We start from the raw sequence: 110,398 nt of genomic DNA on the forward strand, positions 1-110,398 counted from the left end.
GCAGTGATGCCTTTCTGTTGCTGTTGGGGAACAGGGGGTCTCCTGTCTCGGGGACCCGCTTTCAGCCTTGGAGGGATCCAAACTGGGAGTTTTCTCTCTTTTGATAGGAGTTCTGTGGCTGCTTTCCCTAGACCTTTGGACCCTGTAGGGGACAGTGCTCGGGTGGGCACAGCGAAGGGGTCCCCAGGTGCTGGGTATGGCTCTGGGGCTGCAGCAGATGGAGACAACTCCTTTGGGTGCTCCCACACCCCTAAGTATCCCATCTCCCTTATGTCCCATGGGTGCCCTCAGCTCCTCCTGCGTGGGGTGGCTGCAGAGCCAGCACAGGGCCGGGGATGCCTGCAGAGGGCAATCGTTCCCTTCTTGGCAGGCACGAAGAGACAAAGCCCGGCTTTGTTCCCCGCTTTGTGCCAGGCAGCGAGGTGGCAGAGCGTGTCCCCGAGGTGTCATCGGGGATGAGTGCTGGCAGCATAGGGCTGTTCCTGGGATGTAGCAGCCACCTCGTGTGGTCCACCTGGAGGGTTCCCCTGCCCGTTCCTCACCCACCTAAACAACTTCCCCCTGGCAGATTTGGAGGGAGGAACATCACTTGGGAAGCTGTGCATGTGCTTCCAGGGCTGCACCCCACATCCGTAAGACCCAGCTCCTGCCTTGGTTTCCCACTGTGAGGCATGGTGGCAGAGGTCTGCCCACTGTCTCCAGCCATGGGAAAGGCTGGGGTGGGACAACCAAGGAGGAGGCCCTCTGTCACAGCTGTGGGTGGCATCCTTGAGCACCTCCCTTAGTCCTCCAGGTGGCACTCAGCAGTGTTATTAACTGGCCACGGTCACCTTGTGTGCAACATCCCTTTGGAAATAACCTGAGACCCTTATAGCCACTGGAAACCAACAGGGCCCAGCCTGCACCCCTAACCACTAGAAGGAAAAAAATATGATACCCCTCCCCAAAATATAACACGAAGTATAATATAAAACAAAATATCATATTGGGAAAAAAATATAAGCCCTTATTTTTGCTTTCTACAGAAATTCCAGTCTTACCAACTCTGCAATTTCTGAGCACCCTGGGGGAAAGCAGGAGCTTTGCTCTATCAAGAAGGTGGGAAACTAAGATGTGTGATTTCTGCATGAAGTGGCTTAAAGTTCTGGATGGCTGGGCACTGTTTATGAGCATGCATTTGCCTCCTGGGCTGGTAACCCCTTGATGCTGTCACTAGCTGATGCTGCCACTCACTGGTGCTCCAGAGTGCTGCCAGAGGTGCTCCAGCGTGTAGGGACAAAACAGAGAGATGGGGAAAAGGGGGAAATCCTCTGCAGCATGCAGCTGCAGAGAACCTGCCAGCTCTCATAAAGGGTTCCTTGTTGGCTTATCCCTTCCAGAGAAAATGCTGCTGTTCTTCACACCAGGAAGAGGAGAAACATCCTTTTGCTAGCCAGGAGAGGGCCATGCCAGGCTGGTAAAATATCTAATAAAATAAATATTAAATAAAGAAATAAATAAGAAGAAGAATAAACATGCTTATAAATCAATCCAAATAACCTTGAAATTTGTTCTGACCCTTGGGTGGTGGCCAATTACATCCAAAATCACCTCTCAAAGGGCAATAATTAAGGGTTTAACTATCTACACTCATTAATAGAGCCTGTGACTACCATCCTGCCCCTTACAAGGTGTGCTCAGCTGACAAAGCCTTTCCTTCCCCAGCTGGAGATTCCAAGAAGTGTCCTGTTAGCAAGTCCCCCAGGGCAACTCTGCAGCCAGGGCAAGCAGCCAGGGATAACTGGGGATTTTCTTGCCCTTCAAAATCTGCTCTCCCAGGCAGCCCTATCCAACCTGAGAGGAGGAGTCGACCTCAGGAAGGTTTTAACAGCCCCAGAAACATCTGTCCAAGTTACTTCCTCCTGATGGTGCCAAGGATGCCTGCTGGAACCGGGCCCACTCACTGCTGCCTGGGCTTGGCTGCAGTCCCTGCCCTATTTGTATTCCTGGGCTGCTGCAGGACTGCAAAATGTACTAACAAAAATTAAATTAAACAAATTTAAAAAAAAATAATCCAGTAAACTGTCAGAGGATAGGGGAGGCACACTGAAGGACAGACAGGCCAGTTTTGTGGAATGGCAGAGGTAGGGCAGGGGTGGTTTAGGAGAGGAGCAGCCTAAACCCCTCACCTGGCACAGGTGAGGGCTGGGAAATGTGCACCAGCTTTTGATCCTGCACCCTGAGCCACACAGGGATAATCTACGGCTCTCAGGATGAGGGGTCCCTGTACACAGGGCTGCAGACAGTGTGACAAAGCCCTGCCAGATAACCTGGGGGCAAAGTCCCTTCTCCCTGATAGTAGCACTCCTGCCTGCATCAGCTGCAGCTGCTGGACTTTGGGACATCAGTGGCAGACATCACACCCAATGGCTGAGTTCATCTTCCTGTCTAGTTGCCCTTCAGAGACGATGAGCCTTCTTTTTGGTGTGACTGGATCTTTCCTCCTGTAGATGTCTGATGTTTTTAAATTACCAATTTTTAAAATTTGTAAGGTGTTCTTGTCCAGCCTGTGCACCATGTCTGCAGCTGGGGGCAGAGGGGCCAGCAGCCCTCCAGCTGTGCTCGGGGAAGGATGTCTGGCATCCCAAAATACAAGTCTTGCAGGAGCCCTGCTGCTGCCCCTCTGTCTTCACATCTTTCACAGGCTGTGAAGCCCGGGCTGGCAGGGCCACACAGATGTGCCTGCACAGCTGCTTGAAGCTGCATGGGGGGAAGGGCAGAAATCAGGGGCAGAAGCAGCTTCTGGCAGCACAACCCAGGTCCCAGCTGATGTGAGAGACAGCCCAGGCTCCAAAAGGGTTGCTGTCTGCTTGCTGCTCCTTTTACCCACCAAACAGCTCTGTTATTTACTGCAAAAAATTGGGATAATGGGCTAGTCCAAAGTGCTTTCTTATTCTAGTTTCTAGTTTTCCTCCGGGATTCTCACCAAGGTTGTTGCCCAGTGTAGCAAGTCCCTTGGATTAATTACAGGATTGGGGAGAAAGTAATTTCTATCCCCCCTTCTCTCCCCCCCCATCTGATTTTCCAGCAGATTTGCCTTTAGTGTTCACAGCTTTTCTCCTTGATTTGTTTCCTAAAGGACGGTGAGCAGACACCTCAAGCTGATGCTCTCTGGGCTGTTCATTACTCTCTCACTCTGATAATTTTCTTGAATCGGTCTCATTTCAGAAAATCCTGTTGTCACAATCCATAACTATTATTATTTTTTATTTTGCTTAGGGGGAAATATTAGCCACTGAGCATACTCGCCCCGCAAATTGCAGAAGTAACCAACTCTAAGATTTAAGCGAATTAAAACTGTTTATTTAAGAGAAAATACACCACACTAGTAATGGATCTCAGGAAAGGGTTAATAGTGGGAGAAAATAAAGGAAAACGGGTTTGTTTGAACAGATCAATCACCCCGAGAGAGAGCTTTTTAGGAAAAGAAAGGGAACAGATTATCGATTTTTTCACCCTCGAGGTCCCCGGAGAATCGCCTGCGGTCTCTGTCTCCTGAAGCTGATGCTGAGGGAACCGGGAGGAAACCCCACTCCTGCCACGCTGCTGCTGTCGCTGCTTTTTCCTCTGAATTTTATAGCCCAAAATTTCTGCTTCTCATAAATTATTGCCAGAGGCTACAAATCGGTAACTGCAGGCCTTCCCTTTTGTACTCAGGAATTCCAAGAATTCCTTCGTTTTTGTGTTTGACAAAACACAAAACAACACAGTTGCCTGTCTGGCAACTTTGGATCAGGATCCTTTCTGATTAGCATTTTATCTTGTCAGTCCTGTTACTTTAAGGGGCTGTTACCATACCAGAGAGAGGTCTGTTGCTGAAAATAGCATCTTTTGAAATGAGTTTACACAGAGCAAATGGTGCAGGCATTTTGCTGATTCAAGAGACTTCCCTCCCCTCCCACCCCCCCCCAATTTACTGTCATGGCCACGACACCTGTACAGGAAAGACAAATGCTGTTCTGCCTTCTTGGAGCCTGTGGGGTCTGAGAAGAGCAAATAGAGCCCAGGATTACTCTGTGTGCCCCTATGAAGCCAGAGTGGGCTCTGTAAATGGAAGGTACACGCAGCACTGGCTCCAGGCTCACCTCTGGGTTACTCTCAATTTTTTCTTGCTGCCCATGGGACCCATTTTGAAAGGCTCACATTAATTTGTGTGCCAAGGAGGTGCTAACTTGTTCCACACTTTCCCTGAGCCCAGAGGAGGGAATGTGATGTTGAGGGAGATCCTGGATTACCTGGGACAGTCTTTGAGCAGAAGATGTTGTGCCCTCAGTGTTTTATTGTAGAATAGTAGCTGGGGAGGGGAGATTCTACCTCCATTTCTCTCCAGAGCCCAGGAAGATATTTTTCCTCTGGCCCACCCACATGCCAGCCCCAGCTCCAGCTCCCTCGACATCTGCCAGGGGTGATGACACTGCCAGAGACCAGGGGACCCGGGCTGAACCAGCAACTCTGAGCCCCATCCACAGGCAGGCAGAATGTTTCCCATGGTCAGTGGGTGACAGCTGGAGAACACCATGAACAACCCAGTGTGCACTGAGGAGGTGATGACAGGGCTGGGGGGCAACAGGACAGCAGTGAAAGCCCCCAGGTGGCATCACTACCACAGCAACTTGTGCCAAGACACAGAGGGCAAGCTGCAGCATTTTACTGGAATGCAAACCCAATGGTAGGACCAAGAGCTGGCTATGAAAGATGCTGAAATTTCCTACCCAGCACCCACTGCCACTCTCCAGTGTTGCAGATGTAGGCAGCTCTCAGAGGGCAGCAGCCATACAACCCTGCAGCTCCCCTGCAGCTGAGCAGGGCAGACACAAGATCCTCTCCTGGGGTAGCCCTGGGAATGGAATACTCATTTGCTGCTGCAATTGTTACATTTACTTAGGTGATGATGCCTCTGTGTAGAGCCTCTGTGCTGGCAGCTGTGAAGGGATAATTGGCCTCACCCCGTATAAATGGCAAGGTGAGGAGACATGGGGACAGGTAGGATGCATTTTCCAGGATGCCACTTGCAGAATGGAGCCCAGGACAGCCACCCCCAGAGCCCATAACTGCATGGGAGGCAGAAAACAGAATGAGGAAAGGAACCTGGGTTCAACAATAGTCTCCTCAGTTGACCACAAGACCCCCCGCACCAGAGTGACACCTACCCAGACACTGTGACACCCACCAGTTCCATGGGGTACAGGTGCAATTATCCCTGGTAAAGGCATCAATTTTGCACCCAGGATCAGCCAGGGTGAAGAGCTGCAGGGGGAAGGCCTAGTGGAGAAAGAGTCCTGTGGGATGGGATCTTGCAGGCTCAAAATCCAGTAGATTACCCACAGAGTACTTGGAAATTCTGGAGACAACTGGAACACAGGTCAAGCCAGTGCTGTTGCCCCTTAGCATTGTTTGCCACAGTCCATCAGAAGATCCCAACCCTACCAGAGTGCCATCCTTGCCAAGCAGGGCTCTTTCTGAGGGCAGAGGTGGCAGCATCCTCAGCCAAAAGAAAGTCCTGCTCCAGCCCAAGCTCCCTCCCTGTAATTCCCCTCCCACATTCCCAGCCTCAGGAAGGAACCAGGCTGCATCACTGGGCAATTTGAGGACAAGTCAGGGAACAAAGGGGTGACCCATGGGAAAAGAGAATAGACACAAAGATGGAAAAGAGTTAGGTCACCCTGGGGGAATGAGGTACCCACTGAGTGTCTTAGCATCCGTGCCAGGTTTTGCTGCTGGCCTGAAGAGTCTTGTTTGACACTTATCTAAATTAAATCACCCTGTTCACTATGCCCAGCTTGCCAAGGTCACAGGACCAACTGGTATCACTTCTTCAGCCTTCTCTCTGCCTGCAGTTCCCTCTGTGCTTGCTCTATCTGCAAAAACAATCCACATAGTTTACCCAAAGCAGAGCTCCACTGGTGCCGAGGTTTGCAGTCCATGGATGGGAAAAAGTAAGTTAGGCCCATCTAGGCCATATTTTCAATATGCCTTCTGCTCACACATGATGGGGGGAGGAGGTGGGAGGGTGCAGAACATACATGAAATATTTCTTTGAGAACCTGCCATGAAATATCAGAAATATATCAGATGTGTGGGTAAGTGCCTATTAGATGAGGGGCTGGTCGCTTTTCTTCAATAGCTTTCAGGAGAGCAACATCTGAAACAGATGATTTTCTGGAGGATTTTCTGAAGGATGCCAAAGGGCTCCAGGATGTCCTTGTGCAGGCAGTGACCAACTCAGCAATGCAGAAGAATCCCCCAAGTCAGTGTTGAACTGAAAATGGTCAAGACACACCCCAAGGAGCACCCGGAGGAGCTGGTATGACCCTCCAGGATTCACAAAGGACCTGGTGTTGGGCTGAAACAGCTCAGAGAGATCACTTAGGATGGTCTCTCCATGATCACCCCTGCTCTGGCATTTTGAGCACTGCTGTCTGAGTGCTTGCATCAGACATAACCCTGGAGAGAGGTGCTAGGTCACCTCAGAAGGGGAGGAGAGAAGTGGTGACCTCTGCACCTGGCTGCTCAGGGACTGGGATGGCCACCACAGCCCCACCAGCTGGATCACCTTGGCTAGTCCCACAGCAAAGAGCATCCCTCTGCAGCCACTGCACGCAGCAACTGCCCCATGCCACACCAACAGCAGGGATATTTTCAGCCTGGAAAAGTGCCACAAAATCACAGAGTGACATTAGCTAAGCTGGTACCAATGCCTGTCTTGGTTCACCTTGCAATCTCCTCTGAGCCATCCTGCCTGGCTCAGCATGGCACTACATCCTGATGGAACCTCTACTTAAGCACCCACTGGGGTCCCCAGCACCACCACCATCCTGTCCCCTCCTCCCATGATAGAGTGCAGTGCACCCTTCCCTAGGAACAGCCCCAGATCTTCCTGGGACACCATGACCTTCATGGGCCAGTGCAGATGTCCTGTCCTGTGCCACTGGTGGCTACACCCCAGCCACGTGCCCAGGTGCCCACTTGCCCTGCTGAGCCGTTCGGGATCTCTGCCCGTGCTCTGTTGCCAGTGGGGTCTCAGTCTCCACACCAAAGCACTGCTGCAGGGCACTTCTCGTCATGCACTTCTTACCCTAAGGTTGTTCTCTGTCCTGCTGGGAAAATTAAGCACCTGCAGCCCATTATACAGCTCCTCCAGGGAAAGATGGTGGCCAGCATAACACTGGGGAGCCAGATGAATTTGCCAAATAAGAATGAAACACTTGTACCTACACTGTGCACACACCAGGCAGACAGGGAGAGCTGCAGGCTGACAGCAATGCACAGCCACCATCAGGAATTTGCTTTTCCCAGCATTAATTTCACACTCAATTAGATGCCCCAAACAGTGTGCCCTGGGGAAGCCTGCCACCATGTCCACCTGGGAGCAGAGGGACTGTCCCTTCCCCAAATGCAGGTAGGAAGCATTTTCCTATTTGTTTTGTTTCTTTCCTTAGAAACAGTCATGAGACTGTTTCCTTTCCCCTGCTTTCACTAGTCAGAGGATTAAAAAGGGGATCTGGAATAACCCTAAACCAAAGGTACAGAGGCCCTGAACCTTTCACAAGGAGCACTTTGCCTCACACCTCTCATTAAGCATTTAAGCAATTGGTACAGAGCAGAAACACACAGCAAAGCTTTCATGACAGATGGCAGAGCCCTCTGCATTCAGCATCTCTGTTTCACACCTTGATTTCTGGAAAAAAAATCCCAGTCCTAGGACAAAAGAGGAAGGAAGATGTCCAGAACAAGCTGGGTTGGCTGGCAGCCCTGGGGGAGATGAAGGAAAGCAGGATGATATTAGGAGACAGGGGATGGTTGTGACTGCTGTGTGGTGCTCTCAAATTAAAATAAGCAACATCTCCTTGAGCATCTGCCTCTGCCCCTGATTAATAACAGTCACTATCCTGTCTTTGGTGAGAGGCTGCTATGCAGGCCAACCTGTCACGGGGTCTGCAAGATACAGAACACAGGATGACTCCAAAAATGGGACCTTCCTCTCAGCTGCTATCAGTCTGCTTAGAGCCCCCTCACCCTCCATGCCTGCTGGAGAGACGCTGGAGCAGGTTGCTTAAAGCAAACCTGTGCTTACCTGAAGCTTCTGCCCTTCTGCCTCCAAGTCAAAGCTCTGTGATGACTCCAAAGGACTGATGGAGGAGTATCATGGGCAGCAGCATTCCAGCCACATCACTCCCCACACACACCCAAAGCAGGGCTGCCCGTGGAGGAGTCCAGGAGGACCTTGTGCCCCTACATGAAGAGCAAAGCAAGCTCCATTTTTCCACTGTCTCCACTCACTACCCACAACACGAACAGCACAAAACTAATCTTACAGGCAACTGCTCATCAGCTCTGAAACTTTTCACTGGGGAAAAAAAAAAAAAAAAAAAAAAAGAGCAACACACCTGTTTTCAAGGGGTTGAGTCAGCCCCTCAGAATTGTGTTGTCTGTGAATGCACTCCATTCATTAGGCAGGATTAAATATACAGATGCAGCAATGTGGGGGCTGAGCAGCAGAGAAGTCAGGATCCAGGCAGTGTGGATTGGCACAGAGCTCTTCCAGGCTCTGGATCTGGGTGGATTTGCAGTGGTTAAGAGTTCAGCCCCAGGGAACAGTTTGACATAGGCTCAGAGATAGTGCAGGCAAAAGGAAAAAAGAGACCATGCTTTCCTCCCTGTCTGAGCAACCCCAGCTTCTGCTGCCTGCATTTGTAGAGCCTGTAGCAAACCTTGGCACTGTGATGGGGACAGCTTCAGAGCAGGGACAGGGGGATCCCCAGAGGGGGCTGTGCCCATGCCAGCCCTGGGGACTGCACCAGCAGTGTGGTCTTTGCCCTCCCAGGCTTTGCTGCCCTTGGGGAAAGTGGCCACAGGGCAGGCTGGTAGTGACTGTTTGCCTCTGTGAGCCCATCACTGGCAGCTGCCTGCTGGCTGACATCTTTGCTGTTTACACAAAAACCACCTCAAGCTCTGATTTGGTGAACATGGGGGAGAAGCCCATTGTAACTCCCACAAATACCGTGGCCAGGATGTGGTACAGTCCCTCAGGCATGACTGAGCTCTGCTTTTGCAAGTCTTGCTCCATCCACCTGACCCAGCTGGCAACAAATCAGTGCTGCCCTCTCCTTCCCGATGGGATGCTCACTGCCTTCATTTTCTCAGAGTTTATTTTCAGCATTTCTTTGCTCCTCACTGTGATGGCTTCCTGCAGAGCTGCTGGGTGGGCAAGAACTGGTAGAAAAGCTGAATTTCTCCTCAAATTCTACAGCTGCACAGTTCCCTCAAAGCTTTGCACATCAGGGAGCTATGTTGCTGCACTGGCTTCACAGGCCTCTCCAAGAACCTTGTTACCTTGCCCCAAAGCTCACAAAAGCTGCAGGGGCTTGTAGCTGGTTATCTTGAGAGCCCCTGCTTGTGGCCACCTGCAGAATTGCCTCCACAGCCACTCCAATCATCTTCTCAATGGATACAGGTGCAGATACAGGGATGCCATGCAGGTTCCTGAGTTTCCCTGGAGAGTGGAGAGGAGGCAGCTGACTCCCCTCCTCCCTATGGTGTCAGGTCCACTTAGCTTGGACAGCCTCTGGAAGAGGAGCTGTCACAAAGTGTGCATTTGTGCCACGCTCTAGGGCTCCAGATCTTGCTTTGTACCTCCCAGCACCACAGCCCTGTAAACATTAATGGCAACAGTAATCCGAGGAGACTTCTCCCAGTGCATGGTGCTGGGAGAGATGATGAGTGGGGATGAGGACTCCTGCATGCTGCCCTGCAGCTTATGTTATCACTGCCTACAGCCAACAGTTCTCTCCCCTGCTCTGGACAAGGTGCTCCAGGCTTGGCTTCTCACAACCAGCCCTCACTCATGCTGCCTCCCTACAGAAAAGTCGGTGGGGAGCTCTCAAAATCCTGCACTGGATTTCTGCTGAGGAGAAGCCAGCACAGACCTGAGACCCTAACTTGCCCTGGGAAGAGTGGGAAGGGGGTTGGATGTACAATATTCTCTTCTCTAAGATCCTCTTCTGTGGACCCCTGCAGCAATGGCTTTGTATTATAGGTCCTTGCCTATTATTAAACTGTAGTTAATACAAATAAACAGGATAAGCCAGCCAAAGTAGGGTGAATGGAAGCCTGAAAGACAGGAACCATTTCTTTTGCTCTTTTCTCTTTTTTTTTAAATAGAATTCACTTCCTCACAAACTAATCACGGATGCCTAGAGCCAGAGGCAACCCTACAGATTGACCAGGTAGATACAGGAGACAAGACAGGCTAGTGATGCCTCTGCTGCCCTGATTAACAAGCTTCATTTTTCCTCTGCTTCATTTTCCCTCTTTCCAGCAGCTACTGTAGCTCCCCATACCACAAAGACCTGACTGTCCATCTTGCCTTCCTCAAGGAACCTTCCTGCCCATCTACTTGGCCTCTGGGAAAGGCACAGTGGTCCCAGCAGGAGGACTTGAGCCTATAGGGATCTGTGCTCCAGGCCCCGCCAGGCCGGGCAGAGGGAGGAAGGAAGGAGCCCGTCTGTCCCAAGCCGCCCCCTCTCAGACAGGCAGCAGCTCCAGAGCACGGCTCCATTCCAGCATCCCTTAGTCTTGCACACTCTTTGATCCCAGCAGAGCCATCAGCCCCGCCACATCCCTAAACACCGGCACATCCCTCGATCCCAGGGCACCGTTGAATCCCCCAGACCCGGAGCATCCCCCGCCCGCACTGCACCCCCCAGACCTTCGCAAGCCCAGCAGGGAGCTGCCTCCCTCCCCAGCAGTGGGGCAGGGACCCGCCGCCCCGCTCAGAGGAGCCCCCACGGGGGACGTGGGTTCCAGGACATCTTCGACGGAGTAGCAGAGTTCCCCAAGGCGGTGAGGAGGAGGCGGGCACCGAGTGCCCCACCGCCGTGCCCGCCTCCTCCCCGCCGCTGCAGGCGAGGCTCCGCCCGGCTCCCGGAGCCCGCAGGCGGCCAGCGCCCATCCCGCGGCGGACGCCCGCTCGCCCGGACTATGAGGAGCAGGACCGGGCGAGGGGCTGTGGTAGCGGCGGCGGGAGCGGTCCCGGTGCGGTGGGAGCGGGAGCACGGGCGCTGCCGCCGCCGGCCGGGTCATGCCCGTGCGCCCGGGGCGGCGGGGCTGCGGGCTGCGGCGGGATGGGTGCGCTCCGGGATGGCGCGCTCGCCTTCCTCCTCCTCCTCGGCTGCCTCCTGCCGCTCAGGTGAGCGCACGGCGCGGGTGCTCGGCGTTGCGCGTCCGGCGGGTCGGACCCCGTTCTCGCGGGTGCCCGAACCCCCATCCCCCGGAGCCCCACATCCCCTGGAGCCCCAGCGCACGGGCATCACCCCCTCTTAAAGCCGGATCTGACGTGTGGTACCCGGGAATTCCCTCTCAGATCCGAATGAGTCCTTGGGACCCGCACCCCTACCCCCATCCGCACGTCTCTCCAGGGGCATTCCCCAGCCCCCCTACCCCGGCCAGAACCCCCCCAGCCCCGATCTGGACCTCCCCGCAGGCCGCCACAGCTCCTACAAATATGGACTCAGCCCTGTTCCCGGGGGACCTTGACCCAGCACCCGGGGACCCCACCAGACCTTCCCCTTACAGCAGCCCCATCTGCACACAGCCAGGCTCTGCCTGTCCCCAGCTGATCCTGCTCCAGCACTGGGTCCCCAGGCCAGGTAGGGAGCCTTGCCACAGCGGGAGATGGGGCAAGCTGAGCCAGGTGGTGACACAGACAGCTCCTTCTCCAGTGCTACATCCATCCCTGCGATGCACAGCCCCACTCCTGGCTCAAGGCATTGGGGGTATGGGTGTGGGAAGGTCCCAGTCTCCCAGGCCAGTAGTTGCCTCAGGTCCAGTCGGTGCTGAAACAAATTCTTCATCCACTTATGTGAATGATTCAAAGCCTCTGGGTCTCTTTCCTTCTCTGGACATCTTGAGTGCTATCCAGGACAAGGTGAGATGCAGTGGAGTGTGGACCAGGCAGGAAGAGGGAGGGGTTGAGGGGCTGCAGTGCCCTCAGCCTGAGCCCGATCTCTGCCCTCACTCCCTCTCCCACCACTTTACCAGTGCAGCTGAAGCAACACAGGGGGGAAACCACAGTATTTGTGGTATTTCTTCACATGCATGAACTGCTTGTCTCCCAGGGGCATTTTCAGGCAGACAGGAGTGTTTTGCAGCCCCACCATCTCCTTGCTCCACAGAGGTGCTGAGCTCCAGGGTCCCACAGTGTTCAGGAGATTAGTGCCAGGCTCCCCCAGGGCAGGCAGCACCCAGACTGAGAAGCTGCAGCCAAACCTTGAGAAGAGCTGGGACCCAGGGGCTGTGTGCCAGCGTGGCCGTGCCAGTGATGCCACTGGAGGTGGCTGCACCCAGGGCATTTCTGCACCCCCTGCAGTCCCCAAGGTGCAAGCATAGCTGGGGCTGCAGACCCATAACTGCCTAGCCAGCTAGATGAGCCTCTTCAAGGAGCTAGCTGCTGTGCACAGAGAGCCTTCCTCCCATATGCTCCAGGGGAGAACCCTCCTTGTCCTCTTCAGCACAGTAGGACATGGTTTAGGGATATGTGGCAGGCTGGGACCTTGTTACCCTGGCCTCTGGAAGCTCTCTTCCCAAAGACCTCTCCTAATGCAGCTCAGCGTTTTGGTCTTGGCCAGGACCAGTCCGTATGACCTGGCCATCTCAAATTAAGAGAAAACCTGGCTTGATGGATTATTTTGTGGTGGCCATTGTCACCATTTCTAGCTGGCAAGGATGCACTCTAGGATGAGTCCCTCTAGGATGAGTTTGGCTCTTTTAAAAGGAGGTAGGAACAAGGCAGTAGGAATAAGGACCCCAGGGGCTTCCAGCTCCCAGCATCATCCTCTGCTTGTGATAACAGGGTTGTAGCTCCAAGCAGGAGTGGGACCCACCTGGACATAAACCTGGTAGACTTACGAGGCAGTGTGCAGCAGCACTGGCAGCGTGCTCTGAAGTCCCTTTGTGTTTGGAGGTTTCTGATTAATTCCTTCCATCACAGCCACATGCCTGGCAATGTGGTGAAAACCCTCTCTTGCATTGTTCCTTGAAATCATCATAATAGACTGGATGAAGGAAAGAAACGGCAAGTTAAGATTCATTCACAAAAACATCCCCTCCAAGGTCAGTTTAAATAAGTTTCTATCATCATTGGGAGTGCTGTGTGGGAGACCTTGGCCTTGCAGCTCTTCTGCCACATCATCTTGTCCCCTGGCAAGGTGTCACAACCCCAGATGGGCTCCTGGGCACCTCCTCACTCATGCCAAGCCAGCCCACAGCTTGGGGGGAGCAAGCCACTGTTTTGTCCCATAGACCATGAGTCTGTGCCAGGCAGGGCACAGATGTTTGTTCAGCAACTCAAGCTAGGGCTGGTGATTAAATCCAGGAGGGACACTTTCCCCCTCCAGCACTGGCACAGAGCCCAGCTATGGTGCATGAGGCCATTGCTTACTTTACCCCATACCCACCACAACCCTGCAGTCGGGAGGCACCTGCTATGGATGTCATTCCATGGGACACAGTGGACAGAGGCTTTGTTGTCAGGGACAGGCAAAATGCAGGCATGTAGCCCTCAAGCTGAGCAGGTGAGAGCTGCCAGGATCACAGCAGAAGGTGGAAGGGTTCCTGGGGCCAACATACTGACTCAGTGCTGGACTGCATGCAGCATGGGTACAGTTGCTGCTCGTGGCAGCTGGCAATCCCTGCAGGGTGATGAGATGTGCCTGCAGATCAGTGATGATGGCAGGCAACTAATCTGCCTCCTCTGTCCCACAGGCTGGTCTCAGGGCAGGAAGAGATTAAAGCTGCTTCCCAAAATTTGCCCCAGCCCATGTCACCCTCTGATTTCCTGGACAAGCTTATGGGACGAACATCAGGGTATGATGCCCGGATTCGACCCAACTTCAAAGGTAAGGAGAGGACTTGAGGCTCCCAAACCTGGCAGCAACCCACACTTATGGCTGCCCAAAACCAGGGAATGGACAGGTATAGGCATGGGGCCAGGAGCCTGACCCATCTCCCACTGTCCTAACACCCTCTCCAGAGTCCTGGGTGCTCCTACAGTCACAGCTGCCCCGCGTGTGCCTGCTTTGCCTGACAGCATGGGAGGCTGCAGTGCCTGTAGGTTGTGCTGGGGCTCATCTCAGAACACTACAGAGGTTACCCCAGGGGGCAGGAAGGATGCTTGTGTGCATTTATCCACACAGTGCACGCAGGAGGCAGTGTACCTATGCGTGCCTTGTGTGGTGCTTGTGTCTCCTTGGCTAGTGGTGAGAGGAGGCTTCCTGCTGTTTTCCAGGACCACCCGTCAACGTGACGTGCAACATCTTCATCAACAGCTTCGGCTCCGTCACCGAGACTACCATGGTGAGGGATTCACCAGCATCATGTGCTCTTCTCCCAGTGACTCAGGGCTGCCAATGGTTTTTGCTGGGGAGTGTGCAGCTCCCAGTGTCCAAGCCCATGATCATGCTTATAGGCCTTCTCCAGAGTACTGTGGTGATGGCATTCATAGCCATAGCAAAGCAAATGGTTGTGTGGGGTTTCCTGGGGTCAGTTAACCAGAGCCTGGCTGTGTGGGCTACACCCCATGCCTGAGCAGGTAGAAACACCCTGAGGGGGCAGTGAGGCAGTGGGTGGTATCTCCCTGCTGTTTGGAGACTCAGCAGGTGCCCTACCATACAAGCAATCACTGTCCCTGCCATCCCTAGCCTCCTAATGTGCGTGAGGACCTCTTCTGAGGAAGCCTCAGGGCTAAATACTCCCTATTTGTGCTGCTGCAAAGCCTTAATACCATCAACGACCACATCAACCCCTCACAGGGACACAGAGCCCAGCCAGGAACACTGCAAGCAGCAGCTACTGGTCTTCCTCCTCTTGACTGCTGTGGCTTTAGCTTTTTAATTTCCCCTGGCTGTCAACAGTGTGGGAAGCCTATTAAGCTCCCCCTGCCCTGTGCATGGTTAGTGTCAAGCAGGGAGCACCTGCAGGGCTGACTGTCAACCAAGAGACCACCTCCACCTCCTCCTCTACCTCTTCTTCCTCCTCCGTCTCTCCCTCATCCTTCTTTTCCCCGGACACTGTGAGGTGCTTCTGGCTGACACGGTGCCCTCTGCCCCAGGACTACCGAGTCAATGTCTTCCTGAGGCAGCAGTGGAATGACCCCCGCCTTGCGTACTGCGAGTACCCCGATGACTCCCTCGACCTTGACCCCTCCATGCTCGATTCCATCTGGAAGCCAGACTTGTTCTTTGCCAATGAGAAAGGGGCCAATTTCCACGAGGTCACCACCGACAACAAGCTGCTGCGCATCTTCAAGAATGGCAACGTGCTCTACAGCATTAGGTAGAACCCTTCTCTGGTGTAGTGCCTGAGTGGGGAGGCAAAAATTTCCTCTTATCTCCCAAGGGGCAGCTTTCCCTGCCCTGACTGCTCTAGCCCCCAGTAATCACATCCTTTCCTCTGCCTCCTCTAGGCTGACACTGATTCTGTCCTGCCCCATGGACCTCAAGAACTTCCCCATGGACATCCAGACATGCACCATGCAGCTAGAGAGCTGTAAGTACCTAGGGGAGTTCAAACTGTACTTTTTCCCACCCATCCCATCCCATCCTTTCCCATCCCAAAGGCTGGCATCTTCCTGCTTCTGAAGGATGTTACCAGGAAGGAGCAGTCATTCAGAGTGGAGCTGAATGGGGTGCGTGCCCCCCCCCTCCCATCCCACAGCTCCCTCTGTCCCTTCCAGTTGGCTATACCATGAATGACCTCATCTTTGAGTGGATGGAAGAGCAGGAGGCTGTGCAGGTCGCAGAGGGCTTGACGCTCCCACAGTTCATCCTCAGGGATGAAAAGGATCTGGGCTATTGCACCAAGTACTACAACACAGGTGAGAACTCCATGGACCCACCCCCACTCCCTTACCATGGCTGAGAGGTTCTTCTCACCCATCAGGTCTGCCTTTCCCCACAGGCAAGTTCACCTGCATCGAGGTAAAGTTCCATCTGGAGAGGCAGATGGGTTACTACCTGATCCAGATGTACATCCCCAGCCTGCTCATTGTCATTCTCTCCTGGGTCTCCTTTTGGATCAACATGGATGCGGCACCGGCCCGGGTGGGCTTGGGCATCACCACTGTGCTCACCATGACCACGCAGAGTGCTGGCTCCCGTGCCTCCTTGCCCAAGGTCAGCACTGCTTCCATGCCAGGTTTCCACACTGCAGCCTGCTGGGACCCCTGGCGTCCCCACTGCCACCTCCAGTATCCCAGGGGCAGGGGCAGCCTTCCCTTGGGAATGGCTGGATACAAAGCTTTAAAGCCAGCTGGAGTACTGCATGTGCCCAAGTGAAACATGGTGCTGCTGGGATGGGTGAGCTCTGGCCCACACATCCCTGCTGAGAGGCTCCTGTGTCCCTTTGCTGGGCAAAGCTGGCAGTGGTGGGGGGGGAGAGAAGAGTGTGGTTAGGGTTAGCAGCTCCCTCAGCTCCCTCTCTCCTTGCAGGTCTCTTACGTGAAGGCCATTGACATCTGGATGGCAGTGTGCCTGCTCTTTGTCTTTGCCGCCTTGCTGGAGTACGCAGCTGTCAACTTTGTCTCCCGACAGCACAAGGAGTTCATGCGTCTGCGCCGGCGCCAGCGACGGCAGAGGATGGTGAGTCCCTGCTTCCACTGCTGCCGTGACATCTGCCCATACCCAGTGATCGAGGAGACACTCTGGATCTGCAGAGACAGTTTCTCAGCAGCTGCCAGGGCAGGCTGCCCCACTCTCATTTTTTTTTTGCCATAAGCACACTGCAAGGCACCAGACCTCCATGGAAAACTTGAGTAGCTTGCAGACTACCCGGTGCAGCCAAATCCCTTTGGCATGTGCAGAAGGATGCCAGTGCTCAGGCACTGCCTGGGGGGCATTTGCCCCACATGCAGAGCCCCCCGTCTCTGCTGTCTCAATCCCAGCAGCCAGAGCTGCTGACCTCAGGGCCAGGACAGAGCCATGTGTCACTTGCTGTCCTGTTTCTGTTTGGTGCACGATGTTGGATGCCAAAAGCTCCTGAGCAGCAGAATGGCCAACACGGAGTCCCTGTGGCAGCTGAGTGGCTGTCATGACAACCAGAACACCTATATATTGCCCTCACAGCCCTCCAGCTCCAGGGTAAAACAGGACCTTCTGCTATCCCTGATTGCAGCACAGTGCCTCCCAAGCCAGCCTCAACCTCCTCTCCCCAAAACAAACCCCCATGGAGCTGGCCCCAGAGGGCAGCAAGGGCTTGTAGGAGGATCAGGGGAGTGATGTGCACAGAGCATTGGCCCATAGGATGAAGCTCCTATTACCTGGGCTGAAAAGAGATTAAGAGGCGTATGAAGGAAGCAGATTTTCCTGGAGACACCCTTGCTTCATGCATCAGTTTCCCCTTCTGTAAGACAGGACCAACACAGCCCCATTTGCCAAGGGATGAGTGATAGTGGGGCAGATCGATGGCCACTCCCTGGACTGCTGCTCAGCTTCCGAGGCTGTGCACACACCTTTGGCAGGGTGAGGTCTCTGCCCATCTGTCTTTCCTGGCACAGACAGGTTTGAGGCACTTGCGGCTGCTTTTAGCAACTTTGCAGAGGTGTAAGGAAGAGCACTGGGGCAGGACAGGCTCCCACACTGGCAGGCACAGCTCCAGGGAGATCAGGCCTGGTGCATCCTGCCCAGCTGGGCTGCCCCCAGCCTCCTCTTCACCTTTATCAGCCCTTGAATGCCAGGAAAGGCTTCCCAGATGCTCCCTTGCTCCCTGCCTTTCACAGCCCCCTTACACCAACTTCTGGAAATGATCACCCACCCAGTTAAGGCAGGGAGAGGTAGGTTCTGCTGAACCCAGGAACCATCTGCCAGCTTAAAACAGACAAAAGTGCAGCTGCCCTGAGGTGGAAGTTGCAGAGACCAAAGCAGAGCCCTGCTGCCTGCAGTTCCCATGCTTGACACAGCATGGCTTGGGTGCCACAGCCCAACAGCAAACACCATAGACCCTGCAAAGCTGGACCCAGGGAGCTCCCCCCACCCAGCCTTGCCCCCCAGTAAGCATGCTGGGGCTGCACCAGCCCAGAGGGACCCATCTGGGAGTATCAGCACTCCCAGTCTGCCATCTCCTCTGAAACTCCCTGGCTGGGGGAAAAGCTGCTGCCCTCCAAGTCACTGAGGCCATCCTGGCTCCCCCCCACTATAGCCCACAAGCTGTCAGGCTCTGGCAGGGGAATAAAACCCAACTGCAAATGAAAACTAATCTCAGCAATTTCAGTCACTGCTGTCCTTCCCACAAGAAATCTTGCTTAGCATGCAGATTGCTGAGTTAAATAAAGATGCCAGGGTGCAAGATCTCTGCATGAGAGCCCCCTTGCTGGCTGAGCACCTGTGCAGGCTGACCTCAGCTTCTTTCCAGTATTTGGAGGACAGTCCTGATGGCATTTGGGATCCAGTACAGGGATGTGTGTGGGCATGGCATGAGGCAAAAGGCTTGGCCTGCAGCAGGCTCCCAGAAAAGAAACCCACCACAGCCAGATATGGCACTTGTGAGCCAGAGACCAAATGAGTGTCCTAGGGGCTCATCAAGAAGCCCAAATGAGTGTTTTAGGGGCTCGTCAAGAAGCCAGGTGTGCAGCTGGGGCTGCACATTTTTGCATACAGAAAATCCCACACCCTTCAAGGATTAAAGAGGTGAATCTCTAGTCAGTGGGGAGGATCATGGGCACTGCTGGCTGGCACCTGAGGGGCCATGAATGATGGCTGTGGGCTGTGACCCAAAGGTGAGGGCAGGTGCCTTGCTCTCATGACCCTTTTGCAGGCTTAATCATGGGCATGCAGCCTCACAGGTCATGCTGCCCTCCCTGAAGCCCCTCACCAGCATGGAGTGAGCTATGGCACAGATACCAGCCAGGAGTACAGTTCTCTCTGTCTCCTACTGCTGCTGCACAGGGCAGCCCCTGCCACAGGGAGAAATGGGAGTCTGGGCTCTTGGAGGAACTGGGAGGGCGTGCAAGTCCTGATGGTAGCCAGGATCCTTCACCAGCTCTTCTGTCCTTTGGCACTGGCACGATTCGTCCCTGCAGAAACATGGCTGCCACAGCAGTACCTGCACCCCCAAGCTTCCTGCAGTCCCTAACTCCCCTAACTCCCTACAGTCCTCTGTACTCTACACCCCAAAGCACCATGCACTGCTGTGCCTTGTACCCTGGTTCCCTGCATCCTCATGCAACCTGCAGCCCCTGCACATCCAGGTACCTATCTCCAGCCCAGTCCTCCCCTGTCCTCCCAGCTAGCAGAGAGCTGGGCTTCCCAAGTCCCTGAGCTGGAGCTGAGAGGATTCTGAGGGGAATTCCGTGTCAGGCTGCCGGGGCCCAGGTTGCCCTTGGATGCACTCATAAAACATGTTCCAGGTGAACATGCAGGCAGTCAGCAGTCACCCCCACACCTGCCTCTGCCCACAGCCTGCTCACCCCATGCTCTTGCCTGCATGCTTCAGGCTTTCTGGAAAAGCACCCAACCTTGCACTTACTTACAGGACCATATTCCCCGGTGCCAGGGTGTACAGGACACGCAACCATAAGCACCTCCTTGCTCTGCAGTGTTAGCAGCCAAGAGGTGCTCCAGCTGACAGCCTTTCCCTTTGTCAGGAGGAAGAACTTGTCCGTGAGAGCCGCTTCTACCTGCGAGGCTACGGGCTGGGCCAGTGCCTGCAGGCACAGGACAGGGCTGGGGAGGGCCCCAGGATTTACAGCCCCACGGGAGGCAGCACTCTGCTGCGGGAAGGAGAGAACCTCCGCAGGCGTTACATCAACCGGGCCAAGCGCATCGACACCCTCTCCAGAGCTGTCTTCCCTTTCACCTTCCTGGTCTTCAATATCTTCTACTGGGTGGTCTACAAAGTGCTGCACTCGGAGGACATACACTCAGTGCCCTGAGGCCCAAAAAACCTTGACTGCCTCTCATTCTGACACCCCAGTGTGCTCAGGTGCCATGAGCTCTACCAGAACCATATTTCCCTCTGTCCCAGAGTAGCAGCACAGCCAGCCTGAGTTTCAAAGCCTGGACGTGTGGCAGCCTACCCATCCTGTCAGGTGCCAGGGCATCGAGAAGGGGGATCAGCACCCCCAGGTCCCCACAGTCAGCTGGAGAGAGGGAACCCTCCTGCCTCCTACATGGTGTCACCGCTGGGTACCCAGGGAAGCTGTAGTGCTGTGGTAGCCTCAGGTGCTGCACTGGCACAGGCGGCACAACCATGGCACAGAGGAGTCCCCACTGCTGTGGGATGCTGCACGGTTGGTAGTCAGGGACCACCATATTCCAGCCAAACACCCTCCACCTCTCTGCACCTTCCATATCAGGCTGCTGCTTCTCCATGCTGTACCACTGAGCCATGGGCCATGCGTAGCCAGGCAAGGGCCTGAAGTTCTCTCTCCTCCCCTGGCCTGGGGCTTGGTTGCAGAGAACAGCAGGCAGCAGCCCTTCCTATGCCTAGACTGTGTGGGGTGCTGGCTATGGCCCCAATGGTCCTCAGCCCAGCAGCAGCAGACAGGACCTCTCCAGCCCCAACATACATCAAAGCAGTGGGTCAGGGATGCTCCACTCCCTGCAGAGCCCAGAGCTGCCCGTGATGCCCATGGCAGGACTGTGTCAGGGATCTAGGCAGGAGGCTCCACTTCCTTCAAGGAAACGCCAGCTCTGGGGCAGGCAGCAGTTGAGCCCAGTCCTGGTTCTGCTGATTGCAAAGAGGCACAGACAGCTATTGCAGCTGCAGGCAGGAGCTGCTTGGCACTAGTGAGCTGACACTGCACTACCTGCAATGTAGGCCACAGCCTGAGTTCCAAAGGGAGACTTTTCAAGATGAAATCAGTGGAGGTAGCTTGGCCAATCGCTTTGCAGGAGTGGACTGAGTGGTAGCATTCCCAGACTGCTGTGTTCCCACAGCACCACAGTGCCAGCAGAGAGCTGAAGGTGAAAACTCTCCCATTCCCATGCCTTCTCCCCATCCCAGCACACAGTCATGGCAGCCCCCAAGCAGGTTTACTCCCACTGTTCCTCCACTGGAGAGAGTATCTGACACCTCAACAGGACAATTTCAGCAAGGCTTCCAGCCCTCCAGACCTGGATATCCTCTGTGCTTAGCAGGAAATAAAAGCAGTAGGTGATGTTTATGTAGGTTCTACAGAGAGAAATGTGTTGATACTCTCCTTTCCCACTGCTCACAGCCAGCCCAAAGGAGCTGGCAGCCCAGTGTGGCCCATCTCCCCATGGCCCTGGGTGCAGGAGAGAGCCCAGAGTCCTCCAGATAGGGCAGGGTGGAAATAAGATTTGCCCCTTTCTGTGGAAGCTGTGGTGCCACCATGGCACAGCAAGGGTCCCGGGGACCTTCCTGTCATAGCAAAAGGGACCCTGCAGAGCAGAGGGACATGGGCAGGAGGCCAGACCCAGCCTGTCCCTTGGCCCTGGTTCTCTGGCAGGCATCACCCTCACACCCTCCACTGGGAGTAAAGCCCTACATACACACCCCACCCAGCCCTTACCTCTCCTCCCCTGAGCCCAGCAGAGCACACAGTCACATGCACCCATTTCATAGACTGGGCAAGTACCTGCCCCAGTCATCAACCCCAGATCTACCCTACCTGAGACCCACCAGGATGGTCTGAGCCATCTCCATCTCACCACTATCTCCAGGCATGCCTTACCCACTGTGGAGGTCCCAGGCCCCCCCACATGTGCAGGCTGTGGGCTTTTGAGACTTTGTTTCTGGGGAGGCCCCGTTTGGAGGTGGAGGAAGGGTGCACCTCATCTGTTCAGCTTGCTCAACACTCAGCAACAATCTGGGAGTTGCCAGCATCCCAGCAGGACCTGCAGGCACTGGGTAGCCAAGTAGTGGTGGGGTTTTTTTAACAGCTTCAATATTCCTATGCAAATAAAGCCTTTCTGGGATTTTCTGTGGTGTGCTGGGTGTTTGTCTCTGCTGAGGACCCTGTAGCCAGCTCCCAGTGGGGCCCCCCATGTGCAGAAGGGACATGGGGATGAGACAGGTCTGCCCTGCAGGGACAGAAACCTTGACCTGGAACTACACCCAGAAACCATTAACTCCATGGGTGATTTTTCTGACATAATTAGTGGTGACTGCCACATTTCATCTCTCATGTGGCACATGCCAACAAGCCAGGTGGGAACCTCTTGCAAGCTCCTAGTCCCTAACCCCCTCATTCTTCTTCCCCCCCCCAGCTCTATGGGGTACTCCCCATGGTCACCCCTGTTCCTTTTTAACCCTTTCCAGGCTTAACCAGCAGACAGGAACCAAGACAGAGCAGCTGTGGATCCAGTGGAGCTCAGACACACGAACATGGGCAAGTACCCAGTGGCCTTCCCATGCCACCCCTGTTCCCCGGATCACTGGGAAGGTTCCAGCCTTACAGAGCTGCCAGCTGTCCCAGGGGGCTCACACCAGCTGTGCAGTGCTACCCGGGGCCAGTGCTTTTGTCTTCAGCTGGCACAGGGGCAGGCAGAGCCCACAGCTGAGGGCCAAGCACCCAAGCAAACATCAATCTCGCTCTGTCCTCCCAGCCAAGTTTCACAGACTGTCTCTGTTGGTACCTCCCAGCCCCATCGCCTGCCCAGCCCCATCAAGATCTTGTGCAGAGGGGAAGGAGAGAAAGTGAGGTGCATCCACATCAGTTTGGTGCTGAGGTTGTTCATTACATGGGACAAACCAACCCACTCCCCACCCCCAAGGTCTTGCTCCTTCCCCCACCTCAAACATAGAGAGGACACAGCCCAGGGGAGAGCCAGGAGCTGTGCGTGGTGCACTGAGTTTCTTCACTCCCTGCTCTCTTTTCTCTTCCTTGCAAAACACTGTGTCTGGGTACCCAGAGTCTGTTAGGAGATAAACACTGTGGTAAGTCCTAAGCCACTGAGTTCCAGCAACCAATGTGTCTCAGAAAAATAAAAATGGTAAAAACCCAATACATCTTTCCTAAGCTAAAACTCCCAGGTACCATGCAGTAGCCACAGCAAGGTCTGGGGTGTCTTGCTGCTGGCACTGGATTAGCAAAGATATGAGGGAAGTGCTGCACCACAGCCCCACAGACCCTTGTGGTTTGGGTGTCCTCAGAGGTTTTGGGGTCAGAAGTAGCACTCAGCCCCTGCTGCTGGTTCTCCCAGCAGCACAGTTTGGATTGCGTGCCACTGAGACACCCACACAGCTGCCCTCCAGCAGGTCCATCACATCGTGGGGACAGTGACAGTCTGGGGGTGATGAACCCCACACCTTCCCACAGGTCTCAGCATGGTCAATGGCCAGCCCAGATGGCTCAGTCCTCCAGCAAGGGGGGACTTTCAGACTGAATTGGTTTTCCAGTTCCTGCCTGGGGATGTGCATTGAGGATGTGCATCCCAGACACCACAGGAAGCAGTGGTGGGCACAAGACCAACATTCATGGCCAAGTTAATTGTTCATTTAAATGGAAGTTGATGGAGTTATAACAAGTTACAGACAGTAAAATGAACATTATTGGCACTGACAGCTTCTCTGCAACCTGCTGAGTGCATGCCCAGGGCTGGGCACCCACAGGCACACAGAGGTTCAGGGCAGCACAGCCCTTCACCAGCCCCAAGGGCTCCCTCAGGCACCTGTGTGGGGCTGAGAAAATGTGCCCTTAGCCAGGAACTGCCACAGCTCCTGCTACGCCAACCATAGAGGACTTGATCCTGCTGGAACACATGCTGAAGCCATTGCACATGATGGCATCAGGCCCCATCTCTCCCCAGGTCCCCCAGGTCCCACATCCTGGAGCTGCCTGTGGTGACATCAACTACCAGAGGTTTAGCAATCCATTCTCTCTGGATGGACTGATACCTGCAGGACATTGTGTCCCCTGCTATTTGGGACACTAGCTACAGAGTCAGGTGAGCTCAATGCAGCAAGAACAGGCAACTGACCTGCTGGAACTCTGTGCCCTTTGCACATTGCTCAGGCAATTTTAAAGAAAATAAGCTTCAAAGTAAGCCAGCCACTCCTGAGTGGGCCAGGGCTGCTTCTTACAGATGGGGAAACCAATACATGAGAAAAATGCCAGGAGCTGGTCTGGTAGCATGCCCTGCTGGGATGTGGCAATACCACAATGCACAGGGCCCTTACAGGACCACAGATTTCTGTCATCAGCCCTATGAGGGCAGGATCCTTCCACTACAGGAAAGGTCTGGGTGTGGGGCACTCGGGCATTATGAATCTTCTGGCACCCCAGCCCTCAGGCACAGTTCTGCCAGCATGGTCCCCTGGACAGAAAAATCCCAGGAGCCCAGGGACACTTTGCCCCCCAGCATGCCCTTCCCACCTGAGCTGCAGCATCTCACCACAGACAGACACCTCTGCCCATTCAGAGTGCCCTGCCCAACCCCCATGTCCTCACAGTCACATCTACCTTCATGGCATCACTTTGAGACCAAGCCTGCACTGCTCAGGGTGAGGCAGGGAGCACAGCCAGGCCATGGGGGCCACATGCTCCTCATCCCAAGGGGACTCCCAGAGGCAGGCAGGACACCTAGGGATGGGTAGTGAAGAAAGGCTGAAGCCCCGAGAGAATCAGGATCAGTCCTGCAGTGCTCCCAAGCCCTAGGAGTATGGGATAACTACTCGGCTCCAGGCTGTGGTTTCACACAAGAAAAAACAAAGCAATGAGGTTTTTCAGCCCTCAAAGTGGCTCGCTTTGTCCGACTTGGAGAAAGCTCTGCGCTTCAGCCCTCAAGGAGCGGTGAGAGGAGCTCGGCGCTAAACAAGGCACCATTATCAAGCCAGGGGCTCTGAAGAGCTTTTGTTCCCTGGATGCGGCAGAGCAGGGATGGGGAGGATGCCACAGAGTGGGGCTGGGAGGCCACCTAGCGAGATGCACCCGGAGCACAGCACAGCACCCTCAGCCCTACAGCAGCCCCATCCTGCTCCCCTTCTCCTGCGGTGCCAAAGCCCATGAAGAGAGCTCCAGTGGGGTTCAGGAGCTGATCCAGCACTGGGGGAAGACATACAGGCTGAAGGTGTGTGTGTGTGTGTGTGTGAAGATCCTGCTCCTCATTTCCCACTTCCTGCTGTTCACACTACTACCTTGGCAGTGAGAGCCTCCCTGCACCCCCTCATCCTCCAGCAGGATGAGGCTCAGCAGTGTTCCTGCAAAAACAGGGATTGAATGTGGCTTATCTCAGAGACACTGACTGGGATACAGCTGCTCCCCCTTTATAGCTGACTCCTGCTGACACCCTCCGAGAGGTTCTTGTCTCACCTCTCATCAGGCTGATTTAACTGGTGCAAACGGGGCAATGCCCAGTGACCATGATTTAAGTTTCATGGCTGAAGAGAGGCCTTAATTTTTGAGTGCAAAGATCTGGGTGGGGACAGGCAGCCCAGGCAGAGACAGGCTGGATCCAGATCCTCAGGCATCCCCACAGGAAGGCAGAATAGCAGCAGTTTGGCCATATCCCATGCTACATGTAACTCTTGCCAGTGCTGGTCCAGTCTGGTCCAGTGCTGGGCCTCACTCTGATCCTTGAATCCCTGCAAAAGCCAGGCTCTGTATAGACCCCATTTCTCTTCACTTCCTTCCCAACCTACAGTACCATAAACCACACCGAACTCATAGTAGAGACCCTGCCAGCTCCACAGCACTGCCAAGGTACCAGACAGCCCTGTGTGCCCCCGCAGAGCCAGGACAGGCAGGCTGCAAGATGCTGGCTAGAGAAATGTTTTAACACCAAATGTGTCCTTCATCAGTGCTGGACAAGCTGTGACAAAGAGCAGTAGTGCTCAAGGCAAGGGGCAAACTGAGGAAGATGAGCGCACTGGTGTGGCTCAGGGGGGTGAAGGAATCCAGGCAGGTTTAGAACGAGTGGTGACAGAAGAAAGAAAACGGGGGGAATAAGGCACTTTGAGGAGGAAGGTGATGTCAGGGTGTTCTCTGATGACGTGCTCACAGGTTTTGAGACCGGAACTGAACCGGCCCAACCCGGCCCCCACGTCCCCCAGCGGACACGGAGCGACCGGTACCGCTCCAGACCCTGCCCGGACAGGCCCAACCCCCGCGCGCTCTTCCGGGCACGTGAGCAGCCCCCTTGGTACCGCCCGCTCCCCGGGGTGGCCGGAGGGGCGGTACCGGTACCAGTACCGGTACCGGGGTTGCGCTGTCGGGCAGCTCAGGGTCGCGGCTGCTCGGCAGTGGCCATGGCACCGGGTGCGCCCCGGTTACTGGGCTGGGCCCTGGCGGCGGCGGCGCTGTCGGCGGCAGTGGCGCTGGACAACGGGCTGGCGCGGAGGCCGCCGATGGGCTGGCTGCACTGGGAGCGCTTCCTCTGCACCACCGACTGCGCCGCCGAACCGCACCGATGCGTCAGGTACCGGCAGCGGCGGCGGGCGGGAGTGCCCCGGAGCCCGGTCCAGGGTTGGGGCTGGGGGGAAGGGGCCCTAGGGTTTGCCGCGCCGGTGCTAGGAATCAGGCGGCTGCGTTGTCTGCTTTGTTTCCTGGTCGTGCTGCCTCCCGGTGCCCAGCGAGCGGCTCTTCGTGGAGATGGCCGATGTGATGGCTGCTGAGGGCTGGAGGGACGCGGGCTACGAGTTCGTCTGCATTGATGACTGTTGGATGGCCCCAACGCGGGATGAACGCGGCAGGCTCCAGGCTGACCCAAAACGGTTCCCCAGCGGGATCCGCAAACTGGCCGATTATGTGAGTGCCACCAGGGCAGGGCAGTGGTGACCGGTGGGGACCCGAGCAGGGCAGGAGAGGGAAAGGAAGGGAAGGGTCAGGTTGCTGCTATGAGAAGGCCCTGACTGCCAGAGTAGGGTTTTTTTGCTGCCCCATCCCCATTTCTTTTTCTTTTTGCAAGCACAGGTCCACTCCAAGGGGCTGAAGCTGGGAATCTACAGTGATGTCGGGACCAAGACATGTGCTGGCTTCCCTGGCAGCTACAACCACTATGATGTGGATGCCCAAACGTTTGCCTCCTGGGGTGTGGACCTGCTGAAGTTTGATGGCTGCAACTCTGGCTCGCTGGAGCTGCTGGCAGAAGGTGTGTATGGACTCAAGGCAGCCCTGTGCCATGGGGTGAGAATATTGTGCAGGCAGCAGCAATTCTGGGCCCAGGGTGGGCTCCAGGGAGTTGTTTTCCCTTGAGCATACTCATTTAAGGGGGTTGCTTACCAAAGCAGGTATGAGACTCACTAAAGTAGTGAGTGTTGCTGTCCAAAGTGTTACCTGTTCAACCTCCTGGAGCTTCCACTGGTGCACTCAACTTGAAAAAGCAGCTTTCTCACTACGTCAGCATGAGATGTCATGTTCAGCATGGAAAGAGTTATTGTGCACTTTCTTGGCTCTCTTTTGCAATGCCTTTACTGGAGAGCTTAAAGCATTTCCTACCCTTAATTGCTTTGGTGGGGCCATGTCAATACAGATCAGTTTAACCCAGAACAGGTTGTGTCAGTTGTAAAACAGGCTTTTCTTTTTCTTTCTTTTTTTTTTTTCCCTGTTTCTTTTAATAGAAAAAAAAAACCTAAGCAAATTCTGGCATGAGAATCCTACAAGGGTTTTTATTTTGTAGCATGCCAGTGTAAGTCCCAGTTTGGAAGTTATTTTCATACAGGTTGGCAAGTCAGCAGCTGAATTCTCAGTAGCTTACCATGCCCAGGGGGCTTGGCTGCAGACCCTCCACAAGCACAAGCAAACCAAGTACCACAGGAGCAGATTTGTGGGAAGAATGATGCAACTTTGAAGGTAGTTTTCTCCTCTTGCTGCTGGCACAGTGAGCACTGTGGTGTTTGGCAGCAAGAATCCTGTATGTAGTCTGGGCTCTGCCTGACAGGGAGAACCTGCCCAAGTGACAGTCCCATCTAAGCCAGCTGGTGGGATATGTGTGTCAGCTTCCACAACCAGGAGCACACCTCAGCACCCTAAGTGACAGTGGAGCTAAAAGCTCTTGTATGTGTAACCCAGATACACCATTGTATTAAAACAGTTCCAAGGGAGAGATCAACGTTTTTGTTCCTTCTCTGCTGTTTAAAAGGGACATAACAGGGCTGTCTGAGGACAAGGACAGGAAAAATCTAGTGCTTTTGCATTCCTGCCCAGTCTATATGGTGCAAATGCCTCATAAGAACATATTCTTGCAACCCATCAAAGCTGTACCCAGCAACTTGATAAGTACCAGCTCGTATTTCCCAGGTATCTAAAGGAAAAAAGTCCACACAGCAAAACCACAGCCTCTTCCCATGGCTGTGTGTACAAAGAGATCAGCAGTCCCACAGCAATAAATGAACCCGCTCATGACCTGTGGCAAAGCTGTGAAGAAGCTCACCTGTCCTTGGGAGGCTGGAGGCTGGTGGCAGGCTATAAGCACCTTTGTCCTTGCTGTGGTGTTTCAGCCACAGTGATGTGTTCAGCCTTGACTTTGCAAGCCTGAATGTGAGACATTGGATTAATTCTTCTGTTTGACCAAGGAGGTTGTGTAATGTCACCGTTCTCTTCCTTTAGGTTACAGACACATGTCTCTGGCCCTGAACAAAACTGGAAGGAGCATTGTGTACTCCTGTGAATGGCCATTCTACTTAAGGCCTGTGCAGCAGGTAAGGAGTGTTTCTCAAGGCTTATCCTGGGGCTGAAAGTGGGAAGAACAGAAAAGCATTAAGACTGCAAAACAGCCTCCTGAGAAATCTGCTGCTCTCTGGTCTGACAGAGAACAAGACTGTTTACTGGAGGAAAGGACTTCTTCCTCTAGACTGTGTAAGTATACTTGAGGCAAGTCATTACTCTGCTGAAGAGAATTCAGCAGGATCCTGCAGCATGAAGGCACAGCCCACCTGAAGCATGCCAAAGAAACACCATCTGCTTTCTGTCTCCAAGGAACCAAGCAACAGCACACAACTAGTGGATAGATAGGTGGTGCTCCTCCTGGACACAGAGTGCTGCAGACTTAGCCTCACAGTAGCCTCTAGGGACCAGAAGAGAGATTTTAGGACAGCCTATTTAATAGGAATTCTCCATATCATTTACTGACAGATTTCTGCCAGCCAGGGTCCGTGACCAACATGTTTCTCTCCACCCATAGCTGGCTTCCTGTGCCACCATGATGGAATGCTGACATTCCCTCCCCCTGGGAGTTAAATGGCATTAGTCACTGAAGGAAGTAAGCCCAAGAAATGGCAGTAATTTCTGGGATGTCAGAGTTTACTGTTTACTACTAGGGCCCCATATCACCTTCAGTCAAACAGCCCTCAAGAGAATTTTTTAACAGAGCTAGGTGGCCACAGTGATTCTCCCAAAGGAAGCAACAGCCTTGTCTAGAGCAAGGCAGACTGGAATCACTGGGCAGAAGGCATCCTAGGGAATCAACATGCACTAGCTCGTTCAGATAGCTGGTGACAAAAGGTTTTATCTTAGTTGTCCCCCAGGTTATCCCTGCTACAGTCTAGTGTTGTATGCAGCCTTGTTCTCTTACAGCCAGGCTCTCTGGCTAATCACATTAATTGTTTTGACAGCCCAATTACACAGAGATCAAAGAGTACTGCAATTACTGGAGGAACTTTTTTGATGTCTATGATTCCTGGAGCAGCATCAAGAGTATCTTGGACTGGACAGCACTTCACCAGGAGAGCATTGTGAAGATAGCTGGGCCAGGGGGCTGGAATGATCCTGACATGGCAAGTAGAGCAACACCAACCACCTGTGCCCCACTATCAAAAAAATCCTTTCCTTGGCAATAGGCTGAGAAGGATGGGGAGGGAGAGAATCAGAATAGAAACATGAAGTGAAAGGGCCCTGTTGAGGCCCTAGGATCAGGAACTTGATGAGGGGGTCTCTGGCTGGAAAGGGAAAGAGAACTACAGCTACAGACACTACTGAGGAAGCACTGTTTCTGTCTATTGAAGCCAGTTAAGGATCCTTCTTTACCTCCACCAGTGGTTCATCCTATATTGCCCCACTAGTCATACCTTTCCTTTCCAAACCAGCTGGTCCTGCTCCTGGTGCTCAGTCTATCTAACCAATCCCTAAAGGAGCCCCACCCTCAGCATCCTGTCTTTTACAGGGACAGGATGGTGTCACAATTTCTTCTCAGCTGGCAGGGTTACCAGGCATTATTTGTTTTCTTGCCACAGCTGGTGATTGGAAACTTTGGGCTGAGCTGGGACCAGGCAGTGACTCAGATGGCAATGTGGGCTATTATGGCAGCTCCCCTCTTCATGTCCAATGACCTGCGGCACATAAGTCCTGAAGCCAAGTGGCTGCTCCAGAACAAAGAAGTGATTGCCATAAACCAGGATCTGCTGGGCAAGCAGGGATACCAAATCACCAAGGTATGGCAGGGCAGAGCCTGGTGGTGTGGGACACAGGCAGACAGCCCAGAAAATGGGACTATGGGGACACAGGGTATAGAGGGGTGCTGAGGGTTTGGGAATAAGTGAGCCCACTTGTTCCTGAAGTCTGCTTAAGCAGACAGGCAAACCAACTATCAGTTCTACCTACCATAACACGAACCCTGAGTTTTATTTTCTCCTTGACAGGACAAGAACTTTGAGCTGTGGGAGCGGCCCCTGTCTGGCCGAGCCTATGCTGTGGCAGTGCTGAACCAGCAGGAGATTGGGGGACCTCAGAACTTCACCTTCTCCCTCACCTTCCTTGGCAATGGGCTCGCCTGCAACCCAGCATGTTCCATCCAGCAGGTCCTACCAGCCAGCAGGGACTGGGGAGTTTACAGCTGGGTCTCATCTCTGAGTGTGGAGGTGAACCCAACAGGCACCGTGCTGCTGAAAGTAGTGCCAGTATAGAAGGGACAGTGAGAATCTTTCAGTAAGACTCAGACTCTGTTTCCTTAAGAAGCCTTTCTCCTTTCAATCAGGGTGACTTTGTTCTCTCCTCAGGTGTTCAGTGGACTCTGAACACCTCCAGCCAAATGTGACAAGTAATACCCATTACTCCATCACCAAGAGGTAACAGAGAAAGGGGTGCTGCTTCTCTTCTGTTTACCCTTTCTCTGGCATCTCACCGAACTGAGGGGCTGTAACTCCTGTTAATGCCCACTGCCACTACCAGTCCAATAAATGCAAAGGATATATACAGCATCTTAGAGCATTTCAGGGACAATAAGGAAACACCCTGGCTCCCTTGCTCTGCCAGACTGGGGGACACAGACCAAAACCAAAGCTGCTCTATTCCCTGAAGAAACCAAAAAATATCATGGTGGGGACATTACCTTCTAACAACTCAGGGATTGGCAATCACTGCATCTCTTAGCAACTGCTTTCTTGACAGTTGCCTGCTTAGTGTAAATGTGATTATTATGCCTTAGGATTGAACTTTTCAGGGTTTCTCCTTATCACAGGAGTCTTCCTCTTACCAGTGGTTGCCATCACTTCCCTTTAGATGCCAGTTCCCTCTCTAACTTAATGGGGTCACTGGGTTCCTGTTCCTCAGTGCCTCCCAGAAATACCTGCATGTTTGCTTCCCACTGCTGGCACTATTAGAATCAAAATACCAGGTTGGAAGAGACCTCTGGTCCAAACTTTCATAGCACAAGCACAGTCTAGAGAAGATGGCCCAGCACCCCGTCCAGATGAATCTTTAAAGTGTCCAGTGTGAGGGAATTCCCCACTTCCCCAGTGAATAATATTCCTCATGATCAATTGAAATCCCCCCAGGAGTAACTTGTACCCCAGTATTTTTTCTTAGGATTCCTTGTAAAAAGTTTCCATTTTCACAGTCACCCACCAACTACTGGAACATAGCAATGTGGTCTCCCCTAAGCCTTTTCTAAAGGGTCAGCAAACCAAACTCAGCCCTTCCTTGTCCTGGAGGCTTCCTGGGCCCCCGTTTATCTTTGTGGCCCTTCTCTGGACCCTTTCCCCATCTTTTTTTTGTGTAACAGGGAACAAAACCATACACAGTATTCCAGGTTTGGCCTGACAAGGCTGAAGAGTGGGATAACAGCTTTGTCTCTGCTGGTGGTGACTCCACTTCGTGTTCACTTTGCCACAGCAGCACACTGTTCCTTCATACTGAGCTTTTTGTCCACTAGGACCCACCAGGTCCCTTTTCATAACAGCTGCTCCTCAGTCTGTGCTGCACTCCTGAATTATGTTTCCCCAGGTGCAAGGTCTTGTATTTGTCTTTGTTGAACTCCATATGGTTCTTGGTGGCCCACTCTTCCAGCCTACACAGATCCTCCTGCAAGGTGCTCCCTTTCCTGCTTAGATTGGTATCATCAGCAACCTTGAACAGGATACACTTGATCCCATCATCCAGAGCATTTATGAAAATATTAAACAGCACTGGATTTAGGTTGCATAATACAGGTTCTTCTGAGACAGGAGACTGATACTTAATCACACAACCATCATGTGCAAGTATGTTCTCTTCTGACTACTATGTAATCCAGATATTTGTTCTTACTTAAGCACTGTGATTAAAATGTCCCTTAAAATGCTAAGCTCTTAGTTACACTGTACAACATGGTATTGGAAATTAAATCAGGTTTTAGAAAACAGGCAAGTTTGTTCCACTCACCAAGTTCTTATGAAATTTGTTGTAATTACTACTAACAGTTCTCAGTAAAGCTGACACTCCGGAGTCAGACAACCCATCTCACAACGGCCAAGGCAACTGCTGTGAACACCTCAAGCAGCAGTTTGGAAATGCCATTCACACCAGCCAGTACTAAGCAAAAATACAAGTTGTGTTACTGTTCAGTAACTGAGCATTTAATCCCTGTGAAGACCCACAGGGGCATTTCTCCATCTTCCAGCTCAACCACCACAAGAAAGTAACTTTTAGGAGTACTTGTGTGCTCCCAGCAGCTGTGAACTTCATACTCAGGCATCACACTGCTGCCTGACATGGATGCTCCCATCACAGCTCAGGGGAGGCTGTCCTGTAATGCACCTTGCTCTCTGCACTGCCCTGTAGTTGCTCATTTGAAACATCAGGGCTGTGCTCTGGCTTTAAATATGAAGAGGAGGTGCCAGTAGCAGTCAGACAGGGTAGCTGAGGCCTGTAACATCAGCACTCTGTGTCACAGCCTGCAGCTGGCATGAAGCCGTCTCTCTCCTGTCCCCAAGCAACTGTAACAGCCACTGCACACAGGTGACAGCTGAGCTGTAGCACAGTCACCATCACCAACAGCACAGGTGATGAAAACAGTGGCATTGAACCTGTTAGCTGCTCCAGGGTTTTTGCTCATGCATGGGCCCCAGGACAGTACAACCATTCCCTATCTGTAACAGAGAGCCCACAGCCAAACACACGGGCTGGTCAGGCCAGTTTGGGTTGGAATCATTGCAATGGAAGCTCATAAGCAAGCCTGGAGAAAAGCACCAGTGCAATGTTCATACAGAAAAGCCACTGGTGCAAAAAATCCTGAGCTGAGGCTCTACATACATTCTAAACCACTTCTTGGTAATGCAGTGAGGAGGTGCCACCCATTAAGAGGGTTTTATCAAAAGCCTTTCTGAGCAGCTTCCCAACACCTTTCTGCTGGGCTGATGGACTTGGGAGTCCCACCCCACCAACAAGACACACAAACCCAAACAGATCACTTCCAAATACTTTAATATGGTCCATAACAAGCAGGATGGAGCTTAGAACTGGATCACCTGGCCCTGTAAGAAGGAAAAGAAAGTGGAGGTTTATAACCACTGATTGTCACTACCCTTTCTCAGACACTCAGGGTACAAACATACCTTTCTCTTCTTGTCTCCTCCCAGTTCAAAGTGTTTGCACCTCTTAATTGCCAGCATCCTCTTGGACCTGCAGTTGGGCTCCACACATTCCAGCCTCAGCACAATCTTCTTCGTAGTCTTAGCCTGAGAGGCAAGGAGCACAGCACAGCAATGAACACAATCTCCAGATGCAGATTAATTCCTGCTCTCAGGAATTAATCAGTCTCCTGACTGCTGCTTGGCAGAAGCTCATCACAAAGCCAGGCAGAAGAAACACCTGGAAGCAGCATGACTGACACCTTTCCAAAAAGGAGCAGCAACACTATGGGCCCAGTGCAGACCCACAGCTACTCAGAAGTCACATGAAACCTAAAAGACTACAGAGGGAAGTCTTCAAAGCTGCCAGGCTGGACAGAGCTGTAACCACCACTTAAAAGTGTCAGCAAGTCATCCCTGTAATGCTGACAGGGAAGAAACAGAAATGAGGGTAGCATTATACCCTGTGAGAGCAGTACAGCTGTGCTGTGTCCCCTGCCTGCAGAAGCATTTCCTGCAAGGTACACCCATTTTCCTGGCAGAAAATCAGGCAGAAACTGCTCCCTCATTTTCTTCTTGCTGAGAGACTTCCCAAACATCTCCAGAAGAACACCAGGGTTTATCATCAACAAGCCAAGCAGCTCTGTAAGGGTAACTGAACAGTTCACACTAAAACTTGTAACAAATTGGGTTCTGCCCCACCCCCGTATCAGTCCCTGGCAGGAGGTACAGAGAGTGAAAGGATGGTGCAAGACACAGCAGCCACACAGTAAAAGCAGGATGACAGCAGTTTCTGCAGCTGCAGAATGTACTGCTGCTTTGAGACTCAGGAAAGGCGTAACACAGCAGCTCTCATTTACTGGCTCAGTGATAGGAACTTCCCTGGGAACAGCAGGCTGCAAGAAAACTGTGTTGTGTTCTGTGGTACCCCAGGAGTTGCACATGTAAAAAAAAAAAAAAACCCAAACCTTTTTATCACTCAGTGTCAGGGAAGGCAGCCTCACTATGCACAGGGCAACACGACAGAAAGTTTCAGTGATTAACTACTGAGACTTCAAGAACATCAGGAAAACAAGCAGCAGGCTCTTTCCTTTACTGTACTCTTCCCCTTTGGCAAGTTATGAGGAGAACACTGCTTTAATTTAAAACATGACTTCCAGTAAGATCCTGCTCCCCTACAGCATTGTGTCCCTACAGAATCTGCTCTGCAAAAACATGCTCTGCCACTCCTGCAAAAAAGCAGGAGGTACATGAGACAGGAGCAGCAGGGCAAATGAGTGGATGGGGAGCTGTGTGTGGCACAGAGCTGCCATACAGCTTCAGCAAAGAGCCACCACAAGGCTGCCAAGAGGCTGCAGTGTCTCCCTTCAGCTGGGCATGTGGATTGCCAAAAGGTTTCAGGTCCTCCCTCCAGAAGCAGCACTCACCTTCTTACGGAAGATGGGCTTTGTCTGGCCCCCATAACCACTCTGCTTCCTGTCATAGCGTCTCTTTCCTACAGGAAGAAATAACTACAGTTTAGGCAACAATTCAAGACATGCTCGAAGCACAACCCTCACTTACCAAACCCTGGCACACCTCAGGCTGCATCTGCACGAACGATGAGAACCAATCCCTCCCTTCTCCCACAGCCACGAGCCCGACCCACAACCAACACCCTGGCGTGGGCCGTGACCACCCAGGCCCCACGCAGCTTTCCCCGGGCCGTGCCCCAGAGTCTCGGGAGCGCAGCCGTCCCTACCCTGGGCGTAGAGGGACTCCTTCCCCTTTTTGTACTGGGTGACTTTGTGCGGCTGGTGCTTGCCACACTTCTTGCAGTAGGTCCGACGGGTTTTCGGGACGTTCACCTGGAAGAACAGGAAAAAAGTCAGACCAGCACAGCCGGCAGCCGCGCAGTAAGCTACAAACACGCCACGCCGCACTCCACGGGGTCTGTGTGGAGCTCGCTCCGGCGCTTCCAAGCGCATTCCGGCCGCCCCGCCTCTCCCCTCGGGACCTCCAGCGCTCCCATCCCGGGACTACCGCCCGTCTCGCCCTCTCCCCTCTTCTACCCGCTAGCCAAGCGCCCATAGCAGCGGCGGGCGTCTTGGGCGCACGGAAAGAGCCTCCCGCAGGACGGATGGCAACAGATGCAGCCGGGCCCCCCTCCCGCTGCCACCGACACCCACCATCTTGTCGGCTGCGACCCGAGGAGAAGCGGCACCCCGGAACCGGAAGGATACGGCAGCGGGGAACCATAGAGAAGAAGTGCGCAGGGAAGGCGAGGGACCCGTCAGGCACTGGAGGCGCAGCGCCCTCTCCCGGTGGGAGGGAGGCAGAGTGGGGGTGCCCAGCGCGGGGTTTGCGGGGTGGGGGTTGCGGGGAGGGGGTGGTGCGGGAGGTGAGGGTGTGCGGGATGCAGAGTGTGTGGGATGCGGGGAGTCGGAGCAAGCCGCCAGCAGCACCATGGCGGTGGCCCCCGCCTGTCCCATAGCTGGACCCCACGTCCCTGCCCCACGCACGGGGCACCGTGTCCTGCCCTCTGCCCGCTCCGTGCGGGACGCGCCGTGCCCGAAGCCCTGGCGGCCCCATGGAAGAGGTCCCGGCTGTCTTCAAGAGGAAACACAGCTGCTGCTTTTGAGTCAGAAACCAAAAAAAAGGGGAACAGAAAGGGTGGGGTTGGCTGGGTCTGTTCTTCCGCCCTGCCAGGCTGACCCTCTCTGCCTCCACGCATCGCCACCGGCACAGCCCACCCGACCCGCACGGCTGCGGCACAGCGGCTGCCGGGGCAGCGGCAGGAGGGCTCGGTGAGTGCGCCGGGGCAGGGAGGGTCCAGGGGAACTGTGTCCCAGCACCATGTGGAGCGCAGAGAGGTGCGGCGGAGGGTGTGAGGGTGGTGGTGACCTGGCTGCCATTAACATTGCCACGGGGAACCCACGGCAGCGGGAGGTGGGAGCCTCCATGCAGTGTCTGATCACGGCCTCCCATCTCCGCTGACTTCCACGGTGGGGTCAGGGGCCATGGTGCTTGCTGGGGGTGAGAGAACCATGGCAGGCACCGGCCACATGCTGCCAAGCCCCGGGTGAGCTGAGCTCAGCCTCACCCTGCAAGCGGGACAGCTCTGAGCAGGCAGCAGCAAATCGGGGGTCACAGCGGCCACGGAGCACCCCAGGCATGGGCATGCAGCAGGGCAGGGTGGTGGGGTGATGTGTGAGTGCCAGGGGCTGCAGGGATGCATTGGAGCAGGTGGGGGGGTGATGTGTGGGTGCCAGGGACCCTTGCTGAACAGAAGTAAGGGTGATTTGTGGGTGCCAGGGGCTGCAGCAGAGCACAGGATCAGGGGTGCTCAAGAGAAGAGTTGGGGCACTGACAGTGCCTTTGACCTCTCCTTGATTGTCCCTTGCTCGGGTGCAGCCCTGGGTTTGTTCCTAAGTTACTCCCATGCAGGAGATTCCCTCCTCTGAGCTTTCCACCCTTTATTTTATAGTCACCTTCCAGTCTGCATCTAAAATATGGGGGCTTTAGAGTCTGTAATTCTCTGACATGCTGTTGCCCTTCCCACTTGCCCCGAGCATGCCAGCCCCCCACACATCAACCAGTGGGGCAGGCAGGTTCAGCCCCTTAGCAGGACATGGGCAGGGACCCCATGTCTGTGGGGTGGTGGCCCTGGGATCATGGCAGCACACAGTGTCGGGTGGCACAAGGCCCCACAAGGCCAGTGGTGTGTGCAGGCCTGGTGGTGGTGTCAGAGTGTTTTGTTTCCTACAGTGGTAGGAAGTCCCATGAGCTGAGGGGTGACACACAGGACACGCTTCCACACACCCACTTGCCACCTCTGCTGTCACAGCACAGCAGCATTGGCTGGCTGCAGGAATGAGTCTTGTAGGGCACCCATCACCCCAAAGGACAAACCTGGAGAGAGTAGGGCAGGTGGCAGTGCTGGGGAGAGGGAGGCTGTGCCATGCTGGGGACACGAGACAGTGCTGGGGACAAGGAGGCAATGCTGGGGAAAGGGAGGCTGTTCTGGTGACAGGGCAACTGTGCCATGCAGAGCAGCCCTCTGAGATACTCATCCTCTCTGGCAGCACTGTCCCAGCAGACACAGTGAGGACGTGGCACCACCCCAGGGTGGCACTGGTGGTGGTGACCCAGCTGCTGTGACTCGAGGTAAAGCTTCTGGGGAACAAGCCCTGCACATGAGATGAACTGGAGCTCTACACAGCTTGTGTCTGTGCTGGGGGCGCAGTGGGAGTCCTCCTGCTCTTGGGACACAGGACCAGTAAACACATTTTATAGACAGAGAAACTGATGCATGGGGATACAGGTGGATGCTGGGGTCACTGAGCCCCCCCGACCACCTGCCCTGTCCCCAGCAAGGACCCCAGTTTCTTCCTCCCTAGTCGTTGATCAGCCATCAGAAGGATCTGATGACTTCTATTTTATTTTTGTGTGTGTGTGTGTGGTTTGTTTGTTTGTTTGATTATTTGTTTTTTGACTGTTTGGTTTTGTTGTTGTTGTTGTTGTTGTTTTTTAACCCACACAAACAATCCAGAAAGGCCAGAATCAGGAGCACCTCAATGGGAGGGAAGAAGGGACTCTGGGAGGGGGGAAGCCTGCTTGTCCCCACTCTGGCTATAACCACTGCAGTGGCACAGGGTCAGGATTACAGCAGTAGATCTGTGCGGGGAGGGTCTGGGACCCACCAGTGGGTGGGGAGATGCTTCTGCTCCTGCCCTCAGGCTGGGGCATGCCCTGGAGAGAGGCAGAGCAGGTAGGCTCAGCTCGTGGCATCTCTGCATGGGCTGTGGATGTGCTGCCCATCCAGGTAGTGAAGGGCCCGACCCCTGACCCTGGACTACCTCTGCAGTCCCTGGCACAGTGGCAGTCAGCATGTCCCAGGCACAAAGTGCCTCCGATGTCGCAGGAGGAAACCTCCCACACAAACGCATACAAACTATGTTAGAGGGGCGGAGGGAGCCTCCTGGGTGTTGCTACGCTGCCTGTGGGCTCCTCCCTGGGGCCACACTTCTTCAGCTGCCTGCACACCCAGACTCCTCCAGCATCCAGCAGGAGCCAAAGCTAGCTGGGTCGTGGCTTGGTGCCCAGCCTGAGTGGCATCAGAGAGGAGACAGGAGAGGTCACATCCCAAATATGCCACACTGACCTTCCAGCTTAGCTCTGCAGCTGATCCCTTGGGGATCCCAGCACCTTGTGGCTGCCCCTCTAGCACAGGGGATGTGCACCCAAGCAAGGTTGATCAGCGGGCAGGCTTTTGGGTGAGCAAGCATCGTGTCAGCTTTATCTTGCCCACAGCAACCCACTGAGCACAGCACAGGGGAGGCTGTGGGGACCACGATGGCCAGCGTCATCCTGGAGAGCATCTTCTTGAAGCGCTCACAGCAAAAGAAGAAAACATCTCCCCTCAATTTCAAGAAGTGTCTGTTCCTGCTGACAGAGAGCAAGCTGTCCTACTACGAGTATGACTTTGAGCGGGGGGTGAGTCTGCAGCCCCAGGGCTACAGGTGCTGTGCTGTGGCAGTGCCTGTGGGTCACCAATTGTCCCTTGTCAGCAGGACACCCAGCCCAAGGAGTAGCTGGACAGGGATGATGCTTGGCTTGAGTCTCCCTGCCTCTCCACCTTCACGATCACTCAGACCAACCTCATTTCTTGCAGCGCCGGGGCAGTAAAAAGGGTTCAGTGGACATTGAGAAGATCACTTGTGTGGAGACAGTGGTGCCTGAAAACAACCCCCCGCCCGAGCGGCAGGTCCTGGTGAGGGAGGTCCTGGGGTTCCTGCTTGTCCCCTGGCTGGGCAAGTAGCAAGAGTTACCCTGTCCTGGGGTGGTGGGAATGGGCAACATCCCTGCTTGGCACAGAGGGCTCTGCATCTACAGCCCCTACCATAGCAGGGCAGGGGGGCAGAGGGATGGCAAAGGCTGTGGTTCCTAGGGAAGATGCCAGCAGCTGAGCAGCAGGATGCCAGCATCCATCTCTGCCTCTTTTCCAGAGGAAAGGAGAGGATTGCAACAACATGGAGCAGATCTTGGTCATTGAACGGTTCCCCTTCCCCTTCCAGGTGAGTTCTCACTGCACCCACTTTGCTGGTTTGCTGTGTCTGGCTGCAGGGTGCTGGGGGGAGGACCCCAGAGGGACCTGGGGCCAAACACAGAATGGCTGTCCTGGTGATACTCAGCTGCTTGGGAACACCCTGCTGCTGTCCTTGCTGCCTGGGGCAGACAGTTGAGCCACTGTGAGTGCCAAGGAATTGGGCAGCTCTATATAATGGGGCTGCTTAGATGGAAATGGGCCTCTTGAGTTCTGGCCTGCCACTTGCCTGGCTGATGCTGGAGACATGCAGTCTGATGGCTGCTCACTCAGCCCCCAGCCCAGGTGCCTGCCCCTGCTGGCACCCAGTGTGGGCCCTGACACTTTGAAAGTCAGAGAAGGAAGTGGAAAGTATTGGGGGAGAGGGCTTATTTATAACATCTCTGTCACGGTCCTGTGAGCACTGTGTGGGGCCAGCAAACAGCAGCACAGCTTGTGCTCTGCTCTGGCTGCTCTGGGTGGCCACAAGCCTTGGCTCCCATCATCCTCCCCAGCCAGGACACTGAAGTGTGTGGTCCTGCAGGTGGTTTATGACGAGGGGCCCCTCTACATCTTCTCCCCGACAGAGGAGCTGCGCAAACGCTGGATCCATGAGTTGCAAAGTGGTGAGTTCAGGGGCTCTGTGGCTCCCTTGGAAAGCAAACACAAGTGATTGGCTGTGTGTGCAGCATGACCCAGAGCACCAGGCTTGTGGGTGCTCTCTGTCTCGTGGCCATGTTATCCCATGTCTATGGAAGAGCAAGTGCTGATCAGAAACTCCTTTGGCAAGCACACTCACAAGGCAATGACCCACATCAGCTGCTCCTGCATGGGAGAAGCAGACACTCACCTATTGCCCTCTCTAAATTCTACAACACCAAAACCACCTCAGCTGAAGCTCCTTTGTCCTCTCAAAACCCTGATCCAAATTGGCTTAAACATGCTCAAAAGTTACTGAGTGTAAGAGGGAACAGCAGATGTGACCAAACAGCTGTACTGACATGCAAGGCAACCCCCCCATGCTATAGGAAATAGATAAGAAGCCTGCTGGGGGCCAAGGGACATCTGTCCCATCCCACCCTGAGCCTTGCTCAGTGCTTAACACTTGCTGTGCAGATGCTCTCTTTCTGAGCAGAGTCTGTGCTGCAGCACCACTGTGCAGGGGGGTTTGGGTGCTTGCAGTCAGATGGAATCTGCTCAAGCTGCCTGTGTGTATCTTTTGGTGCCTGTGTATCTTTCAGTGGCTTTGTGCTGTTGAGGCAAGATTAGCTGCTCTGATTGACACAGGGAAGTTTGCCCAAGCGAGGTGGAAGCAGAGTAGGCTGATAATGAAGTCAGATATTTCATGACAGTCCAGCTGCCCTGCCTCGATAGGCAGCCAGCCCTCTCCCCACTTTCCTGCTATGGGAGGAGAGTTGCTGTGGCAGCTGAAGCCAGTGTAAAATTCATAGGGAAAAGGGGAGACAAAATGCTGGCATTTTGCTTCCAGGATGCCCTTATCCTGCTCCACCAGAGAAGGGGCTCTCTCTGCCCTCTGGTGTCCCTGTGAGCCAGCAATGTGCTGTGGTGGTGGTTGTCCCTCTAGGTGGGGAAGAAGTACAAGGAAGCCAGTCAGCACCTGCCTGGCAATGGGGTGGTTTTACCAGCAAGGGAAATCTGAGCAGGGAGGGATGTGTAGCAGTGCCCTGCTCTCCCTGTTGACAGGCCAGGCACAGCACTGGCCTCCCTCCTGACTTCTGAAAAAAAGAGGGTTCAAAAGAGCTGCAGACCATGGGTCTCAGCAGCCCAGGGGATTCTGTTTCAGCTGGCAGGAGGGCTGGTTACAGCAGGACCTGTCTCTCCATTCATGCTCATGTCACTTTGCAGAGCTGCTGAAAAGCTTTGATCAAATCTGAGAGGGAAGCTCTCAGGCCCTCTCTGAGCTGGGAGTTTTGGGGCACAGGGTTTGCATAGCTGCAGCACCAGCATGAGTGATCATCTGAGGAAAGCCCAAGGAGTAGGGCCACATGTGACTGTATATCAGTAACATAGCAGAGGGTGAAATGATTTAGTGGGGGCTGATCATCTGCTTACCAGGAGCAGAGAGCTTTCCACTGTGGGCTGGGGGTGCAGCCCCATGTCACACACATCTCCCTTCCTCTGCCACAGTGATCCAGTACAACAGTGACCTGGTACAGAAGTATCACCCCTGCTTCTGGATCGATGGCCAGTACCTGTGCTGCTCTCAGACAGCCAAGAATGCCATGGGCTGCCAAATTCTTGAGAGCAGGAATGGCAGTAAGACAACAGGCACCCTCCCCTTGCTCCAGGCCCTGGAGACCAGCACTGTATGAAGCCAGGTAGCTCTTACCTCAGTCTCTTTTCTGTTCTGAAGGTTTAAAAGTTGGACGGTCACATCGCAAGAAGAAGAAGCCTCTTCCCCCAACTCCTGAGGAGGACCAGGTGGGGGCCAGCACCAGCCTGTGGGTTTGCTCCAGGATATTTAAGAAAAGGTCTACCTGGGAAAAGCCAATACAAACAGGGCATTGCTCAGATGTACAGGCCAGGGGTCTGCTGTGGAGAGGGATGTCAAGATGATGCCCTAAGGGAGGAGGAGCTTGAACCAGGGTATGAAGCCCAAAAGCCTGGAGAAAGTCAAATGAGATTCTCCTGAGGGAGCTGGGAAGCTAGAGAAGCCCTCATATAGGGTGGGGGAGTCATGGGTTAAGCCAAAAGATAGAAAGAAAACACTTAGATTTTTTCAGGGTGGGTGTCCAAGGATGAAATGTTGCAATTAAAAGTGCTCGGGGGTGCGGGAGGAAGGGGGCTTGGTCTCCTGGTAGGGATCCATGTGAGAGCTGAGACAAATGCTGCACTGATGTGACCAGAGCCCACTGCCATGCCAGGCCTGGGGAGGGTCTCACCTGGGTGAGTGTCTGCCAGCCTCACCATGTCCCATGTTCTCCCTTGCTCTGAGGAAGATGGTGATGAAGCCCCTGCCCCCTGAACCAGTGCCTAACACAGCAAGTGAGATGAAAAAGGTGGTGGCCCTCTACAACTACCTGCCAATGAATGCACAGGACCTGCAACTGCAGAAGGGCATGGAGTACTTCATCCTGGAAGAAAGCCACCTCCCCTGGTGGAAAGCTCGTGACAAGGATGGGTAAGAGCTCCCACTGCCCACAGCACTCACCCCTAACAGTGCCCTCTCCCAGTGCCAAGTCACTAGTGGGAAAACACACCTCTCCAGCATCAGGGCAGCTGGGACAGGAGGTCTGCCTGGCTGCAGGCTCCCACGTGGGATAGCACATGAGGAGGGTAAGGGGTACTGAAGCAGGCTGTCATATTGGCCATCCCCAAACATGAGCCCAGATGAGTATGCACCAAGATTTTTGAGCCCATTTCTACTAAGCCTTCTGGGACAGGCACCTGCTTTTCCCTCAGCCTCCTCCATCAGTGTGTAACCAGCCCCTTTTCTCCTGCAGGCGGGAAGGATATATCCCCAGCAACTATGTCACAGAAACTAGCAATTCCCTGGAGATCTTTGAGTGAGTAAGAGAAAAGGTGGGAACGTGGGAAGTTGCACTTGGTCAGAGACTTTTTGCATCCAGTTCTGTTAAACTATGCAGCCTGTGAGCCCAGCCTGACTGGGTCATTCTGCCTCTTGCACACTTTTTGAGAGCCTCTGTCCCTGTGACAGCCATCCCTGCCCAGCTCTCTGCATCCCTCTGTCCTGGCTGGGCCAGGGTCAGACAAGGATGGGGACAGCAGTAGCTGTGGTGATCTCCTTGATGGCTGTGTCACTGTTCCAGGTGGTACTCAAAGAATATCACTCGGAGCCAGGCAGAGCAGCTCCTGAAACAGGAGGTAAGTGTTGGCTCCTGACAGTGGGTCCTTTCTACACACCAGCTCTCCACGGGCTGCTGTCCCATTGTGTCCAGCATGGGACCTGCCCTGGCTTGTGCTGGGAGGTGAAATGTCCCTAATGGTCCCAGGAACCATCTCTACCCCAGTGTGACCTCCTGACAATCCAGGAGGTGGCCCTCCAGGTGGGGACTGGGCCTTGGACTCTTCCCACTGTATTGCACCCTCTCCAGCCATGTTGTGATCTTCACTCACCTTAGGTCTTGCCTGTTACAGTTGTGCCTCTCCACAACCCCCGTGCCCTCTCCCCTTTCTGTTTTAGGGTAAGGATGGGGGCTTCATTGTCCGGGATTCCACCAGCAAGACAGGGAAATACACAGTCTCTGTCTATGCCAAGTCCTCTGTGTAAGCAGATCTGAGAACAGCTTGTTCCTACCTTGGAGAGCCCCTCCAGGCACCCCTCACCCTCTTTCCTCCCCATAACACTGACCCCACTGTTGTCTCTCCAGAGACCCCCAAGGCACAATCCGACATTACGTTGTATGCTGCACCCCCCAGAATCAGTATTACCTGGCAGAAAAGCACCTGTTCAACACCATCCCAGAGCTCATCATGTACCATCAGCACAACTCTGCTGGTCAGTGTTAGGGGACAGAGTGAGTCTTTTTACTGATATATCAGTATCCTTACCTTCCTGCACTGAAGACCTCATCTTGTGTTCATTGCTGGAAGGCAGCAGGTCAGTGTGGTGTGACAATCTACCTTCTTGTGTTTCAGGGCTCATATCCAGACTGAAGTACCCTGTGACTCAATACCAGAAAAGTGCTCCGTGCACTGCTGGCCTTGGCTATGGTAAGCTGGCCTGGGCTACCTCACAGTTGCCTGCTTTCAGGGTCTGTCTTTACTGGCAGTAAATTTCTAGGTCTGGGATCCTGTCTGTCCCATGGCAGTAGGGCTCACAGCCTTCCCAGGAATCACTTCCAAACCCTCAATGGCCCTCTGGTGACAACACTGACCAAGAGACACACCACAAGCTACTTTGCTCCCCATTCCCTGGAGGAATCAGATTTCATGGACTTTTGGGGATGATTTTTCAGGCAGCACACGCTCATGAGCTATTATTTGGCTTGCTAGATCAGATGACTGGAAGCAGCATGCAGGGTGTCACCTACATTTTACTCACACTTTCTGTTCTAGGGTCGTGGGAGATTGACCCAAAGGATCTAACCTTCCTGAAGGAACTGGGGACGGGGCAGTTTGGTGTGGTGAAGTACGGGAAATGGAGAGGCCAGTACAGTGTTGCTATCAAGATGATCAGGGAGGGCTCCATGTCAGAAGATGACTTTATTGATGAAGCCAAAGTCATGATGTAAGTGGTGAGCAGCCTGCAGGTCAGTGCTGGACATGCCTTGTCACAATGGCTGCACATCTGAGTGGTGTGGAGGGAGAGTCTTGGGCAGCTTCACACTGTAAAATGCATCTGAGAACCTAGAGCCTTTGTGCTGATTCCCTGGTGAGCTTTTCCACCATTGTCTGGACCAGAAGCACTTTCCCTTCCCAAACACTCTTTAGTCACAGATGCTTTTTTTGCTCCTTGGCCTCCTATATGCTCAGAATTGCTCTTTTTGTCTCCAACACAGGAACCTGTCTCATGAGAAGCTTGTGCAGCTCTATGGTGTCTGCACCAAGCAGCGTCCCATCTTCATCATCACTGAGTACATGTCCAATGGCTGCCTCCTGAACTTCCTGAGGGAAACCTGGCGGCGGTTCCAGCCTGCTGAGCTGCTGAGGATGTGCAAGGATGTCTGTGAAGCTATGGAATACCTGGAATCCAAGCAGTTCCTGCACCGAGACTTGGTAGAGCTGAGGCTGAAGGACAAATCTCCAGCTCAGCAACAGCCACAGCATGTCCTAGACATGGTCCAGCTAGTTCATCAACATGAAGAGAGGCAGCTCTGCAGCGCAGTCTGCAGGACATCCCTCTAAGCCTCCTTGCCCACCTGAGCATAGGCAGGATGCTCTAAAGTTATTGCCCTGCTGTGAGTTAGCAGAGATTGCAGAAAAGGCAAAGACTAGGTAGTTTTCCAGGGGATGACAAATGTATCTGTGGCTGGGGCAGGGTTTGTGTTAGGCAGCACAGGCAGCATCACTGCCTTACAAATGAAAAGGGACCTCTCAACCCCCAGGAAATTCTGCAACTTCACTTTGTCAGGCCTTGGGCTGGGTTTTCCAGCTTGCAGTCCTGTGAGGTGCCATACTGATCTCCTCCTGGTGCTGCTTTGTCCAGGCAAAATCCTGTTATGGATGTCAGTCGTCCATAGATAAACAGGATGCCTGAAGGCTTCTCTGTCTGTCTTTGCTAAACACTTCATAGTTTGCCCCAGTCCAGATGAATCTGTAGGACAAAGTGAGGCAGTGTTAATTTGGTGGGGGCAAGATGAAGTTCCAGGTGGTACAAGGAGGTGAGAGAGGTAGAAGCAGGTAGGAGTGACTGTCTTCATCTCTCCCTTCACAGGCTGCTCGCAACTGTTTGGTGAATGACCAAGGAATTGTGAAAGTGTCAGATTTTGGCCTTTCCAGGTCTGCTACATACATCTGTGTTACCTTCCTGTCTCAATCCCTCATTTCCTCCTTTAGTCTCTTCTGCTTTAGTCTTTCTTCCCTCCATGCTCCAGCTCTGCTTTTCCTCCATCTTCTGTCTTTCCCGCTTCATGCATCTGGCTCTCTACTTGAGAGCTCTCTCTCTTTCTCTCATCTACCTTCTGTCTCTCTCCTTTCCACTATCCCTTTCTTATTTCCCCTGTCTCTTCCCCCTTCTCACTGATTCTTCTTTCCACCTGTAGTATCCTGGCTGCAGCTTTCTCTCCACATCTGCTTTTTGTTTTGCTTCTGGTTTTCCCTATCCCTTCTCCAGTTTTGACTAACATATACTTTTTGCAAAGGGACATTTCTGACTGTAGAAACCCACTTGCACTGTGAAGCACAACCTCTGGTCACTCTTCAGAGTTTTCATTTCCTTTTGGGTTATGTCAGTTGCATGGAGGAGGGAAATCTGAAATCCAGGACTGGCACCCTGATCCATGTGTCTGCTGCAGGTATGTTCTAGATGATGAGTATACAAGCTCCATGGGGTCAAAGTTTCCAGTGCGGTGGTCTCCCCCTGAAGTGCTTCTGTACAGCAAGTTCAGCAGCAAGTCTGATGTTTGGGCTTTTGGTAAGAGTGGCATTAATGACTCAGAAATCAGGAGAGGGTGTCCCAACAACAGTGAACCCCTCTGCAAGCCAGCTCCAGGCACATGCAGTCCTGTGCTATGAACAGTCCCTGATTTTTCCTGTAACAGGAGTTCTGATGTGGGAAGTTTACTCTCTGGGAAAGATGCCTTACGAGAGGTTTAGCAACAGCGAGACAACAGAGCACGTTATCCACGGTTTGCGTCTCTACCGGCCCCAGCTGGCCTCCGAGCAGATCTACACCGTCATGTACAGCTGCTGGCGTGAGGTGAGTTGCTCTCAGCCTTGCTCATCGCCCCGAGCTGCCCTGGGGGAACTGACACGGAATGTGGCTCCTCCGGGGTGTGTGGAAAGGTAGGGCAGGCAGCAGGCTCCAGCAGGGCTCCCTCTCACACGGCAGAAACCCGAGGAGCGCCCCACGTTCACCGCGCTGCTGGGGAGCATCCTGGACATCGCAGATAACGAGCCTTGACCCCGGGTTGGGCCGGCCTAGCCCGCTGACCCCTGGCCCGGTATCAGTGGCCGGTATTACTGACCCACGGCCCGCCGGGATGGACCTGTGTCACTAGACGGTACCGCTGGCATAGACACGACACTGGTCCCTGACCGCCGGCAAGCAGGGAACTGAGGGACGCTCACGGGCGCCTCTGCAGCGCCTGTCACAGCCGGGGACAGAAGTGGCTGACGCTCAGCCGCGGGCAGTCCCGGTGCCGACAGCCCCGCCGGGCCCCGCAGGGTTTGTGTACAATAAACGGATGGCACAGACACAGCCGCAGCCTCCGGGGCACCGCAGCCTCAGGCACCGGCGGTGGGTGCGTGGGTGGGTGGGTGCGGGCATGCGCGGTGCGCGCGGAAGGGGCGGTGCCGGCGCAGGCGCGTGCGGTGCCGGATACACGCGCGGCGCGGCACGTGAAGGTCGTGGCGCGGCGGTGCCGGTAAGAGCGGTACCGGGATGGACGCGCCGTCCGCCACCGGGCTGGGCGGCGCCGACCCCCAGCTCCAGCGTTTCATCGAGGTGGAGACGCAGAAGCAGCGGTTCCAGCAACTGGTGCACCAGATGACTGAGCTCTGCTGGGTACGGGCGGCGTGCGTGCGGCAGCCGGGGCAGGCGGCTCCGGGGAGCGGGGCGGCAGGAGGAGGGGGTCGGGAGGTCGGGGAAGGCGTGTCATGGGGGAGGGGGGGTTGGGCAGGCGGGCAGGGACGCAGCGTTGACTCTTGCTCCCAAGGGGAGGAGGGAGGTGGGGACAAAATGGAGCCTCCGTGGGAGCCGTCCCAGCCGCGGTGACCCGGAGCGGAGGCTCTCGGAGAGGGGGCCCGAGGCGGGGATGGACGCTGGATGCCCCCGGGAGTGTAAGGTTTCCGGGGGGCTTACACCGGTGTGCCCGACGGCTGGAGGCACGGCCCTGCTTCTGGGGGGCAGTCAGGCCGCAGAGCCCCCCGACCAACGCGTCCCCCGCTGTGTGCAGGAGAAGTGCATGGACAAGCCGGGTCCGAAGCTGGACAGCCGGGCCGAGACGTGCTTCGTGAACTGCGTGGAGCGCTTCATCGACACCAGCCAGTTCATCCTGAACCGGCTGGAGCAGACACAGAAGTCCAAGTCAGCCTTCTCAGAGAGCCTGTCCGACTGAGCAGGGCCCGTGCCCCGGGGGGACACCGGACAGCCCCCCCGCAAGGCTGGACCCTCTGCCGTGCTGGCTTCTGGTCACTCTGCTGCCCCAAATGAGCCAGGATCAGATCTGGGATTTAGAATTTAATTAAATGCCAGTCATGCCAGTGTTGGGGAAGTTGCAGCCAGATGAGAGTCCACGACAGAGGCACGGGGTCACTGCTTCTTGGTGTGATGTGCTGGGACTCCAGGGATGTTGTTGGTGCTACATTGAGTGTTTAGAATAATGCATCTGCTCAGCTGAACAGAGGGGTGGTGATTCTTACATCAGGGGGTGCTCCAGCTGCTGCTCTGAACCTTGTCTGAGGGTGAGGCCAGCCTGCAACTGCTGCCTTAAGTGGTGCTGCACAAAATGAACCCTCCTGGAGAGATGCTCACAAACCCTGCAGGTACCACTGCTGTGCAGTCCAGTCCAGGTGTCATTCCTAAGAAGAGCACGTTGGGCACAGTGATCATACTGGGCAGTGTCACTACTGGGAAATATTTTCAGGCTTCCATAGGTAAATCATTTATGTGGCCAAGTGTCAAATTTTTAAACTGCAGCACAACTATGTCAATACTGACTTGCTCTGTTAACTGTTTTCCCCTGGGCAATGTAATAAATATTAACTGGGTCAATTTTTACCATTAAATTCTCCTTTGTTCAGGTAGAGGACCACTGAGAATTGAAAATCTGGCCTTATCACTCCCATTCCTTCCCAATGATCATGTTTATTGTAAAATTGGTATAGAGGGGGGGCAAAATTGTCTTCTGTCTATAAGGTCAGCCCTGAAATCTTAATATGTTGTTCAGTTAATTTGGTCCCATGAATCAAACTTGTTTCTGGGAGAGGCTGTGGCCTTTCGTCCTCTTCCCCAGAGGGTTAATAGCTCCTGCTGACGTGTAAAGGAGTAGTTCATTTAGTTCATTTAAATGCAGGAAATAAGAAGTTTATAGCTTCATTTAAAGGAGGCCTCTGGCTGTCTTCTGGACCTTGGTACTCACGACACAAAGAGGAACATAAAACAGGAAAAACATCAAATTATTGATCCTCTAGAGCTGCAGCATAGCATTTCAGCAGTGTTTGCATACAGCATGGCTCTGGGAAGCCTGGAGAGAGCTGCTGACTATGGCTTGGAGCTCTATACAGGAACCTGGTGAAACAGTTCTCCTCACACCCATTTGCCATGGTTTACTGGACAGGGGGTGTGAGTGCCTAACACCAGTACCTTGGAGCCAGCAGCCTTCCTAGGAAGAAATTCAGGATGTGTTAAACAGAGCTGTGCAGAGACAAACCCATGTAAGTGAGGACACAGCTGTCTGTTATCTTTCAGAAACTTGCCTCAATAGCTAAGGTTTCTTACATCATTCCTCTTCCCACAGGGATTCCCTGTCTTGAGTTTCTCTCAGTTATCTGCACAGTTCTCCCTGCCCCTTTATCACTACAATGTATTACTAGCTGCTGGGTAACTGAACAAATCAGTTCAATTAAAAACACAGTAAGCAGGTCCTTCAGCCTGCACAGCAGATTGGTGAAGTCAGACCCTTCATAAAAGCCTCAGCAGCATATGGCAGCACCACTGAACTTTTCCAGTTTTGGCTGTATTCTGTACTTTGATGTGAACCTGTAAATAAAGTCTAGCAGAGTGAGAAAAACCAGTACTTGACAGAGGAAATTTTTAATTAATATTTTCTTAATTAATATTAGGTATGTCATCTTTGAAGCCAGACATCCATTTTCTCTCAGTGTGATCTTAAGATAATTTTGTAACTATTGATATAAATGTATTTTTTTTTTTTTTAATGCTGTGAGGACTCCCCAGATGCATGGTCTTTCTATTCAGGAAGTTAGCACTGTTTTAGTGTTGTGGGCCTCTGTGTAGCCAAAGCCTGTGTCTTGACAAGGGCAGATGTAAAAGACTGGGGGACAGGCACTGGATCCCAGAAATGGGGTAGTTCCCAGGGCTCTTCTCTGTATCTGCAGGAGGCTGCAGCCTCCTGACACCCACAGTGTCTGGGGCAGGTCAGAGGTACCTGCCAATGCCTGCTGGTGCAGCAGCTGAGGCAGCATGTTCAACCTTGCAGCTCAGCAGTGGGAGCAAAAAACAGGTACTTCAGGGGCTTCTTTACATACTTTCCTCTTCACTCTGGGAGCCTTTGTCCTCTGAGGGCAGAAGAGGCTGGTGTGACATGATGTCTGGTGTCCCCCATGAGGTCTGCCCTGCCCTGCTGCAGGAAGAGGGGCAGGAGGTCAGGATTGAAGGGCACGTCCCTGAAGTCATGCAGGAGGAAGATCCCAGACACCATGGTGAGGAAGCCACCAATGGTACCATCCAGCACCATGTGTTGCCACTCCTTGAAGAGGAGAGCAGAGCTGTGAGTGCTGTGGGGAGCAGCACATAGCAGATGGGTGTGAAAGGCAGATGTGTTGAAGATGTCCAAGGATTTGTTCAGCTGGTGATCTGGACACTGATGCAGATGACCAGGCATGTCAGGAGCACCCAGCCCAGTGGTTCTTTCAGGACTGGCTTCCCAGAAAACAATTCTTTCAGGGCAATCCCTAAGCCTTGGACACAAGAAGTGAGCCAATGGCAGAGCAGACCAAAATATAAACCAGGATATTGCTCTGTCCATAACAGGGTCCAGACACAAAGAGAAGCAGAAGGGAGCTCACCAGGACACACAGCAAATACAGTGAATTCTTGAGGAAAGAACTGAAGAGCTTTATCAGAGCACAGCAGCAGCAGTGACAGATGTAACTGAACAGCAAGGTGAAATGAAGGACAGGTGGGTAACTGTCAAACCTGTTCAGCTTCCCTCTTCAGGGACAGGGTGGGAAGCAGAGCTGGTTCAGCAGAGACCAGCAGCTCTGCAGTGCATAGTACAATACTGCCCTGAAAGTCAGCTTCTTAGGGGACACAGCTGCCCATGCTGGAAGCAGGGACACAGCCAGGCTCTGCAGCACTAGCAGAGAGGATTGTTGGCCAGGAAGATGAAGGCACAGCTCTGCAGAAGGCCCAGGAAGGTGTCAGGTGGGTTGGGCTAAACTCTGCAGGCTGTGATGGAATAAAAAGGAAAGTGACAAGTCACAGGAGTGCAAGGCCCTGCCAGAGTGCCCTCTCTTAGGAGAAGCAGCATTTACCTGTTACTCTGCTTTGCTTTTCTCTCTGTGGTGGCTTCCTTTCTCCATCTCCTATCACAGAATCACCCGAGCTGCAAGGGACCTTAACTTTCCCACCACAGCAGGATCACCCAGAGCATATCACACAGGACTGCAGCCAGGTGGGGTTTGAGTATCTCCAGAGAAGGGGACTCCACAACCTCTCTGGCAGCCTGTTCCAGGGCCTTGTCACTCTCAGAGCAAAGAAGTTTTTTCTTACATTTAAATGGAACTTCCTGTGCTTGTGCCCATCACCCCTCACCCTGTCACTGGGACAATGGCAGGTCTCATCTTATGGAAGTACCTGGAAGTATTTCAGCTTCCCTGTCATTGATCCCAGGCTGGAAATCTCTCCTGTGGAGCATGGAGCACCATCACTGTTGTGCCCAGGATATTCAGGATGCAGCCAGTCTTCCCATGAGCATTCAGCTGCTAATTCAGGAAGGTGGAAGTCAGAACTGCTCTGCAAGATAGTAAAAAAATCTAAAACCAATTAGGCCAAAGGATGGAGTACCTGAGGAAAGAGAAAAAAACAGAGCAGCTGCTTCCTCCACAAAGGGGTGGTAGGTGAGGGAAGGGTGTTTCTGACACCCTAACAAGGACACCTAGAGCACCCAGTGGTACCAGTGTTGCAGGGGCAAAGGCACAGGCAGTAAAATCTGCTGCTTCTCCAACTCCCAGTGCAAGAGAAACTCTTGTCAGAGGAGCATCAAAGGGGGAACAACTCAGCATAATACAAGTTTGAATGCAGCTGTAAAAGAGCCTCAGTTTTCACTGTGTGTTGTGCAGCCAGGAAAGAACAGCACCAGGAAAGGAAAAGCAGAAGCCCAGTATGAATTATCTTGGGAAGAGTCATGATTATGGATGGAGATCCTTAAGGGCTATGCAGGTGAGCAGTACCCACAGAAACATCTTTCCAGAATGTCCTCAAAGGTGAAAGGAGTTTTGACTTGTTTTGTATTTCTAAGTTATCTTCTCCTGAAATGGCTTTTTAAGGGTAAATCAAGAACAATTGGTCTTTAATGCTGAAAAGTTAAAACAGCTGCTGAAATTGCTGTAGCAATAAACATGGTGCTGGATGTACTGTTACAACTACACCATGGGCAGGCCATTTCAGAAGGCACTTAACCAAATCCAGTTAGAGCAGCTCCTCAGCTCCTATTTAGTAGAGAAACCCAATAATTCAAGAGACTTTAGAGTATTTTAGAGTTATAATTACATCAACATCATCCTCAGACACAGATAAAAATCAAGCAATGACCACAAAAAAACCTGGGAAAATGACAAAGTGTCTTGCTACAGTTTCAGAGCCCACCAAAGCCATTCTTGCAGATATACATGACCTTCTTGCCCTAATTAAGGAAAAGTAACAAGGTACAGATGAAGCTGCACAATGAACTCATTAATCCTGACAGAACTGCCTTGGAGAAGCAAACCAGGAGCAGCCTGATCTCTGTTATGTGCAAGGCTGCCTTGGGCTTGCCTGCCTTGTCGCATATTGGCCTGACCCAAATGTGGGCAGCACTGATTCTTTTACCCTAAAAGCAAAGATTATCCCCTTTACCTCTCGTGTATGAACAGCAGTAGCTTCAAGAACCGGTGAGTGGTTACAGAGACATCTTTGTTGCTTATGGGCGATGGCTGACTATGCCTGAGGAAGAAGTCTACTTTTAGACCAAAAAGGCCCACAAGGAAGGAGGGAGACAGCCATTGTGCAGTGCTGGCCGGACTGAAGTGTCCGGGAATCGCGTCTCCCGCGGAGCAGCTGCAGGGAGAGCCGGTGGCTGTCTGCCCAGGAGGCAGAGGCGGCGGTGAGGGGCTGGAGCTGAGGGATGCTCAGGGGTGCTCTGCCCTCCCCCGTTCCCTGTGCTGCCCTCCCCGGCCCAGAGCCGCCGGTACCTGCCCAGGCGCAGCCACGGCGGCACAGCCGGAGCAGCCCCTTCTTGAGAACGAAGCTGCCGCCGATGAAGGCGCTGGAGGCCGGGGCCGAGCCCAGCCGAACCTCCCCACAGCTCCGCCATGACGGAGCCGCCGGACGCTGCTTCCTGTGCCGCTCCAATACCCTTCCCCCGGAGCCGGGCAGCATTCCCTGGAGCATCGGGCCTGACTTCCGCCGGGGCGGTGCTGGTGCTGGTTCTGGTGCTGGTGCTCCGGCATCGCGGTGTGGGGCTGGAGGCACCGCCAGCCCGCTGCCAGCGGTGCAGAGCCGGTCCCCGGTAGGGCCTCAGTCCCCCCGCCGCCGCCCCTCTGCGGGACGCCCGTGCCTGAGAGCTTGGGCCCGGCGCCTTGCACTGGGGTTAGCTCCGAGCAGCCTTCTTGGTAACGAGATCATTGTATCTTGTTATCCAAGCTGAAGGAGAAAGGATGAGTAAGAGCAAGGACGATGCCCCGCATGAGTTGGAGAGCCAGTTCGTTCTGCGGCTGCCGCCGGTAAGAGGCCCCGGGGTCTGGGACAGATCCAGTGGGCACCGTCGCGTTTCGCACGCAGCTCGGTCCAGTTCCCTTGGCTGGCAGAGGGATTAGCGAGGTGGATGAAGACAACTGGAAAACTGCGGATCCAGCAAGGGACATGGGAGCAGGCTGCATTATTTTCACCTTGGGTAGCACATTCCCACTCACTTGAACATTTTCCATGGTTGAAAGAGAGAGAGAGAGAGAGAGAGAGAGAGGCACTCCCATGGCACAGAGCTGGAGATCTGGAACAGTTTAGAGGATTAGCATGGAAGTTTCTGTAAGGGTTACTTTAGCAAGTGCTGGATCTTGAGTTGCTATGGGGCTCTACACACTTGATGCTGTTTGTTAGATCCTTAAAGTTGAGACTGTGTTCTGATGAGACCACAAGAGCTTGGCAAAGGGCATCTACAACCCACTGAGCTGTGTTGCTCTGTCAGGGTGTCTCTGTCAGGGGCTTCACACACCATCACAGCTGTGTTCATCTCAGGGGATGTGGAGGGCACTGAGCACAGCAGTCACCAGGTTATTGTGTGGTACTGGGAGGAGGGTGCAGTTTTCATTGCAGCTCTTGTGGGTTGTTTTTTTTCTTCATTTGGGTGGTAGGGGTGTTTAAAGTTGTGTGGGCTGGACAGCAGCCTTTTGTAATTATCAGAGGGAACAGACCCAGCCCTGATGTAAATCTGTCCAACCTTTCCAGGAATATGCCTCCACTGTCCAGCGGGCAGTACAGTCTGGGAACGTCAACTTGAAGGACAGGCTCACCATTGAGCTACATGGTGAGTGAGCAGGGTAGAGGCATATTAAACTTCTCTGACTGTACAACTCGCGTGTATATTCCTGTGAAATTTCTGCTGCCCAGGAAGGTGCTGGTCAGTTCAGCAGCACTGACCTGTCCCTGTCCCCTCTGCCTCCACAGCCGACGGGCGCCATGGGATTGTCCGTGTTGACCGGGTGCCACTGGCAGCCAAGCTGGTGGACCTGCCCTGCATCATTGAGAGCTTAAAAACCATTGATAAGAAAACCTTCTATAAGACAGCAGATATTTGCCAGGTAAGGGGGTGTCCTTGCCTGCTTCATTCCTTGCTCCCCTCTGAAAGAAACCCTGCGTAGACTTTGGCAATTGGACGTCCACCATCACGTGGCCAATTTCTGTTTTTCTCACAATATCAGCAGTTTAACTCCACTTTGGTTGGTGTTAAGAAATCCCAGTTCTGAAGCTTGAAATGTGATTGTCCTTGTAACAGTTTAACTGCTTACTGTGTTTAAAAATGAAGTGAGCTGGGTGTGAAACACCACGTTTCTTGCACCCCGTGTCCATGAATCCCATTGCCTCACAACATGCAGCAGGCAGTCACTGTTCATTTTGCAGAAAAGTTTTTTGCATCTTTTTTATTTTTGTGTTACCATAAGCAACCCTTTTGTTACGTGGGAATTCCAGATGCTTGTTTGCACTGTGGATGGTGATCTCTATCCACCTTTGGAAGAGCAAACTGTGAGCACTGACCCAAAGGCAAACAAGAAGAAGGATAAGGACAGAGAGAAGAAATTCATCTGGAACCATGGCAGTGAGTAGAGACTTTGCCAAATCCCTCTATCCCACCATCAGCTGTGCAAGGCTGCCATGTCCTGGCTCTGTTGCTGTTCCTGTTTTAGTTTTCTCTCTATTCCTCTGCCTTCTCCATTTTGGCACACAGCTCTGATGTTTCTGTGATGTTTCCTCTGTCACAGTCACTCTTCCCCTGAAAAATGTCCGGAAGAGACGATTCCGGAAGACAGCCAAGAAGAAGGTGAGTTGCTGCTTCCCACACAGATGCAATCATCAAGGTATAGGAAGGCAGAGCCATTAGAGGTGTCTGTTAGTCCAGAAAAATGTAATTTTTTAGCATTACTTCACGTGTTTCCTTACTGAAGATGAGGGTGAAGAAAGAATAGTACTTTAAACACTACTTTGGGTGCTTTCTTCATCTTTTCCAAGATACTCCTGAGGAGAAAATCTTCTGTAGAGAGAACTGCTCCTTTCTGTTTCTGCAGCTACCTTGCCATAACACATCTCTTCCTGCCTGTAGAGAAGAAAGGAAGACTAGCATGGAAATGAGGCTTCAACCATTCCTGCTTTCCCAGCTGGAATCTTGTCTCTGTGCATGGCTTGTTTGTATCCCCAACAAGCAACTCCACAAATAGAATAATTGTCATGTCAGCTGGGGGAGTGACAACAGATGGAGCTCAGAGGTTTTCTCTATGAATGTGCATGATCCAGGCAAGGTGTTGGGACAGTGCAGCACTGTGGGGCTGGACAGACTTGTTCTTCTCCACTCCACAGTTTCTGAGAACAAGATGGAGTGCTATTTTGCATGATATTTGGGAACCAAATTACTTAAGATATTTTTGTAGCCCATAAGAGATATTTTATGTCACTACATTAAGATTCCTGTCTAGTTTTAAAAGTGAAAAATGAAAACTTTTGAGTGAGGTGGGAAGGAACTGAGGTGAGAATTCACCAGGAAACAGCACCACAAGGACTTCCTACATAAACACAGAAAAATTCTTATTTCATAAGCTGTATAAATAGAAAAGTGAGAGTATACACCCACCAAGGAGCTCTGTACAAAAAAAATGTATTACTTTCTGGAGGTGCTTAAGTTACTTTTAGGGTGAGCATGGGCAAAGGCTGAACAGAAAATATGAGAGGAAAGACTTGAAATTGGGCTCACCCAAAGGTGGAAGATTGGAGTTGAGCAGCAAGAGCAGTCTGCACGGGGCATTTAACTGTCTCTCTGTTCTCTTTACCCTCTCTGGCCCAGTATATTGAGTCTCCTGATGTGGAAAAAGAGGTAAAACGACTCCTGAGCACAGATGCTGAAGCTGTGAGTGTCCGTATCCTTTTAGGAGGAAAAAAAAGGTCAAGTAGGAAACAAGGAAACAAGACATTGTGTGTGACCTGGGGCTTGTAGAAAGGAAAGACAAGTTCAGCACTGCATGCACGTGAATGCCCAGGAGATAAACACACAAGAAGAAATGAAGTTTTGGAGCTTTATCTTTGCAAAGTGTAGTGTTGTACTAAGCAGGAAGTTAGCAGCAGAGGAGAAGTCATCAATAAGGTATTTGGGATGGTTCATTCTGGATATTCATAGCTGCTAGGCCAGACTTGGGGAGGGGGCAGTGATCTGTGGTTGTTTGCCTTCTTATGTTGTACTGCACCTTTCTTGCTCTTCTTTTTCCCTTGACTTGTCTGTTCCTGCTGTGAGGCTGGGAAGTCATCGCAGAAGATGAAACAAAAGAAGTAGACAACCATGGTTCACTCACCAGCCTGGACATCTCCTCTCCAGGGATGTCAGGACATAAGCAAGGCCATGGCTCCTCAGGTGCAGTGGAGAAGGCTGTTTTCTTTCTAGTCACAAAGTAATCAGTTGGGCCCATTCTCTTTGGGGAAAGCCTTAATGAAAGTGAGGGAAAGAGGGTGCTGAGACAGGAACCCTGTACTTATGTGATCTCTGAGAGGCAAAGGGTGCTGGGAGGTCATCAGCTATGTTTTAACTCTTCCCTTTTTGCACCTCTCTAGAACATGATGAACTGCGGGAGATATTTAATGACATCAGCAGCAGCAGTGAAGATGAAGATGAGAGGGATCATCATGATGATGAAGACCTGAACATCATGGACACAGAGGAGGACTTGGAGAGGCAGCTGCAAGAGAAGCTGAATGAGTCTGACAGACAGCAACAGGAGAATGAGGGGTCCAACCAGATAGGTGAGGGGGTGGCAGCAGAATCACTGGGGTGCCAGGCAGGCTGCACTGCCCAGCTCTGCTGATGCTCTGGGTTTGGCCTCACTCTCCCTTACAGTCATGGGGATCCAGAAACAGATTGACAACCTGAAAAATAAACTCCAGGAGACCCAGGACAGGAGGAAGCGCCAGGAAGATCTCATCATGAAGGTGGAGAACCTAGCCCTCAAGGTGAGATCTGTGCTGGGGTCTCGTCTTCTGCTTAGGACTTTCTAATGATCAGCAGACTGATTCAGCTGCATCCCTGGAAAAGACAGGAGCCTTTGCCTGCTGGGTTAAAAATAATTGTGGGGTGACCATACACTCTCCAACACTTCCCCGTGGAGGCAAAGCAATCCATGAAACTGCAGGAGATAAGGGGGCTGGTTATCAGTGCAGCTTGGGGCTTGTTGCATCATTTGGCATTTGGTGCTGGCATGTGCCAGCATCTATTCAGCTGAGAAAATACTGGTTAAGTGTTGTCTGACACGTTTGTCCCTGCAGACCCGGCTCCAGGCTGTGCTAGATGAGTTCAAGCAGCAGGAAGAACGAGAGAAGCAGCAGGTGAGTAGACTTCCCACAGTGGGATGGGAAGCACAACACAGTTCTAGGCTTGGCCTGTGATCATTTCCTGAATCTTGTACCACACCAGCTGTTCCAGGTCAGCTGTGGCTGTACCTCATCTGTACTTGCACAGAGCTTCCCAAGGCACAAGGAGGTAGAGGAAATGGGGTCAATTGCAGCCTTCCTTCTGAAGGAGCAGTTAGCCAAAACATGTCTGGTCAGCATTCCAAGACTGCTGAGATTGCTGCCAGAGGTAAAATATGACACAGAAACCCACCAGCACCCATGTAAAAGTAAGCAGTAGCTGTAGCTCTAGTGCCTTGGCACAACTTCTACCTGGACAGCTCTGCTGAGTTTCAACCAAGGCAGAAGATGCCCTCTCCTATTGGTTCCTCTTGTACGCCTGCACTTGTGGGCAGGGCTGAGTTCTGCCCCAGGGGTGCCCAGGCACAGCTCCCTGCAGTGTACAGGCAAAGCAGCCACTGGTGTAGGTACAAGACCCACAGAATCACGGAAGTACTTAGGCTGGAGCTGCCAAGAGCCCCAGCCATGCCTTACTGTAATACCTCCCTCTTCCTCCCCAGATGACATCTCTGCAGGAGCAGCTGGAGTCCCTTATGGATAAGTGAAGAGTGGGCCTGCATCTTTGTACTTGCCAGCAGACCTGGAAGAGTTGTTCATCTGCCACGCTCCAGTCTTTGCTCTGGTCACACCTTTCTGCTGCCAGAGGCTCCTTGTCCAGAGCTGCTCTCACATACATTGTGCTGAGCTTGGCTGGTGAAAATAAGCAATTGGACTATGTCTGTGAGAGCAGCCAAAATACTGGATTTACTGTAAATATTCAGCACCATTGTCCCAGAGGGGTTTGGTTCTCCTGGGACAGAGCAGTGCAGCTTAGTCTTGGACTTGATGGGTTGTGGCCTGGTAGGAACTTGTGTTTGAGGAATGTTTTTTGTCTGCAAACCAGACTCAATAAAGTAGTTCCCAGCCTGGATCTGTTCCTCAGTAGTCTCCAAAGCACAGGTTAGCACTGCATCTTGCCATCTTGTACCTCACAACACACAGAGTTCCTGGCTGCTGCTCCCACCAGCACTGCTGGGCTCCTTGGCTGAAATCTTCCTTGTGTGGCTGAATCAGACACTGCCTGAAAGGGACCCTGTGAGCTGTCACTCTTCAGGACGAATGAGGCCTTCCTTATCAGGGAGTTTCCCTAATGCCTCACAGACTAGGCAGGCAAATCCCAGATTAACCTGGCAGGGTGGGAAGGGGATTAGAAAGCCAGTTTGAGAGCACAGGTCCTTCAGCGCAGGCGTACCATGGCATGACACCCTTCTTAAGGCTGGGGGTGGTGAGAAGGCTTCCAACCTCTGCCCCAGCAGAGGAAGCAGAAGGTCAGGGGCAGCAGTGGGACAGGACATGTGTCCAGATAGTCAAGAAAGGGAACTGTACTGAGGAAACACTGCACCTGTGACCTCCCCCTGGGGATCAGTGGGAGCAGCCATGGAGGAAACCTACCTGCTGAACGTGGAAGGGGTCAAAAAGAAGATTCTGCATGGAGGCCAAGGGGAACTGCCAAAGTTGCAGGATGGGAGCAAGGTAAATCATTTTGGTTGTTACCCCGAAGTCCTAGGAGAGGAGGGTGGGTCCAGCATTGCGTTCCTTGCTTGGTACAGTTAGATTCCCTAATCACAAGATGAACTCCAGGTCTGTGGTACAGGGAGATCCCACGTCCAGGAGATCCCTCACAAGGGGCATACAGGAAGGGCTGGTTTGGTCACATTGCCCTCACAGTGACAGTTGACACTGCCTTCACCTTGCCCTGGTGCTCATACCCACCTCCTCCCTCTGGCCATGAGGGGTTGCTGGAAATCAGCTTTTCCTAATGTGTTAAACAGGAGTGAGGGTGCCACTGGGGAGCTCTTGGGGGTTTCTGAGATTCCCCCCGCAGTGTGGGTTCCACCAGGTCCTGGTGCATGCTGTGGGAAGGGTTGATCCAAAGAGAGCAGAAAGATGTGGCTCTAATGGGCTCTAAGACTCCACCATTGGCTTGGTAAGATGCTGGTAGGAGGCACAACCTCCTGCTGTGGATGGAGATGTCAGTGCCCACAATCCTGGCTGTGTGGTGGAGGGCTGCAGGGCTGGTGAGGGGATGGAGTTCTCTCGCGGCAGTGCCAGCCTCAGCTCAACTCTGAGCTTTCTCTGTGGCAGATCACCTTCCACTTCCAGACACTGAAGGATGATTTTGAGAGGACAGTGATCGATGACAGCCGGGAAGCTGGCATGCCCATGGAAATCATTGTGGGCAAGATGTTCAAGCTGGAGATCTGGGAGACACTGCTCAGCTCCATGAGAATCGGGGAGGTTGCTGAGTTCTGGTGCGATGCCATTGTGAGTGAGAAGCTCATGGGTGCCCACTTCCCTCCTTCCTGCGGCACCAGGGAACGGGACCGTGCACCCCCAGAGATGCTCCAGCCTCACCTGGTGCATGCACGTGGGTCACAGGTGTCACGTAGCCATGGCACCAGGGCAGCTGCCCCAGAGAAGAGGGGTGCAGACTGGGCCCACATGGCTCAATAGTGTGCTCCCCCTCCTTGCAGCACACGGGAATGTATGCCCTGGTCTCCAGAGGCATGCGGAGGATCGCAGAAGGCCGGGACCCACTGGAAGGGCAGAAGCATCGCTGTGGTATGGGCAACATGTTTGACTACCACAGCACAGGCTATGATGACCTGGATGAGCTGCAGCGGACGCCACAGCCTCTCATCTTCATCATGGAGTTGTTCCGGGTAAGGTGGATGGGTGGGGGTGGCTGCCAGGACTGGCATGGCAAGGGCAGACAGCTCAGTTCCTGCTGCCTTGTGCAGGTGGAGGAACCATCAGCATACAAACGTGATACCTGGGCCATGAGCAAGGAGGAGAAGCTGGCAGCAGTGCCTGTGCTGCACAGCGAGGGCAACCGCCTCGTCCTCCGCAAGGAGTTTAGGCAAGCAGCAGCAAAGTACCAGGAAGCTGTGATATGCCTGAGGAACCTCCAGGTCAAGGTGAGTAGGATCCAGCCATGTCCTGTCATCCCTGCCTAGGCTTCCTCAGCTGTTTCCTCAGTTTCCCTCGTGGGCCCTGCTTGCCCAGGAGGGGCCAACCACAACCTTAAACCACCCCCGGTGGCTGTCTGGGGCAGGAGAAGCCATGGGAGGATGGCTGGCTGAAGCTGGAGAACCTGATCACACCTCTGGTGCTCAACTACTGCCAGTGCCAGCTGGAACTGGGAGAGTACTACGAGGTGCTAGAGCACACAACGGAGCTCCTCCAGAAACACAATGGTACCCCTGCCCTGCATTCCACCTCTCCCACTGTTCCCACAGCCCCCAGGGACTCAGTCCTCTGGATCCCCCATCCATGCATTCCTCCCACATTCCTCCACCTTGGATGGTACCTAGGTCATCTGGATCCCCGTGTCCACTGTAGAGCCTGTATCCAATGATGTTATCCCATATCATTCAGATCCCCCTGCTTACCCTAACCTTGGCCCATGATGATCCCTGCACCCCATGTCCCCTGGTACCCATAGTGCATGGCCCAGGCCCCTGTATAGGATAGTGCCCTTACCTACAGGTGTGTTCAACCCCTATTCCCCCATCCATGGTAGTACCTGTGTTCTGTGTCCCCTGGGTTTCCTGGGTCTCCAGCTTCTGTGTCTGGTGGCCCTGAGCTGCAGGACCCCCCTGGGGGCTCTCCTCTCCCACAGACAATGCCAAAGCCTATTTCAAGCGGGCGAAGGCCCACGCTGCTGTCTGGAACGAGCGGGAGGCACGGGAGGATTTCCTGCGAGTGGCTCACCTCGACCCCTCCATGGCAGCTGCTGTGAAGAAGGAGCTGAAGCAGCTGGGGGAGAGGATGAGGAAGAAGCACGTGGAGGATCGGAAGCGCTACCAGAGGCTCTTCCAGGCTCCCCAGGGGCCGCGTGTCAGTGAGGAGCAGGAGAGTGGGGAGGTTGGTGAGAGGGCAATGCTGCAGGAAGGGGTACCCCAGGGTGAGACTGGGTCCCCAGAGAACCCTGGGCAAGGGGAGCAGGATGAAGGGAACAAGGAACAACAACTGGAGGCTGAGCAAGCAGAACAAGGTACCCCCGGGGCTGGGCATGGAGAGGCAGCACCAGGAGGAGAAGCAGCCCAGGGGCAGCCTGCAGGGACAAATGTGGAAGTGAGGGATGAGACGGGACTGGGGAAAGAAGGAAACTTGGGCACGTGTGAGGCAGAGCCAGAGAGCTGGGGAGGAGAGAGGGGGGCAAAGGAAGAAGCTGAGAAAGAGGAGGAGGAAGATGAGAGGAGAAAGGACGAGAAGCAAGAAGAGGAGAAGGTGGAGGAGGAAGAAAAAGAGAAGAGGAAGGAGGAGAAGGTAGTGGATGAGAAAGTTGAAGAGAATGAAGAGGAGGAGAGCCCAGAATCAGAGCTGGAAAAGCTGGCTGTAGGACAACGTAGGGCAGCAGAGGAGACAGAATCAGCAGGGCAGGGGCAGGGGCTGGAGCTGGAACCCAGCACAGGGAGCGTGGTCAGGGTTGAGCCAGGAAGAGCCCCACCACCTGGGGTACCCAATGAGGGGCTGGGAACAGCCAAAGGACCCCCGGAGCTGGAGGACAAAACACCCAGAAAAGTGATGGAAGAGGGGAGCCATGGGGAGCAGTGGGCAGGCAGAGGCCAAGGACATGCTGGGGAAGGCAACACCACCCCAGACAGCTTCACCCCTGGGACAGTGCTCCAGGCTGGGCACTCAGGGGCAGGCAAGGAGGTGGGAGGAGAAGCAGAAGTATCCCACTGTCCCTTAGCAGCAAGGGAAGGGGATGATGCACTCCAAGGCAGTGCAGTGAGAACAGAGGGCTTGGGGCCATGACCCTGGGGCTAGCCCTGAGCAGGAAGGCTGCCAGACCACTGATGAGGTGGCACAGCACAGGCAGTGGGGCTGCTATACCCTTAGAATGATCTTCAGGGCCAGGTTCTGGCCCTGCAGTGGCACAGCAACCATGCTGTCCTCACCCTGCTGCTGCTGCCTCACTGGTGCAGCACATGGTGCCTGCCTGCTCTGGCTGATCCTTTCCAGCATCTTTGATGGCCACCACTGAGCATTGCTGGCTAAGAAATAAAAATTCTTTCCTGGGATTATGTGCTGGTTTTGTTCCTGGACATGACTGGCTTTCCCTGATGATCACAGCCTGCACCTCCTGACCTGCTCTGAAGAGGGGATGGAACATTTTGCTCTACCCTTAAGAGGGTGCATTTCACTTCGTTTAAGCTCTGGACTCTCTCCTGTGTGAGAACTGTCCCTGTACTTCCCTGCAGTAGCACCATGTTGGGCCTTTGCCCAGCACTGCCAGCTCTCCCAGACCCAACAGGGCTCCAGTGAGAAAGCACAGAGGGAGAGGAGTGCCTGCCCAGCATCCCATTGCTGCCTGTATCCTTCCTGGGGCTGAAGGGTTTCCTATACCAGAAGGTCCCAGGGGAGGGACTGTCCCCACACACACAGTCTGTCCCAGTCCTCAATCTGCCATATAGTCCTGAGCAGACCTTGCTGGAAGCGGACAAGAGAAGAGGTTAGAAAATGGACCAGTGTCTGGACAGCCCGGGGCTCTGGTCACAACTTCTGCTTTGTCTTGCATGGTATGGACAGCCAGGGTGGCACAGTGACATCAGTGTCCCAGCAGCTGTGGGTGCAGTGCCAGGGTGGCACAGTGCTGGGAGCTGCCCTGACTCATCTGAGGTGTGCAGATAGAAGAGGCCAGAGCACCAATCCAAGTCTCAGTATAAATTTATTCTTTCCAGATGATGCAAAGCAGTGAGGGCAGCAGCACCACAGTACATGGATAGCAGAGCATTAGGTAGCTTGCTCTCCCTCCCTGCCACATCCCAGCTCACAGCATGTTCACCCTGCACCTGACAGCCTGAGCAACCAACCTGGCACCCAGGCTGGCAGCTCTGCCTTCATCTGCTGCCTTTTCCTTATTCCAGCTCCCCCCCCCCCGGCTTGGTACACTTGAACTCAGGCCAAAACCTTACTCCTCCCCTCTCTATAATTCCCTGGAATTACAGGGGGAGACAGCTGGGTCCCATAGGCTGGCATACAGTCCCCTCACCATGGTCAAACAAGCAGCCTGACACAGTTTACAGCTAACACAAATGCCACCACTACTGCACCTGTGCTGGTCATCCAGTCATGAGAGGGGACAGCAAGGTCAGCAACCCACACTGCTTCCAGCAGATTGCAGCACAAGACCCCAAACACCTGGCTGTAAGGTGTCTAACCCCAGAATGGGCACTGCTTCACACCCTTGCCAGCACACGAAAGCCAACCACCCACACAGAGTCCTATGGCCCCACACACTGATTTGGTCCCAAAAAAGATCATCCTGTGCCAGCCAGCAACAACAGACCCTGTCCTTGCAGCAAGCCCTGTTTTGGGCAGGAAGCTTCACATCCATGCAGTCCTTCCTGCACCTGTCCTTAGGGCTCAGGCACCTCAGTCCACTGCAGTCTGTGACCCCAGAGTACCGGGACCACCTCAGCATCTGCTCTGGGCACACCACAGCACCTGACTCTACCTCTTTCTCGACATAACACACCATTGAGACATCCTGCCTGAGGGAGTGGTTGGGACCAGAAGCCACCATCACTGAGCTACCCTGCCAGCTTCCAGGACAGCCTCCTCCAGTGCCCAGCAGGACATGCCTCCTTCCAACAAGTGCCTCCAACCACTCAGCCCAGCTCAAACTGGGGGACAGCAGTAAGGCAGCTGCTCCTTGGGTGTGGAAAGGAGGTGCCCTGCCTCTGCAGCTGCCTGCTGGCACCACTGCCCTCCTGCATCACAGCAGCGTCCCCAAGGCTAGAGCTGTGGCTGCAGAAAAGAATTCCTGGAGCAACATGGGGCTCACCTGAGACTCTCCAGGGATGGAGCCAGGTCTGGAGAGAACAGGCTCTCTGTGCCACAGCTAAGGCACAGCTCCCCAGGAAAGCAGGCAGGACAGGGCATCTGCTGCCAGTCTGCTCCTCTGCTGAGCTCTCCTCGCAGCAGCCCTGCTCAAGGCAGCACCAGAAATGAGGAAGGTGCTGATCCACACCGGAGCAGATGTTGGATTGGATTGAAAGTGAAAGGCAGCTGCCCTTACAGTATTATAATTTAATGGAGTGAGTCCATGAGAGTATTTATGTACATAATATATATATATGCAAATTAGATAAGGCTCTGTTATGAAGACACTCTCAAGATGAGGCTGCTAGCTGGACTGAAGCTCTAACGTGGACTCATCTCTACCCAAAAAAACTTGCAGACTCTTCCCACCAGATGATGTCTGTCTGGCTGTGGAGCACAGGGTGGCGAGAGAGTGTTCAGTTTGTAAGGTTGGCAGCTGGATGCTGTTAGAAAAAGTTCTTTTAAAAAAGTGGCTCTATAAGTGTTTTTGTGCCCATAAACTTGGAGGCCCCTGGGCACAACTGGAGAGGAAGGGGATGCTGAGCTCTGGATCCCCTAAGGGCTGCAGTCAAAGGCAGCAGGCCAGGAGTGCCAGGGCAGACAGGCAGCTCCCATGGCTTCACTTCTTCCTTCTGATCCTTTCCACCCAGGCTGGGATACTGTGTCTGAGTGACCAAGCCAGCATCCTGGTTAGGCCAAAGTCTTGATCCCACCTGATCTATGTTCCCCTGAGATCTTCGAGAGCTTGCACACATCCTGCACAACAAACTTGGAGGGAGTCTGTGCAAGGTCTGCCACAGCACAGGGAGCATGGCAGGAATGCTCCTGCCAAGGGGAGGGAAAGCAGCCAGCTTAGAAAAAGCCTCTGGCTCACAGGAAGTGTTAGATAAGGGAGGTCATACCTGAAAGAGAAATGGAGGTCAGAAAAAGAGGACCTGGAGCCACCTGGTTAGAACAAGGCTGCTGCAGAGCTAGGAGGATCCTGCTCAGGGATTGCAGAGAGTGGGAGAGGGTATGCATGGGCCTCTGCCCGCTTGGGGAAGATCTCCCCAACTTGGTGTTAGTGCTGGCAACAAGCAATATCTCCTACAGACACACATGGGCAGCCTAGGTGTGGGACTGTGCACTGCTCCAGTGCTGGAGCACAGAGGGACAGCAGAAGCTCCACCAAACCCAGCTGGGCAAGTGGAGCACCATCTCTGCACACATCCCATGGTCCTCATACCAGCTGGGAATAGCCATCCATGAACAGCTTGCACCATTTCTCTCATCTTGCTAGGTAACTGAGGCCTCAACCTTCCCTGGAGAAGGGTCTGGGCAGGGATGATGTGAGAAAGCAGCTCAAGGTGATCGTTGCAAACCTGATGCTGCCAGGTTTGTCCATCTTCAGAGCAGGGAGCCCTGCAGGGTGCAGCATCCCAACCAAACAGGGCAGGAAGCTGCCCAGGAGCACATCTGGGGGAATCTGGTTGATCTGAAGTCTTGGCAGCTCTGATCACCTCTCCTTGCAGGTGTCAAACATTCTCCTCATCCTCTCTGTGCCCAGCAGAGTCCCAGCAGTGCCACAGAAGCACAGCTCTTGGTTGTGCAAGGGCATGGTTGTGGATCAGCCATTGTAGGGAAGCTAGGACCAGGTGAAGCTGGGATTGGGGCGGGGGTCCATGGGGAAAACTTCATCTGAGAGCCAGAGAGGAAGATTTCATTCGAGTACCTTGAGAGTTGGGAAAGGCGCTCCGCAGCTTCTCCATGATGTCTTCCAGACACATGCTAACTTCCTGGGTTTTGGCTTCCACCTTGTCTGCAGTGGGAAAGAGGACAGGAGGGATGGTGGGGTGATGGTGGTCAGAAGGCTCTCTGGGCATTTGCCTCAGTCACTAACATCTTCACAGGATGGCAGGGCACAGGCAGCTGCCTGCAGCATTAAACCAAGAGAGTGGGATCAAGAGCTCAGCCCAACCCCATCCTCACCTGCATCTTTGGTGTCAGGGATGTTGTAACCTTTCTCCTTTGCCTGGCTGCCTTCAGACTGATGTGGAGAGGAAGCCAAGGAAGAGGCTGCTGAACCATTGCTATCTGACTGTGGTGGAGGCTACAGAGAGAAGGCGCAGTTGTTGTTATTTTCTATCCTTGTCCTCCCCTGCTCCTGAGCCTCCCTTTTTACCACCACCCCAGCTTTGTTATGGCAAAGCCCATTCCAAGGATGGGCTTCCCTGGATCCTCACTCTGAGCCTACCTGCAGCAGCAGCTCCCTCAGCCGGTGCAGCTGGGACTCCAGCTGCTTGTTATGATCTTCCAGGATCTGCATCCGTGTCTCCAGACGGCTCTTGTGCTGCCGGAGGATTCGTGCTTCTGCCAGGAGCTCATCATTACATGGGTCTTGCACTGACTCAGGGGAGTCTGTAGCCAGCACTGGAGACTCTACTGCCTCATCATGCTGCCACTTCAAACGTCTCAGCTCTCCCTGGAGTATCCTGCAAGACAGGTCAGCATCACTACTCTCCTTTCAGAAGGCTTCTGGGAATTCTCTATCTGTGCACTGAGGGTGGCCCATGGCTCAGACACAAAATAGTCCTGGAGGCTTTGCCATATGTGAAACCTGAGGACCACCACACTCCTGGACTTTGTCCCTGCATCATAGGGTGGTCTGCCCTAGAGTGGGCAGCTCTAGCCCACTCGAGCAATTGATGCAAGTGGTTTACTCAAGCAGACACTGAACTGCTTCCTAAGAGGCTGAGAACAAGGGCAGGAAAAGCATCACCTCCTTCTGAGACAAGCTAACCTGTCCAGAACCTCAACTCGTGTGGTCCAGAGCAGCATCACCACTGTTTGCAGGGTGTCTTGGGACAAGAGACAGCAATGCCCTGGGCCCACTTCAACAAGTTTAGGGTTTAGGAGTGAAACTGGTTTTGGGGATGGGAGCAGGAACATTTTGGGTTACAGTCTTCTCCCTTTGTTGAAGAATACACCCTCACCAAGGGCTGAAGGTTTTAGGGCTCAGCTTAGACACCCTCAAAACCAGCCCATTCAGTTTCTCTGATCTCTACCTCCAGTAGCTATACCCTGGCTCCACTCCAAGCTCCAACAGCTTTCTCCAGTTCCTTCCTCTTTAGGCTATCAACCTTATTTTCAGAATAGTCCATGGCCCTACCTATTTTCATCCTCTAAGTGGGCCAGAATTCGCTCCAGTTCTCCTTTATCTTCTATGTTGAGGCTTCCTGGAATGTACTGGCTGTCTCCAGGCTCTCTGTCAGTGATGGGGCTGGAATGACGCAGCAGATATTGGTCCTCATCCCTGTTGCAGCAGGTGGAGAAACACCTTCATGAGGAACATCAGTCTCACAGGATCTGTGTGCTCTTGGGGAAGGACAGACTGGACGGAGGTGGTTCAGATGGGAACTTGTCCTAGCTGATCCAGGCCTAGAGCTCAGAAGTAGCTCAGCACCCCTGGATAGCTGGGGTTGTGCATGAGCCTCAGACTCAAAGTAGCTGGGAAAGAAAGCATTTCTGTGCCCTGGCTAGGCAGGGATGGAGTCACAGAAGTCTTGAATCAGATGGAGGAAAGGAGAGGGAAAAGGAGACAGAACTCACAGGCTATCATCAGGGGACAGGCTGTCACTGAAGAAGGAACAGTTCTGGCTTTCCATCTCTGCAAGCCTGGAGGAACGAGATACAAATTGAGATTTGATCATAGAGCCCCTGAATGTCTGGTCAGTGCAGCTTACTTACAGCAAGACCCTTTCTAGCATGGTCTCCTAGTTGGCCTGCACCAGTCTCTTGACAGTTTTGCCTTTTTAGAAAACAAGAGACATTCCTGCTCTGGGGTGACAGCCTGTAGAATAAAAGGCTGCTGCCATGCAGCTGTCTCAGTCTCCTCTCACATAAGCAAAGGGATGGAAGCCTACCAGCTGCTGCCTGTGGCCTGAGCTGCAGGCTCCTTGTGCTTCTTGGGTCCTAACTCTGCCTGGACCCATGGTAAGGGCAGAGGCATTACAAACCACAAAGCAGCAATGGGAAGCATGCAAGCATCACTGGTGAACACACAGGTACAGCAAGACATTGAAGGATCTGCCTGGTGAATATCCAAGGGGCAGGTCATACTGGGAAGAGCAGGAGAGTACATGGAAGCTACTTCATCACTAGGATATCTTTTATCAAATGCACAGTGTCTGCTGCCACTTTTGTGTGGCATCAGCCCTGTTCCAGGCAGGAGCAAAGTGGTGCAGGGAGGTTTTTCTGTCCCTGCAGATGCCTCTTCCGAACAACACTGCAGTCTCAGCCTCTCCCTGCCAGGCAGCATGCTAGGAAGTGTGGAAGGGGCTGCAAGCAGCAGGAATTATCCGTGCATCTGACCTAAAGCCCCTCCACAACCATCAGAGTAATTTTCCATGCCCTAGTGTGACAGCAGTGCCCAGTGGTGATACCTGCTGGCAAAGTGCTCGATCCGGGAGTGGGTGTCAGCATGTGGTAACATCGGGGAGGAGGCTGGTCTGGAAGAGATTCACACTGGTCAGCAAGGCTTGGCAGTCCTCGCTCAAAGCTAGGGCTTGTAGAGGCTGCCCTGGTCTCACCTGGGCTAAGAAGAGCCAGGGACAGGCTGTAGAGGAAGACTGAAATCTCTGCTCCTCCAAGAACTAGTTGCTGTATCACCCCCAGAGTAAGTGCCCCTTCCAGCCCTCCCACGGGAGCCCCATCTTGCTCCTGAGATGCTGCTTCCATCTGTGGAGCCCATGTGCCAGGCAGGATCGAAGGAGGGGGGTGTCAGACAACTCACGTCTCAGAGAAGTCAGCTTCAAGTATGGACTGGACAGGCAGGTAACCTCTCTGTGGGTGCTTGCTGAAATACTGCTTGGACCGAAACTTGTTCTTCAGTGTTGTGGCAAAGTCTCTCATGTTCTCACTAGATGTGGTCTGCAGAGACACAAACTTTATCAAGATGCTGCTTAATGAAAAGTGGGGGGCCACAGATCAGCATCTGCAGGAAATAAGTCCCTTCAGGCTGGGCACAAACTCCATGAAGGAAGAGGCAGGCATAACTGAGGAAGCAAGGAGGGCCCATAGCAGTTGTGCCATCCTATCACAGGGCCTGGCACAAGCCAAGCAGGAATCAGTCCACTGCCATGCATCCCACTCATGAGCCCCATAGGAGCGGGGACACAAGTGACCTACAGCATGTGGAGGGGAACAAAAATATAAAAAGGATCCACTTCTGGGGCTGCACCAGCCTAAACTTCACAAGGCTGTTGCTGTCAGCTCTGAGACAAAACCCTCCCAGCCCAAGCCAGATCCATACTGGGGTGTAGTATTCCATGATGGGGTAGTGCAGCTTGTTGCCCTTGCTGGCTCGTCCCGTAAGGAAGCAAGTCTGGCAGATATCCACATTGAACTGCTTCAGGCTCCGATACCTGGAGAAATCAAGATGCCACAAGGAGGCAGTGAAAGTCAGCAAAAATACATCATTTTGGACACTTTGAAGAGCTCAGCAAAAGACAGAGACAGCCTCTCACACTCCACTGTACCCACAATGCTGATGGCCAAAGTCCCCAGAAAAACACCCTTCTTCCTGTCTGCTGGCCCCTGGTTTGACCTGCCTGTAGCTATTCCTGAAGCCCCAAAAGCACAGAGCAAATCCAGCTCCCTCCCCAAGGACACCATGCACTTCCCTTAGGAACCAACCCCTACCTGAAGCCCTTGATGGGGCACTGCCGGCAGACTGAGCACTTGGTCTGGTGCTTCACCTGCTCAGACATGGTCACCCGGTGCAGCACGGCCAGCCACACCATGGACTGTGGCTCCAGATTGGCCCACTCCAGGAACTGGGACACCTCGATGGCAGGCTTCCCATTGCTCTAGGGAGGGGAGAGGAAGGGGCTGCTCAGAGCTGGGACACAAGTGTGATGGAGTGCAAGCTCTTTGCCACCCCTGGGAGCCTCTCCTTGGTATGGGTGCCACAGGGGGGAGGGCATGGGCCATGGGCACACTACTCACAAAGCGGAAGCAGCTGCGGATGCTGGGCTCCACGTTGCTGCCCCCAAATGCTGCCACCTCCCCCAGCTGGCGTGGGACCTGGATGGCCTCATGGAGCAGGATGCCAAGGTGCCGCTGGTCACAGAGTCCACCAGCATTAGCCACTTGGCTGAAGAGATCTGCTGGTGGGACAGACACAGATTCATTAGAGACATGGGTGATGCTTCAACACACAGGGCAGGATGCATGCATGGGGTAGCAGTGTCTGGGGACCAGGGACCCCACCACCTGTCTTCAGCAGGGACTTCTAATAGGAGCTGTGATTGAATAACATTTACCAGTATCCTTCCTGCCCTCAATAACCAGGAGCTTGGAGTCTTCTTGGAACAGAGGTTTTCAACATCACTTCTTTAACAGCCATAGCTGTTAAATGAGTCTATGAATCTATGAATCTGCTCAATCCCTGTATTTAACCCTTTGGTGCTTCCTATGCTAACTCCTCTGCACTAACCATGCTACAGAATACTATGGTTAAAACACAGGGAAGAAAGGGTATTCCTTGTCTGAACCCTCCTTCCCAGGTATGCACTCTCGGGCTTTTTTCCTCTGGGAAGTACTGGGTATTTGTTGCCTGTTTGCCTTCTCTGCACTTTTTTTATCATGCCATTCAAGCAAAATCACTGCGGCATCAGTCAGTCTGGAAAAAATGTCTCCTAATTTAGGTGGCATGTGCCAGGGGAGGGAGAGGTGGTGGTGCAAGCAGATTAGTCAGTGCAGGAGAATTGTTTCTCTGCTCTTTCTGGGCAAAGATAGACTAAGCAAGGAAACAGAAGCACTCCTGCATTCCCCAGGTTACTCCAAACCAAAACCTACGGGAGGGACACAGAGGACTCACACTGAAACTTCTCCTTGACCTCTGTCCCACACAGACATGCAATGCCCGTCTTGAAGGAGAGAGCCCTCATCTTCCCGCTGCGGCCACTGCAAGGTGAGATATTGCACATGTTTGCAACAGGATTTTTTACACAGGGGAGGTCAAGCCCATGCAAGGAGCCCCCCTTGCTGATAGCCGGGGCCATTGGGTAGCACTGCCAGCTGGGAGAGCATCACAGAAGTTTCCTTTCAAGAGTGGCAGCCCTCGAGGTCAGGAGGAGGCCAAGGGACAAATACCTATCAAAGACATTCAGCAGCCAGTTGAGGCTCATGTCCACACAGAGTGGCACATTCACCAGGATGCCTCGCTCCTCCTCCAGCCTCTCGTAGAGAGTGGTCAGGCAGTGGATGACCTCCACCACATCCATCGCCTTGTTGCTGGGCTGCAGGTCATGCTCGTTGAAGATTTCCAAGGCTGTAGCCAGGCTCACCATGTCCACTGCACAGAAAGCACAGGCAGAGGGATCAGACACAGAGAAAAGTGGGAGAGGTGAGAAGGGAGACTCAGCCTTGCACTGTCCTGGGGCAGTCTCAGCCTCACTGCACCGGGGAAGATGCTGGCAAAATGGGTAGAGATCCCAGAGTTGCTCTCCCATCCATAAAAACCTCCTAAAATACTTCTCCACCTATTGTCAATTAGAGCTACAACACTGTGACTTTCCTTCCCTGTTTCTGTGACCAGCCATGGGCATGAGAATGCTGCCCATGAAAGGTTCTGTGCAGAGCCTCAGATGCCCAGGGCTGGCTCTACATATGAGATGTCCCTGTGGGACTATCATGGGAAGGTGAGATAGCACAGAGCCACACAGACCTTACAAGCAGCTGCAGAGGTGGAGTAGTCTTATCTCCAGTTCTGACCAACAGCAGCTGCTAAGGCATGAGCCTCAAACAGGGCTAAGACAGCATGAGCTACTCTGGCTGTGCTGTTTTCAATCTTCCATGGCTGCAGGTTGTATGTGCAACTGTGTTTAAAAGCCAACAATCTTTCTTTCCTGAAAGTCTTTCAATTTCCAAGACCATTATTGTTCTCAGTGCTGGGGGGATCATATGCCATTTCCACACTGTAACTTCACTCTGTGGATCTCCTGTCAAAGCTGCTGACAGTTGCACTAGAGACCCCCAATTCTCATGCCATACAGTATTGCTCCTGCTCACCTCTGCATCCACAGTGCCCGTGGCTACAAATGGCTTTGCCATGTCCCACACTCCTTCCTACATGGCCACTCACTCCACTAAACCTGTCTGCACGGGGAAGGCTGGCTTGGCAAACTCCTTGTTCTTGGAATCATAGAATCATCAAGGTTGGAACAGACCTCTAACATCACTGAGTCCCACCATCCCACTCTGCTCTACAGCCACTCCTCCCCAAGCCTGTACTGCTGCTAACACTTAGCCTTGAGGCCACTCCACCCTAAGCCTGCAAAGAAAGGCACTAACACAGATATCTTGCCAGTGGATTTGCTGAGCTTTCCAGGCACATGTTCCTAGCACTTCCTGCCTCAGCTACCTGTACCTTGGAGATGCCTTCGATGTCCTTATAAAAATTTGTGTTAGTTTAATGCCTTTATCAAGGGAGATCAAGCAGGAGGAAAATACTTGCTAAACTCACATCGCAGGGCTTTCTGCACCCGTCGTAGTTTCATAGCAGTTCGATATGCTGAGAACTTGATGTTATTCAAATCAGCTGCAATAACACAGGAAAAGAAGGAAAAAAACCACAGCTCAATATCCTCATGTCCAGGTCAGGAAGCAACAGTTGCCATTGCCAGACACCAGCCCCACCAGCAGAATCAGAGTGTGTGGGGATGTGGCATGGGGTTGAATGACATTGTTTTGGGGGGCTCTCTGCCACAGAAGGGAGCAGGTGGGCTGGCAAGATTGCACATAGCACCCCATGCTACAAAAAGCTGGATGCTGCTTGAATAGTTTTGTTGCAGCCTCCTTACCCAGCGTCTGATACAATTCTGTCATCTTTGGGTGGTCCCAGCATGTTGTCTGAGCCTGGTGGCTGGAAGGAAAATAAAAGGAAATCAAGAGTCAAGCTGGGAATTAAGCAGCTGACAAAAGAAATTTTTAAAAAGCACCTGGTCAGCCCTTGTAGCAGCCTGCAGACACTGGGGCTGCTACACCCCAGAAAGCACACACCAGACACAGCAGCATGGAGGATGCCCACAGGACGACGCTTCCACTTCCAATCAAAGCTCCCTCCCTCCCTTCCAGCCAGCACTCCCCCAGCATCTGGGGCATTTCAGCAGGCAGGGAAAACCTGTCTCTGCCAGGTTGAGGCTGACATGCTTCACTGGGGTTTGTGCTCAGACAAGTTCATTCACTGCTCCCTGCTCTTAATTGGTCCCCAATTCCTGCTCTCACTGGGCCAGAGAAGACCAAGGGCTGTTGTTGGGAGAACACTCACTTGATGTAGTAGGGCACTTTGTTGGGGGATATGGCTCGCTCCCAGGGAACCTGGACAGAGGCTGCAAGGAGAGATACAGATGTCAGATCAACACTCCTTTAAGGCTGATTCTGTTCCTGATGTGAGCCCAGCAGGAACCCACACACAGAACTACATATTATGGCCAGGCTTGGGTACCCACAACATCTGCTGTTCCCATTATTCATCCTCTGTGTGTCAGCTGCAGTATCTCATAAAGATGAGGCTGCATCCCCTACCACTTGCCTGGCATGCTGTGTTTGTTATCTAGAGACAAAAGGCCTTTTATGACCTTCAGCTATTTTCCCTTGTCACAGGCAGCTTAACAATTCCAGCAACAGGAAAAGTTCAGTTCTTTCAGACAGAGGGACATGGTTTGCAGACAAACACAGGGCAGCAAACCCCACTGATATTTTGAGACTCTGCAGGGCTCATCATTTCTGAGGACAGCCATGAATGAAAACCTCCTTAATGTGCACATTTTTCACCTCTGAATGACTAACACGGGATATGGGGGATTGCCTTTTTCTGCCATCTGTTGTCTTGTTCACCCAGTCTCTGAGGCTGCCAATGTCCCAGCATCACCTATAAGCTGCTGCTGCATCATAGCTCTGCAGTCTGAAGGGGTACCCCAGTCACATCCCAACACGGGTCCCACAAAGTCTGGGAACACAACACTAACTTTGGAAGATGCCTCCTGCTCTGCTTCCTGTGCACCAGGCACTGGCCTGGCCTTTTTCTATCTGTCTGCATTGACTCTGGGCTCAGCAACAGGACTCTGCACCCCACTGTCCTGTGCCACAGCCCATCCTAAGCCAGACAGTGTCAAGCCAGGAAGACCCAGGAGACTCACGTACAGGACAGAAAGTGCTGGGAGCCTGGTCCAAAGTCCCGGTGGGCATCTTGGAGCTGCTTCAGGCGTTCATTTATGGAGGCCTGAAGAATGGGATGGAAGAATTCAATGGCAGCCCATCAGGTATTACAGACTGCAGGTTTGTGGATGGACTCAGACATGCCCCAGCACACAGGTCCTCTTCTTTCTTTGCCTGCTTTCTATTTTGAATTCTCCAGCCCACTCATCTCTCTACACCTCCTCCCACAGGCTGAGGCAGCACACATATCTAGGTCATTTGTATCCATATTTTCACAGACATCAACAAAAACACAGCTGGTTGGTACTGATCCCTTCCCCCCCATCAGGTCCTGATTCTCCTCAGACAGCACCCTTTGTTCCTCCCATTGCCTTTTCCTGCTCAAGATCTCTACAGATTTACCAGCCATTTTCCTTACACTGAGCTGATGTTCTCTTCCTCCAGTTACAGCTATACAATGCCTGCTGTGCCAAGCCTTACTTTATTATCCTGAAAGCTTATCAGTGAGAGCTGTTCCTAGCATTCTCCTGCCTGTGGGTTTTTTTGGGGTTTTTTTGCAGTGCTTCATTCTGACTCCTTCCCACCTGAAGCTGCTTCCAGCGTGTATTGATCTGCTCCAGAGTACGGGAGTTCTCCATGGACAGGTGGACATCTGAGATGGCAAGCTGGTGTGCAAGATCATTGGCTGCTTTCACCCCATCCTTCATGGGAGAGAGCTCCTCTTTGAACAGCTGAAAGGTAGGGGAAGAAGGAAAAGAAACAGGTGAGCAGTCAGGACTTGTATCCTATTCCTCTGCTACAAGCTAAGGTGGGCTTGAGGCTGGCAAGATGACACTGATGATTAACACTCCCATGGAGTACCTTGGTGGGGAAAAAAACCCAAAACAAACCAGCTAGACCACTCAGATCTCCTGAGGAGTAGGACGTGGGTGATGTCTCATCTATGCTGAGCCACTAGACCCGTGTAAAATCTAGGTCATGATAAGGTGCTCAGCACAGCCAATTGCTTAGGACACTGCAGGACAAATTCACCCTCACAGAGCTAGGGGACTGTCAGTGAGAAGCTGGCAAGTAATAAGTAATAGATATAATAAGTAATAAGCCAAGTAATAAGGCTGCATTAGACTGAGCAGTCAGGAGGAGCAGCACTGCCCTCCAGTAAGCTGCATCTCATCACCTCTGGGACTAAGGCTGGAGCCTTCTCAGAGGCAGAAATACCTTGGTTGACTGGATATGCTCTAGCAAGGAGTCAATGAAGAGGTCCCCGATGGGTTCCCAAGTTTCACACACACTTTCAGCCTGGTCCAGGGCCATGCTAATCTCCTCCATGGCCCTTTTAAGCTCTAGCAGCTGCTCCAGTGTCCGTTCAATGTGACGGTGCTGGTCCACGCACCGTGCCGTGAGCTTCTCCCACAGCTCGCTGGCCACGTTTGCCTGTTTCCAGACAAAGCGGCTGATGTTTTGGATCCTCTGCCGTGGTGAGACATCTGTGAAGGCCAAGCAGAAAGGAAAGCAAAAATGAGAGCCCAGCACAGAGAATGGTGGGCAAAAGACAGAGGGAGGGCAGGGAAAGGGAGATGAAAAAACGTAGGGAAAACTGGAATGATGGAGGGAAAACACATCATATCAGTATCTATTTCTGCACTGGCTCCTGTAGGTATCCAGCCTTTCCAAAGGCCTCTCTCTGCTCTTTCTCCTCATAGGCAGAAGCCCTGCTGCCCTTTAAAATCCTACACATCTGGTACTGTCTCACAAGATGCAACCCATCATGGGCTGCTCCAGAGGTCTCTGCCCTCACCCAGGACAGAAGCACCACTCTTTGCTGGACTTAACTTTTGTCAAAGGACTGGAAACTTTCTGGTGCATGGCAGTGCATGAACGTGCTACTTTGTGCCACACCAACCCCCTCCACTCCATCATCTCCAGCCCAGAAGGAGCTGTAATGTAATATGGGAGAACAAAAAAGGGGGAACTCCACAGACCTTTGCTTTCTGAAGTTGGTTCTTCTAATTCCTCAAATGGATGCTGGGAAAGGAAAGCCTGTGCTGACTCCAGGACAGAGTAAATATATGGTCCCCTAGATTTCACTTCTTCCATGAAAGCCTGGAGAGCAGAACATGGACATAAGGCAGCAACCTGAGTTGGAGAATTTTGCCCCTGCTGCCTCCTTGACAAAGGCTGCAGTGATTTTTTTTTTCACTCCAGGGTCCTCACTGGAGACACAGAGAGAAGTTAACAGAAATATTTTTGCAGTTCAGGGAAGCAAAGGATCACTTGCAAGAAACTGGCTCCTGCAACTTTGCCAGAAGGGGGGGGCAGAACAGTGAGCCCAGAAGGGTGTGTTGAGCTAGAGCTGTGTGAGAGGAACTGCTCTATTGATCAGGCTTTCACAAGCACTGCTTGGAGATGCTCTTCACTCATGCAGTGAGAACATGAGTGAGGAGCTGTTCAGAAACAGGTCCAGCTGCTGGAGGAGCAAGGAGGGGAGCAGCAGGATGCCCCACAGCAGCACATCTGGCTGGGCAGACCTCAGAGGCAGGATGATTTAGAACTGTCCTCTCCTCCCCTCCAACTGCACACCCCCCCCCCACTAGTGCTGTCTGCTCAGGCCTTAGAATCCCAAAAGCAGAGGCCAGTGAGAGGCAATTCCCTCTGTCACAGAGGCAGGACATAATGAGGAAACTAGAGAGAAATGATGGGGGCCACTGTCACTTAGAGCACCTGCACATGACTTGGGGCTGTAATGCAGATTTAGAGTCTAAAATTGGATGGTGTCTGTCACATGCCATGGGTGTTTGCTACAGGACTGGTGCTCTGCCTTTCCAAGGTAAGCAGAGATGGACATGGGCAAGGACCAGTGCCAGCCATAGGCTGTAGGCATGGGCAAGTGACACAAGGTAGTGGTCCCAGGCAGGGTTATCCATCTGTGGATCTTATTAGCAGTGAAAGATGGGGGGGGAGGCACTAGGGAATGTACCATGTGTGTCTCCTTCTCCTGCTGCACCAGGACGACATCACCCCGCAGAGGCAGCTGTGCTGAGAGCTCCTCATCCTTCTGCCCCAGCCAGTCTATGATCTCCTCAAGAGGCACCTGAAGCTTCCCACTGTGGTCGGAAAAAGCCTCAAGCCGAGCCCTGGGAGGACAGCAATGACACCAAGAAAGACAAGAGAGAAGCAGGTTCTGTAGAGATGGGAGACAGCACTGCAGCTGGGGTAGTGACCCCTGGGCACCCAGGGGACCCCACCAGTGAGTGGCAGCATGCCACATGGACAGGTTGTGCATGAACTGGCAGGGGAGGTTAAGCACACAGGCACTGCTAAGAGGAAATTCTATTCATCACTCTGGAGCAGAGGACAGAGTGACTCCACAACTGGGACCAGCACAGGGGGTTTGGCTCAGGATTTACATGGTTGGGCAGCTTCCAGGCCTTGCATTAAGACAGGAGACGATTAACACGCCCCAGTTGAGCTGTCATGCTGACTGTGGAGCTGCAGCCTCTGATGTTCCAGAAGGCATGTTGCTCCCACATGGTGGAGAGGGTTCCCAGAGAAAGGACAAACTCAGAGGAAGTGTCGCCAAAGTGATGGGGGAAAAAGAGAGAAGTCACAGAGAAAGCAGCAGCAGAAGGCATAGAAAGAAGCAGGGAGTAAGCAGCAGTAAAGAAGAGGAGGGAGAGAAGGATGGGGTGGGTGGGAATGGAGGTGATGCTTTTGTGTAGGGAGAAAGACTCATGGGTCTGTGGTCAAAAGTGGAAACCAAACCAAGGTCACTGTAAATTAATGTGGCTCATCAAGTGAACAACTTTAAAAAACCTCCTGACAAACACATGCAACAGGCAAGGTTGGAAGACCAGGACAGCCCTGAAGCTTGCTCCAGGGAGGGGTTCTTACCGAAGGCTATGGGATTTCTTTTTTATCTCATTCCAGCAAAGGTTCATCTCCAGAGAGGCCTGGGACCCAGCAGCACTGCTTGGAGCCTGGAGGGTTACACACGAAGGTTCTGCAACGTGCTGAAAGACTTCAACCTGGACAGAAAAAGAACACTGCATCCAGAGATAACTACCTGGCACTTGCTTAGGGACAATTAACTCTGTTCCCTATGCCCTGACCCTGCCTGGCTTTTAAACTTACAAAGGGACAACCTTTTTCCTGGAGAGGTCTGTTAGCAGCTCCAGCAGAGTTCATGGCTGTGGTTGGAGGAAGGATGCAGTGGCAGCTCCACCAACACCAAGAGCAAAGCTTGGAGGATGGACTGAACATTGGCTGTTCTGTAGGGTCTCTGTGCTTCTCAGTTATCCAGGAACTAACTTACCTCACTGCTAGGGATAAGAGCTGGCCCTTGTGTGTCACAGCTCCTGCAGAGGTAACAGAAAATTCTTTCCATGCCATACAGGGCTGCTGTGCTTTGAAAAAAGGTAAGCATTGAAAGTCTTGTTGTTCGTAGGGACCAAGGGAACCTGCCAACCTCCTTTTTGCCACCTGCTCCTCTACAGATGGACAAGGATATTTTCTGCTGGCATAACAAATTTGAGATGCTGCTTCTCTACACATCTTCCAAGACAAGCAGTGGAGGGAAGGATGCTCTGAGAGGCCATAGAGCAGATAATAGCAAATCTTAACCCAACCACATGAAGAAAGCACACTCTGCCACTCAACATTGAAAGCTGGGTGCTGATCCCTGGAGTGTATCATCAATGAACAAGAAATTCTCCCTTAAGTCTTCAGCACTGTATCTTGCTTATGATGGCAGCAAAGACATCACATTTGCTGAAAATGGCAATACACAGCAGCAGGAATAGAAGTATTTCACACAGGACTCAGTGAGATTTCCCCACCAAATGTCATAGTTTGTTGTGCACAATATTCAGACATGTTCCATTTCCACAGCAAGATATTGATGTGCTTTGTTGAGGAAATAAGAGCATTTCAATCAAATGCTAATATCTAATGATACCAGAGGTAATTTGTGATAATTATCCCCAGGTGATTAATCAACCATAGTTAACTGGATTAGCACTTTCTAAACAGCATATACAACAGGCAACCCCTTTGCCAGAGAAGGGCAGCTCCTCCAAGGGGAATGTGCAGGTACCTGTCACTTGTGTGTCCAAGGTCTCCCTGAATGGGCCCTTCAGGGCACAGACCCACTCAAGACAAGGAGAAAAAACAGGCAGGAGGAAACCACCAGACAAGGAATTTGGCCACCCAGCTAAAATGATACCCCCTCCATGGTAGTTCTCAGAGAGAATTCAAAGGATCACTTCATGTAAAAAACATATAACACCAGACTGTTCTCTACCTCCTCACTCTACCACTCTAGAAGAATCAAAGAAATAGAGCAAATCATCACTATAACAGAGCTCACAGGAATCTTGGGGCCACAAATAAACCACTCAAGCTAAAGCTGCTGCTTTGACATATTAAAATCAATACTCTGCATGTGCACATCCTCATGACACTTGCAGTAGGTTAGCCCACAGCACTGCTGGGGAACACTCCACCCCTCCACTCTATACCAGGGGATACCAAAGGAGGGGAGCAGCTCTACCTGGGTACAAGTGCAACTGCAGGACACATCAACAGGCAACACGGTCCTCCCAGCCTTGTTTAAAAAGTTAAAAGCCTACAATTCACAGACCATGCTCAGGTAGGTAAGCCAGTGACAGTGGACAAGCAGAGGCCAGATGATGAACATCTGCACTTCTAGGACAAAATCCTTGCAAGCAAACAGAGTGAAAAAGCAGTGCTTTCCTCCCAAGCATCCCCTTAAGCATCCTTTCTGCAGAGCCCCAGCAATGGCAGCTGGGGTCTGCATGCCCCTTCCACCCCCACATGGCTTTATTTTCAGGCACAGAACATTCAATCAGGTTCTCCAAGCACATCTACCTGTGTTTAGCCACAGATCCACCGTGGGGCTGTTTAGCTTCGCTGGAGGAGCAGGCATCACCTCCTACCACCGGGCAGCACCGAGCAGGGAAGCAGGCAAGGGCTGTGTGCTTAGCAAAACAGGGTGCCCTAAGCAGTGACCCCCCAGGAATCTGGAGGGAGGCGGCAGTGCCTCACAGCCAGCCTCAATCCCAGCTTTGTCTTGTGGCATTCCAGCAGCCTCCAACCTGCCTTAACCCCAGTGGTACCATCATGGCTGCCTGCTAAGCACAAAGCAGGCAAAGATCTGCCCACTGCAGGGCACCTTGATGTGGCAAAAGGCCCTTGCAGGAAGCTGGCCATGCTCAGAGTAATAGCTTCAGGCACTGGGGAAGATCCATCTCTGAAAGTGTGTGGCAAAGATGCTGAGATGGGGTGACCATCAGAGACATTGCCCTTAGATGCTGGAGCACATGCGGGGGTATTTACCCAGAGAATGGTCCCAGAAAGGTTTACTTGTTCAGAAGGTAAATATTCAGCTCCTCAAATCTAACCCCCAAGAAGCCAAAGATGCCCTCCTTGCCCCCCACATGCCTCAGTCCAGTGCTGAGTGCCAGCACAGATGTTCCTCCCCGCCTGACTGGGTGTGAGTTGTTTGTTTTTGCCAGAAGGTTCTGGGCTGGCTCCCTGTGTCCCCCACAGTCCTACTGCCCAGCATTGTTTTCATGCTCCACTCCACCTACAGGGATGGAATGAAAAGCTCCCTGTATCTCTCTCTCTCTTCCCCTCCTTCACTTTCTGCACATCTGACTGCTGATGTCTTTTCTTCTAGCATCCTTTTCCCACCAACTCCCTGGCCTGAGAGACACAGGACCAGCTCTCAGACTGGAGAGAAAGGCTTCACCAAGAGCAGGGCACAGGTAAAGTATGGGCTGTCTGCAGCTTGCTAGGTGCTTGCAGGACAAGAAAGGACAAGAGAAGGATATCTTCCAGGTGGCAACACCTACACCTGTGAGAAGGGTGGTACAGCAGACACTTTGAAAGAGGGAGGTGGTCATTAACATGGCAGGAGCCTGCAGCCAGCTAGGTGGGTGGCACCCAGCTGTGATGGATATGACCTGAGGATGTCTGCACCCTCACTGTGCCATCTTGCAGCTCAGTTGAGCTGGGTCCCACAGGGGGCCCTACCACAGGTCCCCTCACCTCTACCAGGTAAACCCACAGGGCTCTGACCCTCTTGTAGAGGCTTGGACAGCTCAGGAGAGCATTTGCCTGATAATGCCCTTCTTGCATTCATCTCCCTTCTTGCTCTCCCTCCTTGCTTCACCTGCTGTGCTGTTCATTAACCACCTATGTTCTGACTTGGTAGCAGCTACCTAACAGGCATTCCAATAAGTTCTGTATCAGCTACCAAGAGCCTGCCCTAGCCACAAGCCAACCCTGCTTGTTAGAGAGGCTCCAGAGAACAGCTCTGCCTTCCTCCTGCAGATCACAGCTGTCTGGGACAGGATGAGTCCAGGCTGATGGGAAACTGTAGTGAAATGAGGCAACCCAGGTGCCACTAATTGCCAGGTAGTGAGCATGAGCTTGTGTCAAGCCCACCTGTGCCTAATTAGGGCCTTTTATTGGCCCCCTGGTCCTGCTCATGCGCAGTGGGGGCTCACCCTAATTAGGCACAGGTGGGCTTAACACAAGCTCATGCCCACACCCTGGCAATTAGTGGCACCTGGTTGCCTCATTTCACTACAGGAAACTATGGCAGGGAGGAGCCACAGGGTCACCCTTTGCTCTTCACATTTGAAGCACAATGAAAAATTAAAAGGCAGAGGCAGGGACCTCATTTGTTCTGGGAACTACACTGCCAGTGCACAAGGAAAAGTTGGGCACCATCCATCAGTCTTTCATCAGCCAGCAAAGGGGAAGCCATGCTCTAGCAGAGCCAAGGCAGTGTCTCTCCAGCTTTACTGTCCTCTGTGACTCAGGACAAGTTGCTAAAACAGCTTGTGACAGCAGAGCTCAGGCAGCTTTGCAGATAGTTACACCTCCACCTTGCAGATAGTTCTCCTCCACCCTGCCCCACCATTTACCTGGGGAACCCAGAGACCTTCATCTCTGCCCTGAGATAACCAGCAGTGTGAGCACCCATTCTCTGCTCCTTAAGATATCCTTAACATAACTAGACTGGAAAGAGGTCATACTCTTCTGCCTTATAGCATTCACCATACATAATTCAGAGGTTTATTTCCAAGCTCTTCTCTGCAACCAGAAAGATTAGAAAACTACATTTTCAGTAAAACCGACATTCTTCATTTCCAGTAAAAAAATAAACAAAACCAGATAAGGAAAAAACTGTTAGTGGTGGCCTCTTGCTCTTTATTTTGAAGGAAGCTTGAAATAAATCCAGCTCTGCAGGTTGAGTCTCTTGCTCTACTTTGGGAAACACTTGGCAGCCAAAAGGCTCAAAGCCGATGGGGTTTGGAGCTCTCCCTGCCACCAGAAACAAAGGTCCCAGTGTGCTCCACAGACATTTGCAACCACCACAAAAAGCTGCCTTGAGAAAGCTTCCCAGATACAGCTCTTACCTGAGACAGGGGGTGGGCAGTGCTGCTGTGCTGCAGCTGGCCTGGGACATGCCACTCAGGGAATCGTTGGAGAGCACAGGGCCATTCCTGCATCACCAAGGGCTGCATTGGAACCATTCATAGGGATGGAGACAACGCTGGGCATGAGCACCTGAAACACAGTGCAAGAGTCTCTGGGTCAGCTGCACATCCTCATGGAACTGATCCCCTTTCCACATGCCTTGTGTGTTGCTTTCACAAAAACTGAAGACTACAAGGATGCTTCTTTAATATCTTTGTGCTAATGTTGCAATATTTTTTCATCTCAATGTCCAAGTCTTTTTTTGCATCTAGCTATACAATTTGTTGTAATATCTTTTTTGTTAGTGAGCCCCACAGTTTATGTTGCATTTTTAAAAATGGTTTGGGTTCCTTGAACTACAGGATATGGCAAGGATTTGAAGAAAGATGAGAGTGATTATATCACTGTCATGACCACTTTTGTTTAGATATAATAGACATACACCCATAATGGACAATATTTTCAAACATACTATTTTTTTTCCTTCTGTATTCAGGAGGAAAATTGTTAGGAATCAGTTCTTCCCCATGATGGGGGTGAGACACTGGAACAGGTTGCCCAGAGAGGTGGTGGAAACCCCAACCCTGGAAATTTTTAAGGCCAGGCTAGACAAGGCTTTGAGCAACCTGATCTACTGAGAGGTGTCCCTGCCCATGGCAGGAGGGGGTGTTTGGAACGAGATGATCTCAAATGTCCCTTCCAACCCTGAAAATTCTGTGATCCTGCACAGTCAGCAATCATGTTGGGTGAGGAGAAAGCCCCTGGGCTTTGGTACAGATTGCCCCTCCCTCATGCTTTCACATCCCCACATCCCTCACACCCCTCCCTGGGCTTCCACTTCCTCTCTCCCTCCATTACACACAGGACAGTTTATCTGGTTGTGATTTTTTAATCCCTTTGCAATTTCTACAGCCATAATTCTCTCTCCAGCAGAACAGTCTGTGCTGAGCTCTCCAACGTGCTGATAATCCAAGGTCCTGTCCTCGAGTACTCTTGTCTGTTTTCAGAAATGAACATCAGAGCACCCTCACCCTGCTCCTTTCACCATGCAATGCAGCTCTAGGAGGACAAATTAACACTTATGAATTCCAGAATCTCCAAATCCTCCCAGCCTCAAGAGGCAAATTCCCCCCAAGGGTACAATGGATGATTTCCATCTTTGACAGCAGGTAACATCATGTCCTGTTCCTCCAATGCCTGTCCCATTTGGGATCTGAGCTGTCCTTGATGCTCTCAGTGACATCTAAATGAAGTTCAAGAGGCACAATACCTCACCAACACAGAAACCTTACTGCAGGTTTGATAGCAATAGCTCAACTGCTCTTTGCCACTCTGCAACAGCAAAGTACAGATGTGAAGAACCCAAGACAGTGTGGAAACAACTCCACTTCATGCCAGCCAGTGCAAAGGAGGATATTCAGTGGGGGAGACAACCAGATGGTGAGGCACAATTGCAAATTCCCTACTATTACAGGAACCAGGGAAGGAGAAATGCTCTTGATCCGCTATGCCGTGCATGGAACAGCGTGGTGAGGCAGTCCAAACAAATTTAAATTTATATTGATCCCCCAGGCACAATTCTGTGTAAGAAGGGAAAATATCAAGGTCAATGTGAGCAGAAGCAGGGAAGAATTTTGAGATGATGACATCACAAGAAGCAGTCTCACAGTCACTATAGAGCTGGTACTGGGACACTGCACTCAGTGGGCAAAGATTGAAAACTTTCCCACTGGTGTATCATAGCTGGTCCTTGCTGCTGTGGTCACCATTCTACTTCCAAAGATAATCAGACCTTTTTCTTCAAAAGGATGTGGTACATCCTCATTATATTTTTGATCCTCACAAAGGAGAAGCACCCAAAAGTTACCTTTGCTCTTAGAAATTAAGCATTAGACATTTCACAGTGTTGTGTTACAGCTTCCAAACACAGAAGTAACCAAGCCACAGATGTTCAGCCTTGTTGGGACTATGATGATCCTCTAGTTGGAAAATAAGGAAGTAAAAATCTCGCTGTTACATTTCATCAGCTGAATGCAGGAGCATTAGGGCTCATTAGAAACAAAGTAGTTGCCTTTTTTCATTTCCTATGAAGAGCTGTACCTCTTACAAATTCGGCACTTGGAGAGCCTGTATCACTGCACTGCTTTCCAGGTAATCTGAAAAAGGCAGCTGGAATAGCCTTTGTTCTGCTTCAGCTCTGCCACACAACTAAACTGCTCCACACAATGATCTCTGCACTGCTCCTACCTAGCAGATCCCTCTGGCCAGAAAGGCAGGGCTCAGGTGCACAGGCTCAGCTCCATCTCCTGCAGCACCTCTTCTCCATTTCAGCCAAAAGAAAGATGACATCAGTGCATAGTGTATTTCTGCTGTTTTACTGCACTTGTTTAAAATCTTTCTGATACAAAGCTAGATCCCACCTCTCCCAGACAACATGGGAATTCACACTACAGATGATCTGCACTGCTAAAGACAAACTCCAGGATTAGGGACATACTGCAGAAGCTAGAGTCCAATGTCAGATGTCAAACTTCCAGCTCTCTAACAGTAGCAAATATAGCATGTAGGTCAAGAAGTCTCTCAATGACAGTCTTTTGCTTTGAATTTCATCCAAACTGTTCTTTCTGGGCTGAAACATTCCAGTTCAGATATTGGTGTATAAGGAAAAAACATGGCAATGCTTTGAGACAAAGCATCTCAATTTTTAACCCTTGAAAGGAATGGAAATACAAACACATTCCCTGCTGCTGGCAATGTTAATGGCTTTACTATTGTTTTACTGACTGTACAAAAGAAGCAGTAACACATTAGCTCAGCATGCAGTGTCTTTAAAGAGGAAATTTGGGAGGCTTGTGGATATTTCAAAGTTCAGTTCCCATGCAGATGCCAACAAAAGCAGTATTCCCAAGCTGGCAGACAGCAGGACTCCCTTGACTGAGCACTACCACATCCTGTTCCCGTAAGAATTGTTTTCTGCATGTGTAAGTAAAGAGTTTAAGCCTAAGATTGAGGGCCAGCAAATTTATTTCCCAAGACCCCACTAGGTCAAAGCTTGGCAAGAGAGAATAAAGAGAAATCTTTGTCCCACTGGGACCAAGAGTACAAACAACACGACTGCCTCTTAAACCCTTAAACCCATGGATTCTTAGTTTCCCATCTCTTTACAAATCAAAACATACTCTTTAAATAAAACCACCATAACAGTCTCCTTTTTCTTACTTGCTCCTGAATACAAGGAAACGGGAAAAGGACTATCAGAGATCTTCCTCATGAGCTGTCATCCAAGGGCTAAAAAGCCCAGATGCCAAAGCTGCAGCTGGGCTTGGCACTGCACCTCCACCTAAGGACCTGGTCCCTTGCATTAATGAGAATGAATGGTCCCTTCAGGTAGGCAGCTGTCCTTAAGAAGTAAAACCTTTGCCACATCTTCTAGTGAACAAATGGCACAGAAGGTGCCTTATTCACTGAGGGGGGATGAAATGGGGCACTCTCACACCTAATGAGCTTCATGCTTAAATGACCACCTAGACTTTGAGCTCAAAACGAAAATTTAATTTAATGGATAAGTAGATGCCACTGGTCCTAACAAAGAAACAGCATCTTTTCTGCTAGCTCCCTTGCTCTCCATTTTCCCAAGCAAAATAGTACTGGTGCACAGTAAAACTCAAGCTGAAAAATATCACCAGTTACTCATTACTCTTGCACCAGGAAACTGGGACAATTATGTCCCCAGCTGAAGAGGTGCATATGGGTGCCTGCCCACAACAAAGTTGTGGCAAACTAACTGCTCCTCTCCCTGCTTAAAAATAAATTATAGGAATTTGTTTAGGGAAATTGAAATCTAAGTTTCTTGCACATGCTGTTTCAGACTCCCAAGTGGGTTTTTAAGCTGCTGTCTCCAAAACTCAATTTGCCAAGAAATTCTTCTCATCTTTTCTCCTCTTTTGATTAAACAAGTACTACAAATAATCACCATCACTACTGTAACCACCATGTGTCTCCAGAACTTGGGGCTTTTCTTTGAACCCCATTGGGGCTTTTCATTGGATCCCTTCCCTATCTCACTTTGTTTACTTGTCAAACCTTGCACTCTAACCCAAGCAACCTTGACAATTTTAGAAAGTAGAATTGATCTACCTCAGGTATTAATCTATCAAGAGATGGTCCCCATCTTCATTTCTTAAATTAACACAGAGAACTTGAACACAGCATCACAGCACCCACTCCACCTTTCCAGCCCAGCCCTTCAGGCACCCACATTCTTGGGTTCATTGCTGAAAACAAATATACATTGAAATCGCATGTCTAGAGTCTGGTCTCTTCCTAAGGTGCCATCACATCTCTTGTCACCAGAGCCTGCCCTGCCATGCCCACAGCAGCAGGGAAAAGAACTTTTACCATGGGGAACTGGCAGGGGAGGCCGCAAGATGGCACCACAGCCATGGCAGGGAGAGGCCGTCATTGCACATGGCTGCCAGGAAAACAGGAACCCTCCCAGCACCCACAAATCCTGTAGATGTTGCTGTGGGGTACTGTGGTGGGGAAATAAACACTATTAAAGAAAATAAGTAAGAAAGAACTCCCATGGCTCCAGAGAGACTGGTGAGCAGCATCAGGAGAGAAGGTGTAAAGGGTCTTAGCATAGAGCATAAGGTAAAACAGAGACTGACAAAGACTGGGCTAGAGATTTTTATTTTTTTTTTTCAGTGCTAAAAACCAGAATCTAATCAAACATCTGTTTCTCCTACAGACAGCACACTGTTTAAAAGCATGGGAATAATTGCTCCTGTCACTGGAATTGGGCAATGTCACTACTGAGACTGAATAGGATGCTGGCAATTCCACCAGCGGAGCTCTGTGCATGCAATGCCGTGCCAGAGGCAAGCCTGAAGGGAACAGAATGGCCCGGGAGAGTGGTAATCATCTATTGTGCAAAGTGACACCACAAAAAACCTTGGTGAAACGCTGCCTCAGCTGCCGTTTCTGGCATGGGAAGGAAGGCAGAGTGCTGAGGCCTGGGGAACAGGAAAGGTCCCATTCCTCCTGTGGGTTGTCCTGCAGCCGGTCTGGGTTGCCCACATCAAAACTGTGACAGTACAAGAGCTTGGGAAACCAGGAGGAATGAGTGAAAGGGATTGGGAGAAGCTGGGGGTGGGGCGGGCAGGCACATGAAAAAGGAAGGCTGGACTGGGCAGGGTAGTGAATGCAAAGGGCAGAGTTGCCATGAGAGTTTGATCCCAGCTTACTACTCGAGAAATACTTGTGTTCCTGCCTTACTCTGCTACTGGAGGATACTGGAAAGCCAGGATGCACCCTGCTTGGTGAAAACACTGCCAGGGTAAATAAGCCTTCAGGGTGCAAAGAATCAAAGCTGGTGAAATCGGGATGCTAGCTACTGCTGTTTGCTTCGGGAATCTAACATGACTTACTGGTTCCCAGCCTCTCTCCTGTGGAAACGGTCTCGGGCTCCTCTCTTTCTCCCACTGTGTCCTCCATGATACCATTCTTTTCTTCTCTGCAAGTTTCCTAACCTGCACATACATGGGCAGTATGAAGGGATATACACATGCACACACATACAAATAATATATTTCCAAGGTGAACCATCTGTCGGTATTTTCCCTTTTTCGAGACTAAACAGCATCTGAGTGGGGAAAAAAAAAAATTGTCATGGCCTACCTTCCGAGTCCACCAGGTCTGAGACGGGGGAGCAGCCGCCACTGGGCTTCAGGAGTAAGGGACTCCTCTCTGTGAATCAGCAAAGGAGTCCCCGTGACAGGGATGAAAGCCGAGGCTGAGCGCTGCTGTCTGCGCACTCGCTGCGTCTCCTCCTCCTCCACCACCACCCTGCGCTGCTCTGTTGCTATGCGATCATATCACCAGGAGTAACAGCATCTCTCCAAGCCTCAAAGATTTACCCTTGGCTCTGCAAGCACAAAAGGAACAAGGACAATACCACAAAGCACCCGACCCTTTGGAGGTCTCCTCAGCTAGCGGTGGATCCAAAGGAGGGGAGAGTGAAGAGGGGAGATGCAAAGGCAGACACACAAAGAGGAGGAGATAAAATACACATTGAGAGAGGGAAGGGAGGAGGAGAGAAATCCAAACACATAAACAGTGCTGTGGTCTGACCTTCAGACACCTGACACAGGGCTGCTGGGCTCAAAAATGCTTCCTGCTGCTTGCCTGTATCTTCTCATTGCCTTTCAGGAGCTCTCATTTTAGGTTATATACGATCATGTGTGTGCTGGAAAATGCTAGACACATTCACCTCCTTTCTTAACTGCAAAGATGGGTGTCTGATACAAGACTGAATAATTTAAATACAGCCCATTATAAAAATTTAAAGTGCAAAAAATAGGACAATCACTGAATTTTGGACATGCTCTCTGTTCTTAGAATAGAAATAGAAAAGAAAAATAAGTAAAGGAAAAGCCAATTTTTCCAAGCTGGGGAGAAATCCTGATCCAAAATTCTTTAAGTGTCAGGATATCTTGTCTTAGGTCATGAGATATGAAGGATTTGAGATTCTAACCTGTCTGAGACCTAGAATTTCAGGTCTGGAGTTGGGATTTCAGTCCATGCATCATAAATACTTTACAGTTCCTCAAATCACTCCATCCAAGGATTTCAAACTGCTCAAGATGTGAGTGATGCTATTCCCATATTACACACAGACAAACAAACAAAAAACAAACAAAACCAAGCAGTTAAATGACTTGGTAAAAAAAAATTGGATATAAATCTGATCCCAGCCTAAGGTTTTAGCCACTGGATTGTCTCAGCCTCTCTATGGGAAAATTAAAACTTGAGAAACTATTATCTTGTTGGTTCTTGTCAGAACCACCTTTAACGAGCCTTAGCTCTTCCTTTCTCAGAGGTAACAGACTAAAGATGTAAATATTCTACCTGTACAATGTTATACAAACATATCTCTACTGGTCATAAAAGTTGTCCATGTTCATAAATGTATTCCTCACAAACAGTAGGTTGGGCAGACCTCAAAATGCACATTTACTTCGCTCATTCAGACCCAGGAAATGTGTATGAAACAACAGCTCCATAAACCTACTACCCTTCTGAAAATAATTTCTGGCCAAAAGACCTCTCACAGCAATAGAAAACATCACTGTGAAACTACCTGCAGTGGCATGGGGCTTCCTATGGGTTATGTGGTGTTCTGTGTCAGTCAGGAAATGCTACTGCATAGAGCAGCAGTGCCCAACCTGCCCACTGCTGGGACCAGCATGGTTGGGAGGCCCAGAACACACAACAGAGAATGCCAGGTGAGGAAAGGCTTTGGGTAGCACGATGCAGCAGCAAGGCAGTAGGTTAGAGCATGTTTAGACACATGGATTCCACTGATCTTTGTCTTGCACAAAGTGCTGTGCCATTTTGTCAAGCACCTTCTTCTGAGGAACCCAAGCAGCATTTCAAGCAGAGAAGCAGCCAGTGGAGCCTGACAAGCTTAACTCCCAAACCAGACCTGGAGAAGCTGTTGGAGACTGAGAAAATACTATATGTGGAAACAAGAAAATAATGGGAAGCTTTGTTCTTTCAAGATACTCACCCTTCAGGGCTAACTTGTTACCAATGCCTATTGTTCTTCAACTCCACGAAGTGTATCCTCTGACTGAAGAGCAGATAAGGATCTCCCTCCCACACTCTCTCAGCAGCCACAGCATACAAATAAAAGCAGTCCCATGTGTCTTATTAATGGCAGATCCTCAGAGGATCTAGGACTACAGACAGGAGATTCAGTGTGCTGTGTGATTCTGTAGAGAAGGTGGTCCCTTAACCAGGACAGATCCCTTTGCTTCCTTTATTCTTTTCCCCACTGTGCAAACATTTGTGATAAACCGTTTTGTCCCAGCAGCCAGGATAAAATTGCTCTGTTCTACAGGGCTTGTAACTCAGTTTTAGCTAAAAGAAAAAGGAAGTCAAGTGAGCAGACACTGTGTAAAGGCACAAAAATCTTGAACGTATAAAAAGGACAAAGTGACTATTATTTTAATACCAGTTAAATGGCATTAGAAGAGTTCAGGAGCACACATACATTGGCAGTTGTCAGTGCTGCAGTACAAGTCTCGGAGGTTTAATTTTCTGAGTGGCTACAGCTGTATCACCTTCTAAATCCTTGGGTCCTGATTTATTCGTGACAGGGATGCAAAATGCAAGCAGTGGGAAGTAGGCCAACAAAAGAACAGAAGGTAGGGACACAGAGGAACCAGTTTCTTCATTCCAGCTGCAAACAGGTTGAAATTATTAACTCTTCCAGAGCAAGCTCTGAAAAGCAACATTGCCTTATATGTAAAAATGCACAGACAAGTCTCTCACCACAAAATAAAACCACGAGTAACAGAAAAACAAAGCAAACACAGCTTCAGAAAAAGAACTCAGCTTAACTCTAGCCCAAGCTATTTGCCTTTTTAGATGCATCATGCTCAGGCTAATGAGTCTGGCAGTGGAAGGGTTAATGACTTTGGTTCTGTGAACTGTGGGCCAGATGTTCAGCTGGTGCAACTCAACATAGATCCATTCAGAAATTAGCAGAGCTATCCCTACTTACCCCAGACAGGATTCTGGCCCTGTAGTTTGAAATTGTTATCCAATATCCACTCAGAGATTTTTCTGAAGTGCCTGTGAAGATTTTTCTTAACACCTCCATCAGACATCTTGATCAACAAAGCTGACATGAAAGGAAAGCTATCTGCCCTGCTTCTTTATTTCTGCACCTCTAAGCACCCAACTCCTGCACTCCAATGAAAAAATTGCCCAGTTTTTTTAAAGACCTCTATAATACAGTGTATAATAAAAGACCTGTGATGTTGCAACAGTTTTCATAGCCTGATTCTGTTTCCTCAACCAAACAACAACCTCGAGGGAAAACATCTCAGGGACCAATAACTATATAATATTCAGTATATCCTCAAGGATTCTCCCCTAAGCTTACTGAAAGGAAATTATAGTGGGGTAGGTGTTGGTGTCTTCTCCCACATAAGTGACAGAACAAGAGGAACTGCTACCAAATTGTGCCAGTGGAGGTTTAGACTGGATATCAGGAAAAATTTCTTTCTATAAAGGGTTGTCAGGCACTGGACCAGGCTGACCCAGGGAAGTGTTTGAGTCACCATTCTAAGAGGCATTTAAAAGACATTTATATATGGTACTTAGGGACATGGTTAACTGGTGCATTTGGCCATGCTAGATTAGCAGTTGTACTTGATGATATTAAAGTCTGCTCCAGCCCAAACAATTCTATGATAGCCCTTAGCCAACAGACAAGCCTTAAAGGAGATAACTGACTTTATGATAGGGTCACATCTTGAAACATATACACTTGGAGGGATTTGTAATTTGTGGAGTTCCTGCTGTTGGGAAAACAATCAGGATTTTTGAGGATCTGCTTCTCTCCACAGAATTTAGCAAAACAGCACTTGTACTATCTGGAATAACACAGCCAGCTGAGAAGGGGCAGTACTTTATCTAAGCAGATCTCTGTAAATTTTAGTGAATGATTTTCTTATTCTCTGAAGAGAATATATATACACATATAAATATATAAATACATGCATATTAACCAGATCATCTCTTTGAATGGAGAAGAATGGTACTCAAGCTAAAGCTTGTCTGATTTTGAGAGGAAGAAGAAAAACACATCCTTAGTGGTTCTGGAGTCACACTCAGGACTGATTCCTTTACTGGATCAAAGTACAGATGCACAATGCAAAATTCAGTACACTCTGACTCATCTTTCAAGTGATTACAGTTTGTTTTAGAACAGTAAAATATTCAAGACCCGAGTTCAGCTTCTCTCAACTTCTACTCAGTGTTAAAATAAAATCACAGAAGATACATTTTGTGATAGAATTCCTTCAAAATGGCATTTGGAAACATTTTGCAGAATATAAATTACATATATGTACATGTATAAAATAAAAACAGAGAGAGAGAAAAACACAAAAAAGAAAGCTAAATTTGTACTTATCAATAGAAAATTATGTGATGGTGACAACATTGTTTGAGTGCTCAAATCATCAACAAACCATTAACTGAGCACCAAATTTTCCAGCCATGTTAGAAGAACATCATAAGCAGCATTAGCAAAAAGTCTCTTTTGGAAGCTCATAATGGAAATTAAAATTCAGTTACGGTCATTTGGTCAGCCTCTAAAAACCAATATATACATGGTACAACAGGGAATCAGGTGCTGCAGTCCAGTACAGATATGCATCCTGGAAGGGGGATCACATTGTTTCTCATTACCTACTGTAGAGGAAGTCAAAGCAGATAGAATCAACATTACTTATTAATAGGCACACACGCTCATGTGCAGTTTGAGATGGAAATGTTTGTTTCTCCACAAAGGATAATCCACAGATACATAACATGAAGGCTCAGCAGCTTCAGACCAGAGAAGTTCAGGCAAGGACTAAAGGAGTTCAGTGTTAGTCAACCAACCCAGCCTAAGCATTCCTTCTGTGTCTTTGATTTCCTGGAATAGATGCAGACCTAGGTAATTGCTCTCTTTCTTTCCTCTGAGGAAGGAAGAATAATGGCACAGTCTACTGTATTTGTGCTTTCGCCTGTTTCCAGATGAATAAAAGCTTGCCTGTGAGGTCTCAGCTGTCATGCTGCACATTTCCTGCCTTACTTTGAGAGGTCTGAGCAAACACGATTGATGACTGCTTTCAATAAAGACCCTTTCAGGGCCCTTTAAAACCTTGTGGCATAGAGATCTTCCAGATACCAGTTCCACTCTTTCCCTTATAACAACAGAAAGGAATAGTTCAGATGTGCAGGACATAGCTTTTGCCTTTTACCTTTAAATAGGTCTGCAAGTATCATCTTCCATAACTTGACAATGTCCACCCCAGTATGTACAGTATCCACAGGTATACAGGTCGTGTCTTGTCCTCAAATGCCCAAATTCTTCACTTATAGATTACACTTATAGATTATATTCACTTATAGATTATTCTTAGCTTGAACAAGACGAATAACTTATCTTTTTTAATGCTTAGGATGTTTATAAATCCTAGTTCTAACAAGAGCAAAGCCTATTGGATCAAGTATTTTCTTAAACTAAATAACAACAGGCATTTTCCTGAAAATGCAGCAAAATTCCCTGAAATTGCCACCAGGGGAGGTTTTAGACAAGATATTAGGAAGCATTTCTTTACTGAGAGAGTAGTCAAGCACTGGAAACAAGCTGCCCAGGGAGGTGGTGAGTCGTCATCCCTGGGAGTGATTTAAAAACCATGTAGATGAGACACTTCAGGATATGCCTTAGTCAGCATGGTGATATTTATATTTAAATATTTTATATTTATTATATGGTTCTGTGAACAGTGGAAGATGTCAGGAACCAAATAAACATGATATTAAAGCCTTCCTTCCATCACTGATGGTGATTCCTCCAGACCATGTATGAAGCAGAGTGTGATATAGGAAAGGAAAAAAACTGCCACCATCCTTGCTCAGTGGGAAGATTGCTATGAAAGAGTAACATAACTATACATCCATCTGAGAAATTTAGTATTACAGTTAACTCATAACAGAAATATAACTCTAGGGAGCCTGTGAGAACAACAAATGTTGTCATGATAATGCACTGTCTCAAGAAGTATAGAAAAGTCTCAGACACCCACATATACCTAAATACATAACTTCCCAGATGTTGATGTCCTTATGTTTGGTCTGTTAAGAGATTGAACCAAAGTCTACAGTTGAATTGTCTCCTTTCAAAATTTTATAGTGCATTTGTGGAACTGGTGAATATTATCAACTCAGACTTTTCTACACAGCTGCTGGAACTTCCAGTTTTTCACTTGAGTAAAACAAGAAATCTTACCTTAATTAAATTGAAGTTGAAGGCTGTATCACCTGGCCAAGCCTTAAGGAGAGGGAATAAAACCAAGTCAGATAAAAATATCAAGTATCAAGTCAGATAAAAAGTATGTCCAGAGTTGCTGAGCCTCTGGTTAGTTCCCTCCTAAGTCAGATATTGCAGGTGAGCAAAGGAATCAGAGATTTTTAATCATGCTTCAGAATGGTTTTTCAATACCATACTGTGTTCACAGCTGTCAAGTAACTCTGCCCTGTGCTGCAGCACTACTGGGTAGCAACAGCCAATATTTACAGCTTTAACTATTGTCACTCTACAGTGTGACACCTGTCTCTTCAAAACATTAGGTAGATAATTCTTAAAAACCTTAAAGAGCAAGAAAAACTACTGACATTTAGATTCCTTGCTTGGCTGCTCCGAGTGTGCTGCAAAGCACTGCCCTCTAGTGCTCAACACTGAAGATGCTTAAGAAAGTGGAAATGCAGCTGGCTTTTCCTGCCTTAAAAAGGATTTCAATAAATGCTGAGCAAAATGTATTTCTTGGTTCTGCAGAAGAAAGAATGCAAAAATTCTCTACTAGGTTTTGGGTTGGTTTTGTTTAGTTGGGGTCTGTTTGTTTAGTTTTTTGGGGTTTTTCTTTACCAAAAACAAGCCTCAAAATGGGAAAGGATCCAGACAAAAGATATGAAAAAAATAAGGAAATTAAGCTGTTTGAAACAAAAATTAAAATAACCTTCTCTAGCAGAAGGAAAAGCCTGGGGTTTAATCAGCAGTAAGAACCTGTCAGTGTTCCTCATAACAAAAATGGCATCCTTGTGCATCCCTTCAAGAGCTTACAAAACCTGATTTTCTCAGAGCAGCATGCACATTCTTGGAACAATAACTCTGGCAAGCTGCTCCTCCACTATTCAGTAGCTGCATGGAACACATGATGACACCCAGAATTCAAGATGATTTACTAGCAAAACTCATACAAGACAATACAAAACAGCACCATATTATCTTACTTCTATACTTGAAGTAGCTACTTGTATTTCTTTTTAATAAGCCATCCACAGAAGCTACTGCAAAAGCCAGAAACCACTACTTAAAGTTCTGAGGTGCCTGTCAATATGCCTACTATCTCTTGTCTTTCTGGAGCTTAAATGTTTAGGTCATGCTCCTTATTTCTGGGGCAGGATGCAACTACTGGGAAATTTTTACTGAATTAGTAATTTATTTCATTATTTAGCTATTTTATTTTAGCTATTCACATCTAAAATTCACATTCATGGTTTCACACCATGTGACTGATACAACACAAACCCAGAATGCCATATCAGCTTTGGAAAGCTCAGTTGACTTACAAGTCAACACTGCAAGATCACTTCCCTACAGAAACTATCAAGATTAGAACATCTGGTGCTGCCAATGTCCAAATGTTGGCCCATAGCATTACCTGCTGCAGAAAGAGGACTGCATAGCCCATCATGGCTGGGTGTAGACAATGTTAAAGCTGGTTTTGAACTCCTGCTCTCTGGTTTTCTTCAGCAGTTCATCCTCCATATGAAGACCTTGTGGAATGATATCCTTCTGGAAGCACTGGATGTCCACAGACAACCCACCATAGCTGTTATGTACTGGTTGTACTCTTGGTATGTCTGTTTGTTGAACTTGAATTGCAGCATTTTCTAAAGACAAGAAAACAATCAATAATTAGCATCCTCAGATCACTTTTTGTGCTCCCTCTTGTCCTTAAAAAAGAACACCATGAAGAATGCCATCAGAACACCTCCACTCTATTCAGCCCAAGTCCTTTGCATAAAGTCTGTTCTATCACATAGCAATTTTTTTCCACAATACCTTTTTACTCAGCTCATTTTCTTTTGCAGCCACCAAGTTGGTTCGATACCTGAAAAACACAAGAGAAAGTGTAAATTTGCACTTAAGAACAGCTTATTACTCCATGAGAGATTCATGAAACTTGCAAAAAGCAGACACAAAAAGAAATCAAAAGGGTCTTTATGACTTAGCACACACCCAACCTTCTACACGTGGAGTAGGAAGACACCCAGTAATACTAATTTCCTAGAAGATTCAGATATAATTGGTTTGCCCTGGACAATCATAATATCCAAGCAATATCCAAGAATTCAAATTCAGTCTTAAAATCAGTAGAAAAATGCAGTATGTTTTTAAGAAAAGACCCTTTCATTCATTAAGTAGAATAAGTAAGACTGGAAGTAATGCAATTTGATAGTGTTGTATATAATAAGCACTAGATCTAACTTCCAGAGACAATCCTGCCATGTTAATTACCCTAGAAACTCCTTAAGAGAGCCCTATGCCAGCTACCAGCAAACTGGCTTCTACTCAGATGCAACCACTGGACCAAAATAAGGGCCAAGAACAGCAGTAGCTGTTAGGATCCTGCAAAGAGTTCAAAACAGTGATGGGTTTGGGACTGCAAGTAGCATGGGGCAACCCAAGTATCAGCGGAGTTGGAGGTGAGTGAAGAAGATTCCCTACTCAGCACATTACAAAATAGTAAGCTCAAGTCTAGTGGTCAGTGCATAAGAGTGAGGAGTTTTATGGTTAACTACTAGTGATTTGAGCTGGCTGACAAGTTCTTTCAAAACAACATGGGAACTAATGCCTTCACAAGTCACAGATTCAGAAATAATACTATGGAATAACACTAGGAAAGTTGAGAATCGTGCTATTTTGGATAACAGACTGGAAAAAGAGACTAGAAACTATAGCTGTAGAATTCTGTATTGTGAAAGCTGGGCACAACTGGAATGTTCATCTAGTAAGAAAAAGCAGATTTCAGATTTTACAAAGTAATTCCATTGCCAAAAGACTAGAAGGGAAGCCAGCCCTGTGCCATGTGTAGTACCTGTACATTATGTAGCAGAGCTGATTCAAGCTGACAGAATCCATGCTAAGAAGAGCTGGGTAGAAAACTCCAGCAGGTGGCATAATTAACAAAGGCAGATTGTACTTCAGATACATGTCACACACCTGCAGGAATGAAGCAAACCCAGATTTTACCACTGCCATCAATAAACCCTAAAGCATACAAGAGCAAAAGAGAGCATGACACTGCATTCCAGCCAGTTCCATCAACTTCAGCCTAGGAGGGAAAGGCCAGGTGAAGCAACTCCATTTGTTTCCTTCTTAGTATGAGACACATTCATCAGTTCATAGCTCAGCATCTGATTCAATGATTTAGGTATACCAAATGTTTTGACATGATTCCTTGCTGGGTCAAATCTACCCAAGATGCCTGTCAAAAAGCAGCAGGCTGTTTTTCTGGTCTTTTAGAGCATTCTGGCATACATAGCTTGAATTGTGCTAGACCTGACCTTGTTCCTAGTATCAGCAAACCAAACAGACAGCACATCTCTTCCAGTTGAGAAATTTGACCTTGCTGGAAATGCATGAAAAGCATTGTTGTAGGAAAAGATTATATGGCAGTAAAGCATGGATTTATTATCAGACTCATGTTTAGAATCTGAGGTTGAGTTTCAAGTTAAAAAAAAAAAGACATTTTAAAATTTCTGCAGATATAATGAGATCTTCACCTTTAATGATTATATGATATTAAAAGAATGTTATATCATATTATTAGTTCCCCTTCCACCTCTGACTTAAGAGCAATCACTTTTTGACTGTATATTTAGTTCTGCCTATGGATGAAAAGCAGGAGTTATCACCTGTAAATCTACAAAGTGTTTGAAACATTTTGCATTTAATCAAGCTCTGCAAGATATATTGAAGAGGGTGTTTTCATGCTCTAGCTTAAAAAATGCAAACAGAATTAGAGTACTGGGATTTTGAAAACCAAAATGAAGGGGCTACATACGGTCTCATAGAAATCCAGGATGAAGTAGAGCAAGAAAGTGGGATTGTTTTCCAGGCGCAGTGCAACAGTGGATATCCATCCAACAAAGTGAATCAGTTCAGCCACCACATTCACTAGTTCAGAAAGGGTGGTAGTCCTGAGCAATGACATGATACTCAGTAGTAGGTACACCTCTTTGAAAATGGTAAAAAAGAAAGTGTTAAAAAAAAAATAAAATTGAAGTTTATCCTTCTGCCCCAGAAGCATCAGCAAACATGCATTTGTCTTCAATATATCCAGTAACATATTGTTACCAAAATGACTGCAAACTTGACCCAGCTGGCAGTGTTACAAGGATTTTAACTTCTGGACACTTCAGTTTTCAATGTCAACACAAATACTTTTAGAGAAATAAAAGGTTTTACAAGGTAGCTTACAATACAGCAGAAACCTTACAGCACAGATATCCTTCCAGTCAGTCTTTATGATAGGTAATAAGGCTAGAATATGTATCTAAATACACTAAACAATGCACAGAACACTGCATTGCATTAATTTCAAACAAACTTACAAAGAAGGGACTTGAGAGTCAGACTCTGAATCCAGATGAATCACATGCCAATTTAACCAGTTCTGCAACAGCTCTTTGAGGCTCTCAAGAAAACTACACTGCAAGAGGCAAAAAGCAAATAGATTCATGACAATTCACATAAGTGAATAATGCTAAACAGTGTTATGAGAATTGACATATACAAGAAAGATAAAGAGTCTCTCATGATCACAAGAGCAGTAGAAAATTGCAAATCTCCTTGAACTGAATGTATACATTACATAATTTCCTGGAGACGCACTGGTTTCAAATACTGAATTAAAATTGCAATAGAACAAGCCAACTATTGTCCCATGCTATTATCAGTTCTTTTTATTTCTAGTGCCCCAATTTAATTCCAGTTAAAAAAAAAGAACACCATCTTAAAAGCCACTCTAATTTCCAAATAGTTACTTTGTAAGTTTGCATTTTACACTCATTTTGGGCACAGGACTCCACCAAAAGAAATCCCCCATACAATCCCTCAGACCACTACACAAGTGTAGATAGCACTATAAACAAAGGAATAAATAGCTGCTGTACTCAGCTGGATTACCTTAAAGTAAAGGGAGGATGTGAAAAAGAGCTGTGCCATGGGATCATAGAGATGTGACTTGGTTTCTGAAATAAATGAGGAAGCAGTATGATATCTGAACAAACATTCTATTTCTAATATCAGACACTGTCAAGTATCACCAAAAGGATATGCAACACTCACCAGAGAAGCTGCTGAGGGGGATCCAACTCAGAAGTCTAAGGACCTGTGATTGGCAGCAGCAGCCATCCCAGAGAGGGAGGCTTCTATATAGGAACACTTCACAGGAAGAAAATCCCTCCTACAAAGTAGAATCATAGAATTCATTGAGTTGGAAGGGACCTTTAAAAGGTCATCTAGTCCAACCCCCAAGTAGATGATAGATGATGAAAAAATCCATCTCATGAGCCTGCACCTTGCCATGCTCACTTCACCCTGAAGAGAGAGGCTTACGTCTCCTTTCTGCACTACAATCACCAGGACACTCAAATTATCATTCTCTATCTTTCCAGCAGGCCATCTACAGAATATTGACTCACTACAGGAACATGTAATTTTACTACTTGAGACATTGTCACTTCTCAGAGATACTGCAGGAAACAGGTAAGTCCCAAAAGTACTTTAAGGAAAGACTTCATTAAACACTTGGTTTCCACAAAACAGGAACTTACCTGCAGGAAACACTCTGTCTTGTAGACAGTTTCCAAGAAGTCCTTGAATTCTTCTTCATATTTATTATTATCAGCCACACACCAGGTACATTCTAAGCAGGAGAGAATACTGTATTTGAATATGAACACAACAAGAATAAGCACAATCAGAAACAAAATTCAGTTCTCCTCCAGTAGTTGCTTTAATGCTATGGGATTATGACTATAAATCTGAATAGCAAAGTATCACTACTGGAAGGTGAAAAGACTTAGATATCCTTTACCCCTCTACCACAGAAGGTAATACTAAGTTCCTACCTTCCTGAAGAGTCTGGCCCATCCAATAGTAGAGCCTCAGGTAGATAGATTCATCTTTGATGCAATTCATGTAGTGAAGCAATAAAGGGTTTGTTAGGACTGAACCCATCTGGGAAGGAAACTGCAAGAGAAATAATTTTAAAAATTTACAAGTTATTTAGCATTTACATCAGCTAATTGCCAGAGAATCAAAGTTGTCTAATTCTTTTAGTATCAGGTAGACCATCTTCAGCACTCATTCATCATCCTCAGGTACAACTAGATGCTATGGCAGAACAAGAGAGCCCACACTCTATTCACATATAAACAGGGCACAGAGGAACAACCATTGATCTCTCAAAACATTCACTGTGACCCTTGTGAAACACACCTCTAGGTGGTGGATATTTTGTAGGAGCTGAGAAAATGTCTGCAGCTGTTCCACTGGAAAAGACTCATTCATACAGTACAAATCAACATGGTTCTGTTCCTTGTCCTCTTCTAAATTATTTTGGTTTGTACTGCTTGCAGGTATAATCAACTGGGTATTCCATTTCTGTAGAAAACACAAATGAATAGCAATGAATTGGTTTCTAATGCAATCAAGTCCACTTGTGACCAATATTCCCATGAAGAAACTGTTTTGCAAAAAAAAGGTATCCCAGATTTTTGATAATAATGGAAATGTTGCATTTCTGTGTAGCTACTCAACCCTTCCCAGTGGTGAAGTAAAGCCTGAATCCATTATTTTACCAATATTCATAATAAAAACAGCTGCTTGGCACCATCTAGAGTCTACCTTAGAACTATAACTTACCCTTTTTCGTGACCGAGGTTGAGCTGTGCATAAAAACAGCACCTGGGATACTGGAGACTTTTCCTGGTTTCTTTGCCTTATTGTGTTGATTGCTGCTTTCCATGGGCCCTCTGAATTCTTGAAGTAAATCTGAAAATATAAATCAGACATCTGTGAAAAAAGCCAAACTAAGACAAAGTGAGGGAAAGATCAGTTTCTATTCTGGTGCTGAACACTGAACTCTGGTTGACAGAACCAGAGGTGAGGTTTTCACAGACCAGGACTCTCATCGTCCCTACATTTTGTTACCTTTTGTCAACAGTTACACTTTTATTTCATTCTGAAATGTTGTCCTCTTTTTCAGAGGAAATCACTTTGATTTATAATCCTAACTCAGGTGAATCATCAATTCATAAAGTAAACCCCAAGTATACATTAAAATAGAACACAATTAAGGTAATCTTATGCAAGTTACTAGGAAAGCTTCCCAAGCTGGGTACCAGTGACATCTGCCAGACAGAACAATTCAGTCAGTAATCATATTCTCAAATTAACATAGATACTACAGCTAAAAACAAAAATAAAAAAATTAACCCAATGCCATTTCTGCACAAAACTTTTTTTTTAACTTCAGATGCAGTCAGTCTTTAAGTCCTAACCAAGTGTCAAACCATCACAAAAGTATTCACATCAGTTTGGGTTAAGGTAACCAAGCTTTTATTACACAAGTTACACAGTATGTTCATAAAAAGAGATGAAGATGTATTTGGGTTTCAGCTGCTATTATTTACTTCACTTGTGTACATGCCAAAAATGTAAATTCTTCACCAGATGACTGTGCAGCACAATGCAAAATATAAATTAATTTTCACCACTAAATCATGCATAGCTTAAGTGGAAAGTTCAGTACAAATCCTATTGTAACTGCTGGTTCCATAAGGATTAAATTTAATTCCCTACCTTTGTTTTCCCAGGAAGGGCTATGGTCACCTGCTCAGGACAGAAGAGTTTGTAAAGTGATAGCAGAGCCTGCAGATGAGGCTGCATTCCCTGTCAAATAGCAGAACAAAAGAAAAAAAAAACATGTGGGGTATGCTTTAATATAGATACTAAATATTATATGCTAGAAGCAAAAGAACTCAATTAAAAAAAAAAAACTAAAGCTTTTAAAGCTACATATCAGAAAGTAACCATGGATGAACAACTGCAAATTAAAGAGAAACTGTGCCATGAAATAGCATAAGAAAGAGATTAAAGACAGAAACTTCCTATAATCATAACTCTAAAAAAGCAGTTTAACAATCAAAAGTATGAAAAATAGTTTTCTGCTGTCTAAAGAACCCGAGAATATATTATAGGTAGGGGTTTTTTATTACCAAAAATGGAGCAAGATCCTTTACAATCATATTTCTCATTTTTGATACCACTTGAAATAGGAAGACGAATAGAAAATTAAAGATAGTAATAGATAAATTAAGCTGCCCCTGGCTTCAGAGCTTTTTACCAAATCACAGAACATGTATATTCCTTAATGTCATTGCATGTGCTTGCAAAACAGCAATGAAGATTAGAGATGCAAATACAAGATAGTCAAGCCTTTATGCTACAAAGATTTCCAAGACTAAGCCTGTCCTGAGACACTAGTCACTCTTCTCCATCTTGTAAGGATATTAGTCTTACAAAGCACTTTATTAACTGTAATTGAAACTCTACAGGATTTGAAATAAACTCACCATTTTTGATTGGAGGTCAAGCAGTCTCCTAATCCGAAAAGGCTTGACTAGAAATATAATTGAGAACATAATGTACTTCAAAGCCACTATATCAGACATTTAAGTAAAAATGCAATACAATTTTTATTATAGAAAGTCATGACAAAGCAAATAGCACCAATCAGTCTTATTCCTAAAATAATCCACGTTTCCAATTCAGAAAATGTTATGTGTATCAGGCTGAACTGTCACTCATGCTTCCTTTAAAGCAATATATCAGCTAAGTCACTGTTTTAGCTCCACTGAAGTAAAGGCAAAGCCAGCAGACAGAGTAAGAAACAATATGGTGTTCCACCTCATACAACAGGACAGACTCACCACTTTCTTTCCTGGTCAACAAGTAGAGCAGGTGGCAGACATAGGGGCACTAAAAAGAAAAGGCAGCAATGACTTAACCTGTTGGTGCAGACTGCTAACAAGGATTTAATAAAAGCAACATACAGGCCTCACAGGCTAATGCTATGTCATTCAGTTGGCTGTCCTAAATTATCACTATCTCCATTGATTGCTTTCCCCCTTAGGAAGTAGATTCTTCTTGATGTGTCTCATATGTCAACTTTATTTAGAAATATTGTCTGCATTACAAGCAGTCCCTGTAGTAATCAAGATATTCAGTGAGCTTGTATCTTGCTTTTTTAGAATATGACAAAGATATTTCAGGAGTCAACAGTGAAAGCACAATTCCATTTTCAAAAAGAAAGGAATTATTGAATCAAAGTATTTTATTACAGCTTCTATCTACAGGCGAGGCTGTAAGGGTCTTAGTTTCAAACCAACTTTGGTGCACTTCTCAATTGACCCATCATGCCTGAAAATGTTAAACAGTAAGAACTTAAGTCTGTTTTTATGAAAATATTATAATTAATGTTAACCTAAAACCATTAAAAACTTTGTAAGAATAACTCAAATTTGGGAACTTTTAAAGTCTTAACCACAAAAATATCCTAAGCTGAATAAATATTAACAATTTTCATCTGTTTAATATGACTGCCAAGGTCATATTAATATGCACTGACTCCAAATACTTCAATTTTCCAGCAGCTAAATTTTAGTTGCCATATAGCAGAAATCTTCTGATTGCTTATTCTAATTTAAGCTACATTTTAAAATAAGTAGAACAGCATTTAATTTCTCACTTTTAATGTTGCTTTAAAAGTTTTTTTTTCTTCTTTCCCAAAGTAGTTTCTCCCAGGGAACAGTAGACTTCACCCACTGATGTCTGACATCAAAGGCAATACCAGAGAGACTGTACCATCACAATCACTCTTGAGAATTTAAACAGAATATTCTGTCCCTCTGTGGCACAGAATAGCAATTCTTAGAAACATGGTTAACTACCCAGATCACAGAATTTAAATTAAAACAATCCTACAGTACTTCCCTGCTTCTGAATCTAAATTACCAGCAATCTTAGAATGCAAAAATTAAAAAAAAAATTCCAGCCATCAGAAAATGGTCTCTCACCAACAGTTACTCCAGTCTAACTCTAGCATTAATATGCATACTGCTATTGAACATTCAGGTTTATTTTGTCAATTCCATATATTCTTCAGCTCTCCTTACCATCTTCTCATCTTGCAGGAAAGAAAAGAAGATACCATAGAGGGCATGAAGCTGCTCCTTGTGATCAATGAAGTCAAACACTGTGATCAGCCACCTAAGGAAAAGCAGCTGCAGGTAAGAAAAAAATCCATATTACATTAAGTGATGGACAAAACCAGGACAGGCCAGTCACCAGACAATTTAAGATACAGAATCATTCAGGATACATTTCACTGTGAAGGACAACCAGATGGCTACAGATGAACAGGGATAATTCAGCTGTGGAAGCCTGCCAAGAGCACCAACTGCCACATCAGAAGAGAAAAAGCAGTTCAGTTCTGAATTATGGTGCTAACTCATATGATCAGAGGGGTCCTCACAAGAAGACAGACACTGAGGTGTTAGAGTGTGTCTGAAATACAGCAGCAAAGCTGGTGAAGGGCCAAGTCTTATGAGGAGCAGCTGAAGAAAATGGGATTAGTAAACAGTCTGGAGAAAAGACTCAGGGGAGACCTGAAAGAAGGTTGTAAAAAGGTGGGTGTTGTTCTCTCTCCCCAAGTAACAAGCGATAGGACAAGTGGAAATGGCCTCAAGTTGTGTCAGGAGAGGTTTAAATTGGATATTTGGGAAAATTTCTCCAATGAAAAGGTTATCAAGAACTTGGGAAGCCTGCCCAGGGAACCAGATCAGTCACCCTCTCTGCCAAAAACGTGTGATGCTTAAAGAAATGGTTTATTTGTGGACTTGGCAGCACTGGAGTCATGATTGTAAAGGTCTTTTCCAACCTAAATGATCGTATGGTTCCATGATGTAAACCTCTGAGCAAGCTACATGAGCACACAAAAGGACTTGCTAATGTTAAGTCATGTTGCCATAGCCAAGTGCAAAACCTAAGGGACAGCCTGCTGAAGTTGATGAAGAATGTCTCATATGGCTGAAGTATTTCACAGAACTGTTTGGGGGGAAAACATTCCTAAAGAATTCAGAGACACAAGTCACACAGGAATGATGCAAATTTCTACTCACACAGAAAAAGGGTTCCTCTGTTCCCACTGCTGCTCCAGCAATGGGTGTCTCTGCCAGCCTTCATAAATAACACTATCCTATGTGAGATCCTTGTACATTTAAACCATTTTTGCCTCCTGAAAACAGCTTGTTCTCATTATTCTTATGCAGAAAATATAACTGCTGTAAACATTTACTAAGTTACCTGTATGTTGCCTGAGCATTTGCTGACACAGAGCCAAGATACAGATGAAACCACACAGCTTTCTGGTACTACTGAGGCTGGAACCAGGCTCTTCAGTAAACGAGTATTCACTGTATCAGCTGGAAAGCAAACAAGCTAAAATAAGATGGTGCTCATGTACCAAGTTCTTTGAAATGGTTTTGCAGCTTAGGTCAAAATTCCCTCTGGATAAGACTATTCAGAGATTCATTACTTATAGTAATAGTGCACAAGAATCTAGTAGGGACTTACCTATACCTCAGAAAATTATGATATATACTTATTTACAACCTTAAGAAAGACAACGGAATATTGAGTATTTTAGTACTGCAATAATCTTTTGACTCTTGCCAATACAACCAAAAAGTGACACAAATTTCTGGTGACCAATTCCTTCAGCAAACCAGCATACAATTTCCAGCCAAATAGCCAAAGACCAGTGTTCTGGAGATAAGCTGGTAATATTCAAACATGAAAAGCACTAAACTACTCGCAATAATGGGGAAAGCATCCTCTGTGCTCCTCTTCAGTTGAAGGGAGAGGAAAGTCCTTGTCCTGCTGCAGGATTTCAACCACTCCATCATCTGCTGGAAAAGTGACATGGCCTTTGCCAGCTGTAGGCAATCAAGGAGACTCCTGGAGGACACTGATGATAACTTATTAAGCCAGGAAATAGACAGCCCTAACCAAGGGGATGTTAGTACTGGACGTGATGGTCACCAGTGCAAGCTCATGAGATGGCAAGATTGGAGGTAGCCTGGGCTGCAGTGATCACTGGTGGAGTTCACAGTCCTAATCAGAGGTGATGGATGCCCTATCCCTGAGGACATTCAAGGTCTGGCTTGATGGGGCTCTGAGCAACCTGTTCTTGCTAAAGATATCCTTGGTCACTGCAGGGGGGTTGAATTAAATGCCCTTTAAAGGTCCCTTCCAACCTAATGCATTCTAAGACACGCTTTAAGCCTTTCAGAGACCTGCACTTATGAGCTGAACAAAGGAAATAAGCTTTTCAAAAAATATTTGTAGCAAGAACTAAGGTTATTTTTAACTTGAACTCAGAAATTACACCAAAGCATGCCAGAAAGATTGATTTTACACTGAAGGTTTGATTAGATGGGGAGGAGACATTCACAAAAGACACATTAGCAGTCCACAAATGTTTTACCAAATTTGCCACTGAGTGCCACATTTAGCAACACATCAATTCCTTCAGGGGGTAACCCTCTCTGCAGGGCAATGCTCTCCACAGTAGTCAAGTGGTCCTGCAGAACATTGTTCTTTTTCAGTGAAACACGGTCTTGAACTAGGAAAAAAAACAAACACAAGGGTAAAACAGCTTCTGAACTGGAAAAGAATTATTTTAAATTTCTCCAAACTGTCCCTACCTATATTTGTTTGGTTCTTTACATAGTAAGATAAGGGGGAAAACTTTTAAAGGTTCTTAAAGAAATATTAGAGGTATTAATATTATTAATAATGTTCAGGCATTAAAGAGAGACATCAGCAGGTGAAATTAGATCATGACAATTTAGTGTTATCTTTTCAGTCCTAGGTAGCTAACCTTAAAACTGCTCTTACCTTTCTTAAAGTAGCTCAAAGCTTGCTCAAGGGAGCCTTGATTGGTGTCATTTTCTTGATTATTAGGAGACTGATGATACTGGACACTTTTTTCAGGGCCAGTTCTCCCTCCTTTTCGCCATGCAGAGAGATCAGTCTGAGTTTTATGATGAACCTGGGAAGGCTGCTCTGGGGTCTTAGAACTCTGCCTTCGCTGCATCTTTTCAGGCTCCTTGCTGAGACCAGAGAATTTTACTCATTTGTCATGTGGATTCCAGTCCTTCATTATAAAGAGTCAACAAAATAGATCAACTTCCAAGAGCTGAAGAACATCAGAGAGCTGGTTCCCTGCAAGAAAAGAAAAAATCATTTTCCTGACAGATTTTAGAGGGATCCTGCATAATGTAACAGAGTAACTTCAGAGGAAATAACTTAGCTCTGTCTAGATCAAAAAAGATTAGACAATATACTAAGATGCACAGAAAGCAGTGTATCAAAACTTCATTTAAAAAAGAAAGAAAGAATTCACAAGTAAAAATTAACACCATTTCAAAACTATTTTAAATTTACAGAGTATTTTTATCCAAAAATTAACATAGAAAGTTAGATAATTAAAATCAACAATTTTCTTTTGAGCTTATAGTGTGCATTATCAGTTTCATTATTTGCATTGTGTATTGCAATGTAATCAGTCAACAGGTCACAGTTTTCTGCATGGTAATGCACAGATTTTAGAGGATCATAACACAACTTCCTATTCTACAAAAACCTGATTCTTCTGCTGTCTTTCTGCCCAGCAGTTAGGATTGGAAAAAACAGGAAATTTCAGTAAACTTTCAAGTGAAGCACAAGAGTGTCAAACAGCCTAGCTCTGGGTGGAGCCTGGAACAATCCTGGAAAGTGGCATTTTCTCCTCAGTATGCTGGAGAGATCAACCTTTTACTCACAAAATGTGAAATTTTGCTACAATTGAATGGATTTTCTGGAGCTCCCTGGGTTTGCTTCCCAGCTTTCCTGACACAATAAACCAGATTGATTTTCATGCTCTGTCTTTGCTCTGACTTCCTTAAGGTGTTAGAATCATCCTTATAGGCAAGGATTTTTTCTGTAGGTTTGTCACTAACTTTCCTGTGCAACATATAGAAAACAAATCTCTGGCTAGCTATGACAAGACCTCCCCTGAAGTACACACTAATATCCATTCACATTTACAAATGAAACCAACTGATGAGGTGAAATGGACACCCTCAGTATTAAAGGACAACACAAAGCACATCAGCACTCCCACAAAGATGTTTTGTATGATTGTGACTAACAATAACCTAGAGACTCCAAAACAGTGAGAATTCCCAATAGTGAGTACACCATAGCTAGATCGACATGAGCTGTACTAACATGTAAGAGCTGCAGAAAACCTCAAGCATTCTGGGATCTTGTTTGTTGCATCTCGAGTCACCCCCGCACACTGTAAGTGGTTCAGGAAGCAGACTCAGCTAACACTCCTTGGTTACCAGACTCTGGAATACAACAACGACTTTCTCACAGATTCCTTAGCAGCGGCTCTGCCTCTTTTTCGCTTTCGCCTTGCAGGAGTTCTACGAGAAAGGTTTGGAGAAGA

General features: G+C 49.9%; 9 protein-coding genes across 12 annotated transcripts; 6 read left to right on the top strand and 3 right to left on the bottom strand.

Moving 5' to 3' along the window:
• Positions 1-11,162: 11,162 nt before the first annotated feature.
• Positions 11,163-20,427, top strand: GLRA4 (glycine receptor alpha 4). Of its 2 annotated transcripts, XM_030448837.1 has the most exons (10): positions 11,163-11,227; positions 13,801-13,934; positions 14,324-14,391; positions 15,146-15,369; positions 15,500-15,582; positions 15,770-15,910; positions 15,994-16,208; positions 16,524-16,673; positions 17,067-17,171; positions 19,673-20,427. In XM_030448837.1, exons 1-10 carry the CDS (start codon positions 11,163-11,165, stop codon positions 19,958-19,960), a joined length of 1,473 nt encoding a protein of 490 aa, XP_030304697.1. In that variant the 3' UTR covers positions 19,961-20,427. The 2 variants fall into 2 exon arrangements, with proteins under 2 accessions (XP_030304697.1, XP_008499926.1); XM_008501704.2 differs by lacking the exons at positions 11,163-11,227; positions 17,067-17,171 and having other exon boundaries at positions 13,807-13,934.
• A 5,689-nt stretch (positions 20,428-26,116) lies between these two features.
• Positions 26,117-32,484, top strand: GLA (galactosidase alpha). Its single transcript, XM_008501753.2, has 7 exons — positions 26,117-26,408; positions 26,563-26,737; positions 26,903-27,080; positions 28,538-28,629; positions 29,542-29,703; positions 30,160-30,357; positions 30,565-32,484. The coding sequence occupies exons 1-7, from the start codon at positions 26,239-26,241 to the stop codon at positions 30,826-30,828; spliced, it is 1,239 nt and encodes a 412-aa protein (XP_008499975.1). The 5' UTR covers positions 26,117-26,238; the 3' UTR covers positions 30,829-32,484.
• A 1,101-nt stretch (positions 32,485-33,585) lies between these two features.
• Positions 33,586-36,093, bottom strand: RPL36A (ribosomal protein L36a). The gene is made up of 5 exons (XM_030448873.1): positions 35,919-36,093; positions 35,492-35,597; positions 35,178-35,245; positions 33,736-33,858; positions 33,586-33,654 (listed from the first exon to the last, which is right to left on the bottom strand). Exons 1-5 carry the CDS (start codon positions 35,919-35,921, stop codon positions 33,634-33,636), a joined length of 321 nt encoding a protein of 106 aa, XP_030304733.1. The 5' UTR covers positions 35,922-36,093; the 3' UTR covers positions 33,586-33,633.
• Positions 36,094-36,434: 341 nt separating this feature from the next.
• BTK (Bruton tyrosine kinase) lies at positions 36,435-47,656 on the top strand. 3 transcript variants are annotated; one of them, XM_030448870.1, is made up of 20 exons: positions 36,435-36,536; positions 37,815-37,896; positions 39,043-39,225; positions 39,404-39,502; positions 39,738-39,806; positions 40,359-40,440; positions 41,963-42,091; positions 42,189-42,256; positions 42,775-42,956; positions 43,279-43,341; positions 43,606-43,660; positions 43,980-44,062; positions 44,167-44,294; positions 44,435-44,509; positions 44,855-45,026; positions 45,298-45,514; positions 46,173-46,237; positions 46,753-46,871; positions 46,999-47,156; positions 47,289-47,656. In XM_030448870.1, exons 3-20 carry the CDS (start codon positions 39,085-39,087, stop codon positions 47,358-47,360), a joined length of 1,977 nt encoding a protein of 658 aa, XP_030304730.1. In that variant the 5' UTR covers positions 36,435-36,536; positions 37,815-37,896; positions 39,043-39,084; the 3' UTR covers positions 47,361-47,656. The 3 variants fall into 3 exon arrangements, with proteins under 3 accessions (XP_030304730.1, XP_030304731.1, XP_030304732.1); XM_030448871.1 differs by lacking the exon at positions 37,815-37,896; XM_030448872.1 differs by lacking the exons at positions 37,815-37,896; positions 39,043-39,225; positions 39,404-39,502.
• A 117-nt stretch (positions 47,657-47,773) lies between these two features.
• TIMM8A (translocase of inner mitochondrial membrane 8A) lies at positions 47,774-50,196 on the top strand. Its single transcript, XM_030448885.1, has 2 exons — positions 47,774-47,963; positions 48,355-50,196. The coding sequence occupies exons 1-2, from the start codon at positions 47,841-47,843 to the stop codon at positions 48,514-48,516; spliced, it is 285 nt and encodes a 94-aa protein (XP_030304745.1). The 5' UTR covers positions 47,774-47,840; the 3' UTR covers positions 48,517-50,196.
• A 3,569-nt stretch (positions 50,197-53,765) lies between these two features.
• On the top strand, positions 53,766-59,469 carry TAF7L (TATA-box binding protein associated factor 7 like). The gene is made up of 11 exons (XM_008501702.2): positions 53,766-54,124; positions 54,846-54,924; positions 55,065-55,198; positions 55,587-55,713; positions 55,877-55,935; positions 56,950-57,022; positions 57,394-57,510; positions 57,708-57,896; positions 57,991-58,103; positions 58,416-58,475; positions 59,060-59,469. Exons 1-11 carry the CDS (start codon positions 54,059-54,061, stop codon positions 59,102-59,104), a joined length of 1,062 nt encoding a protein of 353 aa, XP_008499924.1. The 5' UTR covers positions 53,766-54,058; the 3' UTR covers positions 59,105-59,469.
• A 506-nt stretch (positions 59,470-59,975) lies between these two features.
• Positions 59,976-65,605, top strand: AIPL1 (aryl hydrocarbon receptor interacting protein like 1). Its single transcript, XM_030449392.1, has 7 exons — positions 59,976-60,071; positions 60,684-60,863; positions 61,073-61,261; positions 61,340-61,516; positions 61,654-61,795; positions 62,221-62,595; positions 65,532-65,605. Exons 1-7 carry the CDS (start codon positions 59,976-59,978, stop codon positions 65,603-65,605), a joined length of 1,233 nt encoding a protein of 410 aa, XP_030305252.1.
• Positions 64,257-79,595, bottom strand: DRP2 (dystrophin related protein 2). Its single transcript, XM_030448931.1, has 21 exons — positions 79,524-79,595; positions 78,610-78,766; positions 77,615-77,735; positions 76,851-77,119; positions 76,217-76,363; positions 75,618-75,696; positions 74,743-74,803; positions 74,276-74,337; positions 73,939-74,013; positions 72,567-72,768; positions 72,292-72,377; positions 71,418-71,575; positions 71,112-71,278; positions 70,723-70,834; positions 70,204-70,340; positions 69,854-69,919; positions 69,021-69,086; positions 68,581-68,724; positions 67,666-67,903; positions 67,401-67,521; positions 64,257-67,230 (listed from the first exon to the last, which is right to left on the bottom strand). The coding sequence occupies exons 1-21, from the start codon at positions 79,568-79,570 to the stop codon at positions 67,106-67,108; spliced, it is 2,640 nt and encodes an 879-aa protein (XP_030304791.1). The 5' UTR covers positions 79,571-79,595; the 3' UTR covers positions 64,257-67,105.
• A 14,991-nt stretch (positions 79,596-94,586) lies between these two features.
• On the bottom strand, positions 94,587-109,000 carry CENPI (centromere protein I). Its single transcript, XM_030449128.1, is given in 22 exon segments — positions 94,587-94,906; positions 95,995-96,036; positions 97,427-97,470; positions 97,473-97,568; positions 97,571-97,658; positions 97,831-97,879; positions 98,867-98,991; positions 99,836-99,971; positions 100,386-100,483; positions 100,960-101,024; positions 101,122-101,239; positions 101,610-101,701; positions 101,907-102,027; positions 102,277-102,441; positions 102,703-102,831; positions 103,642-103,731; positions 104,415-104,461; positions 104,772-104,820; positions 106,017-106,124; positions 107,206-107,324; positions 108,389-108,526; positions 108,802-109,000. Coding segments are annotated over 22 exon segments (2,178 nt in total). The 3' UTR covers positions 94,587-94,846.
• Between the last annotated feature and the right edge of the window lie 1,398 nt (positions 109,001-110,398).

Source organism: Calypte anna, chromosome 4, assembly GCF_003957555.1.
Source record: "Calypte anna isolate BGI_N300 chromosome 4, bCalAnn1_v1.p, whole genome shotgun sequence".
Classification (NCBI taxonomy): domain Eukaryota; kingdom Metazoa; phylum Chordata; class Aves; order Apodiformes; family Trochilidae; genus Calypte; species Calypte anna.

Bases quoted from the DNA above. Each gene is read 5' to 3' on its own strand.
- GLRA4 (XM_030448837.1), top strand. From the start codon at position 11,163: ATGGGTGCGCTCCGGGATGGCGCGCTCGCCTTCCTCCTCCTCCTCGGC. The intron at 15,583-15,769 runs GTAAGTACCTAG...TGTCCCTTCCAG, and splicing joins CACCATGCAGCTAGAGAGCT to TTGGCTATACCATGAATGAC. The intron at 16,674-17,066 runs GTGAGTCCCTGC...GGATGCCAAAAG, and splicing joins GCCAGCGACGGCAGAGGATG to CTCCTGAGCAGCAGAATGGC.
- GLA (XM_008501753.2), top strand. From the start codon at position 26,239: ATGGCACCGGGTGCGCCCCGGTTACTGGGCTGGGCCCTGGCGGCGGCG. The intron at 26,409-26,562 runs GTACCGGCAGCG...CCCGGTGCCCAG, and splicing joins GAACCGCACCGATGCGTCAG to CGAGCGGCTCTTCGTGGAGA. The intron at 28,630-29,541 runs GTAAGGAGTGTT...TTGTTTTGACAG, and splicing joins ACTTAAGGCCTGTGCAGCAG to CCCAATTACACAGAGATCAA.
- RPL36A (XM_030448873.1), bottom strand. The intron at 35,246-35,491 runs GTAGGGACGGCT...TTCTTCCTGTAG, and splicing joins GGAGTCCCTCTACGCCCAGG to GAAAGAGACGCTATGACAGG. The intron at 33,859-35,177 runs GTGAGTGCTGCT...CTTGCCTCTCAG, and splicing joins AGCCCATCTTCCGTAAGAAG to GCTAAGACTACGAAGAAGAT.
- BTK (XM_030448870.1), top strand. From the start codon at position 39,085: ATGGCCAGCGTCATCCTGGAGAGCATCTTCTTGAAGCGCTCACAGCAA. The intron at 42,257-42,774 runs GTGGGGGCCAGC...GCTCTGAGGAAG, and splicing joins CAACTCCTGAGGAGGACCAG to ATGGTGATGAAGCCCCTGCC. The intron at 43,342-43,605 runs GTGAGTAAGAGA...TCACTGTTCCAG, and splicing joins AATTCCCTGGAGATCTTTGA to GTGGTACTCAAAGAATATCA.
- TIMM8A (XM_030448885.1), top strand. From the start codon at position 47,841: ATGGACGCGCCGTCCGCCACCGGGCTGGGCGGCGCCGACCCCCAGCTC. The intron at 47,964-48,354 runs GTACGGGCGGCG...CGCTGTGTGCAG, and splicing joins AGATGACTGAGCTCTGCTGG to GAGAAGTGCATGGACAAGCC.
- TAF7L (XM_008501702.2), top strand. From the start codon at position 54,059: ATGAGTAAGAGCAAGGACGATGCCCCGCATGAGTTGGAGAGCCAGTTC. The intron at 57,023-57,393 runs GTATCCTTTTAG...TCCTGCTGTGAG, and splicing joins TGCTGAAGCTGTGAGTGTCC to GCTGGGAAGTCATCGCAGAA. The intron at 57,897-57,990 runs GTGAGGGGGTGG...TCTCCCTTACAG, and splicing joins TGAGGGGTCCAACCAGATAG to TCATGGGGATCCAGAAACAG.
- AIPL1 (XM_030449392.1), top strand. From the start codon at position 59,976: ATGGAGGAAACCTACCTGCTGAACGTGGAAGGGGTCAAAAAGAAGATT. The intron at 60,072-60,683 runs GTAAATCATTTT...TCTCTGTGGCAG, and splicing joins AGTTGCAGGATGGGAGCAAG to ATCACCTTCCACTTCCAGAC. The intron at 61,796-62,220 runs GTACCCCTGCCC...CCTCTCCCACAG, and splicing joins GCTCCTCCAGAAACACAATG to ACAATGCCAAAGCCTATTTC.
- DRP2 (XM_030448931.1), bottom strand. From the start codon at position 79,570: ATGAACCTTTGCTGGAATGAGATAAAAAAGAAATCCCATAGCCTTCG. The intron at 77,736-78,609 runs GTACATTCCCTA...TCTGCTCTCCAG, and splicing joins AGGAGAAGGAGACACACATG to GCTTTCATGGAAGAAGTGAA. The intron at 74,014-74,275 runs GTAAGGAGGCTG...GTGTTATTGCAG, and splicing joins AGAATTGTATCAGACGCTGG to CTGATTTGAATAACATCAAG.